General features: G+C 46.2%; 7 protein-coding genes across 12 annotated transcripts in view; 4 read left to right on the top strand and 3 right to left on the bottom strand.

The window, feature by feature from the left end:
• PTTG1 (PTTG1 regulator of sister chromatid separation, securin) overlaps nucleotides 1–1346 on the bottom strand; it is a 4229-nt gene extending 2883 nt beyond the window's left edge. Inside the window, exons 1-3 of the mRNA XM_021549552.3 lie at nucleotides 1223–1346; nucleotides 393–495; nucleotides 1–94 (exon numbers count right to left, since the gene is read on the bottom strand). The exon at nucleotides 1–94 is cut by the window's left edge and continues 85 nt beyond it. Coding sequence (XP_021405227.2) covers nucleotides 1–94; nucleotides 393–474 — 176 coding nt within the window. The 5' untranslated portion in view covers nucleotides 475–495; nucleotides 1223–1346. The remainder of the gene's footprint in view (nucleotides 95–392; nucleotides 496–1222) is intronic.
• Nucleotides 1347–1378: 32 nt separating this feature from the next.
• SLU7 (spliceosome associated SLU7) lies at nucleotides 1379–12333 on the top strand. Of its 3 annotated transcripts, none has more exons than XM_021549550.3 (16): nucleotides 1379–1451; nucleotides 1847–2023; nucleotides 2631–2784; nucleotides 3387–3467; nucleotides 4004–4168; nucleotides 4314–4379; nucleotides 5736–5783; nucleotides 6264–6395; nucleotides 6673–6770; nucleotides 8151–8218; nucleotides 8419–8558; nucleotides 9335–9496; nucleotides 9915–10019; nucleotides 10205–10279; nucleotides 10511–10615; nucleotides 11174–12333. In XM_021549550.3, exons 2-16 carry the CDS (start codon nucleotides 1860–1862, stop codon nucleotides 11351–11353), a joined length of 1743 nt encoding a protein of 580 aa, XP_021405225.1. In that variant the 5' UTR covers nucleotides 1379–1451; nucleotides 1847–1859; the 3' UTR covers nucleotides 11354–12333. The 3 variants fall into 3 exon arrangements, with proteins under 3 accessions (XP_021405225.1, XP_021405226.1, XP_077642830.1); XM_077786704.1 differs by lacking the exon at nucleotides 1379–1451 and adding an exon at nucleotides 1553–1717; XM_021549551.3 differs by lacking the exon at nucleotides 5736–5783.
• A 10016-nt stretch (nucleotides 12334–22349) lies between these two features.
• LOC110481082 (protein Shroom1) lies at nucleotides 22350–41202 on the top strand. Of its 2 annotated transcripts, none has more exons than XM_021549549.3 (7): nucleotides 22350–22621; nucleotides 31774–34512; nucleotides 35225–35277; nucleotides 35967–36545; nucleotides 36915–37062; nucleotides 38193–38465; nucleotides 40612–41202. In XM_021549549.3, the coding sequence occupies exons 2-7, from the start codon at nucleotides 31879–31881 to the stop codon at nucleotides 40864–40866; spliced, it is 3942 nt and encodes a 1313-aa protein (XP_021405224.3). In that variant the 5' UTR covers nucleotides 22350–22621; nucleotides 31774–31878; the 3' UTR covers nucleotides 40867–41202. The 2 variants fall into 2 exon arrangements, with proteins under 2 accessions (XP_021405224.3, XP_077642829.1); XM_077786703.1 differs by having other exon boundaries at nucleotides 36912–37062.
• Nucleotides 41203–47715: 6513 nt separating this feature from the next.
• SOWAHA (sosondowah ankyrin repeat domain family member A) lies at nucleotides 47716–50848 on the bottom strand. The gene has a single exon (XM_021549482.2). The coding sequence runs from the start codon at nucleotides 50837–50839 to the stop codon at nucleotides 49496–49498; it is 1344 nt and encodes a 447-aa protein (XP_021405157.2). The 5' UTR covers nucleotides 50840–50848; the 3' UTR covers nucleotides 47716–49495.
• A 10434-nt stretch (nucleotides 50849–61282) lies between these two features.
• On the top strand, nucleotides 61283–95854 carry SEPTIN8 (septin 8). Of its 2 annotated transcripts, none has more exons than XM_021549511.2 (10): nucleotides 61283–61418; nucleotides 77440–77554; nucleotides 78780–78975; nucleotides 79638–79824; nucleotides 85027–85188; nucleotides 86574–86670; nucleotides 86990–87158; nucleotides 87408–87540; nucleotides 88212–88402; nucleotides 94671–95854. In XM_021549511.2, the coding sequence occupies exons 1-10, from the start codon at nucleotides 61389–61391 to the stop codon at nucleotides 94723–94725; spliced, it is 1335 nt and encodes a 444-aa protein (XP_021405186.1). In that variant the 5' UTR covers nucleotides 61283–61388; the 3' UTR covers nucleotides 94726–95854. The 2 variants fall into 2 exon arrangements, with proteins under 2 accessions (XP_021405186.1, XP_021405187.1); XM_021549512.2 differs by lacking the exon at nucleotides 94671–95854 and adding an exon at nucleotides 90261–93086 and having other exon boundaries at nucleotides 61285–61418.
• Nucleotides 95855–99686: 3832 nt separating this feature from the next.
• On the bottom strand, nucleotides 99687–109126 carry CCNI2 (cyclin I family member 2). The gene is given in 10 exon segments (XM_077786739.1): nucleotides 99687–99691; nucleotides 100281–100715; nucleotides 100718–100781; nucleotides 101620–101850; nucleotides 102882–103022; nucleotides 104083–104154; nucleotides 105103–105126; nucleotides 105128–105238; nucleotides 106567–106708; nucleotides 108603–109126. Coding segments are annotated over 10 exon segments (1749 nt in total).
• On the top strand, nucleotides 109095–128239 carry KIF3A (kinesin family member 3A). 2 transcript variants are annotated; one of them, XM_021549553.2, is made up of 19 exons: nucleotides 109095–109186; nucleotides 110462–110744; nucleotides 111388–111532; nucleotides 111800–111884; nucleotides 112360–112465; nucleotides 113213–113352; nucleotides 114019–114216; nucleotides 114600–114774; nucleotides 115760–115849; nucleotides 117425–117496; nucleotides 119341–119349; nucleotides 120939–121095; nucleotides 121899–122079; nucleotides 122374–122484; nucleotides 123257–123382; nucleotides 124025–124078; nucleotides 124227–124295; nucleotides 124504–124628; nucleotides 125153–128239. In XM_021549553.2, the coding sequence occupies exons 1-19, from the start codon at nucleotides 109181–109183 to the stop codon at nucleotides 125199–125201; spliced, it is 2181 nt and encodes a 726-aa protein (XP_021405228.1). In that variant the 5' UTR covers nucleotides 109095–109180; the 3' UTR covers nucleotides 125202–128239. The 2 variants fall into 2 exon arrangements, with proteins under 2 accessions (XP_021405228.1, XP_031361861.1); XM_031506001.2 differs by lacking the exons at nucleotides 117425–117496; nucleotides 119341–119349.
• Nucleotides 128240–139557: the final 11318 nt, after the last annotated feature.

The following is a 139557-nucleotide window of genomic DNA, read 5'->3' as shown; positions in this document are numbered from 1 at the left end:
GCCTTTCTGACAGAGCGAGATGTGACTGGAGAAGTACTGATTGCTTTTTTAGGAAGTGGAGTGTTAACTTGTGTTCTTTCAGCTAAGGCTTTTGCTGGAATGGGGGAGAAAGGAAAAAAGCAAACATCATCAACCCTAAAGCTTGGCAAAGTAAGTGCACATGCTGGCAAAGTAGCTGTCATAGAAAGCACTGTTCACCATCTATAACTCATAAGCCACACTTATGACAAAAGCACAGAGTTATCGTCAATTTTATACCAACTGATGACCTCAGAAGAATTGGTCAGGTAAGTGGATTTATGAATAGGAAACTATTACCATTAAAAGCAGTGACTAAAACTGATTTATGCCCTTCACTTGATCCCTACTGGCTCAGGGCAGCAAATACGCACAAGATCCTGAAGGGAGCTTCAGCTGACTCTTGGGAGCATGAAGTTCACTATTCTCCTGGTCAACAAAGATCAGAGTTGCCATCTTCAGATTGATGTGATTACTCTGCAGAGGAAAAAGGGAAAGCACTTTTGTCATTTGTCTCATCGCACCACATTTTTAAGCAAGCCCCATTAAAAATAACAGCTATCACATACTAATCTCTAGACAAGGGGAACAAACCCCTACTTCCCACCGTTATAGAGCAGTTCAGCTAAAGACTCTCAGGTTTGAAGGCACTGTTAGGGCTCATCACTACCATTACCCAGGTGAACAAGCAATTCCTCATTAAAGACATCTGCAAGAAAACTCAGTCACAGTTAGTGAGGCTGGAAAGGATCTCTGAATAATCGAGTCCAACCTAAATACAGCCACGCAACTGGGTGCCACATCCAGCTTTTCCTTAAACACCTCTACAATGACTGCACCACCTCTCCTGGCAGCCCTTTCTAATGTCTAACCACCCTTTCTGTCAGGAATTCTTCCTCATGGCCAGCTCAAATCCCCCACAGACACTTTGATGCCATTTCTTTTTGTCCTGTTGCTGGTTGCCTAAGAGAACACACCGATCTCCATCCACCTGGCTACAACCTGCTTTCAGGTGATTGTAGCGAGCAACAAAGCCTCGCCTAAGCTTCCTCTCCTTCAGCTGAGCACGCTCCCAGCAACTCCAAAATCACACCTGCGCTCCAAACCCTTCCCCAGCTTCCCTGCCTTTTTCTGTGCGGAACTCTTTCCCTTTGTACAGCCTGAAGCGGAAGGCAAGATTCACGGTGCCGAAGCCCGAGCTCACCTCAGCAAGCAGCACCACCGGCAAAGCTCAGTCAGGGCGCTCCTACACCCAACGGCGCCGTCTTTTAAACCGGCCCGCAGCCGCCCATTGGCCGCTTCGACCCACGCGCGGCAGCCGATTGGCTGCGCGCGCCGCTCGCGCGCCGCTGCACGCGAGTTCCGGGAGGTGGGTCCGCCCCGGAAGTGAGCGGGGCCGCGGGGCATTGTGGGACGGCGCAGCGGCCTGGCAGGTAAACAGGGCTGGGGGGACGGACCGGGACCGGGAACCGAGACCGGGAACCGAGATTGGGATCGGGAACCGAGACTGGGAAAGGGACCGGGACCTGGACCCTGAGAGCGCGGCTCGGGGCTCCGAGCGAGCGCTGCCGGCCCGGGCCTGGCGCCGCTGCCCCCGGTCGCTCTCTCGCCTCCCTGCCGGGCTAGGGCAGGTCCGGGTCCGGGTTAGCAGTGAGGTAATTCTGTGTTTCTGCAGTGGGGCTCGTTTTCCAGCACAGAGGTATGTCAGAAATGCATAATTCGGGTTAGCTCATTTCCGTGACACAAAATCGCGTTGAAGAGCTGTGATGTCAGAGGGTATTGATGAGTAACGCTTTTCTTTTGTCTTCTATTTTTATTTTTTCCTAAGGAAAAAAGCCAGAATGGCCTCAGGTGCGGTAGCAAACGCCCCTCCTGCAGGGGGGGCAACTGATGTGAGCCTGGAGGAGCCAAAGAAGATGACAAGGGAAGATTGGAGGAAAAAGAAAGAATTAGAAGAACAGAGAAAACTGGGGAATGCACCTGCTGAAGTGGATGAAGAAGGAAAGTATGTTTTGCTAAAGCTGTGCTTATTGTAAAGTGGCTGAGGAAAAATCTCTTTTCTTGTTGTGGTTAAAGAACAATTGTGAGGGTGACACATGATTTCAGTGTGAGGTCCTGTAGAAGTAAATAGTTGAACTTTGTATTTTAATGTTCCAGTCATACGATTTTTTATAGAAAAATGTAGGTTCAATGTTTATTTTCTGTCAGCTGCTGACAGTTCTACTAAAAAGTCCCATCCATGAAGGTAATAGCACGGGGTATTTCAAAAGTGAGCAAGACATAGCACAGGAGTCTTTTACACTGTAGCTCATCTGTTGCCTCTCCCTTGTTTTTGCAGGGCTTGTTGCTTCTGAGCAGTGTTGCTTTTTTTTTTTGCTCAGTAACACTACACAGAATAAGCCATTTGATTTGGAGTCAGGAGTTTAGGTGAATTCGGTGGCAACAAAGCCTCAAAGTCTGTGTTTATTAAACTGAGAATTTATTTTGTGGTGCTTTGTACCAGCTTCATTATTTATTATCACTTGTGCTTTAACGTGAATGTTGTTCATTAGAATGAGTTATTTTGGGCTTTTTCCCCATGCCGTGTGTTGACTGCGCAACATCTTTTGCAGAGATATCAACCCTCATATTCCTCAGTACATCTCCTCAGTGCCATGGTACATAGATCCTTCCAAGAGACCCACACTAAAGCATCAGAGACCTCAGCCAGAGAAGCAGAAGCAGTATAACTCCTCTGGAGATTGGTACAAACGAGGCGTTCAGGAGGTACATATTGTAAATGTAGCCAAACTTAATGGGAAGAAATGACAATGTTTGACTTAATTTAGAAGGCTGAATTATTTCTGTATTATAACTATGCTAAAATACATTAATATACTGTATAAAGGAGGATATTAAAACTACATACTATTTTTTCTGACTTTATTTATAACTCTTACACACCTTGTGATGAGAGAGAGTTTAGACACAGGTGGATTGGATTGGCCATCAGGCTCAAACAAGCCTCACTAGAATTTAATTAAGCACTCACTCTAGGTAAGTAATTCTCTAAACACATTCTGTATAGGAAAAATAAGAAGCAGAAATAGAAATTATTTTCTCTTTCATTTCTCTCTGTACACCTCTATAAAAAACCCTAAGAGGGAGAGAAATGTACTTACACACGTGTGCAAAGCGCTTCTCTCATGAAATACGGATTTGGGTCTATTACACGAGGAGATTCCTGGTTATGTGTTTCTGAGGGGGGCAGGAGTTTTTATTCAGCAGGCAGAACAGCTGTTTGGGCTTTGGGGAGGGCACTCACTCCTGGAGGTGTTTTTGGGATCCCTTGTGAGCTGTCCCAGGGCTGACGCTGTGCTTGCCCCCAGCACGCCGTGGCCACGAGGTACCGCAAAGGAGCCTGCGAGAACTGCGGCGCCCTGACACACAAGAAGAAGGACTGCATGGAGGTAAAGCCACTCCTAGCCCTGTCTTATGGCTGTGAATGCCACGGGAATTTAATCTTTGTGAAGTCAGCTGGCTGCAGATGAAATACTGGGTTTGGAAAAGCTGTTTTGAAAAATGTTACAAGTAGTGAGAGATGGCCTAGAAATTTCTAAAGAAATTATTAATGAAAAGTAGAATTCTGTCATCCATCAATTCCATTTGTAATAGGATCTGAAATAATAGATGAAAATGTTATTTTCTTGTTAATTGCATTAACTCGTGCTGTTGTGTCTGTCTTCCTGCTTCATCTCCGGTAGAAGCCACTCCCAGAAACTGTTTTAATTACTTCCTTAATTGTAGAAAATAGAAATAAGAATTTATGGAGTTTGAAGTCAGCTGTGCTACATAAACATGCAGAACTACTTGCATTAATTTACAGTCCACAGCCTTACAGTGCTGAATTTAGTTTGCTTTAGAGGATCTTGATTGATAATATTTTTAAAAGGATATGTGAGTGAGTAACCTAACAGACTGATATATCTTTTTTTTTTTCTTTCAGAGGCCCAGGAAAGTTGGAGCAAAATACACAGGCATGAATATTGCCCCAGATGAACACGTGCAGCCTCAGCTGATGTTTGATTACGATGGGAAGCGAGACCGGTGGAATGGTTATAACCCAGAGGAGCACATGAAGATCGTAGAGGAGTACTCCAAGGTTGATCTGGTACGTAGGGGCTGTGATTTACTGGGGAGAGAGTTAGTGTTTGGTGTGGCTGGGCTGGGAGGAGGGACACTTGTAATGTGTTCTGCTGATATTAGAGTGGTGCTAGGGAGAAATATTTAAATAAATGCATTCTTTTGCTGCACAGGCCAAACGCACACTGAAAGCCCAGAAGCTTCAGGAGGAGTTGGCATCAGGGAAGCTGGAGCAAGTGGTAAGTCAACTTAGGTAATATGTTTTTCCTTAGGCTGAATAAATATAAAACAGATTACTGATGCTTTCTGACTCTTTAACTCTCTATACAGGGTCTGTTGTTGGGTGTTATACCCTCCCGTAATTTAAAGGTTTTCCTAACACACCAGCACGTTCTGTGTCACACTCAAAAACTTGAAGCATCTTTTTGAAGTGAGAATTGCTTTGTGTTCCAATTACAGACTGAAATTCTGTGTGATTATTATTGTTGCTGAAATTATTGACATGGAATTTTGGGTCAGAAGAGCTTGTTTTCCATGTAGTAATTTTTTTCATATACCAAAATGCTCTTCTCCTATTTAAAGATAAAGTCTGACTAGTACTGAGGTGATGACTGTGCATTGGTTTAGTAATGTTTAATATAATTTGGAACAGAAGATGTTTCCTTAAGAAGAAGCAAATTAGTTTAAGATAAAATCACTGCTCAGTGACTTACGAAATGGGGAAAAAAACAGAGACTTCTACTGGTCAGAAATAGGTTTTTTAAAGCCTCCTTGCAGAGGCTGTGCTGTCCCCTCGTGGGTTGTCACTAGATGGCACAGCGAGCTCGATCTGCCACCCAGCCCAGACTACAGTGCTTTTTACAGACCTCCCCAGCAGAAGATTCTTCCTCTTTTCTTGCCCATTCTATGAAGCAAACACTGTTGGCTTCTGTATACTTATTGCTTATAAAATGGAACTGAAAGAAGAAAAGTGTGTTTGAAATTTAAGAACTGCCTCTGAGAGAGAGGACTGAGAGATTTGCATAGTCAGTGCTGGCCAGTTGCTGGTCTGTGTTCCAGGGCTCACAGTTATTCCCATCTTTACTGCTGCAAGTATTTTTCAGTTAAAGACTAAGCAGGTTAAAAAAATCTGGCTGTGTTTGTCAAACTTGAATTCTGCCTTTTGTGCTTAGTGTTCCTGTAAATCCTAACTAAATTCCTGAATAAATATCTCCTTAATTCTTTTTTAAGCTTTTAGAGTTGCAACTTGGTTATATTTACATTATATGAGATGTTGCAGTCTAAATCTTCAGTGTTCAAAGGCATGGCAAGCTCTAAATAACAGCAACAGTTTTAGAATTTGCTGTTCTTTCAAAGAATTGGAAATTTTGTTGGGGATACAGTGAGCAGTTCTCCAATGTGTGTCTGTCACAGAGAAAGCTAAGAGCATTCTTCTAGAATATTATGTAGCAGTGTTTCTGCATTTGGGGCCAATGGTAAATTGTGTTTTGTATCCTGCATGAAGCTCTGCTTTGATTGCCCTTTGTGTCCCTGCCATCTTGCTTTTTTTTCCACTATCTTGTCTTCTCTGCTGATGTGCTCTTTGTTTGCTGCAGAACTCCCCAAGACACCAGTGGGGAGAAGAGGAATCAAATTCACAGACAGTAAGATGATTACCCACTGCATCACACCATGGGCAAAGAAAGAACCTGTAGTTAGTGGAACAGTAAAACAAGGGTGGCACAAGGGTTTGAATGTTGTGTCCATGCCACTGCCCACCTCTTGTTTTGGGCAGAGGTTGCTGGATTTCAGAAAGAGACTTTTTAATTTCTTTGTGTTGTCAAGCCTTAGACATGAGTTTTTATGTGTGGTATATTTTGACTAAAATAACTGTTTTCTTAACATCACCATGGTTATGTTTTGATAAGTATTTCCATAGAAGGAAGTGAAAATTCTTTAACAAAAGTGCTTCTGAAGTGTTGAATGTTAGATTAGCCTGAGAGCACACTTAAGCCCAGGTAAACTATGCCACCTTGTAACTACAGGGATTGCAGAATTTTAAGGAAACCACTGAAGTCAGGTTGTTGTATATGTCTCCAGAGAGAAGGAACACTTTTAATTAGAAATTTTCCATTTCTCATCAGGAAAGAGATCATAACAGTGAAGATGAAGATGAAGACAAGTATGCAGATGACATTGATATGCCTGGGCAGAACTTTGACTCAAAAAGACGCATCACAGTCCGAAATTTACGTATTCGGGAAGACATTGCCAAAGTGAGTAAAGAGTTCTGTACAGATCTTCTGTATTCCTGAGAGTTAATTTCAACAAATTACACGTTCAGTTATTAATTACTTTGTTTGTGGGTTTAGAGGTTTGGAAGTTAGTCTGTTTTCAGTTCTGCTCCTGCCCGTGTTACGACTTCATCAAGGTAATCCTTTTGCATAGATAGAACTTCTTAAAAGATCTAAACTGGAGGATGCAAGAGTAACCTCAGTTCTTTCAAAATCATAAATATTAAGTATCTTTTATGTTGTTTTTTTTTTTCTCTAGTACTTGAGGAATCTAGATCCAAACTCTGCTTATTATGATCCCAAAACAAGAGCAATGAGGGAGAACCCTTATGCCAACACAGGCAAGAATCCAGATGAGTAAGTTAAAATGAGGTCATGCTTGTATATCCAACAAAACTCTTAAAAATGTTGTTAATAATTTTATATTTTCTTTTGCCTGTATGTCCTTTAGCTAATGATTTTCTAGTCAGTTACATATATACATATTACTAAGCCTAAAAAGAAACTCTTTTATTTAGGAACACATTTTGGTTTAGTGTATAAAAGTGGTATTTTTGTAATACCAACTGATCCTTAATCTTCAGAGACATGTGGACCATGGTTTAGTGTAATTTTCTGTACAAGGGCTAGGGCACTGCTGCATGTAGAGGTGATGCTTGTAAACAATAATTATATTTATGTGAAATATTTCAGTAACCAAATCTTAAACTTTATCCTTTGTTTCTTGGTTCTGGAGACTAGCATGATGTGTTTGTGGTACCTAACAAAATATTTTAATTAGGAATAAGATCTCCTCTTGTATTACTGGATTCTCTATAGAAAAGGTGTGAAAGCTTTCCATTGTCTAGATAGCTTAATGAAAGCTGCCATAGGCTGGCTTTTGGCTGCACACTTGGCTGTCTCCTGTAAACCCCAGGTCAGACACTTGACCTGTGTTGTGCTGGGAACATACAGAGCAAACAGACTGTGAGTAAAACATGTTCAGAGAGCAGTAATTGGATTAGCTGGCTGCCTAAAATAGAACGGCAGTTCCTAAATGATAGCAAATATTGCTCTTTCCATCTCTCCTTGCTCCCAGCTAAAGTAATGCCAGTCAATTGGGTTTTTTAGAGGTGGATGCTTTTGCTTTTCTATCAAGTCATAATTTGACCTTTGTTGAATCTAAATTTCTGCCACAGCTTTGCAGACTGTAAACTTTTCAGAGTGGCTTTGGGAAGATGAAAGAGTGGGGGATTGGGTTGCTAGCATTTTTGATCCTCAGTGTGTGTTTCACATGCTGACTGTGCATCTCTTCAAGGGCTGTGCACAAGTGTCTCACTTTCCTGAGAGCACTAAAGGATTCCCAGGCTTTCTTTAACTCAGCCAAATATGCTGGGTCTGGACTGAAGAGTCAGAAATCCAGAAGCGAGATCACTGTGCTGGAATATCATAGACAGTTTGTGCATATTTATTAGGTAGCTAGGTCCAAGTTTAACTTTTAGTGCTTGGCATCTCAGAGCTTCAGGGCTGTGTCATGTGTCCCTTGAACACAGACATCACAGTTTTTGAGTGGCTGCCTAATGTTTTCATGTCTTTACAGGGAGCACAGGTTTTTGTTTCATATATAGAGTTGAATGCACCTTCTCCTTCTGTTCTTAACTCCTCGTGCACAAGAGAATTTTTACTTGCCTGTTTCACTTGTATGTATTTGAGAGGAAATGACATTACAAATGCTAAGAATTGTGTTCTTTTCTGCAGAGTTGGTTATGCAGGTGACAACTTCGTTCGCTACACAGGCGATACCATTTCAATGGCACAGACTCAGCGTAAGTGGGGTTTGGCTTTGGGGTTTTTTGAAGGAAATTGACTTAAAATACTTAACAAAGCTGCTTTCTTGCAAAAGAGAAACTAATCAATCTTTGTAGATGGAGGCTTTCTTTCAATTTGCTTCAGAATTAAAGAATGTAATTTGAATGTGTATGCCAGTTCTAGAGTAAGTATTGAATGGAACCTCTTGTGTCCACAGTGTTTGCTTGGGAGGCTTATGACAAAGGCTCTGAAGTTCATCTTCAAGCGGACCCTACAAAATTAGAACTCCTTTATAAATCTTTCAAAGTGAAAAAGGAAGATTTCAAGGCACAGCAGAAAGAAAGCATCCTAGAGAAGGTAACAGCCATTTGGGTTTATTTAATAGGAATTCTGTTGAGTTTGAAGTCTGGGTCTTGGGGAATAAGTAAGATTACTAATTCTATATGAGAGGGCACCAGCTCTTCTCAGCAGCTTAGACTTAAAATGTTCTTATATTTATACACACTATCTTATCAATTGATGTATTTATTTATTTTATTGGTATAGGGACCTTTGCAGGTCTGCTGGTATTTATATTCTTAGGAGCTCTTCCCTAAACTGTTAGAATTTCTCCACTGAAGAAATCTGAATTTCTTACCGACTCAAATTTTGGGTACAGTCTTTTAGATAAATACTTACTTTATATTTTGCAGCTTGTTTCTTAGACAACTGAAAAAGAACTAAATAATTCATTTTGATTCTGTGTCAACATTCAAGTTTGGAAGGGGACAGGAAGTATTGCTGTGATTCTACTCAAGCTGGTCTTTGGCTTGATCTCTAAAGATTTTCTGCTTTGAGTGAGGAGTATCACTGTTGTCATTCTCCAAGCATAAAGCAAAACAAAAACAGACAAAAAACACAACAAAAAAACATATGCACACCAAACCCCCACAAAACTGCACCAAAAGACACCACAGTGGCCATAGGAGATTATGTATTTCTGTCCTAACTGTTCACTAAAGATTAAACTGTCTCTGTAACACTCTGTGACTTCTTGACAAGGTACCAAATGTGTTGGTTTTGAAATTTTGCTTAACTATATGAAAGGTGGTTTTTTTCCAAAACTACTATTTGTCATTTCTATTTGCATTTAGTATGGAGGACAAGAACATTTAGATGCCCCCCCAGCTGAACTGCTGTTAGCTCAAACAGAAGATTATGTGGAGTATTCTAGGCATGGAACAGTCATCAAAGGACAGGAGAAAGCTATTGCTTGTTCTAAGTATGAAGAGGATGTGAAGATCAACAATCATACAGTAAGTCCTAGGTTGAGTTTAAAGTTTTAAAAATTAAATACCATCCCATTGGATGTCTATTAGGATGCAGCACAATATAATTAATACACCAAATACATTCCTCCTGTCTCAATATAACACTCTCCCTTTTCTGTTAAGGAGAAACTTCAGATTTTCATAGTTGTGATGTGAATTTGAGGAGTTGCCATGGCAGTCTTAAACTAAAGGAGAAGTTACTCTGTTTGCCTTCCACTTTAAGTTGACCACATCCTGTTGTGATTCTCTTTTTTGACAGTGTACCTGTAAGGTTCACGTAAAATAGCAAAAATATTTTTTTAGCTTCCTTTTGGAATATTTGAATAATTTACTTACCAGGATTCCAGAAGGAAATTTTAGCCTGCCTCTTACAGGAGTAACTGTATGGTGTGTTCTCTTGCAGTGCATTTGGGGCTCATACTGGAAAGAAGGAAAGTGGGGTTACAAGTGCTGTCACTCCTTTGTCAAGTACTCCTACTGTACAGGAGAAGCTGGGAAAGAAATTGCTGTAAGTATTCTCTTTTTATTCATGTGGAAAGAAATAAAAAGCATTCATATTCTTACTGAAGGTTTAGATTCTTTAGCTTTTTGAGGGAGGTTGGTTTTTTTAGTGATTTGTGGGATTTTTTTTGTGTCCTTCCCCTTTCAGATGTGGTCAGTAACAGGGTACACTTGTTCTTGTCTGTTGTATAGAACACAGAGGCAAGTTTAATGGAGGGACAGCCTGAGGATGAAGAACATATGACAAAACCCAAAACACTGATGGAGGTAGGATGTTTCCCTTTCTCAGGAAGACTGATACTTCTCAACATTTTATCTACAAAATTCTGTAGAGTCTTAATCAGCCTGAAAATTACAAGACTGCACTATTAGAGCATTAACATCTCCATTGTAAACTGAGCTCTCAAATAGCATTAATAGAGGTTTGCATTTAGTGTTTTGGGCACGATTAATGTTGGCTAGTTGAATCTGAAGAGTACCTTGTTTCCCACCTTACAGATCCACCAAGAGAAACAGAAAGAGAAGAAAAAGAAGAAGCACAAGAAAAGCTCAAATTCCGACAGCGAGGGTGAAGAGAAAAAGAAGCAAGAAAAGCTAAAAAAGGTGCACTATAATCTTCAGTGGCTTTGTGGCAAGAGGAGCGTGACAGATTTTACAGCATCAGTTTTATGAAGTTGTAGTTCTTGGTGATACACCATGGGGTGGTTTGATGCTCATTTTGAGCTAACTAAATAGGCTACAAATGCAACTTCTTTTTCAGTAGCAACAGTAGTAGTTTGAGGAATGAGACAGTACATAGCATTTAAAAACTGAAACCCCAAACATGTAACAAAAAATAAAAAACAATTCATTTGCACTTGCTAGGTTACGATCATATTTTAGGTAAATCCTGCGAGTTTCTTACTTGATTTTGATATTTGGAAAGAGATTATAGTGTCTTGTTTGCTAAACAGCATTTTACCATCATTTTATGTTAAACACTAAAAAGTGAGCATTAAGTGAAATGTACTGAGGGTGGGCCAGACAGATGTGCATTGCTTATTCCACCCTTGTGCTTGCTCCTTGTCCATCATACAAGAATCTAAAACAAACCTTCATTGTTGGGAGTTTTTTGTCTAAGTTTCACTGCAGAATTTTTGATTGCCTTTGCTTTCATTTCAGGCTCTAAATGCTGAAGAGGCTCGACTTCTCCACATCAAAGAAATCATGCAGTTAGATGAGAGGAAGAGACCATACAACAGCCAGTATGAAACCAGGGAGCCAACAGAAGAGGAGATGGAGGCCTACAGAATGAAAAGACAGAGGCCTGATGACCCCATGGCCTCTTTCCTTGGGCAGTAGTCACAGGAGGCATCATTCCAGGGCACAGGGCTTTTTCCACAGTTGTTTACAGCTCTCTAGACATTTGATTCTCTTGCACATGTCTAAAATGGCAGATTTTGCATTCTTTGCAAAATGCAAAAATGTGCTTTCAGAATAAATTTGTGAAAGCTTTCAGCAGACATGAGCAGTCTAGTACCTACTGGAGTTTTGTAAATGTGTGTGTATGTATACAAATACAGGAACATATATACACACACATATATGTAATATATGTATAGATAAAATGCATACATCTGCTCTGTAAGTTCTTAAAAGAGATCTGACTGAAATCCTAGGTTTATTTGCCCAACTAGTATGTGTATATATATATATATATATATATATATTTGACCAACTAATGCATAAATTTGTGATGCAGTAAAACTGACTAGTCAGAAGAAATAGTCAGCAGGTGTCAATATAGAACAAAAACTATTGACAAAAAATTGGCACAAGTACTACCAGAGCTTCTTACTTGTAAAGCCTGTAAAAAATCCATAGCTTCCTTATCATTTTGCAGTTAGTACTTTGGAAATGTGTAAGTTAATTGATAAAGATCTTAAGTGCTGTCTAGCCTTTTAAAAGATTAGGAGAAGCTGACTGTAGAGTTTTTAAATTCCAATTGTTTCTTCAGACGTATTTCCACAGAAATTTCAATTGCAAAGATCTGAGTTCTTTGGTTTCATTTTGATAACAGTATCCTGTTACATGGTGTGACACCAAGTGTCAGGCTCTAATCCTGTGTGAGAACGTGAAGCAGCATCTGCTTTAGTTTGGCAATGTTAGTCCTTAAATTGAGAGTTTTCCCCTTTTAACTAATTAAAAGCTGAACTGGGTGAAAAATTGCACAGCATGACTTTAGAGTTGGAAGATTTGGGAATTACTTCTATTGAGACTTAAAACTGTCTTTCCAAGGAAAAACTGCTCTTTTTCACAAATAATTACATACAGAAAACATACTGTGAGTGTCCTGTGTGTGATTTCAGAGACTCTGAGGACTGAACGTTTTCATTTGGCACATGTAGCTAATGATGGCAATTCTGCACTGGTCTGCAATGTAGTTCTGTATTAATATGATATGTGATATTCTGTTTGGTGTTCAAAATTTTAAGTATTTACTGTGTGTCAGGTCCTCTGCCACACAGTAAAAGCAAACTGAGTTGGCTGATTTGAGCTGGGATGCTCTTCTCAGGGCTGTAACACCTGAGGTTGTGCCAGCATGTCCTGCAACTCCTGTTGGCTTGGTCAGTGCCATATTGTCTGAGGGAAGAGGAGCTGACCAGGAGGGTTCCTTGAGCTGTTTACGTACCTTTCTCAAAGCTGCAGTTTAGTCTAAAAAAAAATTAAATCTGAAAGACTTAATTCTTTATAAAGGAGGTAATTCAGAAATCACACAGGAAATAACACAAAGGAAATTTCAAGACTAACTTTGTAAGCTGTGGATTGACTGCCTGCAAACTTAAATACCTCAAGTCTCTACTGAATTTATGTTAAGTGATTGTTCTGGGATTAAAATTCAGTCCTAAATTTAGGATACTTAGATTTAACCAATTAGTCAATCCCAAGCACTTGGGGCAATAGATGATCCTTGATGGACTGTAAAGGAAGTGAGCTCTTTTAAAGGGTTGTCAGGTTATTTCTTTTAACCTTGAAAGGACAGTGTATTATCCTGAGACTTGTTCTTAAACAGCTGCAACACTTACCTGATGATTTAAAAAAAACTCATGCATACATTTCCAGTCAGATGGATAAACATTTGTCAGGATAAATGGCAGGAAATGTGAAGCAATGCTGATACACTCAGAATCTTACAGGAATAAACAGACCTGTCTGGTTTTCATCACAAATATGAAATAGCATTTCTCCTCTTTAAGAGTTTATTCTGGGTGCAGCATTTCATGCATAGAACTGTGTAAGATTATTTCTTACATGAGCTTTTTTGCACTTGCCCCAGGTTTCTCCAAGAACAGGAAAAGAATATAGTCAGAATTTAAAAATACCATTTTGTTCTTCACCTGCCCAGAAGTAATTATCCATTGGGCTGTCCACTGAACCTAATATCAGTCCTGCCTAAAAGCAAATGTTTCATGCTAATAATTTTTATGATAATCAATATAAATCAGCAAGGGGTTTTTATATGGAAAAAAGTTACTAATATAAAACGATAAATACTTACTTTTAGATTGTCAACAACCTTTGCATGGGTTGTGAAATAAATAGTTTAGATAGTAAAATATTTTTTTAAGGTGAGATTTGTGATGATCTGAGAACCTGTAAAACATAAAGACTTCACCCAAGGTTTTGTCAGACTTCTGTGAGTAATCCCCATGAAGTTAATTGCTGGGATCTGCTCTTCTGCCTTTGTAATGGTCACACCAAGCTCTGTATTTATTGCTACAGTTGAATTTTCTGGTGTCTAAAAATATAACAAAGCCATTTTTACAGGCCCATGTGTAGAAGACTCAAGAATTACTTTTCACCATATGTTGCAGTAACCCAAGCATTTCCAATGTTACGTTACTGACACTGTCAAGAGCGTCCTGAGGAATGCCCAGTGTGTTCTGCAAGCTGCCCTGTTGAGCTCTGCAGCCCAGGACAGCCCAGAATCTCAGGATTTCTGATAGGATTCCTTGGCTGTGCCAGGAATGCTCACTCACCCATGCTGGGCTTACTCCCCGTGATGGCACATGGCCAGGGATTCACACACTCAAGGGTCCTTCCAGCCTAGGATCAGACACACAATTCCTATTTCTGTCTAGTCCAGGCACAGTGTGGCTGCTCTTGTGGCAGGTGTGCAGTTTGCTCCTCTCTCTGCCTCCCTCTCCCTGTTCCTTCACCTGTCTCTGCTGATGGAGACCATTTGTAGGTGGTCCAAGACAATTTAATTGTAAGATCAGAGGGGTAAGAGTTCTGTGCTCGTGGTGTTTGCTGCTTTAGCTGCCTCCAGTGCTGCTGGGAGGCCTCAGCAGGAGTTAACCACCTAAAAAAAGTGTCCCACTTTCAGCAGCGTTTAGCAGCCCTTGCCAAGTTACTGCTGTTGGTTACACTGCCCCCATGGACACTCTGGTAATTCTTTGATGGTTTTGAATACCTTGAGGGGGAAGAAGGGGTTAATCTGGGGGGGAATTGGCACAAAAACAAAATCCTATACTTTCAAGGGTTTTTTTTAAATAAGCTGAAACTGATTTCTGATATGAAGCAATTCTTGCTTAACTGATTCATTTGTCAAACCAAAGATGTGTGAAATGCAACAATGCCAAAAAGCAGTTCCAGGCAGATCTTGGCTGGCAGGTTCACGTCTCTCATGCTCCTACTTGTGCAAAATTCTGAGTTTCCAGTTCCAATCTTATGAGAATTCCCTGCAAACCCTTGACTGAAATAAGTTGATTAACTGGAGACTCTGCCTTTCTCTGTAAGCAGCATCTGTTCCTCGGGAAGCTCAGTTAATATTTGCCATGTGGCATTTCCCAGCAAGGGCTGAACAGCCCCACAGATCCAGCAGATGCAGAAACAGAGGCTCAGCAGTGCAGGGATGTGGGTGACTCTGGGATGGCTCAGTCCCTCCCTGCCCTTCCTTTGGCACCAGCTGCTCTCCTTTCCCCAGGCAGATCCCAGCACAGAGGAGACACCTCCATCCCTGCATGGTCTGTGGAACTGCTCTGAAGCATTTCAGAGCTGCCTCAGGGGGGTTGGGGGCTCAGCAGAACCTCTTCTGCCACACCAGTGGGATTTGAGCTTATTCCTGCTCTGCTCAGGTCTCCTGGCCTTAAGAATCTGCAACCATAACCTGAAGTGACCCTGCCAATGCCCACAAAGCTGGCCTGGGGCACAGTTATCTGACACTGGAAATCTGCTCTGGTCAATAGAGCAGGGAACTGGAAATAAACAACTTGCTCCCTTTTGCCCTTAACTTACTGCATGAAAGTGGGTAAACAGCTGTGTAGCCCCAAATATGTCCATTGAGGAGCTTTTCTCAGCTCTGTCTGAGAAGCATTGAGTTCAAAGCACCTTTATATATATATAAATACATATATATTGTGGGTAATTTTGCCTAAATCATATAAAGCAATGGTAAAACAAAAGGAATTTGCACATACTAAATAAAAAGGAAACCTTTTCCAGGTTTGTAAGTCAATTGTCATCATTAGATTAAACTAATAGAATTTCATATGGTTCATCTAGGAAAATTGCTTCTTTTAGTGTATCTAAAATCAAATTTCAAAAGCAGAGATCAATTGTAGCATCTTGTATATCCCCTCACAGGAGTTTCAGAACTGACACCTTGTGTGCTTCCAGTTTTCTGTTAATAACTTCTTGCAACTTTACCACATGAAAAGTCTCTTGAAATTTGTTCCCAAGTTTTTTGCTATAGTGAAAACCCTTTCAGAAGTTGTTTGGAAATTTCCATTGTGCATGGCTTGCAGGATAAGGTTCTTATTAGCAGGAATGTTTCATAGAAAAGAAAATATGTGCTTCCTAAAATAGTAAGTGCAAAATGGCTTTCATAGCATTTTGTCATCCCAATGCCTTCTGAAGTTCAGGGAAACTCCAGAATTTAAATGATTAACTGGCATTTCCAGACTCTTGGCCAAAGTAACTCTTATCACATCTGAATGTTCTGTTATTAATGAGCCAGGTTTGCTTGGAGCCCTCTGAGACCCTTTTTACTGTTTGATTACTAGAATAATATTGCTTTTCCTTGTAAAAATATGTGCTCAAGTTGCACTGGGAGACAGCCTGATTTATTTTTTCAAAAGCTACCTTGATAGAATCACAGGATGGTTTGGGTTGGAAGGGACCTTAAAGATCCTTACTTCAGCCAGCCTGCCTTGAGCAGGGACACCTCCCACTAGACCAGGTTGCTCCAAGCCTGGAACACTTGGAAGGAGGAGTCCCTGCCCAGAGTCCACATTGCAGAGACATCCATCAGATCCTGCTGGGTCTACACATTGAAAAGCTCCACTGCAGAAAACAAAAGCACACGAGAAAGAAATACATGTTGTCAGTTATAATTCCAAATTAGTGTGTCCTCAAAAGCCAGACCTTCATGTTCTGTATCTCTGTTGTCCCCTGGCAATTTTTGCTTTAAGCCCTCCCCCACTGCTGAGCTGCAGCTTCATTGCTGTACCTTGGTTTATCTGGGACCACGGCAGAGCTGCCCTGCTCTGGATCTGGAACTTCACCATGTAATGCTCCTTTTTCTTTCACATCTAATGACCACAGGATTTATTTAGCCTCCTGTAACAAAGCTCCATTGTGCTGGAGTGTTGTGAGGGAAAGCAAAGAATCAGCTGCTGCCTTGCTCTGTAACTGCAGTGCCAGCCTGCCAGGAGTCTTCCTTGGAATTTATTTCTCCAAGTGCAGAGGATGTGGGTGATGACAAAAGCAGGCAGCAGCTGCCATTGCTGCTCTTCAGCTGGACTCTTGTCCCAGGGGAACCATCATGTCCCTCTGTTCTTACTTCTCTGGCATTTTACACTATTTAAAGAAACAAACAGGTCACCCTTCTTGTGGGAGCTGTTTATTTGCACATTGTGCTACTCTTTTAACACCTGTCTGCAAGTGAAGTTCCTGAACACAATTTTTTAAATATAGTGATAAGTGGTGTTTAAATTCTGGTTTTATAAATACCTGGAAAACTAGCCCAGCTTCTGATGAATGACACATTCCCTGAGCAAAATGCCCTGATTATTCTTCAAGGCTCTCTCTTTTACAGAGAAGAGTATTGCCATTAATTTGTGTGGAATCATTATCAGACTGAGTTCACATTTCTGGGAAATCTCTGTTTGATGGTAGAGCTCTGGATACACATCCATGTTCCAGGCACACACCTCTGCAATGAGCTCAGGGATCCCAGGTTGGAGGGACGGGCCCTGATGCTTGTTTCAAGCTCACACTCCTTTTCATACTGAAGGAAGCTCAGCAGCATTCTCCTCTCTCTTCTCTCTCCTTTTACCTGACATCGACTCAAAATTCACCCAATTCTTCTGATAACTCTTCCAGCTCAATAAACCATTAAATAAGTTTTAAAAAGCTCAATAAACCAGGAAATAAATAAAAACCCTGATCAGCTTCTGCCAGATCAGCAAACTGAACCAGCTCAGAGAGCTCAAGTTCTAGAGCTGAGCAGGGCTGGTGTGGAGGAAGGGGAGAGAAGGGGTGAAGGCAATCTCTCTCCTTCCAGCAGCAGCTTGGACTCACTTCCATTTCAATGGCTTGAGCAGATTCTGCTCTGAGGCCCAGAGATCACTGGTGATCTGTGAGCCACACTTAATGAAGTTCAGCTGCTTTGAGAAAAAAATATAAAGCTGTGCAATTAATTAAAACCACTTATCCAGGCTGGTACAGCCCCTTGAATCGGAAAGGGAAAACAGTGCTGTGTGATAGGATGCTCTCTGAAGATATTTCCAGTGGGTTCAAAGAGCCCACATGCTGCTGGTGTAGCACTTAAATGTGCTCACAACATGGTTTCACATGGAAAAACAAAATTTGCTTGGCTAAATATTTGTTTTCTTTTCTAACGAGGCTTCCAGATATGATTTGATGGCTCCCCCCTAAAAACCTACCCTTACATATTTTAACAGGGACAAATCATGTAACCTTACTCAGTCAAAACTCTCAGTGAAGATTTACATGACCAAAAGAAGCCATATCCATTTATGGCAGTTTTTTGCAAGTGTGCTTTCCCCAGCACATAACTGCTTCCTTCTGCTCCACACTGCCAAAACCCTGTCCCTTGCAGCTGCTTATGGTGCTGAGAATTGGGAAACCAGCCTTGGAAGAAGCATGAGGAGAGGAAACTCCCCTAAACTGCTCTGGCTGCAGAACATTTTGTATTAAACCAGGGACTGAAGGAACACGGGGACCTGTCTTTGATCCATGGAACATCAGGATGCCTTAGAACAATAGTAGTGACTTTGTTAACCTTTCTTCTATAAACTATTACAAATTAACTAGATAATAGGCAGTGTTAAAAAAAAAAGAAGTTGATTATGTACTGTTATAAGGTCATGCAAAAGGATTAACTCCTGTAGGAATTATTGGATTCTAGTGAAAAAATAACGAATATGTGTCAGTAATGACACTGCCTTAGTCTTCTGTCCTGGTGTGGTTACTAGGTAGGGCAGCCACATCTGTGAAGAGTGGGGTTGATGAGATCTCTCAGGGATATTACTTTGTCCATTAGGCTGCTGTTACTTGGATAGTTTTGGTGGCTAAACCCCAGGATTGTTATTTTTCCTTGATATCAGTGCTGACCTAGTTCTGCAGCGAGTAACTGCACAGCCATCTGTATCCCAGCTGATGCCAAGGCATGAAAATACCCTGCAAGGGACAGCCCTCGGGCTGGAGGGAGATTTAGGGCAGCACTTGCTATTTGTGTTACTTCCCCTTTGGACTGCACTTTCCCCACCTGGGACAAAAGGCTGGGCAGGCAGAAGTGCTGGAACAGCCCTGCAGGGCTCAGGGGTTTGGCCAACCCTGCCCACAGCTCCTCACTGGGGCTTACTTCATCCTGCCTTGTGGGGTTCAGCCAGCAGTGTTTTTGTGGTTTTGGGACTCTGAGAGAAGTCAGTCACAGCCATGAGAAATTATTTTGATGTTGAGTTTCTCTGCTGTCCCTGCTGCCTGTACATATTCCTGTGGTGTGGCACTGTCCCCTGGCAGTACAGGGGCAGTGGCAGAACGTGGGGTGCCAGTGAAGGGAAGCAGACATCAGCCCTGCTTGTGTTGAGCACTGATGGCTGCAGGTTTTATCCAGAATTGTAAATTCCTGCTTTCAGGAGCTGCACATGAGTGCATCCCAGCACAGTGCAGATTAGGCAGCAAACCTGTAAAGTAGCATTAAGATGCAAACTTTGGCCTATAATCCTAATTATTGCTTTTCTACTCTCAAGCAGTTTTGTGCAGTGACCGTGGCAGCGCTCAGAAATGAAAGTTGTGCTGATGGCAACCCCTGACATGGTTATCAGGGGTGTCATGAGGTTTTATGGATCTCTGAAAGCACCAGCTGTAAAAATTCAAGGTTTTCCTGAAAGTCACAGCTTTCAGTTAAGAAATCCACCATGTATATCAATATTTTGGGGTGTGAAGAAAAGTTTGAAAACACATCGATGTATTCCAAAAGTTTAGGTACCAAAGGACAAAGAAAATAAGTGTCAGTTCTGTTGCTTTTATAAAATCCCTTGTTTATTTTGTTCATTATGGGTACCATAAGTTTGTCAATTGCAAACCTAAGCAAACTGTGATTTATAAATATCCTGAGAATACTTTGGTTATTTCCTAGTGATGATGAATGGATGGTGGAGCACTCGTGGCTGGTGCAGGGCTGAGGTTTTTGCCTTGTTTCTGTCATGTTCTCTGACACTAATGTGTTCTAGTGTTTTTAATTGCCAAGAGCAGCTGTAAATCCTCCCTTTGGGGATGTTCCCATCACATCTCATTCAGTCATTATTAGTCATTAAACATCTTACCCTGTGACTGAATCCAAGGCTAGAGCAAAGGGCAATTATTCAGGCCAAATCAACAGTACTTCATGTGAAGGCAGTGGGAAGGTTTTATTGCTAATACTTGTGACACGTGGATTTACTGTGGCAGGTGGGGCCCTAAAGGAGCTCCCACCTGCTCCCTGTTAGCTCTGCTCAGTGTTCCACGTGTGAGGGTCACTGCTGAGCCCTCCTGGAACCCAGCCTTGGAACCATTTGCCACTGTGAGACTCACCCCACCAGAGCTGCAGACCAGATGAAACATTCAATAACTTCTTTACAAGGCAACCAGTTTATAAGTGAGGAGGAGCATTTGGAACATGTGATTTAGAGTTGGGGATATTTTATAATTGCTGAATGCTATTATCACACTCAAAGTGCTGTGCATTAGTGTGAGTTACTGGTGAAATTTCCCCTGGTTTAGAGCTCAGGTTGGGTGACACTGTGGTGACAGGGCTGTTTTCCCAAGGCTTGGCAGTTTTGCAGAGTTTCAGGTGATCTGCTGACATTCTGCACCTTGCAGAGGCTTTCAGCACCCTCAGGTTATGCAGGGATTGTGTTTGTTTTAAAGAGTGGCACAGTTTTTAATGGATTTATCCTGACAGCAGTGTGGTAAGAAGAGTGTTGTTCATCCCCAATTAACATACAAGAGAACTTCATTAGAGGACCCTTGAACTCAATGTCTGCATATTTGTCTCACAGAGACAGAAATCAGGCACTGTGCTGCATCTGGAAAAGTCTGGGCTGTTCTGATGTGTTGAAATGTCTTTTAAAATCTCCTTATCCGTATAAGGGCTAAACCTTTCAAGGATGTGTGACGAATCCCAGAGCCAAACCAAACTCCCCAGAGTGAGTAACTGCTGCAGGGTCCAACTGCTGGAGTCCTGGAGAGGCAGGAGCTGCTGAATTAACTCTCTGAGGTGCAGGGTGGAATGATGGCTTTGACTTCCCCTATTTTCTCATGTGGCATGCTGGAACCTGGATTATTCCTGTAGGACTGAGGCCAGGCTTGTCTGCAGCACTGTCCCAAACCTGTCTTCCTTCTCTGAAAGACCTGCACAAGTGTTTCACGGGCAAAAGGAATGTACAAAAGGCACCACTGGAGTTGGCAGCTCTGCCCCCAGACCAGAGTTCTGCTCATCACTGGGCAGGAGAGTTGCTCAGGTTTGCCTTTTTCCCCCAGTGCAGGATTTTCTTCCTTCTCATTTGACTGCTGGAAATGTCCCCTTACCTCCTACTGCAGAACACATGATCAGATACCAAGTCCCTGCCGTGTGAAAATATGATTAAGTGCAATGACTAAACACCGAGTTAGTTACTGAGTAACTTCTCAGGAGCCCTTCTCCACACTTGGGGAGTTACTGAATACAGGTTCTGGTGAAAAAGAACTGAGCTGTGGGATGGCCTATTTGTATACTGGGCTTTGAAGGGGAGCCTGGGTGGTTGCTCACAGAAAAACCTGAACTATTAATTAAATGAATAATCAATGAATTGTATTCCAGAGGCTCTTCATGCTCAGGACAAGTGGATTGAGACTACCCACAAAAGGATCCCTGTCCTGCCCAGCTGCTCTGCAGCAAAGCCATTCCAAGCTCTCTATGATGGCACAGCCGTGCTGGAGAGCAGGGTGGGCACAACCCAAAGGCTCAGCCTGTGGCCCACTGGAGAACACTTTTGTCCTTCCCAACACATAAAACACAGCCACAGGTCAGAAGATTATTTTTGTGGGAAGTGTGGAAGTGTTCCCTGGAGAGACAGTTCATAACAAATCATAGAGCTCTAGCCTGCATGGCATTATCCAGCTTAGTTTGAGGGAAAAAATAGTGCCACAAAATCAGCTTATTTTTTAAGCCCATCTGGAAACTAGTGGGAATTCATTTCACTGAATAAGGCCATTATAAATTATATCAGGCTTCATGACATATATTTGGAGGCAGAAAAAACTTATTGCAGAAGCTTGAGTTGATTCAGAGTCACACAATATACATGAAAGCCTACTGTGTGCCTTCTGTGCACTTTTATGAACAAAATATTTAGAATTATTTAAAAAGCCACACAAAAAAACTGTGGCATACAAAACAGAGCTTCAGCTGTTGCCTTGAGCTGCTTTAACTTTTACTGTACACGCCTTTCTCTCTCCCCCTTAAGAAAACAGTACATAATCTTTTAAGAAAATCGAATCTAACTCCTTTGTTGGATTAAAACTAACTACTTTCAGTTGGATTTAATTAGTTGTTGTCTAGCAGTGCTTCTCAAGTGCCCCAGGGCAAGGGCTGGGGACAGCAGGGGATGCTCCTGGAGCGGGGACATCCTGGAGGGATGCTCGGGGCGGCAGGGCAGCGGCCTCGCCCGCTCTCCCGTGCCCTTGGAGCGTGTTGATGGAATTTTTCAGCGGTGCCCACGTGGGAGCGGCGGCAGGCGCGGCGCGGCTGTGAATGATTGACCGGGAGATAACGCGGGGCCCGGCCCACTGCGGCTCGTCGCCTTGTGCCGGAGCTCCGCCGCTGTCCGGAGCGCCCGGCGGAGCCGGCCGGGCTGTGCCCGGTGTGTCCCGGTGCTGCGGGAATGGCCGCTGGCCCCGGGAGCCCCGGGGCCCCGCTCGGGCTGGGCTGCACGAGTTCTGCCCGCCGCTGTGAGATCTCCTCAGCCGGAGTGTGGGGCCAGAGCACTGCTGCTCTTTTAGAAAGAGAGTATTGGCGGCAGAGAATGTGCGCTGGCTGTACTCGCTGGGAACATTCATTTCTTCAATTGCTGGAGCTCGCAGGTAACTGTGTGCAAGGTGTCCTGCCGTGGCAGCGAGCGGGGAACTGGGTGAGCTTAAGGTTCCTTCTAACCCAGAGCACTCTGTAGTTCTGTGATTCTAACAAAGCCAAACAACACCTCAGAGTGTGTGTGTGTGTGTGTGTGTGTGTGTGTGTGTGTGTATTTTAGATGCCTGTACCTGGTACATACTGTCTGCAGCAGTTGCTGTGCTGTCTGTATATTTGCTTTATGCAAGAAAAGAATGAAAAGAACATTCTGCTTACTCTGTTGTTTGTGTTGTGTTTGCTGTAAGTCTGGAGAACGTGATTCTGCTCACCCATGCTCTCACTGCTCCTCAGCTGTGGATAAGTGGCTGTGCGTGGGGTGGGATGCAGTGAGATCCCGGCTGCAGACCTTTGAGTGCGTGTGGATGAGCTCACTCGTCTGGGCTGTCAAGCAGATTTTCCTTCCCCTCAGCAGCGTCTCTTGAGCGCTGGGGCACACCCCACACGTGCCTGGCCTCAGCGGGTGTGTGCAGTGTGTGAGTGGGTGGGTTTGGGTGCTGGAGGCACAGCCAGGTGCCAGGTGCGTGTGCCCTGTGCCCATGGCATCGTGCAGGGAGGCTCAGCACACGGTGCCATCCCAGCTGGGCAGCGAGGGGCAGGCAGGGCCAATGGTCCTGCTGGGCAGGGATGACCGGAACGTGGGGCATCAGCCCATCCAGGCCGGACACGAGCTGCTGCGTGGTGCTGGGAGAAGAAATGTCGGACACACAGGAGTGCGGCTGCTGCGTTTTCTATCAACCCTTTCCCCCACCAGGGCTGACTCAGCTCTCGGGTGCATCTGCTGCCAAAGTCCATGTGCTCCCATCTGAGGCACCCTCTGTAAGAGCCAGCCTGGAAACAGAGGAAGGGGCAGCATGTGTGTTGGAAAATGTTAAAACCGCATTTTGAAATGTTTAACTTGGGGCTGGAAGCTGTCTCAGGCCACCTGAACTTCAGGGCTTGTCCTCGGGATCTCTGATGGCATTTTCATAGGGAAATGTGGGAATGAAACCAAATAATTGAGGACAGAATTGAAGTTGTAACAGAAAAATTATCTTTAAAATCCTAAAATTATCAGTGTGCTGTAGTGTGTAAGGGATCAATCGTATCCCTGCTGTGGACGTGGACAGTCTGGAGTGTCACCTGAGTCTAATGCAGTCACAGGAGCTCTGCTCTATCCTTGAGTGCACAAATTATGTGGGTTTTTTTAGAATAAATAAAATCTAGGTCTGTGGTAAATGGATCAGTTAAAGGGTCTGGCAGGTATATATATTTTTTTAATGCATAAAATAGCTACTTTGGCACAAAATGTACTTAATGATTCTTCAGCGCAGGCAATGTTTGAGGCTAATGGTGAAATGCAGATTATAGAGGACTGATTTGGGAACTCAGAGAGGAATTTCTGTAGAATGGGTTAAATATAGAAAGGTGGATCTGCAAAACTTTCTGTTTGGATGGGAACTAGCTGGTATGAAGTGCTCCAGACAGGAAATCTCTTGGTCCCTTGCTTTTATGTACCCAGTAGAGCCTATCACTGAAACTGCCACTGCTCTCTGAATTACTCACCTGTTACCAGAGGTGAACCTGTCCTGCAGTCACCTGCTTAGGGAAGGTCTCTCACAAAAGCTCTGAGTGCTGCCTTGTCCCAGAACTGAATTAATTTGTACTTCCCCAGCTTTTTTCCTCTGCCATCTCCTGCCAGTCTTGCAGCATGTCTGGAGGGAGGCTGAAGGAGGGTGGGTTTAGTTTAGATACTGAGAGGAAATTCTTCCTTGTGAGGGTGCTGAGGCCCTGGCACAACTGTAGCTGCTCCATCCCTGGAAGTGTCCAAGACCAGGTGGGATGGGGCTTGGAGCAACCTGGTTTGGTGAAAGATGTCCCTGCCATGGCAGGGGGTGGGACTGGGTGATTCTTAAGGACCCTTCCAACCCAACCACTCTGTGGTTCTGTGATGCTCTTTGTGGACCAAGGGCTTGATTTCTACCCCCAATTCTGAGCAGCCCCCCACCACCACCATTAAACCTGTTCTAATGGATATTTCCAGATTATTTTAAACTACTAATCCAGGTTTTCATTTTTTGTTCTGGAGACCAGAGATATGTGTAGTGAGGTTAAGCATAAACATTTTGAATTCTGCCCAAACAAAAGCTATGGGAAAATACTGGAATGCAATATTTGCCAAAGGAACAGAGCAGTCTAATATATTATTTCTTGTGTATATTTGGTGGTTTCCTCTTGTTCCAGTGGAATGTTCTGTAGTAAATGGATATTGCATTACTGTCCACTCCAGCCCAAAGGCAGGCGTAATTATATTTAACATCTGTGTGGATTAGGCTGAAAACAGACATCCTGTGGAAAGGAAAAGTTTCCATCTCCTATGTCAAAATAAGAAAGAGCTAATGGCTTTTTTAAAATACCACATTAATTGATATTACTTCATAATCCTTGATTTATAAATGGAAGTGCTAATATCGATTGCCAGTTATATTTTAGACTGCTGCTATGAAAGACTGGAAAAGTTACATGATTTCCTGAGGGTAGTAAGGTATTAAAAAAATGAATTTGTAGTTAGGAGGAGTGCTGAGAAGGCAGAGGCCTGGGTTCTGCTCCTGCTGTGGGACTCAAATGATTTCATGGCAAGGCAGAGTCCTACTGGTGTGGCAGAACAGAATTTAAGTTTGTGAGATACACTCTGAGGTCCAGGGAGATTATTTTGTTAGGTGGAGCTCCACTTCCACATCTGTGCTTGCTTTCTCTCTGTTTCTCTCATGTCCTCAGTCTCCTCCTCACTTGTGTTCAGTGTTGGGAAGTTTTCCAGGTACCACAAGCTGATTCCTGTGCTCTCTTGTTCTCAGGGATAATCTAGGTGAGCCAGCTTGACCATGTCACCCTATCCCATATTTTAGCTGTCGGTATTCCCTAGATGGAAATTACTTTGGGAATGTAGTGGAGAGACGTATTTCTTTCTATATCTTCATGAAGTTCATAGCACACAGTCTAAAGCTTGCAAAGTTCAGCAAAAAGCTTCTTTGTACATTAAGGGACCAGAGAATGAACTTTTTGATCCATCTGAAGCCATAATTTAAATGATATAAACACATACATGATAGATAAAGAGTATATATCTACAATCCCACTTCATTGAGGTGAACTGGATGCTGCTCCTTCCCCAGTCAGTGCCTCTGGATCCATCCTTGTCTAAAACTGGAGCTGCAGCAGGAATGTTTGTTCTCATTGCAGGTTTGTCTGAGGTAAACATAACCACAGCGTGTAGAAATTGGAATCTGCAGTGTTGTTCTGGCAAGGGCTCTTGGACTGCAACTACAGAGCCATCCATAAAGTTTCTGAGAATAGTTTTACATTAGAATAAAGCATATGTAGGTGCCAGAAAACCACAATTCTTCAAAGATAAGATGTCTCCAGGACATTTCCCAGCCTGCCAACCCTCACTAGTAAGTTTGAGTGAGCCTCAGCTCTCCCAGAGCTCTGATAAATTTGCAAAAGGCAAATTCTGATCCAGGCAGTGCTGGGAATACATTGGGTTTGGGATGTGTGGGAGCTGGTGAAGCTGCCTGTAATAAGCACTTGATTTTTTCTAATTACAGGCAATTAATAATGAACATGTTTTTAAAACTGCTTGCATAGATTGCTAACTAACTACCAACTCACAGGATTCTGGACTAAAACCATGCCAGTGGAAGGGGATGTTGAACTGGATTACCCCTGTTTTAAGGCCAGTTTCTTCTCTTGTGAGCTTGACTTGCTGCCTAAGCTGTGGGAAGCTCAGTGCAGCCAGGAGCAGGTCAGGGGGTCCGTGAGAATTTTATTTTTCCCTAATGTTTTTTGGATTGCCTTGCTGGGAAGCAGTCAACATGATAAAAACAAGAAAACATGTTTATTATAGATATTAATTACATTCTATTAATTAGTTAATTTAATAATATATATAGTCATTCTAAAGACATATGTTTAAGAATCAACAGTGTCATTCGTTTTTTTTTTTTCTTTTTGATTTTTAGTACTTTAAAGTCCGTAATTTTTTAATGTTTTTGTGGTGTTTTTGTAGCCTGTTAAAACACTTTGGGGCTAAGATTATGGCATCAAATGAACTTGATTAGATTTTAAAAAGAAATAAGGAAAATATTATGACATTAGAAGGGATGAAATGGAAATGGTTGAGAAGAAATGCATACATTTGAGATTAAACTGATTTCTGGCAAAATCATTTTCTGAGAAGCACTTAGAGGTAGAAGAAACAGTAAGTGTTTGGTGTTTAATAGAATAGAGACTGATGCTGGTGGAAACCAGAAGAAATTTTTAAGGCTGCATAAGGAAAGTCAGGGAATTCGAGGACAATGGAGAGGTATGTAGTGGGTGACTGCTCTAATTAAAAGGTCAGACTCTGTTGGGTGCTCAGTGCTCAGAAAAGGTCTCTCATGGGGCTGTGAAGAATTGCCAAACCTCATCTTCCTCATTAATTCCTTGGCCAGAGATTGGGCCATAGCTCCCTTCCAAAAGCAGTTTATTTGGGCCATAGCTTTTCATCACCCAGGAGGCATGTTAGAAAAATGCCGAATGTTCCTGTCCATCAGTGGGATGTCATCCCTTTGGGAAGTGGTGCCAGGAAGGTGTAGGATGGACCCATTCTGGTAGTGTGGCTCCAGCAAAGCTCCCTTGCTGGTCACTAGGGATCTCTTCTTCCTTAGAGAGCCTGGCATAGAAGGGTGGGGAAGTTTTGGAAGGTTTGTCTATGCCCCTACACAAAAAAAAGGGGATACTGATAGGCATTGTTGTTGTTGTTAATTTTAATATTATTAATGTTATTGTTGTTATTGTTACTTTCATCCGTCTCTAAATTTCTCATGACCCTTTGATAGCTCCAGAAAGCCTCAAGTGTGTATCCATGGGTTTTACTGGAAATATTTACATTCCTCAAACTGTGGTGAAATTTATTTCTGTGCACACAAGGCATAAACCTCCTCTAAATCCCACTTAGGCTCTGTTTTGGGACTGTGTGACACTTTGACTTCCCAGTAGCTGGGTGAGCCTTCCACTAAACCTAGAAGCCAAATGTGAGATTTTGTCCTTGGGTGTTGACGTACAATATCCTTGGTGATCATTACCTACCTGTACAATAGTTCTAGAGATTGCACTGAATGAGAAAAACAGGGATTAGAGTCTACAGAAATCTTAGCAAAATAATAGGGATTAGCAGAAAGTGTGTTTTTTCAGTCAACCAAAAGCAGTATCATCTGCTATGTTTGCCTTAATGTTAGAAACCTAAAGCTGTAAGCCCAAGGGGATAAATTTTTTTATTATAGGCTAGAAACAAATAATAACAAAGGGAAAATATCTGTCAAAAAGAAAAGGCAGAGAAAGAGAGAAATAGTGACTTTCAGAGATGCTGGGCACAAAGGCAGTGCTTTCCTGAATGTAGTATCCTTCCATTTCTCTCATCCTTTCAACAGTCATGTCAAAGTGATGGAATTTGAAGACTTCAGACATTTGTCTGGAATTTCTGGATATTTCAGAGTCTGGTGAAAGAAGCAGCTCTTATTTCCAGACATCTCATATCTCAGAGAATGCACCCATGTTGTGCAGGGGCATGGGTTCTGTCCAGGAAGACTTGGATGGAGACCTGGGAACCTGTGCTGGATCACCAGCTAGTGACCTCCTGAAGGTTTCTGGGATGCCAGAGACTGCACCCGACTTCCCCAGGATTCTGCACCCAACTTCCCCAGGATTCTGGCCTCTCTGGGCTGCCCTGGGAAAGCCAGGAGGATCACCTGCTAAAGCAAGAGTCTCTCAGGTGATCTTTTGGTAGCAATGAGATCTCAGGCTCTGGGGAGCAGATGGGTCAGGTGCTGCAGCCTGTGCAACAGACTGGAATCTGAAGAATTTCAGTTAATATTTACATCCAGTGTTTACCCTTTGATAAGGAACAGGTCATTCACTAATGTGGACATGACATAATACTGGGAGGTTGTCAAGGTGTTTGCTCTGTGGTTTGCACACTTGTTCTCTTCTGGAGAGCACTTGTGTACTGTAGTTTGATCCAGATCAACAGCTGTGGGTTTCCCCTTTATTTTCATGGAGCCATTTGTATAAAAACACAACAAGAGAGCTAGGAAGGTTTGAACTCTGCTTGTGTTTATTAAGGGAAATTCTCATTCTTGCTTCTGTGATGGAAAGATTGTCTTGATCATTTCAAGGGGACTCCACAAGTGCACGAATTATTGCAGACTGTGTTATGTGCCAGGGGCTGTTTTTCCTGGGTTGTTGAGGGCAAATCAGAGACTTGAGAGAGAGAATACCTGTGTGTCTGATGGGAGTTGATTTGTTTGGGCAAGCATTGTATATAAGTGCAGGTGAGTTACAGATCAATTATGGCACCTGGCAAACTCTAAATGAGGTCAAACAAGACCAAACTGTAATTATAATAAATCTTTCCCTTATAAGACAGGCAAGTTGTTCACTGACTGTGGTCTGGAGTCGCTAGGTTTTCTCTATAGAGTTAATTTGCCAGATATCAGGCTTTGACATACTGAGTTGGTTGCAAAGAATTCAAGATTGTGCAATGCAAATCATCTTTCCCTAGAACAGAACAGGTTGATGTGGATGGAAGTTAAGTTAGCCTCTATTTTTAACGACAAAAAACAACAAGCAAACAACTTTGGAATTGAATAGGTTGATAGTGGCTGATATTTCTTCCTTGGGCATGGAGTGGGTATACTTCCCTGTATTCTTACACTGTTAATACACTTTCCTTCATCTTTCAGTGGCTTTGGTTCTGATATACTATAATTTAATTTAATTTTTCTTCTTGCTTTCATTGGTTTGCAATGCAGGTATTGGAAACGGGTCTGGAATGGCACATGGTATTCCAGCCTTGCCAGAATGTATCTGAGACCCAGAGACAGCACAGGCCATGAGGGAGCTCTGCCACCTCCCCAGGAGAGCAATAATGTCATTGTTCCTGTCAGTTGACTTTTAGGGACATTCATGATTTTCTCTTACATGGGAAAGAGAGAGCAGTTTCCACATATTACTTTGAACACATTGAGGTAAACCATTCTGCTGCCAGGGTTTAGGAAATATCCTCTTCAAAAGAAGTAAGACAGGTTTTTCCTAAGGTGTGTTTCAGTATCAGTCAGGTCTTCTTACCTCAGTCTTCTAAAATACTTAAATTATATTTCCTGTTACTTCTGGTATCATCATAAAAACCTGAGTCAAAAATTCTTCTCTTTCTTGCCAACTTCACTGTAAATCCCAATGAGCAACTTGAAACAATGGGGGAAAAGAGATATTGGGAATGTCTGGTATAGGAAACCAGGAGAGTGCTGCCACTGATAGACATGAACTAAATCACAACAGTTACTTGGATTCTGCACATTGCTGAGAAAAGTTAGAGCCAAATTCTCACTGTAAATCAGGGTGGCTCCATGAACTCCCATGGAACTGTGCCAGCACATCCCAGACAAAGACCAGACAAAGACTCCATCTATTTACAGCACCATCAGCAAGAGCTGCTTGGAGAGGTTCCACTGGGAGAAAAATTTAATTAAAACAAGGGAGATAAGAATAACTGAGCAGTCTGTCTTCTGGATCTTCTGTGGAATGTGGCTCCTCTGGGGTTTGATCCTGTGCACCCTCAGCACCTCTGGGTACCTCTGAGCTCTCCCAGTGGTCACTGCCACGGGCAGACCTCCAGGGCACTCCTGGGAATTGTCACTGCACTGGGATACACTGTGGTCCCCTCCCAGTCTGCACTTCGTGGCATTGCAGTCATTCAAGGCTCTTTTTCCTCAGTGGTTTCAGAAAATCCAAGGTTTTCCTTTCACCAAGTATCTGAAGTTTTTATTTCTTTAAATTCCTCAATGCACCATGGTGAAAAGGATGGGGAATGGCATCATCAGCCACTGAAGCTTCCCACTTCCATTGTGATCCTGTCATTCGGGGACAGACAATTCAATTTCACAGCTGTGTTTTAAATCATCTGTAAAGAGGGAGAGAACTCCAGACATCCTTGAGTTGGTTTCTTACTAAAATGTTAAAAAACAAGACACCCAGGAAAAAAAAAAAAAAAAAAAAAAAAAAAAAAAAAAAAAAAAAAAGGCAGGCAGATTACCACTTTGTGGTGGTTAGGCTGTTTTCATTTCCCAGAAACTAGTTAATTTATTTAGTGTGCCCCACCAGTCCAAGTTTCATTTATAGATTAACTTGTGTATTTTGGCTCCTATCCATCTCTTCCTTTGGCTCAAAATGAATGATACCAGGGCTTTCTTTGAAACAAGGCAGGAATGTGATGATTTTATTTTTTTTAATTAAAGAGAAACATCACCCTGGAACCTCTCTTTCTGCTCTTTCTGCCAGCTTTTCGGGGTCCCACCACAGAAATATGATATTGGGAATGGCAGATTAGTGTCAACCTTTATGAATAAATCAGACATGTAATATTCTGGAGGGATCTGGATACAGTTTGTGTCTCCTCAAAAGGCCTTTTACTGAAGCAACTTGTTGATGAAGCTTTTCAAGATTGTTTGTTTGCTTTCTTTTAATAACTAATCAGTTTCTAGAGCTGGTTTAAAATGAGAATTACTAAACAAGGCTGCTGGATAGCACCACTCTGGTGCCAGGTTCAATCTTTTATTTGGGATTCCTACTGCCTGGGAGCAGGTCAGGGGGTTTGAAGCTGGCAGGGTGGCTGAGAGGGTCAGGCTGTTGGTGTGAGAATCTCCTGCTTGGCCCGTTGGCTGCTGCTTGTGGAGATCCATGTGTTAAACTAAACCTATGGGCATCCTGCACAGCAATCAGAGAGCAACTGTCAAGTGCTGCTGATAAACACAGGTTGTTTTCCAGACTCTGCAAAAACTGTGTATTTGTCATACGTGAACTCTATGCTGGTGCTTTTTCCTAGTGCATCTGGGGGTTTGCAGGGAACCTGAGCTGCAGTCATAAACATTTGGCCGCCTTTTAAAATCTGTGACCTGGGACTGACAGCAGAATGTCTCACCAAAACGCTCTGTCAAGTCTCAGACACCTTTTTCTAGGGCTCTGGGAAAGGTTTTCCAAGATGTGCCAGGAGAATCCTCCCACCGAGTCTTTTTCACACATTTCTCTTTCTTTTTAGGATCCTCTAGATAGAATTGGAATGTAACAGTAGAGAAAAATGTTCATTTCTGACAACTTAGTTGTGGACTTTTAATCAGATTTGGATTTCTGGAAATACTACACCATGACTTCAGCTGGGAATGAGATAGAAAGATGGACTCAAAGGCAAGGTGGCAGAACTGGGAAGCTGCTAGAGCCTGTGGCCTCTCCTGAAAATGATCATCTTTTGTCAGTGAAGTCAATCAGCAGCACGGACCTCCCTGGAAGGGCAGACTCTGCTTACAGCTCTTTCTCAGGAGGATCAAACGTTCCAGAGTACCCCACACCATCGTGCCATGGTGGATCCTCCTGTGTGCCTCCAGAGCAGGGCCCGTACATGGACTCGGAGTATGTGACGGGAATTTATCATCTCAGTGCTGCACACTCTGCCCTCAGACCCCGCCAGGGCCTGAGCACCCACAGCAGCTCCCATAGCTGTTGTGAGGGAATTGCTCCTTCCCAAAGGACTCCAGATGAGGGTGCCCCAGCCCTGGCAGCGCCGGCAGTGTCCCAGAGCTGTGCCGCCTCTGCCGGGCGCGGGGACAGCCGGGGCTCCGCAGGGCACGCTGAGGGCACGGTGCAGCCCGGCCTGCAGCACGGCCAGCCAGCAGACAGAGAGGCACCACGCAGCCAGCGCTGCCATGCAGTCACACGGACAGGTGTAGGGCCTCATGGGGAACAGCCTCTGGAAAACAAGGGCCTTTCCTCTGATTCTACAGATGAGGTCTCAAAAGCTCAGGTGTTAAAGACAGAAGAAAATGGAGAGTGCAGCCTCTCACAACAACCTACAAAGAGAAGCAATCCACACATTTTCAGGAGACCTTCATCATTCATTTTTCAAGAATATTTAAAGACAGACTCTGTAACGAATGTCCCCAAAATACTTTCTGCGTATAATTCAGGTCATGCTAACAAAATTCCCAAAGAGATGAACTTCAAATCCTATCAGCAAGCGCATTCCAACCCCAATGCTGTTAATGATACACAGGAAGTCAAACAGTGTCCCAGGGGTGTGTGTAAGCCAAGTGCCAGAGAAGCAGCTCTGCCAAGCGCTGTGCCAGGGCCCAGGCAGAGGAAAGAGTCCTTGCCCTGTGCTCAGGGCCCACTCCATGCTGAGTGGCATTCAGACATGGATCAGGATGTGTTTGAGGACAGCTTGGAATTAAAATACATGGAGGATGCTCTTCTAAATAAAAATGCTCCCAGGAAGCTGAACAGTTATGCAGACAAAAATCAGTGCTATGATTCTGAAGGAAAAATTATGAGCAATATTAGGGAACTAGTCCCAAGCCAGCAAAACAAAGTGCTGAGATCACCACTGTCCTGCAGCTGCAAAGCTATGGAAGGGGAGCGCCCTCAGTGTGAGCAGTTGGATCAGGGAAGGAGGCAGTGCTGTGATGGCACAAGCCAAATGGCTTTTTTCAGACCAAAGGAAGATTCCACATCTCAGTCATTACGTGAAGTCCAGAAAGAAAATCAGGGTAACAGCAGCCCTGACCTCAGCACGTGTCTGGAACAGGAGGAACCTCCTGCTCAGAAACACCAGCCTGTATTTCAAACACAGCTCTCAAGACAGCTTTGGGAGGAGCAGGCTGGTGAGCAAATAACCAGGCAGGCAACTCCCATGCTTTACTATCTTTCTGCAGGGAAAACCACCAGTGTCCTGCACCCCAACAAAGACTCAAGGAGCTCACCAAAGGAAATTCCATCAAGCAGCTATGCTGCCTCAGCACAGTGTCTAGAGTTACAAAGAGAAGGCCATCAGCTTCAGAGGAGCAGCCACCACCATCAGCACAGTGCTGATGATCTCCAGCTTCAGAACAAAGATCTCATTTGGAGGAGTCCTGCCTCATTCACAGAAGAGACTTTCCAGAATGACTACATAGAGAAACTTAAAGTGGCTCAGAAAAAGGTTCTCAAAGAAACCTCCTTTAAAAGAAAAGACTTACAGATGAGTTTGCCTGTCAGATTGAGACAGAAATCCTCTAAAAGGCCATCAGTTGAACACCTTCGGTCTTTCTCGTTATCCAGTGCAAGCGAGGATGCCAGACCTGTTCCTTGCTCTCCTCATCTAGAATCCTTGGAAAGTTTCAACAGAAATGATGAAATAAGGAGGCCACAAAAAGGTCAAGCAGGGGGAAGGAAAAGGGTAACCCAAGAGCAAAAGAAACTCTGCTACTCTGAGCCTGAGAAGCTCAATCACCTAATGGATAAGGAAGTATCATGGAGTCAAGGTAGGGATGAAACCGCTGAGCAAGGTACAGTGGCATCCAGGAGAAGGGATCTGGAGAACAGAGGAAAGGCATTTTCCAGTTCAGGTGTCTCCAGGACAGAGCTGAAACAAATCCAACACAGTGCACTGATCAAATACATGGAACGAAAGATCAGTCAAAGACCAGGGGGTTCACAACACCTCCCACTGCATAAGCCACCCCTGCAGAAGAGGCTGTCAAATCCCAAGGGTCCTCCTGACCAGATTTCCAACCCAAATGGAAGCAGGAAGATGCAGAATGATGAGGTTTTCTGCCAACTTCTCTCTGATCAAAAATCACCAGATGTTTTTCCTCCTTTGCCTCTTGCTCCCCCACTGAATGGGACCAGCAAGGGGGACAGGAGCTGTACCAGCAAGTGTCCATCAGCTGAAAGTCTCCCACAGGCAGGGGGTTCTGCATCTGGGAGAGCTCTTGAGAGACCAAAATCCACTCCCTCTTCTATACAGGTAAGAAACCAGCACCTAAACGGGATATAAAGAAAGTCAAGAGGGACTCTGGCACTTGGAAAATGCATTTGCAGAGAACACATGCTGTATGCAGGATGAGGCTGTTTGTGCTCCAGCAGTCGTTATTGTTAATGACAGCAACTTTATTAGAGCCCTGTGCCAAAAAAGATCATTCTAGAGGAAGAATTTTTTAAATAAACAACTTTTTTTGGCTCCTGAATTTGAAGGACAGTAGCTGTCAATATTGTTGAGGAGAATAAAGAAGATAAAGGGCCAAAAAATAAATAATTAAACATACCACTAAAATTACCCTACTGAAGAGACTGACAAACTTCCACTAATGCTGAATTTCTGAACTGTTAAGAGAGTAGAGGTATCTTTTGTTGACAGCTGTTCTTTTGGTTTTCTGGTGGGGAAAAAAAAATTGATGCTACCTAGTAAAAGAATGTAATAGCAATTTAATTAATAAAAAAGAGGTAGACAAAAACACGCCCAAAGATTAAAAACAAAACAACGACCAAAACCCAAACATTTCTTCCTAGAAAAAACCACAAACAAACAAAAGATACAAAGAAAAAAGCACAAACCCCAGTGAACCTACTTGGAGCTCTACTATCAGCTTCCCTTTCTGGGGATAACAAACATGGGAATAAAATCGAGCAGCTGCCTCTCCTGGCATGCTGGTTGCCGCAGTGAGCTGTTTCCCTTCCAGGACCCGTGCAGATGTGCCAGATGTGCGGCAGCACCGTGCCCCGGCGCCTCCAGGTAAGGCTCGGGAGCTGCGTGGCTGCAGCCGTGTCCCAGCGCTGCTCCCCGCTTCCCTCTCGAACCCTTCATTCCCACATGGAATATTCACCCGCGCTGTCCGGGTCAGCCTTTAAATCCTTCCTACCGCGTGTAGTGCCAGCCGCGCTCCAGCAGATCCATCAGATCTCCGGGATCACAGCTCCCTCATCCGAGCTCTGGAGAAAACAGCATTTCCAACAGCTCCGAGGTGCCCAGGCCTGGAGATGTGTGATCAGGACTGCTGCAATAGGGGATTTTGGTGTGGTTTTCAAAGGAAATAAAAAAAGTGTGCCATTTACACGTCACTAATTAGGAAGTTTGTGTTTTAACTCTCCACATTTGCTTTGCTAGTTTGAAGAGCACCAAGGGAGATAAACATCTGAAATCTGTCTCAGCAAGGCAGTGATGTTGACTCCTCTGTAGAAAAAGAATTTCCACTCTTTCAAAAAAATATCTCAGTGGTTTCTGGAGACTTGAATGGCTTATGGGGAAAAAAAATTAAATTTTTTCTTAAATTTCCTAGTTTAGCCGGTTAGCATAAAAGTAACTGGAAGTTCCAGACGGAACAATAACATCAGAAACATTTGATCATAACTCCTAAACAGTCTGCAAAAAATCTGTCATAGAGGCAATGTCTCAAATAAAAGGAACTGTCTTCTTCCCCACAGCTGCCATGATCCTGAGAAAGATGGACCCAAGAATCATGAACATAGTGACAAAACTGGACATGTGTGTGGTCAGGATAAAAAGGAGCAGACTCCTGAAACCTCCATTCCTGTCCCAGGAAGTGGAAGCAAGGGGAGTGCTCGAGTGGAGGAGGAATGCAGAACTCACTCTGTGAGTGGGAATGCTGCACTCAAGCATCCAGAACAGCAGCAGCCTGCAGCTTCTCCAGGGCTGGGAATGCTTCTCCACACAGCACCAGCTCAGCCTCACCAAGGACACAAACATCCAGCCAGAGGTTTACTTGCCCAGGAAGCATCCATGCACAGCAGCCACGATGATGTTCCCCTGGAGAGAGAGACTCACCTGCCCCAAAGGAGGCTACAGTCTCCTCAGGAGCAGCGATGCCAGGAGCTTGCTATGGAGATCATTGCCAAGGACAGCTCTCTGGTGGACATTCTCATGCCTCATCCTCTTAGAAAAACTGCTTTGGACCTGATGGAGGGTTTGTTTCCTGTCCACATTTCCATGCTGGATAAATCACGCAGGAAAAGGGGAAAGGCGCAGCATGTTCAGGAGAATGAGTAAGTAGACAAAACCAATTATCTAGCACTTTGGTCTATTTTAATGTATAGATATTATACATCCTAGTAGTAAGATGAACTTGAGCACGTTGCTTCATTTTTGCTTTCTGATTTACATACCAAAAAACGTCTGAGGTTAAGAGTATACAATGGAAGAAAAGTAGTTCAGTGATTCCTTATTAAAGGGACTCTGACACACCTAGGCTGCAAATCTTTTGCTCTGTATCTTCTAAAAATTTAGAAGATCTCCTGTGGTGAGAAGAGAGGAGAGTGATCCTGAAGTCAGGATGGATAAAACCATGAACTCAGTGTTAGTGAAGAAAACTGTAAGCGTTTGCTTTGGGTATTTATTTTCTTTTTCAATAGCAGGAAAAGTTATGGAGATGGACCAGAAGAATGTCCAAAATCTGAACATGAAACCGAGCAAAGGAGCAAAGAGCCTGCCTCTATGAGAAACCAAGTCCTGAAGAGAAACAGAGACTGCACAAACGAGCTAGATGACATCACATCTAAGAAAGTATGTAGATAACCATCACAAGATCCACTGTTTTTCCATCACAACAAAGAAATTCTTACTAATGTCATTATTGCTATGGATATTTTTATCCCAATAACATTTCACAGGTAACTTTGAATCAATTTTTGCCAGAAGGTAAAGTACTGGAAAACTCGTATATTGATCATAAGTGGTGCTATTTAAATCCTCTCTGATTTGACTTAGATCTCTCATCTATCATCATGAAAGGTTTCCTTGCACAGCCAGCTCCTGTGCAGCAGCAGCAAACTCCAAATTTAACACTCAAATCTAATCTCTAGATCTGTAAAATAAATCAGAACTGGCAGCCTAAATAAGAAATGTTCTTTTCTCTGAGAGCTGGCAGCAGCTTCTGCACATTCCAGTGTCAAATTAATTCCATGCATGCAGAGAATGGGGGACACAGCTGGACAGTGACAGAAGTATGGAGCTTGGAAGGGTGATTTTGTAGCTTTGCACAGTCAGGTGGGCTTTTCCCCTGGACATGCTGCATCTCACATTACAACAATCTGCCTTCCCGAGGCTCCTCCTGCTGTGCACATCATCTGCTGTCTTACTGCTGCTCCTGCTCATGGTGGCATTGTCCATGGTGCTCACACTCAACTCTTGAGGCCTTTTTCCAATTAATTTCCCTATGAAACTGTGGGACTCACATGAAACAGCCTCCTCTGATTGCTTTTCTACCTTGGCACCATGGCCTGCTTGAATTGCCCATGGAACTGACTTTTTCTGTGTGTATGGTTAGTGAAATTCCAATCAGTTCTTCCAAAGCTTGGTACAGAGCTGGAACTTCAAGCTCCTGTCTTAGAACAACAATTCTGTGTAATCATGTTGTAATCTTTATTGCAGTTCCCTTCTGACTGATTGGAAGCTCTCTGAGCCAGAGAATATATCACCAGCTAAGGTGATTACCAGTAATTTGCTTTTCAGAGTTTAAGAATTAAGTACAGCTTAGAAAACATCACTGCTTTTCCCCCCCTTTTTCCTTTCCTGTAGCTTAAAATTATTTTACAAGTCAAAAATTTGGCAAAGACAATGTGAATTTCTAGAACTCATGTGGATTCTCTTTGGCAGTAACAGTTCCTGTGATCTTTTTTTTTTTCTTTTTGCAGCTGGAACTCATGGCCAGTCTCCAATCCAGGCTGCAGGCGCTGTGGGAGGAACAGGAGCTGGTTCTCATGGAAGTCAGGGAATGTGCCAAGTGGGGCGAGGAGCTGGAGGTGCTGGTGCGGGAGCTGTGCAAGCCCAACGAGTTTGAGCGGTACCTGATGTTCATTGGGGACCTGGAGAAGGTGCTGAGCCTCCTGCTCTGCTTGTCCAGCCGCCTCGCCCGAGTCCAGAACGCCATGAGCAGGATGGATGGCAACACAGAGCCTGAGGAGAAGGTGAGACACAACGCAGGTGCTGAACTGGTTTAGTTCGCATCTTTCCAGGTGTGACTTCTTTATGTCCCGGGATGGGCATGTCCCCAGGGCTGGAGCAGAGCAGAGCAGTCCCTGCTGAGGACCAGGACAGTGCTGGAGCACAGCAGTGCAGAGTGAGCCTGCAGCTCTGTGCTGGGGCCAACAGCAAAACCTTGAGTGGCTCCAAGCCAGGGGGGTGGCCTTTGGAACCTTGGGCTGCTCCCTGTAGCTCCAAACCTGTGCTTTTTGTGGGTTTATTTCTTCACTGATAATTTCATTGCATTCATTACTTGCCTTCGTAATCATATTTCACTAAATGGGTTTGTCCTAGCGAGCAGGAAGGTGTGGTCATAATTTGAGATAAAGCTCACTGTAGTTTAACTCAAGTAGCCAACTTTGATGGAAAATGAGGAATTGTCTTATGTCATCAGAAATAATTTCAAATCTTGCAAAGTCTCCTTTTTGCTGAAGAAGAAAAGCCAAATTTTTCCCAGTATTTATGTTTGTCTGCTATGCTTATTGCTCTAATCATGTTTTTAACAACGCAGTACCTGCTGTTATCTCTCTTTTGGAAATTAGAAAAGCATAGAGTTAGAAAAACTGGGATTTTTTTGGAGCTGTGTTGCTGCTGACCTGTATCTCTGGAGGTTCATCATAGCTCACACACAGAATAGCACTAAAAATGTCCTTTCATGCAGTGTGACAAAGAGAGCCAGGATTTGCCTCTTGCAAAATGTCAGTTGTATTAATGTGAATAATTTTAAACAGTATTACATGCTTACTTTCACTTTATGGTAGGCAGGAAGGGTGTTGTTTCCCTGGTATTACATTTATATTCTTCATAGGAAACACATTTAAATAATTTATTCAAATATTTGAATAAACTGCCTAATAAAGACTTGGTTAAGTGCCAACAGCTTTTGGCATAATAAAGACTTGGTTAAGTGCCAACAATTTTTAACAACTTTCTCCCACTAATTACATTTTCCCTCATGTCAGGAAAACCAGCAATCTCAATCTTTGACTCCATTTTTAGGGTGTCAGTAGTGACCATTGCATTGTGCTCTATTTATGGACACTGTCCTGAAACAGAATATTTTCCAGCAGTGTAATCCCCATGAAAATTATTACAGCTGAATGAGAATTAGCTCAAGGTGAAAGGTACAAAACTCCCATAGAACAAGCAAGGCCCAACTTTTCTAAAAGAAGCCTTTGATGAACAGTTACTGTCTACATCACACTGTTATTTTATCACACTGATGCCTTTTCGTGGTCTTAAAAACTTGAGAGCCAGATATGGTTACATGATAAAGGGTCTTTACCTTGGTATTTAATAAGGATCTTTATGGTGCCCCACTTTGCTAAGGTGGAATGCACACACACGATAGATGGCACATACAGTTTACAGACCTTACAAATCAGCACATCTAACAAAGATGCCCCAGTGAGAGGCTTGGATGAATGGCATGACCTCTCCCATCCCAAGGAATTCCCCCCTGGATGGGCTAAATCTTATTTTACAGGATATGTTCTAGAGAGGACCTTGGTTTCCCAAGATACCCCTAGGGTTTTCTGGTCTCCAGCTGCAAGGCATCCAGGTGTTTGATCTCTTGGCTTAACAGAATACCAGCACTATGCTAAGTTATCAGACCTAAGGAATTGCAAATATGCATGCTAAGAGTACTGAGGATATATAAAAGGTGTATAAAAGAAAAGGCAAAAAATCATCTTGGCATCAACGTGGATCTTTTAATAGAATCCACTCTGTCTTTTTAATATGTAAGTGGCATTCTGGGCACATGCAACACACAAAACACAAAGCTACATACCTTAAAGAGCTTCTAATTGAATGAAGATTGTTACAGGATACTTTAAAATTACCAGAATTTTTAGTATATTGATTTTTTTCCATGAGGGCAGCATAGGAGAAGTGAGCCTTGATGGCATTTATTGTGTCTTTACCTTACAAGCCACAAGAATGAGTAATTCAATTGAGAAAAAACTCAGGTGGAAAGCCCACAAGAGGAAGTAATTAAATTAAATTGACTGTGGTTCCAAATGAAGAAACAGAGCCTGGCAGGAATGATGGGTTCTCATGGTGTGCTGCTTTGTTTTTTGGTTCCATTAGCAATCACTGAATGAACGGCACAAGCTCTTGTCTCGGCAGCGGGAAGATGCAAAGGACCTGAAGGAGAATCTGGACCGGAGAGAACGTGTGGTCTCTGGAATTCTTGCCAAATACCTGACAGAGCAGCAGCTCCAGGACTACCAACACTTTGTTCAAGTCAAGACATCCTTGCTGATTGAACAGAAGGACCTCGAAGAGCAGATTAGATTTTTTGAAGAACAGTTAGAATATCTCGAGCAAAGCATCCCCATCTAACACCCACCACCAGGCCAGACATTTTTATATCTTATATGTGATGTTTCCCTGGAAATCCACAGGCACTCCCAGGGCTCAGTTTGGTGTGTTCGTCCAATACTGTTTGTGCCACAGCATTGACAAGTGTTCAGATGCTCTGGGATGCTCCAGGCACACTCTGGACATGCCCTTCACTTGGACAGGCCAACTGACAGCATCTCACAGTGTGTAGCAAACTGCCTTGTGGACATGACTGATAGGATTAATTGCTCCTATTAACTGAATGTGTATTTCCTCTTCCTCTTGTCTGTCCATCTTTTCCAGGTTGACATCATCTCAATAAAAGAACTATACAAATATTTGTCTCTTGTGGGTGGGTGGGTTGAGTGTTTGAAATGAAAAATTATGTGGGTGTTCAGATTTGAATTGGTGATTGCAAAAGCCATAGGAAATGTTGTGGACCATTTCAGTGAAACTCCTGCACTCATTTCTACTGTTTATATGTGTGACACAGTAAAAATACACTGTAATGAAAGAAAATAATGACTTCCTTTCTTGGCAGTTTATCACCCATGAGTCTTTCCTGGCTCTGTGTAATCCTGGTATGCTGTTCAGAGGAGGTCAGAAAAAGGGTGGTCTTCACTGACATTGAAGAGCCAATCAGTCATGTAGCCATGAGTTTGGGAATCACAAACTCTGAGCTTATTCCTGCACAGTCATTTGCAAAGTCCTTGCTGTGCTTTTGAAGAATTTCTTTTTCAAGCAGCACCTTCAGGGCATTGTTTTTAGGTAGTTTTCAATTTTCAGCATGCACAAAAAGCCTGAACGTGGGGGGAAAAGCTCTGCTGCAGACTGTGCCAGGAGAAGCCAGTGGAAGAGATTATTCAGTTTCAGTGAGACTTTATATAAATCCCTTGGCAAAACTCTTTTAAGCCTGTGTTTGCATTGAGTCAAACCAGTGATGTTGCTGTATTTAAAATCTCCGTTTGTTTTGTTTGCAAGAATTGAGTGAGAACAATATGCAGCCTAAACTACATACCTAGACCATGAATAAAGCAGCCACTAATTAAACTCAGGTTTCTTCCATAGCCAAAACAGATGTTCTTTGTGCCATGATGCTGGGCTTTACCAAGAAATGTTTTACTAGTGGTGTGTGTCCTGGCTACAGTAGTACCCCCACCACTGAGAGAAGCTGTCCTGCTCCTGAGGAATTTTCTCTGGAATTGCACGTCACTGGGCACAAGAACTCTGGGAGCACAGTCACCAAGCTGCCAGGTGTACTGTGGTTGTCTTGATACCTGAGGGGAAATGGCCAGACACTGTAGAGCCTGTGAGTAATCTGCACAGTGGTTCTCAGAAGGCCATAAGTATAGGCTTTAATACATAAATCAGAAAGCTGCCTTTTGAAAAAGGTCTTTAAAATAACAGAGGCAATGTTAATGGAGAATGGAGAATTTATAAAATACAAGCATAGCCGTTTACATTATTTGACAATCCTGAATTAAGGTGCACTTTATTCTTATTATTCCAAGTTGAGGGGAAAACACCTGATTGGAAATAGGTGTTTTGTAATTGAAGCTAATGCTTGCTTTTAAGGGGAAAAATGGGTCTGCCCTGTTTAGCTTATCTTTTTAGGGCATTGTGCCCACAGGGAGGGTAATTGCTACCCCTTCCACAACTGGCACTCACACGTATGTTTTAAAGAGCAATAATTAAGAATAACTTTGACCCTGTTAAAAAAAAAAAAAACATAGGCTCCTTGATACAGTGTTAGACTGTAAATTCCAGGCAAAGTGAAAAATGGTCACAGTGGCAGCATCAGAACCTCTCCGAAGGCAAGCAGAGACCTCCTTTCAAAGTACCAGCAGGTCTGGATTGTCAGGTGGGTCTCAGTTTTGATGCTAATCATTTGTTTAAAAATGATTAGGAGGGTAATGGTGAAAGTTCATCTGGACCTCAGCCACGAGCAGCATTCCTGGCACACCAACATACTAAGTCATGGTAAGTGTCCCTTTCTGCTCTGGTCAGCCGTGGCCTCTGAAATTACAGACTGAAGCCAAGAAAGAGTTTAAGCAAATGCTCTTGAATCTCACTGCATTTTGCTGAAAGTTTGGTGTTTAGAGCACTAGTTACATCCCCATACCAACACATGGCAGCTTTTTCCCAGCTTCAGCTCACGATGGCCAGAAATGCAGAGCATCTTCATTTTACAACACTGTGATCCCACACTACTCCACAGTTTTTTCTGACCCTTTACCATCAGAAGACATAATTAAGACTTGGAACTCTCAATAGCAGTAACTGGAGGTCTTTGGGGGAAGCACATCCACAGGTATTATGGAAATAAAGTCCTGTGCAGTGTTTGGATATCATTACTGCTCATACCACTCCTCACCAGCCTGCCATTTGTGACCTCTGCAGCCACGGTGCTGGGTTACCTCTGACCAGGGCCCTGGCAAGTGTCAGCTTCAAGAGACTTCTGCACCTTGGCAATGCCCCCACGCCGGGAGACTTCTTATGTGAACAAAGTCAGGTTGTGTGAGTTGGGAAAATGCAAGGAATGAAGAAGTTGCCTGGTACCTGACCTTCCAGGAGAGCAGGCAGGAAACCCCCGCTATGCCCAGCCTTGGGAGTCTCCTGCTGCTGCCTGCCAGCCTGACCCTGTCACAGGTAACACAACGTGAGCCCGGCTGCATGGGGAATTGTAATCGGAGCCTGCCTCTGTGAATTAATGACAACGCGGCCAGGAGAGTGCAGAACAGCAGGGCTGAGGAGGAAGGGCTGGAAGAGCAAAGCAAGCGCCCGGATCTCCCCGTGGTGTGCCGGGGTGGGAGGCTGGTGGGATTCCAGGAGCCATCTCTGCTTGGCCGCCCACACACGGGTGGCGTGGGGGCACCGCAATGTTCTGTCGTAACTCCTTTAGAACTTCATTTAACATCCACGTCAATGTGTGGGAGTCGCTGCTGGACCAGGAGCTGCTGTTTCAGCCTTTTGCACACTAAAATGAGGGATTTTCATTCTTTTGTTTTAAATCCTAGCCTCACTTTCTTCGCTGGGGCGTTATGCTTGGGGACTTGTGCGTATGGAACTAATTAAGGAACAGAGAGCTGCAGGAGTTAATGCAAATGTACTCTACAAAAAGATCTATTTGGTGCTTGTGAGAGCTGTATTTAATAAGTAGAAGGATGTTCTCTCTGCTTTGAGAATTCATGGCAACCATCTGAATAAATTTTTTAAAATAAACTCAGAGCAGCATTGCAAAACTAGTGTTCTGTGCCTGGAGGGAGCCCACATAGACATTAAGGAATAATCAGCCTGCAGGAACCATGCAGCCTCTGGGTTCACAAAAGGCTCTCAAGAAGCAGCACTTGAATTTCACTGCTAAATGAAGAGAGGCATTAAAGGTTATCAGAAATTCTAAAATACCACATTAGCCTTGAAGCTGAGTCATCTCAGATAAATCCACAGAGAGACAATATGGGCTGCGCTGATAGTCTTGATTTAGAGAATAAGAGACATTTCTAAAAATGTGAATAAAGACCCAGAGGTCTTTCTAATGGGCTCAGACCATGTGGAAGAGTAAGAACATCCCAAACTACCTCAAAAGGGAACCACTTGTGAAACAATCTCTCCAGAGACCCCTGTGACAGCTCCTGATGGAATGAATGGCTGGTGCCTGCAGAACCACTTTCTGAGTTTGAGCTGCTCCCCGCTGAGCACAGGGTCAGTGTCACCTGATGTCACAGTGGCTGCTTGGAGAGGTCTGCTCTGGAGCTGATCCCAGCCTGGAGTGAAGCTGTACCTCTTTGTTGCAAAGGGGAAAACTACCATTGGGGAGTGCTGGAAGAAAATACAACACAAAAATCATGGTGAGAAAGTCTGTCTGTACCACTGCAGTTTGTTATTGTCACCATACTGGTGAATATTATTGGTGTGACCTTCTGCCTCGTGCAGGAGCCCCTGGATGAGGACACCAGGGAAGGCCTGGCACCCCAAACCATCACCTCCCAGCAAGGGCTTGTCCATTTGGGTATCAGGTTCTATTCCGTGGAAATGAAAGCTGTTTGGTTTGTGTCTGTGACTCCACACTGCTTGCTGTGCTTCTCAGCTGGAGTCTCTCTTCTTGTCTGGAGGGTCTCAAGGGATGGGGATGGATGATTTTCCTCTTGGGAAATGGTGGTTTGGGTTTGGCTAAGAACTCATGCTTTCAGGTGAACAAAAATAATGCCCTACCTGGGACAAACATAGAGCAGAAGTTCTACCAAGAAAGAGGAAGCTGAACACTGCCAGCATAATTTTTATTGTGCACATCTCTATTTTCTCTTCAAAGAAAGGGAAGAAGATGTACTAAAGCTGTGCTAATATTAACAGTGTGGATCTATTTTGTGTGGCTCCAGGTTACACACACAGTATAAAGGCTCAATGTGCTTAATTAATTGCTTTGTCTCCTAAATTACTGAAATAAACCTTGAAACCAGAATAGAAATATTCTTCATTAAGATGCAGGGTTTTGATCTGTGCTGTCCTGCTCTGCCCCTGCTCTCCCCCTTCAGCAAACAAACGCCACACTGTCTGTGCCCATGCTACATGCTGGCCAAGTCCCTGTTAAAAACCTCTTAATTTGAAGAGTCCCACAATAGTTCAAACAACTGGAAAGGGCAAAAACTTCCGTGCTGCTATTTTATTCAGATTAATATGCAAATCAGGAGGCAAGTACATCCAAGGAATGTAGGTCATGGTGGAAACATGAAGAGAGGGAGCAAGAGATGAGCAATGAGGAATCGGGGGACTGTCTAGAAATGCTTCCTCTACCTCCAGCTGGTGGCTGCAGCTCCCATTGGTCTTTGTTACTGCAACTCTTCCACTGGTTTGTGATGAAGCTGAAATCTCATTAAGACCCCTCTGCAGTGCAGGAATGGGGTTTCCTGGGTTTTCGTAGTCCACGTTTCTGTGCAGCACTCACAAGAGAATGCACACAGCTAAAAATCTCTGTGAGCCTGACCACAACCACACTGCCTCACACTGCTCAAACAGCCACATCCGGGAGGACAAAGTCTGTCCCTTTGTGCAGAATTGTGGTTTGAGGTTTGTTTGCAGAGCTCTTCAGAGCAGGTTTTTGAGCTGATACTCCTCAGAACAAAATGTGCCAAGGAACAGACAAACCAAGTTATCCTTAGCAGGCAGACTGAGCCAGGGTCAGGGAAACAGTAGCTTTCCTGATCCCTAGTGCTGCTGAACTAAAATCTGAGCTAGTTTTCATTTCTGTAGGCGCTCCACTGAATGCACATTCACGGGGTGAGGGAATGATACTGCTCATGCTGCCTACAGGCCTAAAAACATTATCTTGATTTCAATTTGCATATCAGTACTGACTGTGTACTTTAAAGAAGTGACCAAGGTGATTATCTACATTTTATAGCAGGAAATAACCAAGGCAAAATACCACCAAGCTGCTGAGTCCTGCCCCTGTGCCTGGTCTGTGCCTTCCATCTCCAGCCTTCCCCACCACTAAGCCCTCTCCAGGGGGCAGGAGCAGAGCCAGGGGGCCCTCAGGTTTTCTTGGTTTTTACCTTTCCTCCTCTTAGCTTTGATGGTGCCTTGGGCAGCTCCCGGATCTGGGCTGGGCCAAGGATTCAAAGGCTTCGTGCCCAGCCCATGGCACAGCCCAGTGTGCTGAGGGAACCCAGTCCTCCTCTCAGCTGTTCCTGTGAAAACATCCTAGCTAAACTTCATAGCTGTCATTCATTCAGGTGAAAATCCTACTGCATTCAGCCAGATTTAGGCTTGAAAATGAGAATTAGGGAGAATCCGTCAAGCTGAGGGGTTCATAAAACAGTCCTGCTCTAGCCTTTTGCAGGAAAACACTCTCAAGAACTCTCAAGATCACTCATTGTCCTATGGTATCCCTTTCCACGGTTTAAAGGGTGACTCTGGAACCCAAAACACAGCCAGGCTGACAGACTGGTTTAACTTCAAACTGAAGGCACTACATATACCTGTAGGATGACTGCAGTGTGTTCTCAATACCTCTCAGGACTCATCTGCACGGCACTTGGTGTACTCATCCCAGCCTCCCTAAATGCCATCTTTTCCTTCATCGGCTCTAGAAGGAGGAGGAATGAGCTGAGTCACTGCACAAACCTGCTGGCAGAGCCTGGCCTGGCCTACCCCACCCACAGCACCTGGCCTTGGGAGCACCTCTGTGACACCACCCCCCTGCCAAGCCTCCAGCACTCCCTGCGGAATGCTGGCAGAGGGCTCTTGCTGCTGGCCATTTTTCTATCACACCAGCTAATCGCTTAGATGCCTCTGAGGAAGGAGTGCTGCAGAATTTTCTTGGTGATATGTGTTGTAATGAAGTCTTATCTCAACTGTGACTTCTTTGACAGAACAATAGAGAAGCAATGAAACCTCCCTGCTTTCCCAGGGTGAAATCACAAGCATGCTCTCCAGATTAGTCAGGTGGGGTTTTTAAACACAAAACACTCCATTCTTGAACCCTGCCTCTGGCTCATGTAGGCTTGACTCTGAATTAGCACTAAAGTTCAGCAATGTTGTCTGAACAGGTATCAAGCCTATACTCATAATTATTGAACAAACTTCTCCATAAGGCCAAGTCAAACTGGAGTGTTTGCAATTCCCACAGAAACAGAACGCTTTCACCAGGCAGTGTCAGTGCCTCAGAGGTAACATGAATACACACACACACTTCTGTGGTTTCAGGGGAGGAAAAAAAAAAAGTTCTGTGTCCATACACTTGGAAATACACTTTAGAACAGAGCCCTGTTTTTCCCAGAACTCTGCAAGCTGACAGATTGCAGCACAAATCATGGCTTCAAAGGACCACGCTGGTCAATGGTTACCAACAGCTAGAGGTAAATTGGATTTTATTTTTTTTAAACCCTACTCCAGATATAGAAGTCATGAGGTGCTTGATCATTAACCTCTGCTTAACAACTTAATTAGTTCAATCCACAAGCAGACCGGTGCAGAATAACCCAGTCTCTTCCTAGAACAGGTGCATCAGACCTGCCTGCAACCTCTGATCACACTCCCAACGAATGTCACCAACTCCAGGAACTTCAGGGAGAGTGTTTTGAAGTAAAGAGGGCAGTGCCTCCATCTTCAGTCCTACAGCATTCCTTGTGAGTGTTTAGGACAAGCCAATTAGAACCAATTACAAGTACTAGGTTTAATGCACGGCAGAAAAAAACAAACATTCCTGAAGTCACTGACCTGGAAGGAAAGGCAAAGAATGCAAACTAGTGTTTCAATACAGAAACCCAAACAGAGCCAGTGCAGCATTGCTCTCACCTTCAGCACCTCTCAATGATTCAGGTTTCTACCACAGTTTTAGAGAAAACGTGCTGGTTTAGCAGACTTGCTCCAGAAGTCCATCAGATTCTGTTCATAGCTCTGCCTCTTTGCATTAGCTGTAACCAAGAAGTAATTAAAATAATAATCATCTTACTGCAAACCTAACATGCAGTTAGCATGCTTTTTGAGCTATGTGCAGTTCTATATATAGAACAATTATGTTTATCATATAAAAGAAGAAGAGTTCCTTATAGGTCAATGATGCAGGTTGTTGAGATAAACACTGCTTCTAGAGGTCATGCAGAGGTTCTATCATGAAACACCTAACATAACATAAAGCCCTATATTTATAAATATTTATTGTAAATAGGTCAAAATGGGCCAAGTTTTACACAAAAATAATCAGACATACAAGGCTAACTTTGTTTCCAGTTGGCTACTCAGAAACTCTGACAGATCAAATTCTCAGTTTTTCAGTTCAATTTTCACTATCAATAAGGTTCTTTATTCAGTTTAAGTTGATTGAAAAACAGTGAAATTTAAATGTTCACAGTATCATCAAGACATGTGGTAAATACCACCTGGTCAACAAGTCTTTCAGGGACAGAGACAATCTTAAACCATTAGCCAAGCCTTCAAACTGAGGTAGACAAGTCATGGTGACTTGAGTGCTGAAGGTCAGGGTCTATCTTTTAAAATAATTTATCTAATAAAATGCATCAGGCAACAATTGAGATTGTTATGTTAGTATTTCTGATGTGAAATTCTGAGTGAGAAGCTCTCAAAGTGAGAAACCTTGTTTTGAAAAAGTACACAATTTTTGTAAGTAGAAATATCCTTCTTCTATTACCAAAATAATCAGAAACATCATAGAAAACTATGCATCTTTCCTCTGATAATTTAACCATTAGATAACAAGACTTGTTAAAGTAGCCAGCTACCAACTTGCTGTTCACAGTGTAAAATCCTTCATCTTGCTTCTGCTCTCCAGCTGAACACAGATCAAGAAGGCTGTACCTCAGGCATTTTGACCTGTCCACACATACGTAAGCTGTTTTAGTTTGTCAACATTAAGTATAAAGTTTGTGGTCTCCACCACCAGATCAGCACAATGGCACACACAGCATGGATAGCACTTCCTGGCAGCTCCCTTTCCACAGGCACCTGGGGCTGCGTTTCATGCTGTGGGCTTTGGATGTAGACCCAATCACTGATTCAGTTAAACATCCGAAAATACAGAGACAGAGAGAAAAAAAAATCCAAAATGCTTCTGCAAGAGAAAGCTGAGACAGCAGCCATGCTATTAAACCATTTGATCACAGTAAGGCAGAGGCTAGTGGCCAAAGAACAGCTCAGAAACGGGTCTGCGTTTCACAACCACATCTTCCTCCTCCTCCGCCACCTCAGAGAGTGAGGAATATGAAGGGAAGCCCCCTCTGATCTTTGGCTTCCTCCTCGGGCCCGTAGTGGCAGTCAGAAGCTTGTTTAAAGTTGAGGGCTTCCTTAAACCTTTGGTGAGATCATAGAAAGCCATATCATCGGATATGACTCCCAGGAAAGTGCTAGTGGAGCTCAAGATTGAAGCCGCAAGCTTTGTAGACTTCTTGATGGGCACGGAGTGTTCCATGTTTTGGGAAAGGCTGGGGTCCCCCAGCAAACGCCTGATTGTAAGAGATGTCCCTTCCTTTAAGTACTGGTGCGGCTTCTTCCCACTGTAGTCCCTCAGGTCAATCTTGGCATGGTAGCTGTAGACGAGCATGGTGATGATCTTCTCCTGGCCGTGAATAGCGGCCAGGTGCAGCGCCGTGTAGCCACCGTGCGACCGGGCATCCACATTGACACGGGACCCGCCCTTCTCGGCCGCTCGGATGATGTTGGTCACCATGTCGCAGTTGCCGCTCTTGGCGGCCCAGTGCAGGGCGGTGAAGCCGGAGATGAAGTCCCTGCGAGCCGCCAGGCTGGCGTCGCCCAGCAGCAGCCCGTGGAGCTGCTGCGTCCACTGCCCGTCGGCAGCCAGCACCAGCCACTGGTGCTCCGCCTGCTCCAGGGGCACCACGGTCTCCTCGCTGGCCCGGTGGTTCTTGGGCCCCCTGCGCAGCCCGGGCGAGCGGGACCCGGGCTCCTCGTCCGGCGTTGGGGGGCACAGCGGGCTGGCCGCCGGCTCGGGCAGCGCCGGGGCGGCGGGGGCCGGCACGCAGCGCACGGGCAGCATGCAGGGCTTGGGCGGCGGCTCCCGCCGGGCGCCCGCCGCGGCCCCGGGCAGGGGCACCCCGCCGCCGCCGCCCTGGAACAGGCCCCGCAGCTCGGCCACGGCCCGCGGCCCCGGCGGCTCCTCGGGGGGCGTCCCGGCGGGGGCCGGGTCGGGGCCGGGGGCCGGGTCGGGAGCCGGGACGGGGCCGCCGGCATCGCCCCCCGCCGGCGGGGCAGCGCGGAGCTGCCGCTTCAGCACCACGAACTTGACGCCGTCGATCTCCTTCACCGCGGCCACGGCGTTCACCGCCGCCTTGAACCGCTCCCGCCGCGCCGCCCGCCCCTCCGCCTCCCCGGCATCGGCCCCGGCCCCGGCGGCCTCCAGCAGCGGCCGGAAGGCGCTCACCAGCTCGGCGTTGCGCACCCGCCCGCCGCGCTCCCTCAGGAAGCCCAGCACTGCCTCCGCGCTGATGTCGAGCTCCGCCATCCCGCCGCCACAGGTGGTGGTGGCGGAGCCGCCGCCGCGCCGGCCGCCTCCGCGCGGCGGGGGATGCCGGCGGCCCGCGGGGGTGGCCGGGCTCGGGGCCGGAGGCACCTGCCGCGGCCGGCGCGTCCCGCAGCCGCTCCCGCGGAGCCGCTCCAGCCGCCCCGCCCCGCACACGGAGCCGCCGCCGGTCCCGCCCCGCCCGCGGGGCGGCGCTGCCGGGAGAGCCCGGCCCGGGCGGTGGGAGCGGGGCGGCGGGACCGACACCGGTACGGCATGGCATCAACACCGGTACCAAAACCGGCATCAACACCGGTACCGGCATGGCATCAACACCGGTACCAAAACCGGCATCAACACCGGTACCAGAACCGGCATCAACACCAGTACCGGCATGGCATCAACACCGGTACCAAAACCGGCATCAACACCGGTACCAAAACCGGGATCAACACCGGTACCGGCATGGCATCAACACCGGTACCAAAACCGGCATCAACACCGGTACCGGCATGGCATTAACACCGGTACCAAAACCGGCATCAACACCGGTACCAGAACCAGCACCAGCATCAACACCGATACCAGAACCGGCACTGGCATCAACACCGGTACCTGCACCGGCACCGCGCGGGGGGACGGGCGGGCGGCGGATCTGGACGCGGACTCGTCCCTGAAGCTGAACCAAGCGGCGGTGCGGGCACAAAGCTACCACAGACTCCTCGAGCAGGACCGAACGCTTCATCCATTTACGCATCTTCCAGCTTCCTAAAACGATTCTTGTACGGGGAAGGGGAGGGTTTGTTTGTTTGATTGAGTTTGGATTTTGTTTTGTTTTAGTACCAAATAAGTGGAGAAGCACTGGGTAGAAATCACTTCCAGGATTGGGTCTCCATTCCTAGAAAATCCTCAGGAGTTCTGTGGGATCAGTGATCCTGCTCGGCAAGAGGCTGGTGCCTCAAAATTAGTCAGAAGATGGGTGAATGTGTCAGTCTTTTGAAATATACTCACCTCTATGTGATGCTGTATGATATTATATATATCAAGCAATATACATAATGTATATATATATTATAAGAGATATAGATATATAGATATATAGATATATAGATATACATGACCATATATTATTATCAGTGTCTTTTACATATATTGCATCTACAACCCTAACCCCTAACACTAACCCTAATGGCCTAACCCTAACCCAAAACCAATCCTAACCCCTAACCTGGGGTGGGGGACCCTAACCCAAAGCTAACCCTAATCCTAAATCTAAACAACCCTGACCCTAAAAATAACACTAAAACTAACCCTAACCCTAAAGCTAAGCATAACCCTATCCCTAACCCAATCCCTGACCCTAGCACTAAAACTAACCCCAACTCTAATCCAACCAAACCCTAATCCTTACCCTAACCCAAACCCTAACCCAAACCCTTGTCTATTTAAACAATTAAGTATTTACAGCATGGCTGCATCTCTTCATGTCACCAGGAGAAGAGAGAGCTTCTCTTTTTATAGAGAAGCTGTCTCAGCTGTCTTACCCATTACTTGTGCATAAGCATTCAACATTACTGTTCTCTGCTCTACAGGAGAAAATAAATCCCACAAAAATGTTTTTCTCCAGGCAGAGTAGGAGGACTGAGGACCTCTTGGAGGGATGTTCAGCCTGCAAACTTGCTTTCTCCTCTGAATCCTGTAGTTAAGATCATAAATGGATGCCTGAACAGTTTCTCTAGGAGAAGAGCATGAGAAACAAAGAACAGAATGAACAGCCAGTGTGGTATGAAGACAGATAAAAGTAATTGTATGAGGATGGGTAAGACAATGCAAAAAGTAACTGTAGACCTTATCACTCTACAAGTACCTGAAAGGAGGCTGTAGGAAGGTGGGGTTTGGCCTTTTCTCCCAGGCAACCAGAGACAGGACAAGAGGAAATGGCCTTAAGCTGCACCAGGGGAGGTTCAGGTTGGGCATCAGAAGGAATTTCTTTACAGTAAAGATTTCAAACTCTGCAGTGGTCTGCCCAGGGAGGTGGTGGGGTGTCCATCCTTGAAGTGTTCAAGGAATGACTACACATAGCACTTACTGCTATGGTTTAGTAGACAAAGTGGTGTTTAGTCAAAGGCTGGACTTGATGATCTTGGAGCTTTTTCCAGCTTTATTGATTCTCTGATCAGTCTGTGTCATAGTCTCCATTTTGAAGGCAATGTGAGGTGTGTCATTGCTGATGCTGACTTCCCTTCGGCCTCTTTCTTACCTTTACTGAGGGTAGAAGAGCCTTTTCCCACAGATTGCATTTGGCATTTCTCTCCATCTTTGTGCAAATATCTGTAAAACTATTTCATCTTTTGCTAACGAGCTGGCACTGAACCAGTTCCTCAAAATAATTTTGCTGTTCTAATGATCTTTCACATAATAATAGTGTGTAATCTTGTATTAGTTCTGTGTTTCTATGTGAATCACACACCTCCTATTACTGCCTTTTCACATGGCCTGAACAGCAACCTCGCCCTTGCTGAGGCAGCCACTTGAGCAGTGCTCATGAGCTATAGCTCATGGCATTGCCTGCCCTATGTAGAGAACTAAAAATGACCTTGCATCCAAATACTAATTGCTGTGCCTTGTTTTCACTGTTCTGATCCTTACTAGAATCCCTTGCAGGCGTAAGAAAATCTCAGCAGTCTGTGATTTTTGCATTGCAAACTTTCAGCTGTACCCTAGGATTATAGTTATAGTTCATATCTGCAAATGAAAACGAGGAGGAGGGAAAATGATTCAGAAGCAGGCTCTTATAAAAAACATTTTTTTTATGTTACAAATGTTAAAGGGAGAAGTTGCTGCAGTTGCTTGAATTGGTTCAAGCACAGGGAGGGGGAGAGAGGGGACTCTCAAGCTCACTGCACTCAGTCCCTGTCTGCACAGCATCACCCCCCTGTATCCTTTGAGACCCACAAGGGTGCTGTCACATCCCCCCTGTCTTATCCCCAGCCCAGCACCACTCCTGCAGAGGGATGTCCCTGCACCAGGCTCTCAGGACACCTCACTGCTCCTCACTGCTCAGCACCCACACAGCCAAGCCTCTCTGAGTACTTGCATTGGTTCAAGGCCCAAAAAAAGGGGAGTTACTGAGACTGTTCCCCTCTGCAGATCCTGGCATTCCCACTGCTGCAGAGCAAGGACACATAGCCAGGAGGTCATAGAAGAGGAGACAGGATGTTTACATATGCACCCAGTGCCAAGCAAGCCTGAACTGGTTGCTCTGGTTTAACTGCCTTGACACAATGACCTCTTTGCCCAGGTAATGCCTCCAGCCACCTGTTCCACACACACTCTCTTCATGGGCAACCCATGGAATGTGGTTGTGCTCCTTTTCACAATCTGTCCATGGGTTTTAGTAACCTAACACATTAACCTCCTATATTATTTGTAATAAAGAAGAAAACAACACTTCTGGCTAATCACTGGTACCAGTTTAGACCACACATATCCTGTTTGCCAGCCTTTCCCTTTAGCTGTTGATGCTTTTTGGTTGTTCACCATTCAGGATGAGTGCCAAGTACCAGAGGACCAGCTCCCAATGAGCTCCTCTTAGTCTGCTGAGTGCTGGTCACACCGATCAGATTGTGGAGCAGAAATTAAACATTTTGAATTAATTTTATTAACATAGATAATAAAATATTGGAGCATTATGGGTGTTATATTAATCAGTCATCCAAAATTTGCAGCCTGAAAAGAATGTGAGAAGGTTTGCCTCTTTCTGTGTCACCAAAAACCTACAAAGCAAGTATTTCTTGTTGGGCTATTTACAGAATACCGTGGGCTGCTTCGTAGGAGATCTCAAGCCAACTGTCTTGATATTTTTCATGTATTGGCTGAGGCAAAAACAATATACAGAAGCCCATGCTTAGATTAATTTACTACTACTTTTTTAAACACAAATATTGCAGTTTGTTATTTCTGCATCATAGGCTGTAGAGAGCTGGCCTCTATAACCATGTGACTGATGAGAGTTAGTTACCTTTCCTGTCAAGAGGTTTCCCAAACTCAAATTATCATTATTACAGTGAAGTAAACTGCATAGTGAACCTGGGGGCTTTTCTGCCCCCCTCAGAGGAGGAAGGTGAAGGTTGCAATTATCCACACCACACAAAACCAGGAAATAAAGTGGGAGATCAAGCACAGTATCTAGTGAGAGAAGTTTCTACTGCCCAAAACTGAAGGAAATGGTACTCTAGGTCTTGCTCTTTCCCACATGATATTCTCAGAGCCTCAGGGAAGATGAAATGCCAGGCTGGAAGCAAAAAAAGAAGAAAAGGGAATGTGAAAGGTTAGTCCCAGTCAGACAGGATGCTGCTGCTGCTTTGTAGAAAGGCAAAGTTTAGCTGCTAATGACTACAGATGGGATTTCTACCTCAAGGAAAACTTATTTTCCTCCAAAATGAAATCAGGGTTTCCAGAATAAACAGGATGACAAAGCCCATGATTTCCCACTTTTCTTATTGATATATTCATGTGAAACAAAGACCGCACATTGTGAGGGAAAATAGCTCTTTCTTTGTTCCATGGAGAAATGCAGTAACCTTCCATAGATAAACAATTGAGCAAAAGTCTGTGAAGGGGTGGAGGGGGATGGGGGGAAAGGGGAGGGGAGTTTATTTACAGATAAAAGGCATTTTCTCATAAACAAGAAGGATTCAGCTCTAACTCAAGAACCTCAGTAACTAGTTCAGATGATGTTTCTTAACAGCAGCCATTCAAACACAGTTTTCTGTGTATCTCAGAGTCTGTATTTATTAAATACTGCTTGTTCACACAGATGAGGTAAGGATTCATCCCAAGCATCCTCTATTTTTCATATGATGCCTGTGAACTTGATGGGATTTTAGCAGGATAATGCAAACCTGGTGTGAGGTTCAGTGTGGTAATAGAATCATCAATTCATAGAATGATTTGGGTTGGAAGGGACCTTAAAGCTCCCAGCCTCCCTGCCATGGGCAGGGACACCTTCCACTGTCCCAGGTTGTTCCAAGGCCCATCCAGCCTGGCCTTGAACACTTCCAGGGATGGGGCAGCCACAGCTTCTTTGGGCAACCTGTGCCAGGGCCTCACCACCCTCACAGGAAGCAGTTTTCTTCTAACAGTTAATCTAAATCTACCCTCTGCTGCACTTCAGCATTAGGTGGCAGGGAAATATGGGGTCTTTTTCTTTACAGGAATGAACCTACAGCTCCTTTTGATGTCCAGCTTAGAAAGATAGCACAAATGTCTTATAAGCTACATATATTGTCAACTTAAATGAAAGTTTAATAAAATGCTTGGTGGTGTTGATGCTAAAAGAGTAGCTATAAACCATTTCTAGCAATCCCCAGTTCATACAGTGAAAAATGTATAGTTATCCAAAAGCTGCTTCCTCTGGTCTATGTTGAAAACCCTGAAGGAAATGTGTTTATCTGCACCACCTGGATTTAAAAATCAAGGATTTTATTCAGCCTAGAAAAAAGTTAGAGCCATCCTCAACAGGCCTTGGTCTTGTTTCTGTACTCATGTGGCAGGTGGGATGATCTCTTGCTCTCTGTGTCTCCCTACAAAGTCAAAGGGGCTGCGTGATAACATTTATTTCTCTACTTTCATTACCTATACCTGTGCTCACAATGTGAAGTGAAGCACCTCCTGCTGATCTCCCCAGCCATCAGAACTGTGCTGCTGCAATGCCACCACCCATGCAGAGAAGGGCACTTCCCCTGCTCTCCCCAGGACACAGAGATGCCAGGGACACATTTGTGCCTCTGCGGTCCTTTGTGCTCTCTGCTCCAGGTCTTCACTGTAAAAACCCCACAGGTCATCTTAAATTCACTGTGGTTTTAGCAGGTACAAATACTCCATGAAATTTAAAGTCCTTGCAGGAGCATCCAGCACTATAATATAAATTTAATTACAGAGCTATTAGGAATAATTTGCATAACAATTAGCAATTAAACGAGTCACCAAATCCAAGTCGCTTCTCTTGAAGCAGTTTTTATGCAACTGAACCTTGTGAAAACAGCAGGGTTTCTCTTGATTTGGCATTAGAAACAGTGTGCTTTTTGAAATAACAAGGTGATTAAAAATAACTGTGGGTGTTTATGCAGTGCTCTGCTGTCACAGAGACCTGCCCCACGCTGGTGGCAGCACTGCTGGACAGAGGGACAGAGGACTCCAGCTCCAGGAGGTCTGAGCAGCACAGCTCAGAGCCAGGAGGCAGCAGTGATCTGCTTGATCTGCTGCAGTCTCACCATTTCCTTTGTGCTGTGAATCTTTGCATCTAACATGCAGCTCACAGACACCAGCAACTGTTTGGGAATGAGAGAAACAAGAAGGAGATGTCTTTACAAACAAACTGTGAGCCTCGTGGTACATAAGGCCAGATACAGAGAGGTGAAAGAAGCAATGGGGGTAACCATAAATTCCATAGGAATTCCACTAATTGATACAGACTCACTCAAGATGGTGCTACATCTCTGGATTTAGAGAAAAAGAACAGAGACACGAGGAAAAAGGAAAACAGGGAGGTATACATTAGAAGGGGGTATTAGGAAATTTTGGGAAGTCTGTACCTATCAAGTACCTCAGGCAATGGGGAAAGAGAAAAGAAGATGTGACCAGGAAATTAGGATAAAAAGGAGGCTGCATCCTCTAAAAATTTTGTGATACCCCAGGGGAAATGCCCCATGGTCTCTCCCTTTTTTCAACTAAATTTACAGGACTACTCTGTCTCCTTTTTGGACGTAAACTTCTGACGTTTGTAGATTAATTCTCCTGACAGGAATGAGCTTTTGTGAGCCTCCTCTTGTTACATTGTGCACTTTACTGCAACAGAACAGAGCTCATAATGAATCAAAGTCAATTGCTTCTCCAAAAGTACCTGGCATTATGGCATTCAGCCATGTGTTAGGCAAGAATTTTACACTGTCTTAAATAAGGACTCACAAAGCTTATTATAAAATAAATAAGTAAAAAAAAAAAAAAAAAAAAAAAAAAAAAAAAAAAAAAAAAACACAAAAACTTTCAGGTATTTTTATCTGTTTACTTTTGCTTCTTTGTGATATATGAAAGCAGCCTGGAAAGTTAACTCTGCTTCTGTATTAACTGTTTGACTTGCATCTGTATACCAGAAATACCAGATTTTAGCTTCCACATTTTTACTGAGGGAGCCAGGGAGAACTGGAGAATCTTTGGGAATCAGCCAAAGAAACAAGGTGATAAAATGAATGTCTAGTCTGCAGGAACATTTCACTTGCAAGGGGTAAATGAGTAAAAGGTTCAGCAAGTTTATAACAGTGCTCAGGCTTGGCTACAGGGGCCATGGACCAGCAGGACAGCTTTGCTGTCCCTGGCAGCATTAACAGCTGTGGCTGTGACAGCAAAAACATTCAGCAATGACCTTTTTAGAGAAGTACATTTTAAAAAACCTGTCTTTATCTACAACTAATACATGGATTAGCAGAATTAATTTAGTTGTAGGCAGCTTGCTCAGGAAAAACAGCTCCTTTGACCTGCACTAGATCTATCATATTTCAAAAAGCAAATTATTTGGATTACATTATCTCAGAAAATGTCTTGAAATTGTTTAAAGGAAGAACCGCTGATCCCTCTAACCCTTGCCCTCCCCATTCAATTAACTACATCTAAGTTTATATCCTGTATTATTTCTCCAGCATAAGCGAAGACCCCTTCCAAAATGATCAGGGTTTCCCAGAACTCCTGCAGCACTGTGCAGGTGGAACACGAGGGGGCTTGGGAAAAATCAAAGCTGTGGAGATGTAAAATATGCACACCTGCTGTAAGCCAGTGACTCAGTGGCTGCCCTGTGTCTGGTGTGTGCACCGAGGATGGGCTTTCAGCAGCTCAGCCGAGCAGATGCTGCCGGACAGCAAAGGAGAGAGGGCTCTGTGAGACTCCAAAGCTGCTGGGGGATTTTTACTGGGCCCTCAAAAGTTGCACAGCACCTGCTCCATTTATGTGCACACACTGCTTTTCTTTGACTTCTATGGGTAGTGGCGAGAGGGACCAATCTGATTTCTATGTATGCCCGATGTGTGTTCTATTCTCATGGGGGCTGTACAGCCTATTCTCTATTCTCATGGGGGCTGGCAGCCCTGTCCCCGGGCAGTTCCTCCTCAGGCCAGGGAAGCCTCCAGGGCCGGGCTGTGAGTGACCCTCGCTGGCCCGGCGGCCCGTAGAGAACGCACGGGAAATCAAGCTGCGGCAGGAACCTTGGCACGTAAAAGCAGTAACTGCGGCACACAGGAGCCATCTGTGCTTTGGGTTTCTGGAGGGATCAGGGGCTCACTTGGAGGGTCATCCTGGTCCTTCTCCCCCCTTCCGCCTTTTCCTGCTTCCCTGCCCGTCCCTGCTCTGCCCGGCTTCACCGTGCCCGCGACCCATCTCAGCACCGGCACGAACTCGGGCTGCGCTGCCTGCCCGACGGAGCGGGCACCGTGCAGCCAGCCTGTCCCACCGTGCCATCAGGTACAGCCTGTCCCGCCGTGCTACCGGGCACAGCCAACCTGTCCCGCCGTGCCACCGGGAAGAGCCTGTCCCGCCGTGCCACTGGGCACAGCCAGCCCCACCGTGCCACCGGGCACAGCCAGCCCCACCGTGCCACCGGGCACAGCCAGCCCCATCGTGCCACCGGGCACGGCCAGCCCCGCCGTGCCACCGGGAAGAGCCTGTCCCGCCGTGCTACTGGGCACAGCCAGCCCCACCGTGCCACTGGGCACAGCCAGCCCCACCGTGCCACTGGGCACGGCCTGTCCCGCCGTGCCACCGGGCACAGCCAGCCCCACCGTGCTACCGGGCACAGCCAGCCCCGCCGTGCCACGGGGCACAGCCAGCCCCAACCGTGCCACCGGGCACAGCCAGCCCCACCGTGCTACCGGGCACAGCCAGCCCCGCCGTGCCACGGGGCACAGCCAGCCCCAACCGTGCCACCGGGCACAGCCAGCCCCATCGTGCCACCGGGCACGGCCAGCCCCAACCGTGCCACCGGGCACAGCCGCCCTGCTGCCAGCCCGCACCCAGCCCAGCCCGCAGCCGCCGCCGTGGCCCGCAGCCCGAGCCCGCCCGTTCCTGCCCGTGGCCGCCGCTGTTTCTTTATGCGCTGCCCACCGCAGCACCAGCCCGTAGTGCCCGGCCTGTGGCCGCCCCTGTCCCCTGCCCCGGGAACCTGCCGCTCTCCAGGAGCGCTCCGCTGGCCACGGCAGCCGCTCCCCGCCGGCGGAAGAACGCGCAGCCTGCCGCTGCTCGGGATCGCGCCCAGCCCGCCACGGGAGCTACACACACGTTCCACCTGCTGAGCTGCTGCTGACAGACAACCGGGGTTCCTGTGGTAACGCTGTCTCTGTCTTCTGTTTCCTTCCCCTCTCTTTTTCCCTCTCTGCTCATTCTCATAACCCCCTTTAGTAAAAACACTTACCCTTTTTTATCAATAAACGGTGCTCAGATATAATATTGCTGTGTTTGCTCTTTATTTTCACCTGAGAAATCTATCAAAAGAATCCTCCCCGAGTCCCCCTTTTATAGTGGAACGGGACAAGTGGTAGGAAGAATTATTTTCTTGTTGGGTTCAAAATTATCGTCGTGAGTCCCTTCGTCACAAAGAGTATTGTAGGCAGAACTACTTGGTCAAACTCAGCTCTCCAAATCTGAAGAGTGGATTGCTCCAAGAGAGAGGGTGAGGAGGAAAGATGAGGATACAACAGGGACAGAGAAAAAGCCTCAGGCGAAACCAGGGCAACAGAGATGAGCGGTGCAGGTCTGGTCGAGTGACCCGGCAGCACCGGGAGCACGCACGGCTCCGGTGAGCTGTGCCTGGGTAGCTGCACTGCAGCAGAGGGCACCACAAAGCAACAGAACCCGCTCTGTGCTAACCAATAGTGCAGTACCAATGTCTGCGTTACAGAGACCGGCGCTGGCCTCGGCTCTGTGCCTTAGATGGGAATCAACGACGAAGAAACACTCCACAGCCCTCTGTTTCATACTTTAAATTAGCACAAGCACGGGCAGCGTTAATGGCTGTGAGCTGTGTCCGGCTCAAACCCACGCTGAGGCTGCCACTTTGGTGTGGCTGCCGCGTGTTACACCTCGGCGCAGAGGCGCGGCTGCCCTGCGGAACGCGATGTCCCGGCTCTGTGTGACACCTGCAGAGGATGCTGCCGGCCCTGCCGCCGCCACGCTGTCCCGTTCCGAGGGCGCTCACAGCCCCTGCTCCTGCCAGGCCACCCGTGCCATGTGCTCGCCCGCAGACCTGACCCCGGCAAGGAGCCGTGCGGGGCGGCCCGGCCGCTGCTGCCGTCCCCGCCGCGCTGAGGGCGGCAGCACCGCCCGCGGCCGAGAGCGGCGCGGCCCCGCCCCGGCCCGCCCCGGCCCGGCCCGGCCCGGCCCGGCCCGGCCCCTCGGCTCCCGGTCCGGCGGGCGGCGCCTGCGGCGGGCGGAGGAGGCTCCGGGAAGTGGCCATATTGGATCCATTCAGCCGCAGCCACTGGCGGCGGGCAGCGGCAGCAGCGCGGCCATGGCCGCCACCGACCTGGAGCGCTTCTCGGTGAGCACCGCCCGCTGCCCTGCGCCTCCGCGCCCGCTCAGCTCCGGCTTGCTTTGTCGCTCGGTGCGGGGGAGTAACCCCCGGGTGGTGGGTCCGGGGCGCGGCGGGGGATGGAGCCGGGGACGGAGCGGGGCGATCGGGGAAAGTGCTTGCGGGAAGGTGCTGGCCGCGCCGTGGGCGGAGGGCAGCGAGGGAAGGGCTCCGGGGCCTCGCAGCCGCCTCTGGTGCTGGCAGCGGCAGCGCCGCGTTCGGGGAGTCCTGCCGGGATGCCCGGGATGCTCGGGATCGGGATCCGGACCGTGCGCCCGCAGGCACGCATCGCCCCGCAGAGACGGGCGGCAGGAAACGGGGTCAGACTTCCCAAATACCAATTGTTTACATACCGCTGGTATCCAAACACTCCGCAGTAGTAACTTAGCGGTGTGTATATAACACAGGGAGGGACACGCAGCTTTAAACACAACTAAAGCAAACCCTTGAGGCTGGCTGCCCTCTGAGCCAATGTATGGGGAATGCTGTACAGCAAATATGGAGCGTGACCTGTGCACTGCCGCCTCTCTGCAGCTCACATGTTGTATAACTGCTATCGGAAGTCAATCTGGCTAAAATCTGTCGGCCCAAAACTATTCTTTGTCTACAGCTTGAATTTTTTGTTGTTGTTGTGTTTGGAAGGGCTGTTCTCCTTAAGTAGCTTGGTGTTGTGTCTTGTACGCTCGCAGAGCTAAAAACATTTTTACCGCATTAAATAGTACAGCTCTCCAAAGTCAGAATAGTCTGCTGTGATATTACTAAATAACTGGGAACAGCAGTGGTGGCTGTCTGAATTATAGGCATGCCCTTTGAGCACAAACAAGTCCCTGCTACTGTTTTCTCTGTAAGCTACTTTTTGCCAAGGATCTCAAACCCTCTTCATTTCTTTGACTCCTGGCCCAAAAGTTTCCAATTCAGGAATGACTTTTCAAGACTGTAACTTACTTAAAACCTGCATAAAGGAAAATTGAACTGAGGCTCTTATTTAAGAAAGCTAATGTTTCTAGGCTCTGGGAGGAGTAGATTAAGGTAATTACAGTGGCAGAGAATGAAAACACCAAGACTCTCTCGCTGCAATTCTTTCTGCATTGGTATAATATCAAAATACTTTTAATGTTAATTTGGTGTGCCTGCTGTTGCCTGTGCACATTTTCATAGGTGTTACAGGAACCTAAAATATTGCCTAGTTCTGGAGAAAATTGAATTAACTTGCTTTTTTTTGTGTGTATTTTCATCAATACTCTGTTGCTTTGATTTTTTAAAAAAGAAAGGGGGGAAAAAGTCCTCCTGAAGGCGTTTGGCTCTCATTTGGGCACCAAAGGGAAATGGCTGGGCTCCAGCATGGCTTGAGTGTCCACCTCCATTAGGAAGAAACCTACTTGCTTTGTGCAATGAGCAGGGATGGGTTTATAGGGATTTGCAGGTGTAGTAAAGCTGATGATCTCAGTTTGCCTTTTGCTTGGAACCATGGATCTGGCAGAGGTGGGTAGGAGAGCACCATCTATCTCGTTTCCATTTGGTGTGGGGCAGGTGTTTGTCCCAGCTGCTGTTTCCCTTAGCCCCAGCTTGCATCTCAGCTGTTTTTCCTCCAGCAGCATCATGGAAACCTCATGATTCAGGTGTTCTGAGTTGTTCTTTCTGCAGGGCTTACAGGTTTCTTGTTGCCATTTTATGTTACCATACCTCAGCTTCCTGAGCATGAAGCCCATGTGGGAGTAGCTTGTCATTGCCAAGCAAAGGTGATGATAAATTCACTTATTTTTACCAGCTGTTTGTATTTTCAGTAGGAAGTAATGTTGAAAAAGCTCCTGAAGTAAGGGTTTAATACACAATAGATCGTGATTGGTGAAGCTATTTATAAGTGTCCAGCTGACATTGATATCCTGGAATGTAGTGATCCTTAGGTTTGGATAATGTGTTTTGAAAACTCCCCAGATGCACACTTCCCTTGTACAGTCCTCCAGAGTGCCTCTGTCTCCAGCACAATAAAGTTCCCTTCAAGTGCTGTTGGAAATGACCAACAAAAACAAATAAAAGGAAACTCACCCATGGAAAGCTGCCTCTGAGGCAGCAGGATCACACCAGTGGTGCTCAACACCACCTTTGTTTTTGTGTTTTGAGAGAAATTTGCTTCAGCCCCTGGAGACTGAAGTTTTGTGCTCATCTGCTCTGGTAGCCACAGCTGTGTTCAGGGCTTAGGCTGCAGGCATCACTTCTGGAGCTGCTCACCACCAGGGTGGAAGAACTGATAAAGTGTGGTTAATTGATGAAATACTTTTATTTTGTCATTAAAGCTTATAGCTTCTCCATTGCCTGGGCTGGTCAGTGCTGAGTTAGCACATGTGGTGATTGCACTGGAGCAGACTAGCAGTACTGCAGTACTACAGACTAGCTAATACTAGCAGTATTAGCAAGGATGTTGGGATGTTGAGTGGGAAACAGCCCAGCCACCACGTGCAAGTGGAAGCCAGAAGGTGCTCGAAATGCAGAAGCTCTGAAGGAGCTTGGAAAAGCTGGAAGGAGAAAAAGTGACAGAGAGGGACTGAAGATGCATTGAAGAGTAAATGGGATGAGATGTGAGACTGAGACTGTGAGACTTCTGCTTTCCCAAATCTGTTGTTTTCTCTTTTTAAATAAAACACACTGACCTCACAAAATGCTGCTGGTTAACTATCTGCACTAACTCACAGCCTGACATGGTGGTGCAAAGGCAGTGGGCTCCAAACTGAGCAGTTCTGTGAGAAGAAGCAGGTGTCCTCAGTCTCAGGGTTGGGCTCAGATAAGAGTTTAATGTAAAAAGCCAACTTTGGTTGGTTGTTCTGGGTGGACACTGTGATTGCCTGCATGGACAGGGGTGTGTGAACAGTGATGCTCAGGGCAGAGGGCACTGGACACATGTACCTGGCATGTGTGAGCCCTGGCTGGGGATAGCTGTCCAAATGCAATCCTGAGATTTCCCTTCATGTAAGTGATTGACAGCTGGGCTGGTACTGGCAGCTTTATGATAAATTAATGTCCCTTAGAAGATCTTGCAGGAAAAAACACCACTTTAAACAGAGGAAAGCTGAAGACCAATTTCTTTGCTGGAAGTAGATGATAGGATTTGCTTTCTCTCAGAGAGTTGCTGAGCTTGGGGAGGATCTGGCAAGTTTGTCAGCTGTGTGTGAATGGTACCTGTTTACACACCACTGCCTTCTTGTCACCTGCTCCCAGCTTTGTGGGAGGAGAGGAACCTTTAGATGATGCCTGTTCCTGCCACAGCTGCCATTGTGATAAACTTCACATGCTGCTGCTGCTTTCTGTAAGCTCGGGGTTCACTAAATGACTGCACAGCCCAAACCCACTGTTCTCTGTAAGGGGCAGTGGGATGCCCTAGTCCATGAAAGACAGGCTTGAGGAGTGAGCTGAGAACAGCTCTGTGTTTCATGACCAGAAGTCTTATCACTGCAGGTCCTAAGCACAGGCTTACCTTTTCTTCTAAATAAACTCTCAAGGAAAACCTTTCCATGGCTCAATTCCAGTGGAAAATGGGGTTGATTTGAAGTCAGACATTCCCTCTGCTCTGTTTTTTGCCCAGGCAGTTGGCACCACTTGGAAGTTCCAGTATTAAATCTCTTTGTTTCTGCTATTCGGTTATTTTACCTTTTGCCTGGAAAAACTCAAGTGATCCCCCATGCAGTGTGGAGCACAAGTGACAGATTTTTGTCCGAGCTGGTAGCAGGCAGCAGAAAGCCAACCCAGCAGGAGCAGCCCTTTTCCTCCCTGTGCTGGCCAGCTCTTCTGCCTGTAGCATTTGCTTTTCTGGGAAGGAACGATGCAGAAAATGGCCTTCCACTGGAGGGGACAAATTGGTGGTTGCATCTCCAAGCCTGTGATTCCTCCCCTGGAATTTTGCCTGTCCTCATGCAGGAAGCCAGCTCTGACTGCCTCAACCACAGAATCAATTAACTCAACCACAGCCCATGGCAGCTAAACACTTACTTTCAATGTATGCACTGGGTACAAACGTTGCCCAGAATAAGATGTTTTTTGGGCTTTTTTCCTCTTCCCCGCTGTGGTGCTGTCACTGCTGGTGAATCCGGGGTGTCTCTTCCTCCTGCAGCAGAGATGCAACATGTTGTTCTGCGTGGGAGCTCCAGAGCTCTCCGAACCACTCGGAGCTGCAGTGAGTGCTGAGGCAGTGGGTGGAGGGACGTGAGCTGGCGGAGGCTGAGGCCGCGTGTGCCCTCAGCATCGGCAAAACAAATGAGAGCCTGAAGAATAACTCCCTTTCAGGAGGCCGGCACGGTGTCAGGGCTTGTCGTCTGTGCTGTGGTGGCAGCTGTCAGCCAGTCCCCAGCGTTGCTGGAAGGCCAGAAGCTCCCTAAATATTATCTTCTGTGGCAGAATACCAGTGCTGTCTCCAGCTGCAGGGAGAGGCACAGCCCTGTCTCTGAGTGCCCCCGCTGTCCCCAGTCCTGTCGTCTCAAGGCACCACTGTGCAAGCCAAGGGCCCCTTCACTGGGCTGTTTTTCTGTCTGCAGCAGCAACAGTCACGCTCATCTCCTTTCCTTCTCGAGCTCCTCTGGCTCCGAGCTTGGGAGGGGAGAAGCTGGTATGATGCTGAATTGGCTTTTCCTGGGTTGTGCAATTAAGAGGAGGAATTTGGGAGGTGATGGGACTGAGTGAGACGTGCAGAGCGTGGGCATGCTGCACGCTTCATCCCACCTGTGTAGGGTAAAGGCACGTTTATGAGATTAGTTTGGATTATTCAGAATGTTTGAACATACTTCAGGCTGTGGATGGGAGAAGCTGCCCTGTTTGTTTCAGATGCCCTGTTTGTGCAGCCTTTGGAAATAACACTGTCCTGTACTTGTTTTGTTGAGGTAGGCCTTGTGTTTATGCAGAATCTGCTTGTTTCTCCTCCTCCCCACATCTGCATAGCTGCAGCAAGCTCTGGATTTATATCTGAAGCATTGCATTTGTCTTCACATATCATAAAAATCTCAGACAGCTAAGAGAGCCCACCTCTTCTCCTAGAGCAGCCCAAGTGAGAAAAAACATCCTGAAAGTGCTCTTTGTCCTCAGTCCCAGCCACATGCTTTCCTTCCAGAACCTCTTCTCTGGCATAAGCAGCCATGCTCATCCAGTTGGTGACATTGGGATGCAGAAGGTAAACCCAGACAGGGAATCGGCATCCTCCACATGGGGTGATGGGAGACTTTCAGAGAGGAGTGGTGTCAGCGAGAACCACAGGATTCTTGGACACAGCCCTAATTGCCGCTCTCGGCTTGTGGCTGACCAGGTCAGGGCTGTGAAGGCAGCACTTTTAGATGTTCAGATTCCTTTGTGAAACTGAAAAGTGTCTGTCTCCCACACGCATGAGATTCCAGAGATGTCAGACAGCTCGAGCAAGGTTCCCATCCAGCGCCCTGTCTCGGGGCTCGTGCCCTCTCTGGCTGCAGCGCCTCAAACCCAGACTGTCCCAGGGAGCTGTGGAGCCAGAGAGCCTGGGCTGGCTTTCCATCCAAGGGTTGGGGTTCTCCCATCACCATTGCATGCGATGCTGTGATGAGTCTGCATTTTGTGTGCAAGGAAACATGTGGGGAATGCATCAAGTCCCCCACAGGCAGCCGGTGCTTCAGCTGCTCTGGCTGTGACAGAGGCTGGGCTCAGCCTCAGCTTCTGCTCTGCTGCGTTCATGTCTGCCTGCACAGGGCTGCACAGGCATGCCTTCAGCTGCGTGTTCCCAGAGCTTGTGGTGATGCTGGAAAATGGAACCTTCCCTGTCTGGCAGGCTCTCCCTGCAATCCTCAGGTCTGTTGCTGGGAGAGGAGACCATCCCCGCTGTGTTGCACAGAGTGTGCATTCCTGGGCTCTGGGGGCAGCTGGGGGCACGAGGGCATTGCCAGGTCTCTGCTCCAGGCCCTTCCCTCCTGAGCCACACTGATCCTGGCTTTCAGCTGTGCCCAGGAAAGGCTGCCTGAGGAAGGTGGCAGCTGGCCTCCCAGCAACATTCCCCTTCCCTTTTTCTGCAGCAAAGGTGCTTCCAGCTCATATGCCTAAATATAGATTTATTCTGTATTTTTATGCAGAACAAATAGTCCTTTCAGCTTATCTTTTTGCTAAGAGTATTTTTCAAATAGAGGTTTTCTTTTCCTTTTTTTCCGTTGCCTTTATTCTTCAGATTAAAGGCACTCTGTGCTAATACAATTGGAGGCTTTCTGGAGGCATGTGTTAATAGATTATATAGCAGTCAGCTTATTAGTATGATGACTCTGGTGTAGCCCTCAGAGGAGCTGAGTTGCTGTGGTATATTGTGGGATATTCTCTTTCTAGTGTCTTCCAGGCATTATTACAAGATGTGATCAGTAGCTGGAAGATCTGTTGGTGGAGATGGTGTGGGATGGTTGCATAAGGCAAACTGGGAAACAGCATACAGTGGTGACCAAAAGCTCTTGGGTTCCCATTATATCTCTGTTCCCTTCTCTATAAATATACTGGATAGTAGTATTTATTGTAATTAGGCAATAAATTCTGGAAATGTATGTGGGAATTAGTCATGTTTATTTTAAATGGTAACTAAAGTAAATAATCTTGGTGACTGCTATCCAGGGTTTGGAGTGATGGGGATCCAGATCCTTTTCCCCCTCTTCCACACTTCTTTTAAACTGCTCCAAACCTTTTTCATTCCAGTCCTTAAGGGTAAGCACTCAGTTTGTCTCCTGGCTTTGTCCCACAGCCACTTGTGTTTGCCAAGTGTCTCCTCTTCCTCATGGAAGGATGCTGGGAAACCAAAGAGATTGCTCAGCCTAGAGCAGCTGAGTAAACTGGGAATGCATCACTGCCTTGGGTGAACTTGGAGAAAGTCTGTACTAGATAAGGTGCTAAGATTAGGCTCTTGACAGGGTTAATTGAGAAGTCCATTAAATGAAAAGCCTCAGCAGCTTCTGAATAAATAATTTTAAAAAGAAACTAACTAGGGCAGTGTTGGGTGGCATTGTTTGTATTACAGGATCTTTTTTTTTTTTTCAGTCTGTTTAAAAAGTTTCATTTGTGTTTTGGACTTTCCTTGGTTTTGAATAGCTTATGGGGGATGGAATTCTCAGGCTGCCGAGAAGCTGAACTTTCTCATCCTTTAAGGTCATTTTGGAGGAAATGTCTTTCATTTTTGGTTCCATAGCTTTCTTTATTTTTAACCAACTTTCCTTATTCTCAAAGGCAGCCTTCATGTTTGCAAAACACTGTATGCATAATGCCTGGTAAATCCTGCTTTGCTCCGCTGTAAACTCTCGTCCAGGACTTGTGATAAAGGCAAAATGCCCATTTAATCCTATCTTGATTAAGAAAAACCTCACAATTAATTAATTAGGCTTTATAAATGTTATAGGGAAATCACTAAATAACAGCTTAAGAAAAGAAGCATGTGGGAATTTTGCTTGTGGTGAAAAAAAGAGAGGAATTTAAGCCAGAAACAGTCAGTTTGTTTGCAGAAAATTAAAATTGATGTTGCATTCACAGGTTGTGAATGGATCAGCTTGGATGTGTGTGGTATAAGGAGATGAGGAGCTTTACTCTCCCTTGAGACTTGGCTTTGCACATCGGCAAAAAGTGACGTTTTAAGCCTGTGCCATTTGATTGTGTAGATGCGTGTAGGATTTTTGTGTTCTGTGGTTGTGGTGTTTTCCTGAAGGAGGGGGGCTGGAGTGAGGCTGAAGGCTCAGCTCACTGTGTGCTCAGGGGTGTGGGAGGATGAGGCTGGTGCAGGAGGGAGCGGGTCCTGCTCCAGGCTGGCTGCAGGACACAGCACAAGGTGTGTGCTTCAGGAATCCAGAGCATCTTGGCACCCACGCCCTGGATACAGGAACCCAGTTAAGGAGTTTGCCTAAGGAGTTCCTCCCTTCAAAGGAGCTTGGCTTGCTCCTGAAATCCCTGTCCACCTACTTTTGGGAGGAGGCTGCAGTGTGTGCTCAGCACTGGTTTCACAGCAGAGCCTTCGCTTCCCGAGTCTGCCCTGGGGCACATTGTGCAACATTGGCACTGGCCCAGTGGTATTTTGAAATGTTTGTTCTGTAGGTGCTGAGCATTGCACTTCCCAGTGCGCTCACTGGTCACTTGCTGGTCTTCAGGTTTGTGAATAGCTCTTAAAAATGGGTCCAAAAGTTAAAGGCAGGAGCCTCAGCTCTTGACCCTTCTTGCTTCTGTAATATAAAGTGGCTCTGATTTTTACTTGGCATGTCTTGGTGGTGACTCCATATGTGGTTTCTTCAGTGATGTTTTTGCCTGCCTGCAGTGCAGCTGGGAGCCAGGAGGGATATGAATAAAGGCTTGAGTGTCTGGGAAAATTCTTGGCATTCTTAGGAGAGCGGTTTAACGGGGAGGGGGGCTGGGAATTGTGTTGGTTTAGTGTGAGGTTTTTTGGGGGGACTCCAGTGTAGGCTGGAAGCTTATTGTGAGCATGCAGCAACTGGAGATGGCTGGCTGGCACAGCATCCCACGCACGGAGAGCTGGCTTAGATGTGGCTGTGCTTCTGTGTGTTGGAAAACAGACGGAAGGGAAGGCTCTGCCCTGCCACTGCTGAAGGGAAGAGCAGTGCTAGGCATCACCATGTTACCTCTTACAGCTCTTTAGGGTTGCTACAGCAGGGAAAAACAACACTTGCCCTCCCTGCACAGGCATAGAAGGCTCACAGTCTCAGGTGCATCCTGGTTGACTGACCACCACCAGAGCTGGCAGGAGCAGGAGGCAGCAGAAAAGATGAAGCTCTTCATCTTCTGTTGTTGGTATTGTAAGATAAGTGGTAAATCAGCAGAAACACCACATCTGTGGGCTTGTTTTTTATTCCTTTCTTCATTCCCCAGCCTGTGATTAAGTGCTCCACAATGGGGATCTGAAATTTTAAGCCTGTGTTTAAGATTAACTGAAAACCTTCAGAACTGGCTGTGTGCTTGCACTTTGCAAATCTCATTGAGATTAGGTGCCATTTAGATGTGACAATCCACTGGCCAGCCCAGCTGAGTGTGCTTTATTTTGTCTCCAGTGCCAAAGGCACCCACAAGGTCACGCCTACTCCACCTCTGCTGAGCCCTCTGTTAAGACTTACCATGCTCAGAATCCTCTCACTGTCAAATCTGCTCTTATTACCTCTATTGGACCATCTCCTTCTGCTTAATAGGCTGCAAAGTGCAATTTCATTCAGTGGTGCTGTTGTACATCTAATAGTCATTAGCCTGGGAGTAAAGACAGGTAATGTTTTCATGTGTATTAGTGAGTTTTAAATGTTGCTCACGCCACAGAGGTGTTTTTCTTATATGGGGTTGGTGTTGCTGTTAACTGCCCCTCAGGTCTGAGCTAAGCACAATGGAAACATGAGTCCGTACTCACTGCTGTCACTTTGCAATTGTCAAGTGGCATTTATTGAGCTGGCATTCAGAGATGGAGAGATTCTCCAGAGAGAGGTAATTTGTCAAATTTTTCTGCGTTGATCCAGAAGCTGGGCCAAGCCCCAGGGAGTGCCTGCTTGGACAAAGAAGCTGAATTTGGCTTCTGACACTGTTTGCCCAATGGTCTCTAGGCAAGTACTCAACTGCTCCATGACTCAGTGTACTTGTGAAATGATGATAACCACAAGTGCCTTTTTAAAGAATCCTGAAGTGGTGGGCATTTGGGGGTGGTTGTGGGGTTGGGTGAGGGACCTGCATGTGCTGGACCCTGAAGCAGCCCCTCTCTGTTTCGTGGTTTGTGGAGCTGCTGCCCAAAGTGCCCAGCCTGAGAGGGGCCAGGCAGTGCCTTGGCTGGCACAGCAGGTGCTGTGGTGCCAGCAATGTGAGCCTGTACCTGGGACCAGCTGGCCCTGCTTGGGCTGGATAAACAGCCAGCTATCACTCAGTCTTTCCTCTGCTCAGTTGCAAAATCAGAATCCCTGCATCAGGATGGAATGATTTCCTGATCCCATGTCTTTCCATGCAGGAGACAAGGGAATAGCATCCTACAAACGCCACTGGTGCATGTATTAATCTTTGTGTTGCACACACTGCTGTGGATTGTGGATGGGGCATCAGGAGGGTGAAGTCATTGTTTTGTGCCCAGCAGCAGTGCCCAGCTGTGCCGGGTGCCGGGCCAGCCCCGCGGAGCTCTGCCGTGCCCGTGCAGGGTTTGGGGAGCCCTCCCTGCTCCTCCTCCTGCTGCTCTGAGTCACTGCTCAGGAACCTGCCGTCTGCCACCTCTGGTTTGTCCCTCTGTTTGGATTTGACTGTAAATCGGAGGGGAGAGGATCTGCGAGTGCCTGGCTCTCCATGTCCATGTGTTCCCTGCAGGACAAAGCAGTGCTCCTGGGAATAGCCAGTGCCACAGCCCTGCTGCGAGGCATCCTGTGGCACCAGCTGCAAAGCACTGGAGGATTTGTCATGGTGTAAGGTCAAGGTGACATCCAGGATCAAGGAATTTAGAAACAAAAGTCTGCCTCAGTATTGGGAATTGAAGTGCTGTGGAAAAGCGCCATACAGATGTCATGTTGTTGCCTCTTTGTGTTTTCTAAGTGTGTGTGTAAAATGAAAATGGGAAAACTCTGGGAGGAGAGGGACCTGAAATACAGCTGCCTAGTGAACTCTTGGAAGATGCAAACCCCTGTGTGGAGCTGGCATGGGGAGAGCTGTAGCCTGGCCACAGATCCCGGGCTGGTGGTACAGCCTTTGGGAGCAGCAGACACCTTTGGCTTGAAGGTCACTGCTCAAGTGTAAGCCTTATTCATGTAGCAGAAAGGAGAGAAAACTCAATTTCCTTCCTGCTCTCCCTGTAGGTCTTTGCTGTTTGGCCTTGGAAAATGTCAGCTGTTCATCTTTTCACTTATGTTTTGTTGGGCTGTAGAATTGGAAAAGGGCAGCTCAGATACAGAAAAGTTCTGTGGTACCCCTCAGGGTAAATGTCCAGGAGTCATCACTGTTTATCAGCTAAACCATGTGGTGTTTTGTTTTCCTTCTTAATTTTATTCAACCAGTTGCTTGTAAGCTGATGAAGCAAGGCTCAGAGTTTACATTACAAGTCCCATCATGCCAGGTTCACCCTTTTAAAAAAATAAGTATCATCATTTATGATTGTGGCATTCAATTACGCTTTTGTTTACCCATATGCTTTCACCTGCATCATTCAGGAAAAAAAGCCCGAGGGTTGTCTCAAGCAGGAAACACAAGCATATGTCACTATGGAGAATTTTGTGGTGGGACTAATTGAAAAATGATACTTCTAGAGATACTTTTTTTTTTTTAAACCAACTGATAACAGAATGATCTTCTCTAAACAAGGTCCACTCTGTTTATAATGCTCCTAGTGAAAGCAAAGGAAGCAGGGGCAGCACCTCTCAAAGCAGTCAGCTGCTCTGCTCTGCACCAGGAGCCCCAGCTAGGAACACTGCAGCTGAGGGGCAGCTAAACATGGAACTGGTCCCGCTGCTGACATTCCCCTGGGTTGTGCAGGCAGTGGTAAAACCACTTTTCCTGGAACAAGCTGCTGAAAAATGTAATGACGCAGAGTGAAACTGATGCTAATTTGGAGGTGAAGCATGAAGAGAAACTGTGATCGGGTTTTTATTTTTTTGAAGAATCATAGATGCACAGTTTGAAGCTGTAGCCTGTGCACTTCTCATAGGTTTCTTTTATCACTGTCTATGAAGAAGAGCCAAATTAGTATGTGATGCTGTGTTGATCCTCTTATGAGGATCTGGATCTGGTCTCTCTGATTGTGTTTCTCTGCTGCCTTTTCTTGTTTGGCGTGCAGTAAAGGGCCAAATACCATATCATCAGCAGTGGCTGTGGTGTGTGGCCAGCTGCCCACAGCAGTGCTGCTCCATCTGCCTGCCAGGACACAGGGCACAGCCCTGGTGACCCTGCTGGAGAGGGGCTTGGAAGCTGAAGTGGGTTTGCAGAGCACTTTTTGGTTCTCTGGACAGCTCTGTGCTGGTGTGGCCACGGGAATGGGCTGGTGTGCCATTGTGCATCCCAAATGCATCCTCAGCCTCCAGCTGGGAGTGACCAGGAGCCAGGGTGCCTGGTGCATTCCAGTGCATTTCAAGCACTATGGGTGGAGGTTTTACTTCAGTTCTTGTGGTGCTCAGCTGAATGTGTCCATCTGTGCTACCAAGGACATATCTGTCTTTCTGCTGCATGCTAAGAAAAGAGTTCTGTGTTGTTGCTGTCAAATCAGAGCTAAAGACACATAAGATACCTGATACATCTCTCTGGGATGGCTGTTCCTGTGGCCATGCCCCTAGATGCCATTTCTGTGTCTGCTGCCTGGACAGAACATTTGTGAAAATGTAAGGACTTAGGATTTGAAAATACATAAGTTCTGCTCTGACCTTATGATGAATCTTTCATTTCCCACAAAATTCCAGATTCAAACTATGATTTATACCCTTGGCTCTCTGCTTCAAGCCAGAAGATCAGCTCAAGGCACAGAAATCTTTGAAGAGCATGTTCAAAGACTGCAAGGAAAGCCCTGGCAGCTGCTCCATCATAGGATGTTATTAATGACCCAAGAAGGGATGTTCAGGGCTGCAGTTGCTATTTCAGGTGAGAGTTCCCACCTGGAGCCATTGCAGACTCTTAATTGTCATACTGTGTAATGATGAAATGGGCTTCAGCAAAGGTTGGATGCCTTGTGGTTGTTTGCAGCCCCAGGATGGGTCCTGCCTGGTAAGAAGGACCAGATTGTCTCTACTGTGAGATGGAGGGACCTGGTTCACCCTGCGTGCTGTGGAGGGCAGGAGTGTGCAGGGACCAGTGCAACTGGAAAGGGCAGGGCTGTGTTCCTGCCTGGCTCTTGCCATGGCTGATCCCAGCTGGCTCTGCCATATGACCTGCCCAGCTCCTATCCTGCAAGGCAGTCTCATTGCTGGCAAAAGTATGGAGAAAGCTCTACTGAAATCCTTAGCTTTTGTTTAAAACAAACTAAAACACTAACAAAACCCCCTACATTGCTGCATTAGTGCTGCCCTCATTTATTGCAGCATTTGTGTTCTGGGTTGATTATTTATGCTGAGTGTGGCAGGCTGGCTGTTTCTGCTGGAATGGGTTCTACTTGGAGTGTGACCTTGTCTTCCCTAGCAGGTGAACTTTCAAGCTGTCCTTGGGCCACCCTGGCATGTGGGAGCTGGCCAAAAGGGCTGGTCATTTGGGGCTGCTCATACAGGATCCTGTCCAGCACAGGTCCGTGCACCAAACTCCACAAGTGAGCACTGGTTGTGTTCACAAGGCTGTCAGGTTTCCAAGCTCGATGGATTGGAGGCAAAGAATAAAACAGTGAAAACCTTCCCCCTCCTTTCTTTATTTTCCTAGTCTTCCTACTTCCCAACAGCTGCTGCCATTGTTTATCCTAACACAGCAAAATCCCTTTGGAGCTGAGTGACAGCTGAACACACTGCAAGCACAACAAATGTCTTTCTGCTTTGGTATCGGCAGTGCCTTGAACTTGAACCAAGTTACTTCTGCTGCTTACAGAAAAAAAGCAAACTGCATTTCAAGGTCACTGGCAAAAATTATTCCACTGAAGTCTGGCTCATTGATTTAACAGCTTTGAGAGATGGCGAGCAGCTCTGAGTAGGTGTATTCCTGTCCTGTAGTGAACAGCGACTGAGTGCCAAAAAAAAAAGAGAAGAAGCCCTGTGTGGATGCATTTGGGTATCCTGCAGCCAAGGCATGACTGAGTTCTCAATGCAGGCTTGCCTGGCTGGAGCCTATTTAAATGCAGCCTTGCTGAGCTGGAGCCTATTTTAAAATCTCGAGCAGTGGTGCTGCCTGTTGCCTGGAAACCTCCTCCCAGCTTCAGGCACTTTCAGCCTAATCATAGCCATCGGCAGCCTTTATTTATTTCCCATCCAAAATGTCATTCCAGGCTTCTAGTTTGTATTTTTGTTTGCTTGTTTTTGTTTATTATTTAAAATGAAAAGACACAAAGTGTAACCGTCAGACCCAGTGGCTTTCTGTGGGAACAGCTTGCCTGGCTGTCACCGCATTGCAGTGCTGGGAACTGGCATTTAAGCTCTGGGAACTGGTGGCTCAGAGGGACACGGGGAGGATGAGAAGCAGGGGCTGAGAGATTGGGCTGAGAGCCTGAGGAAGCCCCCCGAGCTCAACTGGTGCCTGCAGGGGCTTCCTGTGCCTTGTGCAGCCTCTGGGCAGAACCAGAGCTCATCAGCTCCGAGTCTCTGCCCAGCACACGCAGAGTTTCCCTTCCCAGTGCGGTTGTGCCACCCGTGCAAGACCCACAGCTCAGCATTTGGCTGCCTGGAGCAGCACAGACTCACCTTTAACACCCCCTCTGTCCTGGGGTCTGAGCTGTAGCAGCTCCCTGTGCTGACAGGTGAATGGAAGAGAGTTGAACTTGGAGATCTCCCTGTCTTAGGGGTCGTTTTTATTTTTAATTCACCTAAACTCTGGCCATCTCAAAACCTTGATTGCTCACATCAATGAAAACTGTACATGATTGCTTGGAAACTTTAAATGATTGCACTTTCTACTAAGTTAGTGAGTATGATTGATCCTGATTAGACAGAATAGGATGGATCATAGGAGCCCAGCTATGATTCAATTGTGGTTTTGTCCAGGGAGTCCCTTGGAAAGCACTGGGCTAAAATAATCTGAAAGTGGGTAAAAAATGCTGAACAGAACACCTAGAAGGTTTGTGTGTGAGGCATGGAAGTTGTTTCAGCTGTTCACAAGTTGTTCTTGTGATTTAAATGGTTTAGAAGACTGAGAATATTTGTTCTACCAAAGGCAGAGCTGAAGGAGGCTTTGACTCAAGATGCAGTTGAACAAAGGTTTGTGTTTTGTTTATCAACCTTACCACAGGCACGGAGCAATACATAAGGCTTATCACATCATTTACTTTCCTCTTGACTTCATTTAAGTTTGACAGGCAGCTTGGGCTCTTCTCAGGGATGCTCTTGTCTCTCAGACTTAGTGCTGGGACATTAAATTCCAGTTGTCAGGAACAGACAGAAGAACCAGAGCCAAACCAAGGGCAAACATTTTTTCCATTCCCATCTTCTATGTCGCTGGGGATTAAGAAAAACAATCAACTCCTAAAGAAATTGTGAGGGTGAATTAATCATTCTCTGAAGTCCTGTCTCCTTGCTTTTCTTTGGATGGGTAAGAGTGCCTGAGGGCCTCCAGGGATGGTGGTCCCTGGGTTCAGACATAATTTCTTAGTTGTGCAGAGAGGTGTGCATCTGTTGAAATTCAAAACTTGCTTGGTTTTAGCCACTAGAAAGATAAATTTTCCTTCTGTCAGCTCCTCTTTGCTGGACTTTATTGCTGCTCTGCCTCTCCATATAGCACAGGTTGTAGAGCTGCTGTCTCCTTGGATTTTGTTGTCTTAGCTCCTAAGCAAAGCCTCTACAGGTGATCAGCTTCTGTGGGGGAGGGAGGGAACAGAAGGAAGAGCAAAGTGCACATGGGGGAGGCAGGAACAGGAACAGAGAGGAACAGTGGATAACTGTGGTCACAGATGGTAAAACAAGAGGGTTCCTTGCCCTGCCTGTGCCACCGGCACCCCCAGCGCCTGAGCGAACAAACCTCGCTGCTTGTGGCCATAGCAGAGGGGGAAAGACAAGTACTCAGGGAAAAATGCACAGTCTGTCAAGCTGAATTCACTGTTGGAGGGTTTGAGAAAATAAAATACAAAAAAAATCAAAGAGAAATGAGTGCTAAAACACACCGTGGTAGGTTTTCTTTGCTAATCTCTCCCAGCTGCATGTAGTTGAAACTCACACTAGTGTTTTCTCTACTTTGGAGCCTGGTAGCTTGGTTCTCCCAGCTCGCCATGAAGATCAGTATTTCACACCCTCTTTCCTGTTGTTGGTGGCTGTTGGGGGGTTTGTGCTGTGGTGTGCCAAGCACAAGCCCTTAGGGGCACTGCTGGGCTTTGCAGTGCCCAGGAGGGTGGGCGATCTTGGTCTCCTCAGCCTGATTTGCCATCTCAGTGCAGTTTGCTAATCTGGCTTCTTCTCCCTGGCAGAATGAAGAGAAGAGGAACCTTTCCCTGGGGGGCCATGTGGGCTTCGACAGCCTCCCAGATCAGCTGGTCAGCAAGTCTGTCACACAAGGCTTCAGCTTCAACATCCTCTGTGTGGGTGAGCAGTCCTCTGCAAACAGGCATGGGGGAGGCTGTGACAGCATTTATTGAGTGTCCTGCTATGCCACAAGCCTTGGCAGCGACTTCAGCAAGTCAGAAATGCCAAACTCTTAAAAAACATATCGAGTCAAGCCAGGAGAATTTCTGTAATCAGTGTGGTATTGGTCATCATCTCTGCAGCAATAGCTTTGCAATAGGAAAGATCAAAGGAAGGCTGTATATAGCAAGTTAAGTGTTTCCATATGCTAACTGGGGTGGCTGGCATGAGCAGCTTTTGCTGGGTATGATGTCTAGGTACATACAGTCAGATGCACCATGGGTCGTGTGAGAACTGCTGTTGGTAACTTGGTAATTTCTGAGTGTAAGCCTGCACCCCAAATCTGGGCACAAGAGGTTTGTGTCTGAGCTGTGCCTCATCAGTGCTTTCCAGGTGTCAGAGGTCATGAAGCATGGTCATCTCTGTGCTCAGAAAAGGAGGGGACTGTTCCTTACTGGCTTTAAAATAACCTCATTCTGTTCTTGGCTTTTAATTTTGGTATTGATGTGATCTAGCAGGCAATGCTGGCTGGAGTACTAGAGACCAATTTATTTCAGTGATGAGATGAGCATGACTTGCTAGACCAGCAGAAATACAGCAGCTCCTGTACAGACTGTGCAGTGAAGCTTATTTTCTTAGGTTTTGCCTCTCTTCACCCCCATGACCAATAGGGCTGTGTGTAGTGAATAAGGAATTTAAATGAGGCCCCTTCTAGGCCAAACTGGAAAACATCAGTCTTGTTTCATTACCAGGAACAGCAGTTCAAAGCCTTTCTGCTCACAAGCAGCTTGTCAGCCAAATATTCGGGGATAGAGGTTTTTGTGATGCATCCCAGGTGTCCTTCAGTGGGTACTGAAATTGTACTCTCCACAGCTTCTCTAGTGCAGAATCCCAGGCAAAGTCAGGGGTCATGGAAAGGAAGATAGTGTGTTTTGCTGTGCTGCTGTGTTTTGTGTGATACTGGGAGACAAGACCCAAGTGCTCTGTGTTGTTTGCATTAAACATGGGAGACCTTCAGGAAGGCAGGCACCTGTCTGTGTGACACCTGTGTGACAATTACATGTCTGTCCACGAGCAATTTGTGCTGACCTTCCACGGTGTAATTCAGTTGTGTAATTCATTAATGTGCTTTGAAGCACCGGTGGCAAATTCACGCTGCAGTGAGCTGATGGTCTGTCCTCCCTAGGTGAGACTGGCATTGGGAAATCCACGCTGATGAACACCCTCTTCAACACCACGTTTGAGACGGAGGAAGCCAGTCACTACGAGAGCGCGGTTCGCTTGCGGCCGCGCACCTACGACCTGCAGGAGAGCAACGTCCACCTGAAGCTGACCATCGTGGATGCAGTTGGATTTGGGGATCAGATCAATAAAGACGAAAGGCAGGTCTTGTGCCATCTGCTCGGCGTTTCTGGGCTTGCCTCGTGCTTAGACATCAACTGCCTGCAGCTCCCCCTGCAGCGCTGCAGAAGTGGCTGTGCCTCTGCTAAAGGAGTCGCTGCCTGTAGTGGCTCTGGTTCTGGGGACAAAGGGTAGAGGGTGAATAGTCAAACAGAGAGGTCACAGGAGGTCTTTGCAGCAGAGACTGCTGTCCTCCAGGAGCATGAGCTGTTAACCAGCTGTCCTCAGAGCAGGGTCAGGAATTATCTGTTCTGAACTTGTCTCATTTAATGACACAGACATCTTGTTCAAGCCCCAGGTAAAGGCTTTCTGGGATTCCAAGTTATCTCCTTGGGCATGTTGCATTGCTACAGACAGTTGGCTGAGCCCTGAAATCTGGGAAAAGTTTCCTATGGGGAAGTAGTCATCTTTCTGTGCTCCGGTGTTCTTAGACTTTTCAGTGCAGCCTCAAGAATCTCCAGCAACCTTTGGATTTTAAGGTCTGTGTGTAACCACCACACTTTTCCCCATTGTAAAGCTAAATTGTTTGAGTCTTATAACTTGTTTTTAAGTGATATCGTGGAACATCTAGGAGAATTCCTTCAGCCTTTAGATGGTTTAGGTTTGTGCTCCAGTAGCTGGTTTGCTAATGGGATGGTTTTAGTTACAGGCCAATCGTAGAGTACATTGATACGCAGTTTGAAAACTATTTACAAGAAGAGCTGAAAATCCGCCGGTCTCTCTTCAACTACCACGACACGAGGATTCACGTCTGCCTCTACTTCATCACCCCCACCGGGCACTCGCTCAAGTCCTTGGACCTGGTGACCATGAAGAAGCTGGATAGCAAGGTAGGGGCTTGGGGACTGCAGTCCCTCTTTCTGGAATGCTTCTGTTGGTACTGATTGTCATGTGGAAGGTTTTGTTCCTTCTGTGCAAGTGTTGGACTCCTTCCTCCATGGCAGCTGAGCCATTCCTAGGACTCTGGTAAAGCTTTGTGTGGCCTGGGGGTTGCTGAGGTCCTGTGCTTCTTTTCTCGCTGACTTTCCTGAAGAATTTCAGGGAAAGCCTGTTTTTCTGTTGGTTGTGTAAATTCCAGAGTGTCCCTCTACTGTAAGAATCTTACCCAGATTAGCTGATATTTATCAAAGCCATCAGCTGCAGCTCTGTTGGGTGAGCGGGTGAGGATGCCTTCCAGCTTTAGCAGTTAAACAGTGGAGTTCCCTTTGCTGTCCTGACCTGTCAGCAGGGACAGAGGGGCTGAGAGCCCCCAGAACTGTAGTGTCCTAAGGTGGTGGTCCGTGCTGAGGAGACAAGGGCTGAGGAGCAGCTTTGGCTGTGTGTCCTGGTGCACAGGGAGTGTGTGAGCTGTCACTGCTGGCAGTGCCAAGTGATCTGGAAGGAGATTACAGTATGTTCTTAAAGTGTAGATTTGGTAAGGAATTCTCAATGTCATAGGGATTCTAAAAGTGGGTGATGAGAGGGTCTACTGGGGTAGTTTCTTTGTGCACAAGCTGTTCTGCTTAGGGGGCAGGATGTTACCTGTCCAGCTACTTGCTTATATTCCTGCAGCTGGGAACAAGTTTCTGACGTAGTTCTGGTGTTCCAGCTGGCTTCCAGGGAGCTGCAGGAGGCTTCAAAGGTCACAGGTGGCCGCAGATTCTCTGCTTTTCTTCTCAAAGACTTCCTGTCTTTCAGAGCAGTGTTTTAGCAGCAGGTTCCTTTTAGGTGGCAGATGCTGTTCAGCCTACAGAGGGACAGGCATGCAGGTGGGACCCTGCAGGACGTGGGGATCCCCTGGATTGAGGGAGCACTCTCCTCTCTTCTCTGTCTGTTGTTCATGTGCAGCTCTGTTGGGCTTTCCTGATGGGTTGAGTTCCCCTGTGCAGTCTCTGCTGCTTGCTCTTACCACCTAGGGCTCATGGCCTGCTTTTCCTTGGCCCCAATCCAGAGCAGGCACTGGCTTCCTGTTGCAGTGGGCTGTTTGAGCTTTGGCTGTTACACTGACTTCATCAGGAATCTGAAAACTTTCCCTTAATAAACTTTTGTCTCTTGGTACAGTGCCAGCATTACATATTCCCAGAAATATTTTTGGAGAAAAGCTTTTGCACTATTCCCCTTGGTGCTGGTAGTCCCACAAAGCATTTCTCTACTTTCCTTCTCACTCCCTGCTTTTCACATCACCCTGTGGTTGCCTTTAATGTGGTCCTTTGGTAGTACCAGAATAAATCCTTTGTGCTTGTGCACAGATGAAAACTTTGTGCACAGGAAAAACTTTTTATATTTCCAAACTTCCACTTTAATAGACCTCTCTGGAGTCATTTTACGCCTTTGTTCCCATCTCCCTTCTTGCCACAGCATGAGAACATCCTGGATTTCATGCTGTGGTGGCCTCACACAAGTGGGTACGTGGAAATGAATAAGCAAGTGGAGCCCATTGATATTTTCTGGGCATCAGGGATTTAAGTTGCATTTCTGCACTGGTGTCATCCCAGGACACGGGAGCTCTTTCCAGGCGCTCCCTGGGGTTTGTGCACAGCAGTGCTGGGCCCCTTTCCCCCTGCAGATGAGCCATTTGTGCTGGGGGCTGGCGTGTGGGCAGGGTGAGAGGGGTGCCAGCGAAGCCCAGGCAGTTCTGCGCTCTGGCTGGGGCAGCGGGGGGTTCCTGAGCAGAGGGGATGTGCCTGATGTGCACTGCTCGTGTCTGCTGCTGGGTGAGCACACCTGAACCTGCCATTCTTCCTGAGAGCTTTGTGGGGCCCTTGCTTTACAGCTGAATGGAGCTTGTGGAGATGGAAGGAACATCAGAGGCAATGTTTTGCTCTGTGCTCTGCTGCTCAGCCTCTGGGATGGGTTTCACAGGGAGTTTGTTGCACCATGGCTCAGTTCCACCTTTGCTTTAGCCCACAAGTGCCATGATGTGTCCTGGACAGGCCTTTGACTCTCTGTAACAATTTCAGTAGCCAATCTTGCTTTTAGTGTAAAGTCTACAAAATCCCTTTTTGGTAAAGCTGTTTTGTAAACAAAATCTTCCATTGTACTGTAAGACAATATCTGTTTGGCTGAGCTCATGGCCAGCTGTTGTCTGGGGTATTTAGTTACAGCCAGAGAGCAGAAGCATCTTCAGCAGTGCTTGTAGGTAGATGGAATTTGGCTGGCTTCTAGTGGGAAGCAGATAGGGCCTGACAGATATAGACTTTCCACTGGGTTTAACCTGGGAAAAGGAGGAGATAGTGCATTTGTATCAGATGAGAAGGTGATTTATTGATTTAAACCCCAGCCCTGTCAAGGGAAATGGTGGTGCAGTGTGTGCAGCCAAAAGGGTCCTGGAGCTCACTGCTTGTCCTGGATGGTTTTCAGTCACCATGTGCTGTTTGAGCTGTGGCTGAGTGCCTGCCCTCCTAAGATGACACATCCTGGGCAGGTGGGGATGCTTCAGGCAGCCTGTGCCTCAGCTCTTTGGCTTCCAAAGTAGGATTTGCCTGTTGGCTTCACTGCAGCTTGCATTCAGGAACAGTTTGGAGATGGGGAAAATTCAGCTGTATTTCACAGGGCAGAAGTGCCTACAGCCTTCTTGCATCAGCAGAATTATTTTCAACCACATGAGAAGTTCTTGTAAGTTTTATTTTTGGAGATGAGAAGCAACTCTGGTCAGAAAGACTTGAGAAGGAGGTGCATTTTTGTCTGCATGGGAGCTCCCTGTCCTGTCGGAAGCACAGGCTTCCTTTAGTCATAATTCCAGCTCCAGCAAAGCCCTCCAGCACATGGACTGACAGGCAAGGGGACACTGCCTGTCACAAGGGGACAGGCACATTCAGTGGGGTGACATGCCAGTAGTCAACTGCATGATTTTATTACTAGATCTTCAAATAGAGAATATTGCTCTTCCAACATAGATACAAGAATGTTGCTCTAGGATTTTGCCTTCAACCCTAGATCAATGTTACTGATGTACAAATAGTGGACAGAGAACCCTTATGTAGTTCTGGCATTCCTTCCTTTTACTGGGCTTTTAAAACCTGTCCAGAAGAAGAGGTGACTTCTTCTCTAGCTGGATATATATATCAGTTTGCCATCAATCTCTGTGCCACAGACTTGGCCTTGGCATGGAGGTGGGTGTGTGGAAGGTGCTGTGGGGAGGAAGGGTGAGACATTCAGTTCAGTAGCATCTCGTGTCTCGTTGGTTTCTTGTTTCCAAACTTTTCCATCCTTTCTGTGTTGTGAAGGCATGAACCCATTCTAGACCTAGGACTACATTCAAATGCCATATCCATGCCACCCCAGTGTTGATATGGCTATTGATTACTGGAAACACAACTTGTAAAACCCCTTTGTGTTGTGAACTCTGTATCATTAGGTGTTCACTGAGTTGCCTTTTTGAAATACAAGAAATCTGGTTGAGGACACTCAAACCAGCCTTGGTTTGTGATTTCTTTGAGTAGTGCTGAGACCACAGTGGTGACCACAGAGCAGAGCCTGTCTCCTCTGCTGCTAGAAAGCTGCTCCAGGCTCTGCACCTCCTGTGTTGCTGTGAGCAGGGCTGAACAGGAGTCCTTTGGAAAAAGAAGGGGAAGTTGCTTGGGCTGACTGAAAAGGGATGCGAGTCCCGAGCTGACCCTTCTTCTGTGGGAGATGGTGAATCCAAGCCTCCTCAGGTCTTAGCAGGTCAGGGAGACACCCAGCTGTGGTCGTGGCCCTTTTACCTTTGTAATGAGGACATGGACCTGCTGAGCAGTGGAGTGAGCAGCAGGCCTTTTTCTGTGGGGGGCTGTGGTCTTTGGTAAAAGAGTCCAGGTCAGTGGCTGAGAAAAAGAGGAATTTTTTCTGTCAGATACATTTGCAGTGAATAAATTTAGACTATCTTCCTTCAGAGTAAGTAAATGCTTTTGTGTTTAGTGAGTGCTCAACCACTGAACAGAGAAAGGGGAGGGAGAGCAGTGGTGTGGGGGGAACCCAAGTGTGCAAAAAACACTGAGCTACAAGGAACTTGTGTTGGGAGAGCACAGCCATTTATTTTAATGGGCACCCACTGGAGACCATATGGTTGCTGTGAACTTCAGCTCTGTAGGAAAAAAGCATTGGCTGTTGGATGTTAAATGGCAAATCAGACTTTTCCCTTATTTGTCTAAATTCTCATGTTTCACTGCTGTGAATTTGGCTGCTGTTCAGACAGATGAGCTCTGCTGTTTGTTTAAGCAGTGGTTTCAGTATCACACATGGCTTTTCTGGGCACAGCAGAATTATCTAGCACAGGTTTCTGTGGCAAATCCAGCCTCGCTGTAGCTCTTAAGCATGAGGCCATAATGAACCCCATCACTCCTGATGGGTGGGCCCTTGTTTACTTTGATCTTGGTGGGTCCTGGCCACAGGGAGACCCCCCCACTGTGCAGCTCATGGGTGGCTTTGAAGCCCAGGTTGATGAAGTTGTGTTGGGGTATAGTGACTGCTGGCTGCTGTGAAACCACAGCTGAGCAAGTACAGCATGAAAATAAATGTATCTGCTGTATGGCACCCTGCCCCTTTCTCCAAATAATCCACATGGCACAGCCAAGCTGTGATCCTCACCAAGAGGGTCATGGAGTCCTTGGGGAGGGTCATCAGCTGCTGTCAAAGCATCTGAGTCCCTGCTCTTTCCATTTGAGCATGGGAAGCTTCACATCAGCTCAGTGTGCGTTTCACCCTTGTGCTTGTCATGTAGAACACCCTGTCAGCACAGCCAGTGTGCATGGGTGACAGCTGGGATGTACAGCCACACCGTGTCTGCCTCCCTCCTGGTGTGTAACAAAACACAGGCGAGAGCAGGGCTTTGATTTGCTCCCTGTGTGCTTCGGGCAGGCTGTGTGGTTTGTCTGAAGTCTTGTAGCCAAGGGAGTCCTGTAGAACTCTTCCCTCTAGTGTTCAGCTGAGCTGGGCTGCAGCTTCTGTGTAAACACAGCCCCGAGGAGATTCTGGGAGATGTAAAACAGCCAGTGGGGCAGATGTGGGTCACCCCGGGCTCTACACAGCTGCTGCTCACCTGGGTGTTTGTCCTTCCTTCCTCCCCTGTACTCCAGGTGAACATCATCCCGATCATTGCCAAAGCAGACACCATCTCCAAGAGCGAGCTGCACAAGTTCAAGATCAAGATCATGAGCGAGCTGGTCAGCAATGGGGTGCAGATCTACCAGTTCCCCACGGACGACGAGGCGGTGGCTGAGATCAACTCTGTGATGAATGTGGGTAACGCTGCCACTTCCATCGCTGCCAAAAGCTGGGACGAGTAACCTGCACAAAAACACATTTGATGGGCAAGTTTAATTGGCAATGTCCAGACACTGAATCTGTTGGGAAGCCAAGCTGTGGGTCTCGCAGATGCCAAAGGCCGTTGCATACAGAATTAATTAAATAGTAGCTCATGTTTAATCTGTGGGCTCTTTGGAGAAACTTAGATCTAGAATTTATTTTATTGAATTTTTGAAAAATACTTTCCTCAAAATTAATTCTGTCTGTTCTTAGGCTACTTTGCGTTTGAGGAAGAAGGAATTTTAATAAAATGTGACAGTTAAGATTTACATTAGTCTTGTGACTTAAGGAGGCTGACCCAATTTAAAGTAAATCCAATTTAAAGTAAAGAAGAAAAATCTTTAATCTCTATTTTGTCTTTTTTGAAATTCAGAGATTAAATTCAGACCTGACTGAAGCACATGCAAAAACACTTTTAAGCTTCCTGTCTCCCAAATCAGAGTACAGCTATGGCAGTAGAAACAACTGAAAAGTTTCCATGTTAATTTTATAAATCAAAAGTAGCTTTTTCATCAAAATGACCATTTTCCTGCATAGCTGTTTCAGATTAAATGTTTTGTCTCTTCTTTCACTGTTCCCCCCACCCCCCACCATTTTTTTTTAAAAATTCAATCACCAGTTGGTTTCTGGATGGACTAGATACATGATTTCACTATAATAGTTCTTTTTTGCTGAAATAATAAAAACCTTGGAGGATTCATTCTTACTTAAATAATGCAAGCTGTGTGTATTGGAGAGAAAAACAGAAGTCATGCTTGCTTGGCTTTTTATTTCCCCCTTCCTTCCTCCAATGAAAATATACTTGGCCACTTCTCTATGCGTCCCACACTTCTGGATCCATTTCTTTTCAAACGTGAAGGATTTTGTCAGCCTCACCCTGCTGAAGCACCCACTCCTTGCTGGCAGTCCCGAGCAGGGAGTCCTGTTTCCTGCTGCCTGGCAGGCTTGGCGAGCAGCGAGCACTCGCTGTACCCTGCACATGCCCACCTGCTCGCTGCTGTGCCAAGCCTGGTGGTGGATGTCCCTGCCCCACTCCTGCTGCGTGCAGCCTGGCAGAGGGATGGAAGGGGGGCACTGATGACCACGGTGTTCCTGCAGTATTCTGCAGCTGCTGCAGCCCAGGCAGCACTGCTGGTGAGCTGTGCTGTGACCCCTCACCACTCTCTGTAGCAGAGATTGCTCTGAGTATCAGGAATTGGTAGGTTCAAAGAAAGGGCTCAGGGCTCAGCTCCTGTGGCTGGGTGAGGGGGAGCTGAGGGTCAGGCTGATCTCTGGGGGTGCCCCATGCACTGAGTCCCTGCCCTGGGCTCTGTTTCAGGCTCATCTGCCCTTCGCTGTGGTCGGCAGCACGGAGGAGGTGAAGGTTGGGAACAAGCTGGTGCGAGCCCGGCAGTACCCGTGGGGAGTGGTGCAAGGTGAGGGGCCCAAGCCCACCCCAAACCCTGTGTGTGTCAGGCAAACCCTGCCAGCTCTGCCCTCCAGCAGCACCTCTGCATGAAGGTGCCCTCTGGTAAGCAGTGCAGGCGTGTCCCCTGCAGCATTTGTGGGCTGGCTGGTCTCTCCTTTGCATTGCCATTCCTACAGCAGGTAGGAAGGTCAGCAGGAATCCCTGCATCCCAGGGGTTGTGTTGTGCCCTGAGCAGGACAACAGGCTCCTCAGGAGTCAATTGTGTGTGCCCTCGTGTTCCCTCACCACACCTGCAGTTTGCTGACTTGTCCCTTGCCTTCTGTCAGTGGAGAATGAAAGTCACTGTGACTTTGTGAAGCTGAGGGAAATGCTGATCCGGGTGAACATGGAGGATCTGCGGGAGCAGACCCACACCCGCCACTACGAGCTCTACCGGAGGTGCAAACTGGAGGAGATGGGTTTCAAGGACACAGATCCAGACAACCAGCCCTTCAGGTGAGTAGCCTTCACATCTAGCATCAATTTAGAGTGAGAGTTTGATACTGACAGCCCCCAAAAATGGGAGGTTTTTAGGTGAAATCTACAGTGCCAGCTGGAAAATGCCAGCGCTGGTTTGACCTTTGCTGCTGATTCAGATGTTCCCTTCCCTGCCTGTTTTTCCAAACAGTACAGACAGGCATGCATTTCCCATCACAAACTCATCAGTATCCAGAGAGTCTGCATTTCATTTGCTTTCTTCCCCAGCCTCCAAGAAACATATGAGACCAAAAGGAAAGAGTTCTTGGGTGAGCTCCAGAGGAAAGAGGAAGAAATGAGACAAATGTTTGTTAACAAAGTCAAGGAGACAGAGGCAGAGCTGAAGGAGAAGGAGAGAGAGGTGGGTGTGCCAAAAATTTGCAAGGAACCCAAACTGCCAGCAGGGAATCTGGGTCTGGGCAATGCATGAATCCTGGAAAGCACATTCCAGCAAACCTCACCAGCCAAAACACAAACACATCACTGGTTTAGGTGATGTGGTTTAGGAAACTAGTCTTCCCTGTGCTGTGCCATGTGGAAATACAGCTGCTGTCTGGGGAGTGAAAGGCAATGGCAGGAAGTTCAGGTGAGCATCCTTGTGACAGAGACTGGCCTCTTGTGCCTCACTGGACAGCAGAGTAAAGGGGGTCCCCAGCCAAAGTGAGTCTAGTGGAGTCTCCAGTGTGAGGCCTCAGGAAGCAGCTGTGACTGGGGAGGAATTAAATGGGCCAAACTAGTGAAGAACAGCAGATCTGCAATGTCCCCAGTCCCTGTGCAGGGCTACAGCCTGGGCCAAAATCCCCTGTGCTCATTCCCAGGGCTCCTGCTGCCTCTGGTTTGCTGTGTGGTGTCGGGCAGAGCTGAATATATTGTGTCTTCCCTGCTTTTGGTGGGCAGTGTGTGCTGTGTTCTGCCAGCAGGTTGGTCCCTGTGGTGGGGATTTGTGTGGGAGGTGTGACAGGGCTCCTGGGGCAGGGTTGGCACAGCCAGAACCAGCTGAATGTGATGCTCAGAGGGTCTGTCTCCTACCAGCTGCACGAGAAGTTTGAGCACTTAAAAAGGATACACCAGGAAGAGAAAAGGAAGGTGGAGGAGAAGAGGAAGGAGCTGGAGGAAGAGATGAACGCCTTCAACAGGCGGAGAGTGGCAGTGGAAACCTTGCAGTCCCAATCCTTGCAGGCTACCTCACAGCAGCCGCTGAAGAAGGACAAAGACAAGAAAAAGTAAGTGTCTGAACTGGAGTCTTCCTCCTCTGCCACTGGAAAGCCAGGAGCCTGCTCAGGTGCTTTAGTGTTTGGTCAGTTGTTTAAACCTCATACAGAGAAAAGGGGATTTTGGAATCTTAATTCCCATCCTTCTGATTCTTTGCTTAAAGCAGAGGAGAGATGAGCCCCTCCTGTGCCCAAGCACTGCCCAGAGAAGCCTGGGCAGCTGCAGGTGGGAGGGATTTGCAATTTGGGGCCATTCTCTAATGGGTTATGGTCCCATGGGGTTCACTCTTGCCTCTGTGACAGCCAACTCAGGTTGTGAAATGGAGCTCCAAGGTGCAGTTCTGACGACAAGTAAATTCCTTTCCCCTAAAGGCAGAGTTCTTACCCTAGCTTGCTGCACATTAATTGACATTGCTAAAGCCAGCAGGAGGGTTTGTAAATATTGCTGTTCCAGCCACCTGATAGTGTAGTGATAGACCAGGAATGGGACAAACAGATTTAAAAAGAAAAGATGTTGGGGGGGTTATCCTGCTTCCAATTCAAGCTGGTCTCTAAGGAACACTGGCTAGGGAACAAAATGGAGCATTGTCATGCAGGCTGGTAATTCTGCTATTACAGCATTTTTTGTTACTTCCCCTTGCATGAAGGAGCTCAGGAGTCAGAAGTGCATTCTATCAAACCCAGAGCAGGCTGGTGGTAAGGCTTTCTGAGCCTCTTAATTATGGCAAGAAAAAAAAAAGACCATGAAGCATCACCCAAGTTTGTGCTGAACAGCACAGCATTCAGCTTCTCACTGCTGATGAGATCTTGTGGTCTGTCATTCCCTGCTGTGAGCTGCAGCACCAGAGGAGCTCATTCTGTACACTGACATCCTAGCAATTTGTTTCTTCCTCTGAAGATAATGGGGTAGATTACTTGAGTGTTTCCTTGGAATGTAAATGTGTTGTGCTAAAACCAAAGGACTTTTCTGCAGACTGCTTGACATGCTCTGGGCGTGGCCCACCTCACACACAGAGTCTAAATGGTTTGCAAAATTCTAATTCTAAATGGTTTGTAAAATAAAATTCTTGAAAATAGGGTTTAATCTGAATGAGGAGCTGAATCCTAGGGCTTTCTTGGACCCACGACTGCTTTGGGGAAGATGAACACAATGGTAATTTGGGCAAATGATGCCAGCGGCAGGCAAGGACTGCGAACAGGAGCCAAGAAATGCTGCAGCTTCCCCTCTGCTCCTTCTGGCTGCAGCAGGAAAGGTTTTCCTGTACTTTGCTGGGTTTAGCCCACCTCCAGGTGTGAGTCTGGACCATACCTCTTCTGGGTAGTGATAGAAACGAGCTGTGCTGAGGAGCAGGGCTGGGAGCAGCTCGGTGGCCTGCAGAGGGGCACCCACAGCCTGGCTCTGCATACAGGGGGACCCCACATGATGCTGGGGCAGGAGCTCTGGCTCTGGAGCACAGCTAGAGGAGGTACACCATCACCAGGATGGTATTGCATTGGGTTTTTTTTTTGTTGTTTTTTTTTTTTTTTGCTTTTCAAACCTGTGAGTAAGCTCAGTATGGGGGTTTGGGATTTCTGCTCAAGTGAAGCATTTAGGAGAGCTAGTTGAAGTCTTTATCATCTCCTGGTTCATGGCAGTATTTTTAGTAGCTTTAATAAGTAAAAAATTGTGATGGAAAAATTGCAGAAGTTGGGGGAACGAGAAGTGTTTGTGGTGCTGAGCAGGTTGTGCCAGGCTGCTCTCACCTGAAGCCTTCAGCTGCCCCAGCAGTGTTTGTCCTCCTTTTTTTGTTTTAACATACTTCACTACACTTCGCTTTTGTTTGATTTTCATAACTTTAATTCATGCTTTTTTATGTTTTGTTTCTTTCAGTTAATCACACACAGACTTTCAGGCCAAGAGTGGACTTGGTGCTTTCATGTGTTAAGTTGCTTGAGTTTCTCACCCTGAGTGACCCTTCTCATAACATTGTGTGAGTGGACCAAAGTGAAAATGAGCATCTCCGTGGTTGCAGTGTTCCTGCTGTTTTCTTTTCAGAATTATCAGGAGGTTTGCAGGAAGTAACCTTACATGTACATTTTGTTAAACAAAGACAACTAATCCCTCAAGTAAGATGTTTTGTTCTAAACCCAGTGATGGAGCAGCCATGTATGAAGTGACCATAACTGAACTCATCTTACCACCAGCTAAATAATTGCTTTCTGCCTTTTTTCTTTAATTGGCCAAGATGACTGCTGGAGGCTCATTGACCTCCCCTGTACATGCACAGTGAGAGGAGTGGTCTGAAGAATGCTAAAATGTTTGTTTTTCTAAAAAAATTCTCAAGTAGCTTTTAGAATGGGTGGAAAAATACAACATTTAGGCTTTCTGCAGGAATCTTAGAGTAGCCCTCATTCCAGTAATTCTGTATTAATTCCTGAATTACTCTAAACACTAGCTACATCATTTATAATATATATATATATATAAGGAGAGAGAGAGTGGTTAATAAAATTAATGGGACAATGTTCTGAATTTTCTTTACTGCTAAAGTAGAACATTTATAGAGAGGTTTTTCGTAAGAGTTTGTTGTACAAAGTGGAACTACAGGATTTGTGTAACACTTCAGTTGTCACTTACCAAGGTATTTACTGTTGTAGAAACTATTTAAGCCAACATCTTTACTTTTAGTTTTTAACCTTAAATCTAATATGTGCCTAATAAGGAGAATCCCCTGCTCTTGACTGTGCACTGTATTTATGCTGACAGGCTCTGTTCCTCTTAGAAGGTGCTTTTTTTGACAACTCCTCATGCCTAGAAATCACAGCCTTGTTTTTGTGGGCAACTGAGCTCAGAGGAATAATTAGGATCAATATTAATTTTTTCCACTCAAACCATTTTGTGCATAGGCAAGGCAATAACTGAACAGAGAGTTACTAGCTGTGTTGTCATGGAAAAATAGTTGGACCCAATTCCATCCATCCATCCATCCATCAGATCCTAGTCTAGATGAAAGGAAATATATTAACCCTCACATAGTGTCTTTAGAGTTGATAAAAACACTGGCTGGCTAAGTGTTAGTTGTGTGTGCAGTTTTATTTAGTTATTAATGTTACAGGATTTTTCTGATACATTTTTTGTTAAAGATGTGTCTTTAAGCTGTCAGCAAATTCCTGATGTGCTGTGCAGAAGGAAATGCAAGGCCTGGGTTTGAGCTGTCACAGGGCAGCATTTTGCTGGATTCTGAGGTTCTTAAACTCTCATATTCCATTAAAGCAGCTTTTTTTTTCCCTTTCTAAATACATGCTCAGGTATTAAACTGTTTTTCAATGGACATTGGCCTTTTCTGTGGATATACTGACAGTGCTGCTTCATGCCAGAAAAGAACCTCACAAAGATCTTACTGGTACCTTTTAGAACACGCTTTTGTTGAAAGAATAAAATTTCTGCACTTGTTGGGAGTCTGCTGAAAGCTGGGCATTTCGTTTTTAAGGCTGTGCCTCCAGGTTAGATGTATTTTAAAGAGTAACTATCAAATGTTAGGAGGGTTAGTGTGGTTTTCTCAAACACGTACAAGGAACCCAACCTTCTGTTATATGCAAGAAGACAATTCCACCTCACCTCTGACTACAGACCAATCATGTAGCAGATTATTTTTTTGTTAATCTTTTGCTAATGGGAGAAACTGTGGTGCACTAATTGCCTGAGCAGGCCATGCTCTTGGTTCATTGTTTTGCTTCCCAAGGCCAGTGCTGGGATGAAGCAGTAACTGGTGGTACTGGTGTGCCCTGTCTCACCAGTGTGTTCCAATCAACAGTTCCCTCCTGATCTCATGCTGCAGCCAGCAAGATCTATGCAAATGGTTTCTCTCTGCCCTGGCTTGTCAGAGATCAATTATTTTTTCCTAGAATAACAGGTAGTTAAAAAATATTATTTTAACAAAGAGTAAAAATCTTCAAATTCATGGGCATTATGGAGAAATTTACAGCATTTTCTGAAGAAGACATTCAGAATGTATGTAACAATATTTTCATGATGATGATTATTATATACTTCGATTTACGTTGTGATGGACATCCGTTGTCCTTGTAGTTGCTTGTTCAACATCATAACCTCCCCAAGGGGACTCAGCCATATTTTTTTCCCTGAGTACTTGTCTTTTTCTTTCAGCTGAGACAAGATTTAAGTATTGTGGTAGGGTAGTTCTATATCTTATTTTTATTTAACAAATTACAAATATGTTGTGATGCTGATCTCACCCAGTCTGAAGACTTAAAATCTCGTAGGCTAGAAAAAGTGAAAGAAATACTCTTCAGAAATGGTTGAAACCATCCAGTTACACATCTTTTCAGCTGTTTTATATATTTATCTGTAAAAGATTGGTATTAATGGGGAAAAACTGTCCTTTTTTTATCATTTAAATGTGTACCATCCTGTATGTTGTCTGCTTTCTAAATTAAACTGTGTTTTGTGGGTCTCTGGGGTGGGGGGACATGCCTGACTGAGGTGGCTGCCCCAGGGGTACAGATGGGGGTGGTTTGGAGCTGTGGAGGCACCTTGGGGACCTGCACGGGGGACACAGCCCTCTGGGACCTGCTGCATCCCTTTGCTTTGTCATTCCCAGCGTGTTGGGGTTCATGGTTTGGTTTGTTTTTCCTTTATTTTCTTTCTACTCACTTTGTACTTTTTTTCTTTTATTAAATCTCACATGTATTTTGAGTTTTTGTGGTGTCGTTTATTTAGTGGTGCATTTTCTGTGCAATCTAGTTATTTTCTATATTATCTGTCACAACAATAGTGTGTCATGATTGCAAGCTTACCAGTCACAGGCTGTATTATGACTATTTGGGACATTCAATAATATAATTAGCTAATTAATTAACAACTAGCTAATCATGGAGTATGCAGAAATGTACTTTCTTTGTAATCTGAGGAGAAATTCTTAGGTATTAATCCAAAAGCTGTCTGTGTTTGGGCAGAAGGAGCTTTGAGGCTTGTTGGTACATCTCCTTTGTGGGATCTGGTGACTGAGCAGGGGGATGTACCAGCAGCTTTGCTGATTCCATGGTGCCCAGAGAGGTGATTTAAAGGTAGAGTGAAAAGGGAGAAGGTGGAGAGATTTCCTGGTGGTGTGTCCAAAGCTGTGTTCCTTGTCTGAAGAAGGACATGATTACACTCAGGTCAAGGCCAGCAAAAGAGCACAGCTTTAGTTTGGTGCTCTGCTTTCAGAAAGCAGCTGAAGCTTTACCCAAAGATTTGTTCTCAGTGTCTGTTCCCTGGGCCATTGCTATGTACCAAGTTATATTCACTCAACTTTGGGCCATTGTGGGGTTTGTTTGGTATTGGACTGAGATCAGTGCTGCACTTCAGATCCTGCCAGTGTGGAGTTTGGCTGATGCACAGTGTTTGCTGTAGCAGTGCTTCTCGTGGGAGGTTTTTCTGCAGCCCCAGCTTGAAGAACAAAACCAGGCTGTTGATCCTGGCTGCCTCTCAGAGTTTTTTAGGAATATGCAGCTGGAAACCTTTTAGGCAAAAGCTTTAGTAGGGAATTACCAATTGATACCAACTGGTCTGTATGAAATGTTTACATGCTTTTCCATTCTAATACATTTTAAAGCCAAATCTAGGAGACCAGAGAGGAGCACGTGCATTCAGGTATATCAGAGTTTAGGGAACCAAAGATGGTGGAGTTTTTAAAGATGGGCCACCGGGTGATTCAGATGATGTGCAAGTGTCTTTCCAGAGGAGCAGTGTTAAGAGCATTCATTAATAGTTGTGCAGAGCTCCTAGAGATGCTTTGAGGAGGACAGAAGTGCATAGTCAGAGAAGCAGTGAGGCAGGTGCTGCCCATGCTTCGCAGTTCCAGATCCAAAGCCTGGTGGCCAAGGCCCTGGGACATGATGGTACTTTCCTTCAGGAGACAGCCCCACGAACCCAGCCTTGTCTTCAGCTCTTCCCTCTGGAGAACTCTGCAGCTGTGAGGGATGGAATGAGGCGAGGACCCTGCAAAGCCACTGCTCCATCTGTGTGTGCTGGTTGTGGGTCCACATCACCTGGGATTTCTCATGTTCCCTCAGCAGTTATTTCTCATGTTCCGTCAGCAGTCTTTTCATTAAATTTTAAATTAATCATTTGATTGCCAGTTCCAAACAAGATGGTGGCAGCTGTGAGAGCTTCTCCAAGTTGCAATGGGTTAAACTCAAATGACTGTGCAATAGATTGGTGCTTTGACCTTTCATGCTGTATTTACTTAATGTAAATAATTGAAACTTAAACACTGATTCTCTTTTGTTCTTTCTATAGCTTCTTTAGTCTTCCCAGTGCGTACTCCATAACAACAGGAAGATATGTTAATTAGAAGATTTATTAAGGCCAAAACATCTCATGCAGAAGAAATTAATTGGTGCTTACACCTTTAAGCTTGCAATATATTGCACAGAAGAGAATATGTAGCAAGGACTAAAATTCACCATGTCTTTTGATGGGGAAAAGTTTGCTTAATCAGGTTTCTTGGTAAAGTTGAAATCCAAGATACCTGCCAAAAGGTAAACTGCTAATTAACGCTGCTGCATGTCTGGCACTAAATCCAGAATGCTTATTTGGGGCTCTTACCCCAAGGGAGTTAACACCACTGACTGCAGAGAGCTGAGGGACAAACTGGGGTAGTGTGAGGAGCTTTCAGCTTGGCTGCTCGAGCTGCTGCAGTAACAGAGTCCTGCAGGTCCTCTCCTCAGTCTGGTTTTGGGGTGTAACTGGGGAACCTGATGTCTCTAACCTGACAGCCCTAGTTTGACATCCCTAGTCTTTCAGCTGGATTCTCACCTTTCATAACAATAACTCTTCTGTGCAGCTTGCTTCTGTATACTCACAGGTTTTATAACCAAAATGCCTCAACCTTCATCTCTTTAGTTTTCTGAGGGCTGCTCGTGGTGCCTCACTCCGTAACCCCTTCCCCAGAGCTCCCTGCCCACCTCCCATCTGCTGCTTTGGGGCTGGGTAACCCTGCCTGGCCGGGCTGGGCTCTGCTCATCCCGCTGGGATGTGATGGGTCAGAAGGGAGCCATTTTAAAGCACAACTAAATGTTATTTGTTAATGGAGGAGAAATGGTTTAAAGTGGAGACTCGGTGTTCCTGGTGTAAGTTCTGTGTTTGTAACAGACGGACTTCCCCTTACACAAATGCTTTTCTTAAAAAAAAGGAAAGGGGAAAAACAAAATGTGATGTCTGTGCCCCAGTAACTTCACACAGGAACAGGGAGAGGCCCCAGTTTATCTTTGTTTTAAACAGCCTTGTAAATGAATCTCAGGAATGACCTGTACCAAAGCTGGGTTTAATAAAAACAAAACTGACTCGTTTAACAAACATCTGTTAAAACCATGGTTTGTACACCAGCTATAACCAGAAAAATGTCCTCTGTCCCTCTGTGATCCCAGTTTCCCCTCATTAACCCCATTGCCCTCTGATTAAAGTGTGATGTCCCCTGTGCACCCCTGTGTCTTGGCAGCTGCTGTCCCCAGTCTCCCTCCCTTTTCCCCGACTGCTGCCCCGAGGCTGGGACGGTAGGAAAGGCCAAAAGCCAGTCTTTGGCAGGAGGTTTGAAGAAGTTTCACCCGTGCCCCTACCTCATGCTGGTGGTGTGACCACAGTGGGACAAAGGCTGAGAATGGGGAGTGTGGGTGTGTGTGACAGGAGCCCTCCGAGGCTCCCACGGGGGACATGGTGTCCCTATAACCCCCAAGAGACAGAGAGGCTGGTGTAGAGGTACTGACAGCCCCAGGCACTGAGCGCCTGTCCCTAGGGCGTGTGACAAGTGACAGTCTCTAAACCCTCTGGGTGTCCTAGCCTAAAGCAGAACCGGGAAATAGACTGCAGCTGTAACAGGTATGTGGCCTGAAAAGGAGACACATGGAGAAGCTGTGGAGACTGCTGCCTCTTGCAGGCATTGGGGATGAAACCCCATGACAAACATGTTCACCCCATGTTCTTCATCCCTACCTGTCCCTGCTGCCACGGTGGGCAGGGATGAGACACCACTTGTGTCAGGGGAAGTGGGAGCAGGTGGGGAGCACCAGGGTCTGACACAGCTGTGTCTTGGGGGCCATGAATTCAGAGCTGAGGTCTGCTTAGGAGGGCTCTGTCAGCCTTCACATCTGTGGTGCCCTGCACGGAATGTGGGGAAGCTGAAGCTGTGTGTGACTGTCAGGCTGAGCTATGATACAGCCTTTGCTGCTGCTTTGAGGACTGTTTTAAACTTGCTTGTGTTCTCTGTTGAGGCCAGCCACTCGAATTGCTTTGGCAAAGCTTTCATCCGGCTTTGAGCTTTTGTCAAGTTAGATTCCCAGCAGGATAGGTGAATTGGGACTAGAAGCTTTTTGTTCTTTTTCCAAATTGCTCAGAAGATTTGATTAAGTTCTGTTTGTCATGACCATAGTTAGGTCACCAGGGGGATTCCAGTTGCATGTCTTGCTGAGGTGGAATGGGAGGGGGCTCTGAGACCTGCCAGAAGGTAATGCATCTCTCCATCTCAGTGCACTGTTCTGCCTTCCTAAAGAATTGAACTGTAAGTACTGCTCAAATTCAGTTTAACACACCAAAATCAATTAGCAGGAGAAAAAAAACCACAACAACTGTATAGATGCCATGCCACAAATGAGGTATAACTATTGCATTATTCTTCCCTTTGCAGTTTTCTTGTCTCTTGGTCAATTCTCTCACCACAGGAGTTTGCTTATTTGTGCAGCTGTGTAAATGAACTCTTCTCCTAGGTCATCCCCTCCACAATTAGTGACATGGAGTCAGGTTTATTGTCAGACACACCCCAGTGAGTGCTGTCTTGAAATGGGGCAGTTCCCTCCTCACCTGCAGTAGTTCTTGAGTGACTGCATGAGCTGTAATTTGGTTCCTTTAGCTGAGGGTTATGAATGGGGGACAGTGTGGTGGATGGGAGGATATGAAATGCTTTGCTATTTCTGTAAGTGGTTTAAAACAGCCACAGAAATCAGTTCTGTGGATGCTTACCATAGGGGATTTCAGGTGTAATTGCAGCTTTGTTTACAAGCTGGTGGTAGCTTCAGGCATCTGGAAATTTGGCCTGAATTGAGGCAACAAGAGTCTGGTTAGAGAGGTATGCCTCACTTGGGCTGAGATCCCCCAAGGGAACGGACCTTACCAGGTCAGAGCTCTTTGAAAATACTGTATAAGCATTCTCTGTGGTTTTTCTGGGAGTGAATATTCTCCAAAACAACAATCCTTACAGAGCTAGCCATAATCACATCAGACCTGTGCCAGCACTCACTGAATCTGGCACATTTTCACCAGTAACTGGTGTGTAGCAAACGGGATCTGCAGTGTGAATGGAGCTGCAGTTGGAATAAACTCATGTTGTACACACAGTCCAAACAGGTGGGCACACAGATGACCTGTCATCCTCTCAAACTCACTGGGCAAAATTGTTCCTGTCACTGCTGTGGGTAGGGAGTGTTCATCTTGTCACTCATTACTTGCCCAGGCAGGGAGGGAAAAGGTATTAAAGCTTTGGACCCTGTTCTGCAAGAAAAAAAAAAGAGAAGTGGTGCTATTCTCACTATCAAAAAAACTCCTGTAACAAGAATGGTCCTGTGCAAGAGCAGCTCCTTCATGTACTGGCAGCTCATTCTCTGGGGTAGGAAGCTCCATTCTGAGCAATGGCAGAATGAAAAGGTAAGTGACATTTTTAGCCTATTGAAGTCAAGACAGAAATATTTGTTCCTTCTTGGTAACTGCAGTGCTGGAATAGGTGTGTGGGAGGGAGCTGTACTGCCAGAGAAGCAGCAGTGTGTCCTGGGAGCACAGGCAGGCTCCAGGTGAACTGTTCCCATCCCAGTATAGCACCTTGCACCCTGGCTGGGAGCATGGAGCCCTGAAGGGCCTTCCAGCACTGCCTTTATTTTTAGAATTAACCCCTGTTAATGTATACTTTTGCATGTTCATAGAGATCTGCAGAAATTTTGAAAAGTAAGCTTGTTCACAGGTTTTAACACATCATCCACCTGTAGGCAAGAACTGTATCCATGGGCTCAAAGCTGTGAGGGGAAAACACCAGGTTCTGGTTCTGGTTGTTGTGTAGTTACAGCATGTTAATTATTGTGTGTAGAGCCCTGCTGCTGGCATTTCCACGGGTACACACAACTGGTGACAATGCTTGAGATAAGGCAAAGGGATGGGAGGGAAGCAGAGCCCATCACAGCCCAGTTTTCTGCAGGGAGTGGTGTGGGCATCACCTTTCAACTGGGCTATCCCAGGGCTACAGAGAACAGGCAGACCAAGCTTATGTTTTATTTAGTGGAAACTATAAAAGACAACTCACCTCCTTCCAAAAGCCAGACAGTCAACTCATAGCTTGTGAGAGAAAAGGAAGGTACTGCTCAGGAGGAGGGAATAGCCCTACCATTAAATGAGAACTTTCCCTGTAGCAGCATAAATAAATCCCATGTTCCAGGTGTGCTGCTGCCTGACCCCCGAGTCTGTGGGGACCTCACAAAGCTCATGTGGTCTAAACCAGCCCCAGGTCCTGCTCCTGCAACATCTCAGGCCAGGGCAGGGTCCCCCCTCAGCACAGCATCCACAGCTTGAGGCAGCTTTGACCTGGCTCATGGGAATTCTGTGGCTTTCACTGCTGGTGCAAGTCATGTCTGTTCACACAGGTTATTTGCACTAAATCTCCATTACTGGATGTTACTGGAATGCTTGGGGACTTTGTGGTTTTAAGAGTGCGTTGCTTTCTCCCTGCACACACAGAGCTCACTCTGACAAGTTTAACACTTGAGAAAGTGTGAACAGCTGCTCAGCACATCAGTCCTGCATGGTTGGTCCAGGAGTTCCTCTCCTACAAGATAAGACAATGAAGAAGGGGAGAAAGCCAGAAACTTTCTTCTTGCACTGATGAGCTCTGCTGTCAGCATTGTCTGCTTGCTCCTGTCCCATCTCTGTCTCCAAGTTATTTATCCCATGTCATTACATGAGACCCCTGCTCAGTAGCCTGTGCCAGTCCCTATGAACCCCCCTCCTCTTCTGTGACAAGATGGTAGGTGTGGTGCTGTTACCCATCCCATACTGGCTGGATTATACCCTCAAACTAGGGTAACAATCACCTAAAAATGCCTATTGTTTAAAACAAAGCCTCCACTAATTTTAAAAGGATGTGTGAAACTGATTTTTTAAAGTGCAAGAGTGGTTTAATCTGACCTTTGCGAAACCACTTTGCTATGAAGATTAAGCAATTTGTAAGAAACAATGTGGTTGTAGTGGTGGAGGGGAATTATTAAAGGCATTTTATTTTGTCTAGTCTGGTAAAACAGAATAAATTTAAAAACCCTGACCAGCATATGCTGGGGAGAGCCCAAGGCAATGGTGATAGTAGACAAGAAGTAATCTCCCACATTTCATAGGAACTGTCATAGAGTCTGTAATGGCTTAACCAGGAAAAAGCACAGATCCAGGCCCCTGGATTACAAGGTCAGGCCTTAAGGAAAACTGGAGGTTTGATTCAAGCTTCTCACTGCTGAATCAAAACCTTGGTTCCATCTGAGAACTCTTGCAGAGACAGCAGTGGGGGCTGCCCATTCCTCAACAGCAGCTCCTGTTCAGCTCCCATGGGCCAAGCCAGATTAGCTCTAATGAGAGAACAATGGTATGAGCTGGATGAAAGGCTCAATCTGTCAAACTTCATCATGGCTGTTTTAAATATAAACTCTGAGGCATTTGGTTCTTCGTGAAGTTTGTAGCTGCCTGCCAGCTAGATCTGTGGGTTGCAGGACTGTGACCAAGTCCCTCCCCTCCCCACCTTCTGTCTTTACATAATTTTAAAACTGAGGGGTAGCACACACTGCTTAGGAAGGCCATAAAGTATAGACTGATAATACAATGTGTCTTTACCCTCTGAGGAGCACAGTGACAATTTTGCCCTGCTGTTTTGGCTGTTATGTTTGCTGGGACCTGCTGGTTCTGCAGGTGCTGCTTCCAAGGCAGTAATTCTCCACTGGTCCTGTTTGGGTGGCTGTTGGGGAGGACAGGGGCAGCTCAGCTGAGGGCACAAGCCTCCTGTGTTCATCCTTCCAGCACTCCCTTCCCCATCCTCACTGTGCAGGTGTCTGAATTCATCACAGCATTCTTCAGTCTCAGTGGTTTGATCAGGAATTTGGGCTGTAGTAGGTGTGAAAGATGTAGTAGGTGAAACAGGCTGGCTTTCAGCAACTCTCAACCTCCCTTGTTGGAACCTTTTCTGTTCAGAAGGGAGATGGCAGGGTAGCCTTGCCTTGGGATGGCCCAGCACAGCTTGGCTGATGGGACAGAAAATATGAACAGCATTAGGGGCTACAAGCACATTAATTCTAGATCCACAAGTTCTTTGCAGTGGATGAATTCAGTGCTGTTCACCTGTAAAGAAAGATGCAGATTTATTTTAAGTTCTGGATAAATGACTCTCTTGTCTGGCCACTGCTCCTGTCATTTTGTAATTAGTGGGAGGGCAGGGACAGGCTGTATGCCTCAGTAGATGCATAGCAGCAATATGCTGTTGATCCTGATGGAAAACACTTATCCAAGAGCTCCTGGTAACTCCTCCTATAACTATGATTATTCTTTCTACTACACAGAAACTGGGCAAGTGCTTCCTCTTTGCAGGAAACAGCAGGCAGCAGGGATAGCAGGAGGCCAGGTTATTTCAGACAAATTCAAGACCTCAAAATGTGTGGACGGCAAGCTGACAGACTGGGTCTTTAGCCTTCTAAGTGTGCTCTCTTAAAAGGCATGTGTTTTATGAAACTGGGGAAAAGCTTTTGAAAAAAAAAAAAAGAAAAAATAGAGCTTGTATTGAATTAGAAGTCAAACATATTTTTAGAGCTATGTGACTGTACTTAAAAGTTTTCTCAGTTTTCACAGGGAGGCTGAGGAAGCTGGGCAGATTTCTGGGTGCTCTCAGACTCTCCCATCATGAGAGAATTTCTCCTGGCTCAGAATTCAGGCAGCTATCTATGGCCAAGAATTTGGAACCCTCCCTTCCCTGCCAAAGGGATGTCCCTCTCCCCAGTCCCACCCCTGAACTTCACTTCTGTTCCCTTTTGTTAGCACCAGCAAGGTCTGCAGCAAAGGCAGAACAAGGACACAAGTCTCAGGAGCTGCTGAAGTGCAATACTGGCTGTAAATACACGTGGCTTTATTCATGTGTCATGTCCTGCCTTCAGGATTTGTGACCAAAGGCCATTTTGCTTCCTACCTGTGCTTTTTTTAGCAGATCAGTAATAACAACAAACCAACCAGGAGTCTGCCTCTCCAGCTCCAAGGTGATGATCACCAAAACCAACGTGGAGCCCTTAAACTGCACAAGTTGGTGGCAGGCCATACAGTGCTGCAGCTGCTTGGTCAAGAGTGCAACGTGGAGGGAAGGATTCCTCTGAGGCAGTCTGGGTGGGAGATGGGGCCAGCTGGACATCACCTTGGCATGGAACTGCAGAGAAGATAAAGTGTACATATATATATACACACATATATATATGAAAAGCAAAGGTTAGTGAAGTTTATGTTTTCATGTCATCACCCAGAAGTACAGATGAATTTCATCTCATATCAGGAAACTTGAAGGCTTCCCCCACCTTTTTTTTGTGTGTTTTGTGTTCGTACTTGCCAATCATTGAACTGTTTTTTTGAGGTGATAATGAATGTACAAGGTCTATGTTTCCTAGCAATTTCTGAGGTTTTTTACATTATCCAGAATGCTATCCAGGAGATTCAATTCAGAACAGCAGCTCCAAATCCAGTAAAACCAGTAATAACTGCACTCTGAATTCACCAAGGAAACAAGGACCTACGAAAGGCAGTTTTCACAATCAGCAGCCTAAAATGGCTTAATATTTGCACATAACCTTAAAATAGGGATCCAGGATATGTTCATATCACATGAATTTTGCCTTACTAGTACATGATCGTTTATTGAAGACAAAGTTTAATTGTTTCTATTAAATGTTTAGTAACTGCAATGTGAACTAAGTGCCAGACCAGGGTATTCTCATTGCATAAATGAATAATTAGTGGGATGAAAAGGAAATGGTTTAAAAAAAAACCTATGTGGGAAATGTAGCAAAACTCTGATAGCTTTGTATGTACAGTATTAATAGAAGGGAAATAGTTAGAAATATTTTTGCAGCTTGTATTTAAAAAAAATAAAGAAGGCATATAGTTGTGCATTATGAGAATCTTTTTAATGTCCCTTCATTCTCCTTGAAAGATGAGAGGAAGTTTTTTTTTTTTTTTTTTTGAGCAAAATAGAAGGTTTTAAATAGTAGAAAATTTAAAAAAAATGTAAACATATAATTACTGTAATATTCTTTAAAAGGCTTGACAATAGGTAGGAATAGGTAGTTTGCCAAGCATCTTGGGAAGGATGTGTGAGTGGGTGTGTGTGTGCATCTGTGTTTTTTAGTCTTATTTGATAAGGAGTTGTTTCTTTAAAGAAAAAACATTGCAAAACATAGTGCTTACAATGTTTAAGAAATCCATTGGTGTTTCTGTGTAAAGATCCCACTGAAGCTTATCCAGTATAATTCTTTCCATTCTCAAGATCTCGGCTGGAGAGTGCTTACATCTGCTCTGCACCACTAGCGTCTGCACTGATGGTATTACCTGTAAAAAAATTTTTAAAATTACAAAAAAATAAAGAAACCAACGTCCTATACAGTGCTGTGTGCGCTTCTCTGTATTGTGAAAGGATCTGACAAGTTTACACAAGTTTTTGTTAAGCAGAATGCTCATTCAGGAGATCTCATCCTAGGTACCTTCCATCCTAAATGAAGAGTGGTCCCTGCTGACCCCAGGGCAGCTGCTGCAGACCCAGCCCACAGCAAGAGTGATGCTGTGAGCCTCCCCAGTGTGGCATCAGTGCTGCACCTTCCCTGCTGCCACTAGTCTTCCTCAGGGGAGGCTTCTTGGCAGCCTGTTTTACAAGGCCTGCTGTGGTCATTGACACAGCTTATCCTTTGTAGCTGAGAGGAAAAAAACAATAACTTCATTGTAACACCATCTAAGAAAGGCTGTGAAGAACACTTCACTGCCACAGTGGCTCTTTGAAGAGATGTGTGTATATATCTGACTCCAGCTCCTGGCCTTCCTCTTCTTCTGCAAAGCAGAAGGAAGAAAAGAGGAGGCATGAAATCTGAAATGTTTTTAGCTAATGCTTGTAAATGCCTGCAGAAATTTCTCACTGGCTGCTGACTTTACTTTCTCATCTTGAGGTGCAGACCTGAGTCAGTTGCTCAATGGTTCAGATACCAGTTTTAGCTCTGAGCAAACTCATCTATTTAAAGCTTCCTCTGAAAAGCCTCTGCTCTGTCACACCTGTGCCCTCTCAGGAGCTATAGCATGGGAATTGCAGCCCTCTGATGTGCATCTTGACTGTCCCCTCAGACTAAGCTCTACTGTCAGCCATGGATTCTGAAAAGAGGAGAGAGAGGTTTGGGAGCAGGACAGAACACATCCATGACATAAACAAAAACAAGTCCTTCATCCCTAAAGGTCACCATTCTTTGGAGCAACAATGAAATAGGACTGAAAATGCTATTCTCACCTCTTTAGGACTACTTAGGGTAAACAAATTGACACTTTTTCATTATGTCAAAGTTGTTGAAAGACCTGGAAATATGAACAACTTTTAACTTTTAATGTGTTTAAAATGAAACATACAGACCTCATCTTCATTGGTGTTTGCTGCAAGGACAAGGCAGGAAATTGCAATACACTGCAGATATTTTAATTGGGCCTGAAGGGAGAAGAAACAAACACTGAGTAACGAAGATAAGAGTCTTGGGGGAGATAATTGTCATTCTATGATACATACACAAGTTTCAAACTTTCATTTAAGTTACAGTTGCTTCTGAATTAGTTTATCTACAGAAGCTGGAAACAGAACAAGGAAATTCAAAGTGAAGCAGAATAAATCCTCTTATAGGTGCCATTTTTATTCATGCCTCTCACAACTTTTAGACTCTGCACTGTCACAGTATTTACACTGCAATGTTGCTCCTCACTTTCATATATTGGTTCAGGTTGGACTTCAGGAAGAATTTCCTCATGGAAAGGGCTATTAAAATTGGAACAGGCTGCCCAGGGAGGTGGGAGAGTCAGCATCTCTGGGGGTGCTCAAGAAACAACTAGATGTGACACTTAGTACTATGGTTTAGTTGATAGGGTGGTGATCAGTCAAATGGTGGACTCAATGATCTTAGAGGCCTTTACCAACCTCAGTGATTCTGTGATTCTATATGCTGGTATAAACCTATATAGAACTGGGAGCTGCAAGGTTCAGCTCAATCCCTACCTTTGCTGTGGCAGAAGAGGACAGTTTAATTTAAAATAGTAGTCTAAACCCCAGAACATTAAAACTGATAATGTGAATAATAAAACTGATAATGTGAATAATTTCTGTTTAGCACAGAAAACCAGATGAGTTCTTTGTACTTACCACAGCAGTTGGACTAAGTTCACACAAACAATTCTAATGAGGTCAGTGGAACCTCATCAAACCCTCAAGTTCATATGTGTGTGTGTGTATATATATCTTTGCTTAATGGCCTTTCCCAGCAACGACCCTGACTGCTCCCTAAATCTGCTGCCAAACATCATCCCTGCTTTGTGTATAAACTGATTACATGCTCCTTATGTTCCCAGTCAGTAATCTAGACAGGGAAAAGCTGACAGAAATCTTTACCTTTACTGATGCCAACAGCCTGTGGAATTATGCTGGTGGCTAAGGCAAACATTTATGGGTAAAACTGGAACTGGGAGCTGATTTCTGCAATCCAGAGAACTGCTTTTTTGTAACCTGACAGAGAGATATCTGTGCCCTGAGGGGAAGGAAAAGTTAGAAGAAAAATACAGTTAGTGCTTTGATGATTTTGTTAACATATCTCCAAAGGAAGACTCAAATCTTTTTAAGTGCTCTAATTAGCATTTTAGATGGCTGGAGGCTTAAAATTAAGGAAGTTGTCAGCTGTGTCCACAGAGGGAGGGCAAGGGCTCGTTTTGGAGCAGTTTAAAGCACTCATTCGTGTTGCCCAGCCCATCTGGTTCTAGCTGTGCTTACACACATCTGTACTTGCCAGTGCTGAAAACTGAGGAGCAGCCATAGGACTTGTTTGTTTGCAGATGGAGCAATCCTGATATGCATTTTCCCTGGAAATTCCTGATGAAAGAAAACATGTCAGATGCCTGAACAACAGTACAGTCCAGCTTCTTCACTCCTGAGCTGTGTAACGGCTAGAGAAACCTTGGATCAAGCAGTCCAGGTTACTCCATTTATCCTGTTTCACACATTTGGCTCTCCATTTTCCGAGCTATTACTCTACAACATGTTATCACCTGATTTCAAGTTTCTGGCAAATAGAAGCTTATGGTTTCCATACAAGGGTCAAAGATTACTGTTCTTAGGAGGTTTATGAATTCCCAATTAAAAGTTTTTCTCAGAGGTACTACTTTGGAAATCCCCCTCTCCAGAATAAGGGGAGTACTTACAGGAAATAAACAGCTTTGAATCATATCAATACTAAGTGAATGAGAACATCCAGCCTGAAACTATTTCAAGGCTTACATTTTGGTGTCTCTTTAACAACAGAAAAAAGATGTTACTAGATATAAAATTTCTGCTTTTCTTTCCAAGGAGTGGTGAATGTGGGCTTCCTCACAGTTTTCTCTGGAAGCTCACACCATTATCTCTGCAATTCCATTAAAAAACCCAAAGTGACATGAATCCTCTGGAAACTGCTCTACATTTCTAAAGCTGGAGCTCTGTGAGATTTCCCTGAAAGCAGGAATTACATATGAACAACTTCAGTTGCCACTGGATGTCAGAGCATCCAGAGCCGGACCGTTTCACAGAGAGAGAGCTGGCAATGATTTATCTGACCGGTTTGATGCACTGAGACGTTTACTCTTGTGTAGCTGCGGGGGAAAATAATAATTAAAATCTCGCCCTTTGGCTAGTTTCGACTGTCCTTGAGAACGGCACCGAGCAGCTCCCGCACCGCCAGCGCTCAGGCAGCCGTTCCAGCCCTGCAGAGCGCCGGGAGGCGATGGGGACCCCGGTCCCGTCCGGTCCCGACCGCGTCCTCTCCGCGGTACCGGGCACGGGGCGCGGGCTCCGCCGGCCCGGGAGGGAGGGGAGCGGGGCCGGTACCGGCGGGGGAGCAGCGCCAGGCTGCCGGACGCCTGGCAGGAACTTGGTGCCCGATCTCCGGGGCACGGCTCGGCTGAACACCCGCGGTCTCTCGGGGACCGCCCAGGTGAGCGCTGTCTCGGCCCGAGTGGGTCTGTCCTGCCTGTGCAGAGATCAAAGCGCTCCCGGATCCGAATGAAATTCTGCCACGGTGATAAACACTGTAACCTTCAGCACAGCCCCCAGATCCCCCTTCTTGCCCCCTTCTCTGGCAGCGGTTATTGCTTTGAGAGATGTGCTGTCCCTCCTCTTCAACTCGGCCCCCTCCAAAACACACACTTGCTGGATCCACACAATCCCAGCACCCGTCAGGACCTATTTTCCTTCCAGTCACAGGAGGTATCTTTTCTCTATGTGCTTCATGGAGCATATGCACTCAGAGGGCTGGACCTCTCTGCCAGCAATTGTGTTTTCACCCCACATTTTCTTCCACCCAGGATCTCGTTGCAGCTCAAAGCCACTCTCAGCTTTCCTCTCAGGTCCTGGACCACTTTGTTTTCCTCCTGCACAATTTTCTGCAGGAAGCTGCTTCCAATGTATTACGTTAAATGTTTTCTCTTCCACAGCTTTGCCTGCCTACACATGACTGTTCTCTCACCAGCCCCTTGGGCTATACATTTAATTTCCTGGTGCTAAATTATTAGTCCATGATTCTGTACGTGCAGCACAGCTCTGAGTGACACCGCAGCACTGTGTAAGGATCAAAGAGACTTTGGCAAATAGCCTCTTTAAGCTTCCTGACTCAGCTGATTGCACACACCTGGGGCTGAGAGAATGGCCTTGTCCTGTCATTCCTGTGTGTGCCCGGCCCTGTGATACACCGGTCAGTTTGGTGGGGAGGTCTGCCAGGTACAGATCAGCTCTGTCCACATTCCTGCTCCTGCTTGCATCCCTCCGGCAAAAATACAGCACAACCGAGGTACAGCCTTGGATTGTGTCTGTGCCTGGTGCTTGGTGCTGGGGATTCCTGGCCTTGCCCAGGGACACCAGGCCCGGTGGTCCACAGCAAAGGCAATGAGGGGAGGAGTGGGACTGGAACAATGCTCTGTGACCTGCCAGCAGGATTTGGGTGTGCAGAAATAGCTGGGGGGAGCGATACACGTGTGATTCTGGGCATCAGGCACTGGAGAAACTATTAATGGACCTCTCCTGCTGAGTAAAATTGTCTTTGACTCTTAAGGACAGATTATGAAAGGACAAAGTCACATTGTTGGAATAACTTAAACTAATTCTTGTAAGTAAGTGACACATGGACAGCGTGATGTTGAAATATGGAGAGCAGGCGAGGAGCAGGTGAGGCTGTGGAGGATCCCAGCAGTATGCGGTCAAACTTTACACTAAATAACAAGTAACTTGGGAATGTGCCTCATTAGTGCAGGACTAACTGATTTATGTGCCACTTGGACTGTATTATTTGTTTCTATTTGCTTACTCTGCAACCCCTCTATTTCACCAGCAATTCAAAACATTACAGTCAGGTAAAGGAGATGGATTTTCTTCCTTGTGTGGAGAACAGCAAGCCTTAGGGCTTGCAGCCCCAAGGAGATCTAGAGCCCCTTCAGACCCCATGGAGCCCTTCCAGAGCAGTGGAGTCTTGTCAGAGCCTCTGGAGCCCCGTCAAACCCGCTGGAGAGCCCTCAGAGCCGCGTCAGCCCCTCAGAGCCGGCCGGGCCCCGCCTGGAGCCCCTTCAGCCCCTCAGAACCCGCCGGGCCCCGCCTGGAGCCCCTTCAGCCCCTCAGAGCCGGCCGGGCCCCGCCTGGAGCCCCTTCAGCCCCTCAGAACCCGCCGGGCCCCGCCTGGAGCCCCTTCAGCCCCTCAGAGCCCGCCGAGCCCCGCCTGGAGCCCCCTCAGCCCCTCAGAGCCCGCCGGGCCCCGCCTGGAGCCCCCTCAGCCCCTCAGAGCCCCCGGCCCGCGGCCGCCCCGCGCTGTCCCCGCCGTCCCCGGCCGTGCCCAGCTCGCCCCGCCCGCCCGCCGTTCCCATGGCGATGGGGCGCACCGCCCCCCTCCGCCATTGGCTGGGCTCCCCAGGCCCGCCCCGCCGCCATTGGCTGGGCTCCCCAGGCCCGCCCCGCCGCCATTGGCTGGGCTCCCCAGGCCCCGCCCCCGCCGCCATTGGCTGGGCTCCCCAGGCCCGCCCCGCCGCCATTGGCTGGGCTCCCGGGCCCGCCCCCGCCGCCATTGGCTGGGCTCCCCGGGCCCCGCCCCCGCCGCCATTGGCTGGGCTCCCCGGGCCCGCCCCTCCGCCATTGGCTGGGCTCCCCGGGCCCGCCCCTCCGCCATTGGCTGGGCTCCCCGGGCCCGCCCCTCCGCCATTGGCTGGGCTCCCCGGGCCCGCCCCTCCGCCATTGGCTGGGCTCCCCGGGCCCCGCCCCCGCCGCCATTGGCTGGGCTCCCCGGGCCCGCCCCTCCGCCATTGGCTGGGCTCCCCGGGCCCGCCCCTCCGCCATTGGCTGGGCTCCCCGGCCCCGCCCCCGCCGCCGTTGGCCGCGGGGCGGGCTGGCGCAGGCGCGGTGCGGTCATTGTTCGCGGTGCCGCCGCCGGGCCCGCGCTGCCGCGGCCGCCATCGCTGTCGCCATGCCGGTGAGATGCGGGGGAGACGCGGGGCGCGGCCCCTGCGGCCGTCCGGGCCCTGCGCACCTCTGCCCGCCCCGCCCGGGGGTCGCAGAGCCGCCGCCTCCGTTCCCATGTGCGCGCTGGAGCCGCAGGGCGGGCGGTGCCGTCAGGCCGAGCGGGGCGGGGGTGATGAGGGATGCGGGCGGCGCCTTGGCAGCGCTGAGGGGAGGTCCGGCCGCCTCCGAGGGTCTCGTCCTTTATCCCGGGTGGCCCGTGGAGACACCCAAACCCCTCCTGGTTTTGGCTGACGCCTCGTGTGCCGTCCCTCCCCCGCCCAAGAGGGGCTGAGCCGCTCTCCGCGTTCAGCAGGACGGCAAAAGCCGCTGCTGAGGCCTGCGAGGAATCGGGGCAGGTGACAGCTGCAGGGACAGGCGCTTGGAAAGGGTTTGTTTCGGCTTGACATCCAGTATAGCTGCTGTAGGAGCAGTTAAATGCTCAGGTGCAGCACCTCTAGCCCACGGGAGTGTCTCTTAACTAGATTCGTCAGCCGTGATTCAAAATTTGTTTTGGTAACTACATGAAAGAAAATGAATGTGGCGTTTTATAATACAACATTCAGGTATTCTAAAGGATTAAACTTAAGCATGTATACTGAGGGTTGTAATTAAAATGAATTCCCTTCAGCCAGCACTCCCTGGTATCTGGCTGTGTGCTCTGTGAGGTTTGAGAGTGTATAGTCATTGTTACTGAAAAAGAATGGCATGGCTGCACCGAATTCCACTAAGCTTGTTGCAGATTGCAACGTGAAATTGTTTCTTGAAACGTTCTTAGATGGTGTTGAATGTGAAATGCTCAAGGTTTAATCATTCAGTTTCCATGTTGGCCAACCAAAGAAGATCCTGTTGCCTGAATAAGTGCGTTATTCTCTCAGCTTTAATAATGAAGCTGGTTTTAAGTCCCCAAGTTCTTGATCCTCTGGAGATGTAGCTGCCCAAGCTGATTCAACAGTATTTGTGCTTAAACACACGGTAGTTTTATAGTGGGATATGGCAGGGCTGTATTGGCTGTTGGGAAGAAATTCTTCCCTGTGAGGGTGGTGAGGCCATGGCGTAGGTTGTCCAGAGCAGCTGTGGTTGTCTTATCCCTGAAGTGTTCAAGGCCAGGCTGGAGCATCCTGCTCCAGTGGAAGGTGTTTCTGCCCATGGCAGAGGGTGGAACTGAGTTTCTTGCACCCCAACCCTTTCTGTGATTCTGTGTTAACACTAGTGCTACAGCCTGCGTACTTGTTTAAAATAATTACAGATTAACAAGCCTGAGAAGCCGGACAAGCCGGAAAGCTGTGACAATGTCAAGGTGGTTGTGCGCTGCCGGCCTCTCAATGACCGGGAGAAAGCTACAGGCTACAAAATGGCAGTGAATGTGGATGAGATGAGGGGAACTATAACTGTCCATAAAACAGACTCCTCCAATGAGCCTCCGAAGACATTCACGTTTGACACGGTGTTTGGACCAGAGAGTAAACAGCTGGATGTCTATAATTTAACAGCAAGACCTATTATAGATTCTGTTCTAGAGGGATACAATGGTAAGTCCTTGTTGTAAGGGAAGGATCCCGTCCTGTCTCCTGTTCTTTACCTTGTTAAAATTCCTGGTGATCTTGTTTAAGGGAGTTTCACCTTCTGAGGGCTGTAGTCTCAGATCATTTCTATTGTGGCCTCTAACTTAAAATAGCCTGAGGGTACTTGCTAGAGTGCTCTGTGTTTGTACCCACTACTGTCATTAATAGTGGTAGATGGGTGATGAAGGAGGCTCCACTGAGGCCAGTTAACTGCGTGTTTTTATCCTTTTATCATCTCTTTGGAAAAGATGTGCACTTATGTCATTATCAGAATTCTCATTGGCTCCTCACTGTACAATTTCAGTACCCAGTGGAACTGAAGTGTACTACCATTCCATGCTTTAGTCACTCTGCACTTTTAAAACAAGCTGACTTTTTATTAGACATCCTGCAAGCTGGATTTAGCAGTAGATAGGTCCTGTTTGCTGTGTTTGCCCAGCATTTCTGTTGCTCCAGCCTTGTACTCCAGTAGCTACTGGAGTAGGTGGAAAATTTTAACTCCATAAAAATAGAGGTGTTCGGTGCTATCAGGCTAAGAAGGGATGAAGTAAAACTGCAGTTAGAGTTTAGAGAAGACTCAACTCTTAGACTTTATTCTTTTATCCTTCAGGTACTATTTTTGCATATGGGCAGACTGGAACAGGCAAAACCTTCACCATGGAAGGGGTCCGAGCAGTTCCTGAGCTCAGAGGCATCATTCCCAATTCTTTTGCCCACATATTTGGTCACATTGCCAAGGCAGAGGGAGATACACGGTAAATGCCTTCCCTTGACTGCTTGTGTTTTTGTTTTGGGTATTTTTGGTTTCTTTGTTTTTTTAATGTGAGTCTATGTGTAGCAGGAGCCTGACCTTGACAATGACAACAGAAATAGTACTTCTCCCAAGATGAAAGGCTCCCACTTAGGCAGTTCTTGAGGGGCAGTAGGACTGTGTTGGTATTTTACTGTTTTCTTTGTACTCTGTGACTGTGTTTGTGGGACTTCAGCAAATGTTTTGCTACTACCCAGCTGTTCATCTGCAGGTTTTTAGTTCGTGTCTCTTACCTGGAAATTTACAATGAGGAAGTGCGGGACCTGCTGGGAAAGGACCAGACGCAGAGGTTAGAGGTGAGCCTCCTCTTCTGAATGTGGTGCTTGTTTTGAATCAGAGCACTATTCTCTTTTAAAGTTCAGAGAAGCACTTGCAGGGAAGTGGGAGGTTGGGCTCCTCAGCAGTCCTCTTTCCTTTGCAATGCAATAGCTGGATGTCACTGCTGCCTTCTTTGAATCTCTTCCACTTGGTCAGCTGCACGAATCAGCTGTTCCACCTGAGGCAGTTTAATACCTGCAGTTCTACCCCAAAGGTCCCTCAGGAATCCTGAGAATTGGAGACTGGGATTTAAAATCATGTCTTTCCCTCAGAGGAAAGCTGTAGCATATTGTCATGCATGAGTCTTTATTCCTTATCTGCTCTGATTCTAAGTGGAGTGTTTTATGTGCTAGCCAGAAAATGGAGGAGTAAACCACTATACGGTTACAGTATTACTAGAATTGCTATTGGGGATCTCCTAGGGATGCTTAGTCTGAACTGTTTCTCTCTTAGGTGAAAGAGAGACCTGATGTGGGAGTTTATATCAAAGACCTTTCAGCTTATGTTGTAAACAATGCAGATGATATGGACAGAATCATGACTCTGGGCCACAAGAACCGTACGTAGCCTTGCTGTGGGCAGGTTTATAGCTCAGACAGAGTAAATGTCTGGTTGCCAGACTGCAGCAGGAGGTCCTAGTCCTGTTGCTGGGAGGAGTGTTTGGCTGAACAGAGCACAAAGGGTATCTCCTCCCAGTCCTCTTTTGTGCAGGGCCAAAAGGTAAAGAAGGTAAAGAGGGCTGTGCTTCCCACATCAGCCAGTGCCAGTGGGGATCAGCAAAGGAAGGATGCAGTGAGTGCAGTCAGTGTTGTCAGAACTCCTTGTGTGTCTCTTGGTCCTTTTTCCACTTCAGTTCTGATCAGGATGAACATCAGCCCTAAGCTGTGAGTGGGAGGTAGTTTGTGTTCTGGAAGACTTCTTAGTTAAGCTCAGATTATTGAATGACTTAAAGTTCTGATTACTGTTGCCCTTGGCATGGATTGCTGTGTTCTTATTTCCCAAAATACAACTGTTTCAGGGATCTAGTGTGACCTTAAGGTATTGATCTTTAAACAGATGAAGGCAGTTGGTGGTCTTGGCAGTCTTAGAGCTATAGCAGGCTGCAGGACCTAGTCCAGGTTGGAAGTGTACTGCAGTTTCAGTGCCCAAGAATAGACTTTGCTGCTGAGTCTGAGCATACCTCTGCCATCTTCTGGAATACAGGGTTGGGTAAAGAGGTGGGAATGAGTCTCCTCTGAGAGCAGGAAGAGTTAGAGGATGATGTGATTAACTTTGAAGACATCACTGCTTTTTTCTCTATTAAAAGGTTCTGTTGGTGCCACAAACATGAACGAGCACAGCTCTCGCTCGCACGCCATCTTCACTATCACCATTGAGTGCAGTGAGAAGGGCGTAGATGGCAACATGCACGTGCGCATGGGCAAGCTGCACCTCGTTGATCTTGCTGTGAGTAGGACCAGCCAGCTCTTTGGCAAGAATTTGGTTTAAGTTGTTGAGGTTTTTCCAGAGGGTTGTGACTATGTTATTCATCACTTGCAGGTTCCTTCCCTCAGTGTCACGCTTTGAACCAATGTAATTGTGCTGGTAAAACATGGCTTTAGCCCAAGGTTTGCACAGAGGTACCTTTTCTTTGGGGAAGATGCAGAAAAAGTGAAACTAAAGGCATTCAACTTATTTGAATGCATTTTAACTTATTCATGTGATGTGTGTATAGGATGCTCTATGCAACTCCTTAAAATAATTGCAGTGTTGCTGTTTGCTCTTGTTCTGATGATAGGAAGGGCTATAGATGGCAGTTGGCTGCTCCAGTTGGGGTGTCTTTTAACTGCTGACTGACTGCCCATAACGTTTTTGTTCATGGGGAGGAGAATCTCTATTTTCCCAGCTGCATTGCTTTAAGCAATCCAGAATTTGCTGGCACTGAAAGCTTCTGTTAAGACTTGTTTGCCTTGTCTCTTTAACAATGTCTGAGATACTTAGCTAGGTTCTCTAATAATGGATGAAGTGGTTAGTGATGTGGCTGCTAGCAAGATTTCACGTGTAGCTGATTCCATTTGGAGGGAGATGTATTAGAGGATGTGTTCTAACTCCTGCTTCATGTTCCCTTTGCAGGGCTCTGAAAGACAGACAAAAACTGGAGCCACAGGGCAGAGACTGAAGGAAGCCACTAAGATCAACCTCTCTCTCTCCACACTGGGCAATGTTATCTCCGCACTGGTGGATGGCAAGAGCACCCACGTGCCCTACCGTAACTCCAAACTCACACGGCTGCTGCAGGACTCCCTGGGGGGCAACTCCAAAACCATGATGGTAAGCTAAGAGATGCCCTTTCCAGTTCCAGCTATTGGGCTGCATTTTTGCAGGGATAGCATAGTGACTTGAACAGCTTGGCATTTACCTCACTAATCCTAAGCTGTTTGCAGCTTAGTGAACCTTCTGTGTGCATCTCTTTCTGTCTTTTCTCTTTGCCTCTGTATAGATGAGGTTCTAAACACAGCACATGTGTACACACATGCCTAAGATCAAACAGAACCTGTGCTTGGATAGTCAGAAGTGGCTTCAGTGTAGAAACAGCAGGAAAGCTTGGGAAAGAGAAGCAGTGTGAGACTGTCAGAGCTGGGGCTGGCTTCCTGCAGTGCCTTGTGCTGGGCTCTGACACTGTCCTCCAGTAACTTGATCTCCATGTGTTGCAGTGTGCAAACATCGGACCAGCAGACTACAACTATGATGAGACCATCAGCACACTCAGGTATGCAAACAGAGCCAAGAACATAAAGAACAAGGCCAGGATTAATGAGGATCCCAAGGATGCTATGCTCCGCCAGTTCCAAAAAGAAATTGAAGAGCTTAAAAAAAAGCTGGAAGAAGGTGAGACTCTCCTTCCCCCTTGTGTTCTTCTGTGCATGATGCTTGTTCTGTTTGAATGGGAACATTTTTTGCCACTTGAATATGTATCACATGAGGTTGGCTGCTGGTGCGGGTCAGTGTTCTGGTTTTGTTTGCCCTGCTGGATGCCAGGAGAGGTGTCCAAGGCTGCTCGTGGGGGTCCATCTTTCCCACTAGGTGGCACTTGGCCACTAGGGTGAGTGGTGGCATCTGAGCTGGGATCAGTGTGCCCAGGTTTTCCTGGGTTTCCCTATCAAGCACAACTGACATTGTATAGAGAATTAAACTGAGCTGTAAGAACAGATCACACTGCTTCTCTGATTGGGGCGGAGGGATGCATTTATCAGGAGGAAAATTGAACCAGATTTATGGAGCTGGATTTCTAAACACTGTAGAGCAACAAGAAGCCTTTTTAAACCATAGACTCATGTCTCTTATTAGTCCATCAATATGGAGTGACCCTGCTAAAGGGATGCTTGCTAAACAGTACCAGATGTCACAACATCTCTCTGGAGATACTCACAGAACAGCCATAGCAGTAACTCCAGTATTACTTGGTGTTTGTTGTCTGCCCCATTCAGGAGAAGCAGGAAATGGTCAGTGATGCTTCTTCCTTTTTCATTCCTCTGAGATGGAAGTGTAAGGTAGAAGAGAAGGTATGGTAGAATCCTGCTGGGAAAACTTCATAGCTTCAACTGTGCAAAGATGCTCTATTTTCCGTAAAAAGTAGCCTCTTGAGTTTAATACATACACACTGACATCACAGCATTCAGTTGCTTATCTTGATTGTCCTTAAGTTTCCTGAGCATGGCAAGCTGTCTGCTTGTGCAACAGTTAAGGATTTCTGCAACTACTCTCATAAACTGATGTCAGATACTGCTGTGTTTGGATAAATGCTGCTGTCAGAGTAACAGGCTGATAGGAGGTGAAGGAAAGCTTTTGATAAAAGCACACTCTTTTATTCTAGGGGAAGAGATCTCTGGTTCTGAAACCAGCGATTCTGAAGAGGAGGATGAAGATGGGGAGATTGGAGAGGAGAAGCGGAAGAAACGGCGGGGTAAGGCAGTAGAGATTCCCGTCAGTGCCACCACTCTCCTCTTACCCACCAGCTGGGGTAGGAAGTGTAGCCAGAGCCAGGCAGGACAAGAGGAGTTGTAGAGATGCCCTATGCCGCTGCAATTATCATGCCTCTCCTAGAAACGAAGCCCTTTGGTGCAGTATCTGCAGATGGACAGCTCCAAACCTGTAGTACCTGCTTCCACTTGGGTAGCTGTGCTTGTCGTGACATCATCCTTTGTGGTGGCTCCCTGGGTGCCGCAAGGTGGCTGCGTATGGCTTGTGGTGGTGTGGAACTTCCCTGCTTACGGAGGTGGGAGGAAGAAAACACCAAAGATCATTTGTAGGCAGGTGTGGTTTTTATAGCCATGGGTATGATTGGAGGGGAATTTTGGCTGTGGTTTAGGCAAAGGATTCATCTGTCTTGCAGATCTTCAGTAACTGACTCTTCTGGTGTCCTATTTTATGTTGATAAAGGGAAAACTTGACCTTTGGATGTCTTTGTGCAAACTGAAAAGCTTAATGGGAGCTATGCATGCTTTTTTTGGGAGCAGTCTGAAAATCCCATGGTGGAGTTTCCTTTTTCTCACATCAGTGTTAAACTGCTGTGTATAATCTAAACTCCAGGGGATGTTGCTGAACCTGGAACTGCAGGTCACTGTGTACCATGGGATGTTGTGACTTCTTGGGAGCTTGCTCTTCTCCAGGAGCCCTGCTGGTAATTCCTCGTGGATAGTGGAGAAATCAAGCCCAGTGCTACATCTCAACTTTCAGCTTCTCTGCTAAACTTATTTTGATATTCAGACTGCCTTTCTTTCCTGAAGCATCCACATCTGTTGAAAAAAATTCCTGTTAAACTGTTCCTGCTTTTAGATGTACTCTTTGCATTTTGGTGTCTGTCCAAGTAGTCATAAATTATTTTTGCCATGCCTTTGGTGATAGTTGTGATTTTAAACTTTTGATTATTTCTAGAAGTGGAAAGCTTGACCACTGTCTCCAAATGTCCTGCCCAAATCTCCTCCCAAGAGGAGACCCACCTTCAAAGTGCTGCTTGGAAGGAGTAGAGGGTGAATAACTGACTTATTCCATTCCCAGACAAGTTACTTTAGTTAAGTTCCCTAAGGGAGCTGCTTCACAGGAGTACACACTGACTGTCCCTGTGTAAGCTGATTCTGCCTTCCAGAGTGAGAACTGCACATGGCTATGTGTATAAGACTGGAAAGGATTCATGGTCACTGAATCCTCTGCTATGGCAGACATCCACAGCCTTCTCCACTATGGTGTTCTCTGCTGTTTGTGCTTGAAATGGAAGCTGCCTTGGCATGTTTTAAGCTGTAGTCTGATTAAGATGGGTTTTAACTGAAATGTCTTTCTGAGCATGCAGTTTTGTGCTGGGAAATGGTGGCTTTGCAAGCTGAGTGTGGGAGGGAACCTAGAAAGTGCTTCCTAATGGGAGCTTGTGCTTTTTTGAAGTAGGTTGCTGGCTCTTCTGGGTTTCTTTCCTTTAGAACTAACTTCCCATCTGCATGTTTCTTCCTCTCTGGGTTTCTCTGTGGGACGCATTTCTGTTTTCCAGGCAGTAGCAGCAGCAGTAGTTCAGACTCCACATGCTCTGTCATAGAGAAACCTCTGGATAAGTCCTTCACTAGTGAGTGGGAGCTCTTAAGTCCTTTAAGCTTTGGCCTTTCCATGATCTGCACACTCCATTTTGCAATGTTGCACTCTTCCCTGCTTTGTCTGTTGGAAAGATAAACCTCCAGCTGTAACTCTGCTAAAGCATGCCTTTCCTTTGCTGCTTCCATGTTTGAAACAGTTAATGTGCACATTGTTAGCCAGATATCTGAGAGAATAGGAAACAATGTAGTAGGCTGCTTGAGCAAGATTTAAAGGTAATTGAGAAATAATAGGTTAAAAAATCCAATTTGCAGCTTGTGTTAAACGTGCCTTTTAAAATGGAGGGAAAAAATCTGAGCTAAATTTTTAATGGGAATTGCTACAATATGAATTAATAAAAAGGACTGCTAGATATGTATTCTATATTATATTGTACTCTGCCTTCTCAAAACTAGTATTGGAGAATAGTCAACCAGCATGAGGCTTATGCAAAGAAAATGTGGCAATGCTTGGTTGATGGGCTTTATTTTTGCAGATACTTAAAAAAATATCCTTGGTGATTGGGATTTAAGCACCCCATAATACTAAATTCTTGATCTCTGTGGACTTAGTTCAGAGGAACAGGAGATTCAGATTTTGGTCTAGTAGTAAGGCAGGTCTGGACTGCTCCTGGGCAGAGAGGTCACTGTGCTTGTAAAAACCCTACAGTCAATAAGGATTGAGGAAACAAATCACATTTTGGGACTCGGCTTGTGGGGACTTGATCTGGTGGTGTTTTATCCTGGACAGAAGCACTCCACTCTTCTCCCTGTGTGGAGAGTATTGCTGGGTAGTTCACTCACTTTTACACTAGTGATGTTAGTGGAAAGCCTCAGCTCAGAGAAGGGTAGTAGCAGGGTTAGAGGGAACACAACCCAGGGGACACCTTTGGTGGGTCGTATGACTGTAGCCTGGCAATTCCAATTGCTTCAATCCTGCTCCTTTAAAGCTTGCTTGGAACCTGTTTTATTTGGATGAGGACAGTTAATAGCAAACTGCTGATGTGTCAGCAGGTGGATGAGTCCATCTTCTGCAGGTTTGGAGACTTCTGTAGGGAAAGTTGTGCTGGGCTTTTGGCGATTGGGATAAGTGTAGCTTTTTGTGGTTTGGGATATTAACTGTCCTCTAGTGTGACCCTTCTGCATGTGGTGTCTTTCATTATCCCTTTCTTATTCTGCCTTTTTTTGTTGCACTTGCTTGAATAACCAAAAGTGGCTCTATACCTCTATGGAAGCACCAGTTACTGCAAATTAACTTACTAATCCCCTGTGTAATTAAATGGAGAAATCTTGTGTTGAGACTCCATGTGTGCAATTGTCTTGTATCTTGCAAAGATTTGGCTTGGAAATCTTGGTTAAAACTTAGAACATGTATTCTAGATGCTAATATTTTATAGGTATTATAGCAGTATTGACTGTCTTGAGTGTGGGGAGCATTAAGTTTGTTAATTGAAGGAGAAACCCACCCCTTTTAATTGTTTCTTAGGTCATGATCCTTGCAGCTGGCTCCTAATGTTGTGTTTAGATCCAGCATTGCATTGAATGGGCAGAATGCAAGAGTGAGTTGAAGATTATCCTGGATTTGCAAAGCACTCTGAAGTACAGACACATTTTCTGCTTTAGAGTAACATGATGCATTAGTGTTTGCTCTAATAGAGGGGTTTTTAGTCATGATTATCTCATATTTTCTACCCTAGAAACATGAATATAAAATTTGTTGTTTGTTCTGGTGCTGATGATCTTTGTCCAAAATGATCAAAGCAATAACATTTTCTCTCCTCCTCTTTTTATGTGTTTGCTGCCTCTCTGCGATTTGCTTTCTACTTCCTCTTAATGCAAGATCAAGCAGGTTGGTGTAATTGATTTTCACCTCCTTACATGTGCAAAGCTTGTCAAAGATCTTACAACTTGCCTCACTTCACCTTTTTCTCCTAAACTGAGAATATATAGGGCTGTGTCCTAATAGTAAGAAGCCTTTATCTGGCTTATCTCATACGATGAGCTCTGTATAGCACTTCCAGAAAGCTTCTTACTCAAAGATTAATTAGTGAGAGATTTTTGCACCACAAGCCCAGAAAGAAGCACTCGTTATCTGATTCTGAAGTGTAGCAGATGGTGATGAAGATGTTTGCTGTAGTAGTGAAGTCCTTGCATTGCAACAAAAGTAATTAAAGTTCTTGTGCACACGAATAAATATATATGCAAATGTGAAAATATGTGCATGCATGTTTACATATGCATTACACTTTGCTGGAGTGTGTATGTGTATAATGTATATATGATGATAAACAAAATACATGTATATAAATGAAGCTGAATATCTTGAAGACTGGAGGAGGAGAAGCCTTTTACTGAACAGCTTCCCTGAGTGTGTTCTGACCATGTGCCTTATGTCACTATGAAAACAGTCAGGTGGCAGTCAGTGGCTCCTGTTAGTTTCAAGTACAGCTGGATTCTACAGGGTGGGGTTTTTTCCCCGTCTGGAAAAGCAAAACAAGAAAACTATGGCTTCATTTGTGAATAAATGGATATTTAGGAGTTGTGGACTTGAGGAAATGCATTCTTATTCCACATAACCCCCCAGGGTCTCTGTTTGCCTGCCTTGGGCACTCCTGGGATTGCAATGAAAATTGACTCAAGACTTGCAGAGTGGCTTTCAGGAGCAGCAGCCTCACACTTTGTTTCAAATTTGGGGTATTTGGGACCAGCTTTTGAGATCAGTAGGTTCAGTGAGTGCTCTGGCCAGTCCCTTTGTAGCCCTACAAGACATGGACCTGGTGTGCTGCTGTGGTAGTTCTGTTGTAAGGACACAGCTGATTAAGCCAGAGCCAACCTTGGTACTTTCAAATCTGTGGGTAGTCACTGTTGCATAGACAAATATGATCAGGAAGTTTCTTTAGTTGGCTGGTTTTCATAGGAATCTTCTGAATTTCTCTATTTCCATAGTAGTGTGTTTTTAAAAATATCTACATGCCCACTTTGGAACAGGTAAGCCTGCGAGGAGGGCGGTGAATAAGTGGAATGGTAGAGATGCTAATCTGAAATTTGAGTATGTAACTCTTGGTAACTTATCTTTTATATCTGTAGGTCAAAGCAGTCTTGTGTTTTCCTTCCTGTGGCCTGATCTGCATTGTTAGAATATCAGGGTTTCCAGATTGGGTTTCTCTTCAGGCAGTGTTCCTTCTCCAAGTGTTTTTTGTTTTATATTTTGGGGACATTAAGTTCCAGTGATAGTTACACAGCATTGCTGCTCAGTAGGAGCTGGTGACAACTGGCCAATGTTAAAATGGGCTTTGAAGTTTTTCCCATTTTGAAGCTGATACCTAATGAAATTTTTGTTAAATGCAAGGATTGAATCTGAACTTGGGAAAAATGCTGTGATACAGAGGTTATTTTACTTTTCAGTGAACTAATTTGTTTTCCCCGTATCTTTCAAAGGCAAAAAGAAAGTTTCCCCTGATAAGATGGTAGAGATGCAAGCCAAGATTGAAGAGGAGAGAAAAGCTCTTGAAACTAAGCTTGATATGGAAGAAGAAGAGAGAAATAAAGCCAGAGCTGAACTGGAGAAGAGAGAAAAAGACTTGCTCAAAGCTCAGTGAGTACCGTGCTCTGAGCAGTTTGTGTGGTCATGTGGGTTGTTCCTTCCTTAATCATACAAGTATCTGGAGATGCATGGTAAGGTGCCTGTCAAACTTCATAGAAAGTGAACATCACCCCTTGCTATTGTCAAGGTGAAAGAGGATCTTACTCCTCTTTGAGAGTGTAGAGTATATGGGAAAGACAAACTTTTATCCTTTCACTGCTTATTTTCTTTACTTAGTTGTGCAAAGCAGCCTAGAAACGTAAACTAATCTCCCAGGACCTGTGAGGAGCAGCAGTACTGTTCTGTAACAGGCCAGGTTCCAGCAGCACAGTCACAAGCATGTAATTTTGGGTGTAGGAGTCTATTCGGAAGCCGAAAAGCTGCTAAGGTCACACCATCCTATGCAAATAGACTGCTCCAGCAGCAGCCAGCATTCCTGGCTTGCACTTCAGCAGCTGCCTTGATCTCTGTTCACTCCCCTCTATTTCAGCAGCTGCCTCTGGGCATTGCTGTGCTGGCAGGGCCCTTTTGGGCAGAGGGTAAAGAGCAGCCTGGTGATGTCATTGGGTGCTTGCAGCCCCTCACAGAGGTGACTTGCAGTGGGAGGCACTTCTCTGCTTGAGAGCAAGTGGTGGGAGCTGGAGCTTGGAGAATTTGCTGCTTTCACTTGCACTGCCTCACCCCCACTTAAACCCTCAGCAGCAGGGCAAGTTTTTCCAGCCCTGTGAGTGCTGTCTGGGCTATAAAACCAAGCTGGACTTGATACCTGCTGAGCACAGTAGGGCAGGAAGTCTTACACCTACCTGTCTGTCTAGGCAAGAGCACCAGTCCCTGTTGGAGAAATTGTCTGCATTAGAGAAAAAGGTGATTGTGGGAGGAGTGGACTTGCTGGCAAAAGCAGAGGAGCAAGAGAAGCTTTTAGAAGAATCAAACATGGAACTGGAGGAACGAAGGAAGAGAGCAGAGCAGCTTCGCAAGGAGCTTGAGGAGAAGGAGGTGAGGTTATCTGCTGTGGCTGTCTGCTAACAGCAATGGCAGGAGACACCAGAATATATTGCCCAGGTGTGGCTCTGCTCTGGAAGCATTGAAGAGTCACCCCTCCACAGGCCACTTATTGGCTGTTCAACTGCTGCAGGTCTGAGCCATCCTGGCTCAGCCAGGGCTCTGTGCTCTTTGCAAATGCTTTGTTTGTTCAAGCTAGTTTTTCCTCTTGTTCTTCTTGTTCTGCTGTTGCAGAGTTTCTGTGCTTGTTAATGTGTGTGTGTGTGAATCTGTGCTAAATTTCCACAGCAAGAACGCTTGGACATCGAGGAGAAGTACACCAACCTCCAGGAGGAAGCACAGGGCAAAACCAAAAAACTGAAGAAAGTTTGGACCATGCTTATGGCTGCAAAGTCAGAGGTTAGTATCTAAAGTCCTCAGCCAGAGATCCTGGGAGGCACTAGAGCTGGGAAGGGTAAGCCTTTAGCTTTGTAATGCTGGAAAATGTGCTGTAGGTTCAGAAATGTCTTTCTGTGCTTTCCATTTGGCTCACATAATTTGAAAATACTGGAGCTTTAGAACAGCATTTAGAACAGTTGTAGAGCTTTTCCCCTGGCCAGGCTGAGAAGGGGTTATTTGTGAGATCCTAAGATAACAAGAACTTCAAAGAAAACCACTGGTTATTTCTGAAATAAAATGCAAGTTGCTTGTTGGCAGCCCCATGTCCTGCTTTGCTGCAACCCAAAGGCTTCTCTGCTCTGGGCTGCCTGTCCTTTATGACTGATGTCCTTGTTACCTCATCCTCAGTTACTGGATCAGTGTATCCTTTGGCTGGTAGCTGGAGTTCCTGCTTCATAAAAAATGCATTTGGTCTTTGGGATTAGAGATTTTCCTTGAAACCTTGCCAGTGATGCAACTTGTCTCATGCTCTTCATCTAGTCTTAGCTGAAGCAGCTTGGATTGACAGAAGGCCAGTGTTGGGTTTATGAAACTGAGAACTTAATGTTGTTTTCAGTCATCTCTGAGCTGAAATGTTTCAGAGGATTTATTGTTCAGAGATATTTTGGTACTAGTAACCAGAGTTTGCTTTTGTTTTCCAAAAACCTCGTACAGACAAAAAACAGTTCTCTTTAAGCTGTTACCATGTCTTAAGATAAGTCTGATGCCTCTCAAAAGCCTGTTTTGTTTTCAGATGGCAGATCTACAGCAAGAGCATCAGAGAGAGATTGAAGGGTTGCTGGAAAACATTCGGCAGCTGAGCAGGGAGCTTCGTCTTCAGATTCTCATCATAGACAACTTCATTCCTCAGGACTACCAGGTGAAGGCAAAGCACCTGAGCCTGAGGCAGGAGCTGTGCTGTGCCAATTTCAGTTCTCTTGCAGCATGTTTTCCTAAAGGCTTATAAAAATAAGAAAAACACATTGACCACATAGTTAATTGGTATATTCACAGTGTGCCCATGCAGTGGGTCTGTTCAAAATCTATTTTTTTTCCACTAGCTTTAAGTTGTGCTTGCTAATGTCTGGTATTAACACAAAGACTGGATTTTTAAGTCTTTGACATTCTTCGTGACTTCAGTATACAGAAAATTCACAATGAGCTTAACTATAATGCACACTGATTAATGGGAAAAGGGAAATTCTTTTTCTAGGTTTAATTTTTTCCATATTACAGTGTTTGCTTACTGCTGTCTTGATGGTGTTGGCATAATGGAAACCCCATGGTTTAGGGGGCTCTCCAGTACCTACAATTTGGGAGTGGTATTTTTCCCTTCTGTAGACTTCAGAGTATAAATGGGAGAGGTTTTGCACAGGATGTAGCTGTCCTGATAGGAACAACGTGGAAGGGATCAAGACTGTTCTTAAGCAGCTTGTCCAGGCCTTAGGATGTATGTTGTGGAAACTGCACCTAGAGGATAGATTGTGCATGTCTAACACTTACTGTCCTGACTTCTTTGTAGGAAATGATTGAGAACTACGTTCACTGGAACGAAGACATAGGAGAGTGGCAGCTGGTAAGAGTGGTTGCCTGGCTTGTGTACAAGCTAGCATTAGTATGGTCTTCTGAGGGGTTTAACTGAGCCCAGAAAGAAACTGGTGAAGCTGTAGTCAGTTTTACTATGCACAGTTGACTTTACTGACAAACCTTTTTTCTGCTTACAGAAATGCGTTGCATATACAGGAAACAACATGAGGAAACAGACGCCTGTCCTGGATAAAAAAGAGAAAGATGTGAGTGATGGTTGAATTAATGTATTGAACTGTACAGGCCCAAGTCCTGCATGAGACTGCCATACTGTGTTTAGAGCCAAACTGTCCAATCCAAATTTTCTTTTCTTTTGAAGAAATGAGTCTTTGTAGTATCATGAAAGCACCATTGATGAGTGTATAAAATTATTCTGACGACTTTGTCTTACAAGGTTTTCTGGTGTTTTTCTAGCCCTTTGAAGTGGACCTTTCCCATGTTTACTTAGCTTACACTGAAGAAAGCTTGAGGCAATCTCTGATGAAGCTGGAGAGGCCAAGGACTTCAAAAGGAAGATCCAGGCCCAAGACGGGTAGAAGGTGAAGAGCTCTGGGGTATTTATATGCAATGAGGGATTTACCCAAGGGAAGGCTGGAGTTTGTATATGCAAACTTGCCACAAGTCTTCAAACATTTGCTTAATGAGAAGGCAAAGGACAAAATTTTTGCATGATATAGTTCAGTGTTGCCAGGTGTAACAGAACCAAGCTGAGATCTCTACTGCACTAGATCTTGTCCAGAATGACTTGTCTGGGAATTTTCTGATGTTCTTTTGTGGCATTCTCCTCTTCCAGCTCCTTGCTTTATTTTGCTGCATTTTGTGGTCCAGTATAACACAGTGTAGCACATTGCCAGTGCAAACAGTGGTGCCAGTGGAGCGAGGGGGCTGTTGGGGGAGATTTCAGCATATGCTTTCTTGTGCTTTTTGTTTGGTTGGTTTTGCTTATGGAGAAGTCATGTCATGTAGTTTTGACTTGAATTGTGGCTGGTCCCTGTCTTTCCTAGACAGCATAATGATGTGTGTGTGGTGTTGTTTTTCCCTTTCCTTTCTGCTCTCCAAACAGAAAACGTTCAGCCAAGCCAGGAGCTGTCATTGATTCCCTGCTGCAGTAGTGTGACCTGGTCAGAATTCCTGTAAAAATCAGTGAGTGTATAAGGTTTGGCCAGAATATGGAATTCAAGAGATGGCACAGTTTGACGTGGCTATAATTTTTTTATTTTAAAAAAAGTATTTTTCCTTAGTTGCCTGTATATTGTATGTTATATTAACATAATATTAAACTGGTATGTATGATTGATGGTTGTGAAATTCTATGTATTAAATGTGTTGTGCAGGGAAACTAGTTGGTAATCCATGTTGAAATGTATAGAAAATAGGGTTCTAGATGTGTGTTTAAGTGCTAGATGTGTTAGTTCAAAACAGTTAATGAAATCCTGAAATTAAGGCTGGTAAATCTGACTTATGCCCTGCTTTGCACATAACTGGCAGCTTTCACTGTTGTCCTCTGTTGCACTGATCTGTGTTTGAATGTAGTTGCTGCAAACCTTTGAGAGCATCAAATCTTTTTATTTAATGTTCCTCACCGTGGCTGTTAACACACTGTGTTATGTGTTGAATACACAGTCCTTTTTTTCTTATTGCTGTCTTCCTGTATAGAGAAAGTAGCTGGGTAGGAAAAATGTGAACCACAAAAGTCATGAAATTTCTGAAAAGGGACCACGGGTGTCTAATAGTTCTTTTATTTTTATCAGTTTGTTTGTGATCTGCTGGCACTGTGGAGAATGAGACCTTGGATATTAAGGCAGAAGAGAGCTTTTTTCCTTCTTTTAAGGCTGTCTTTGGTAGCTTTTTATGCTTCAGGGCTGGTACTTTTGTGTGAGTAGTTTTGTAATCTGAACAGCTGAGATGAGTTAAGGAGGATGCTGTAACACCAGGACTTGGTGTCAGCCATGGGGCTGTGAGCACTGAGGCTCTGTTTCCTCATCCCTGGCTACAAGGCACTGGGCCACTGCTCTACACTGAGGATAAATTTGATTCTCCTTTAGTAAAACAGAATTAGTTTTTCCTAGAACAATATACCCCGACATAGCTGGTGCTGTGTTCCTGTGTATACTGTGCACATGTCTGGCTATGCTCTGATGAGAAGAAAATATTTTTGGTCTCTGATAATAACCATTTATTTGTGATGGCTGCTCTTTTTATTTGATATTTATGCTGCTAATAGACACGTATCACTTTAATATGTTGCTTTTGTGTCACAGAGAAAATGCATCTCCTTCAGACTGCATGTGTTTTATGACTCATCACATCAGCTGTGGGTATCTCAGCAGTTCTGTGCAGGGTGGGGGGATGAGCTGTGACCTCATCTTAGTGTTACTTGGAGGATTAAAAGCTGTGATTACTGACAGGAGCAATGGAGTCCTTCAGTGTGACAGGAAACAAGGCAGCTCCTCAGATGCCCTGAGTCCTTGCTAGTAGCCATGTCTGCTTTTACCAGAATGTTCCTGTGAAGTACTGAAAGAAGTTAAAGGACCTTTCTTCCTGTCATGATGGTTATCTGGAGGTACCTTGGGGTCTGTGACAGGATCTGTAATAGTTAAAACTGGTCTTGTAAGGACATATTTTGCTCTGAAGGATATATTCAGTGCTATTCTAAACAAGTTGTAAGCTTCTTCCTGGTGTTTTTAATGGTTTTTTTTCAGGATCATGACCTGGAAGAACATGCTGCCCTCTCTATTGGGGGGAGTGTCACCTGAATTCATACAACATACAGATAAAAGCACTAGCATTTGTTTTCTCTAGCCTAGGATTTAGGGGTAAATACTCAGAAACTTTCTTGATTAAAGCTGTAGGTGGTTTTGCTTGTGAAGAGCTGAACTTATCTTAAATGTGCTTGAATAGAGTTGGATTGTTTCTTATTACATACATATTTGTCATCAAAAAATCCAGACTGAAAATGGCTTAAATGCTGCTTAAAGTCTTCCAGTTCTGAATCCAAGCAGATAGATGCATAGCTGTGGTCTGTCCTGGTCTCAAAACCAGGGATAACTTCTGTTTCCTTTTTGTATTGTATCTTGTGCTAACATTTATTGAATGATCTGGTTTAGCAGCAGTTAAACCAGAGCTGTGCTTTCAGAAATACCATTGAAAATCCTTTTACCTGACAGGTATCAGTCACTCCAAGCTACTGCTGTGAACCATGGCACTCCATTTAAAATACCGAAATATTTAAAATACTTCAAACGTAAAGGCATATGATTTACAATGAACATAACAGTCCTGCTGCTGAAAACCTTGGTACTCTGCATGTTTAAGTGAGCTTTGGAGCAGGGGTAAACAATAAGTAATTGCTTGCACACCTTTAATTGGCAGATTGGAGAAACCTGTTATCTCCTGTTAGAGGCTTGGAGGACAAATTATTTGCCCTGTAAGAGGATTTTAAATAAGGTGGAACACTCTCATGGTCATGTGCCCTGTCAGTTGGGCTCACCTGTTAAGTGGTGTATTTTGTTGAAGTTCTGGGAAGTTTCTTGTAAAACCAGGGAGTTTGGTTTGTGGATTTACCACATGGGCTCTCTCTATAGCCTTGCCCATCTGTGAATGTCTAATGGGCACATAATGTGTTTCAATAAGGAAAGGATTTGATTTATATGGACTTTTAGGAGCTTAATACAGCCTTTCTTGTTGCAGGTCAGTATGTGCTCTATGGTATTTATCAGGACTCATCTTACATAACATAGGCTGTGTGCTCATCTTTGCATTTGCTAGCAGAAGATTCTCCTCATTCCAGAACATTGACCTTAACAATGAGATTTTTGCTTAATCTTGTGTAAATGAATTATTTAATATTTAACTTGTTCCTAATCCTTTAAGAGGAGGGGAAATGGTCCTTAGTGCCTTTTACTGACTACACTGTCTGCACATGTCCAGCTTTCACCTTTCTCCACAGTTCTGCTTAGCCAGGCCTGCATAGAGGGAAAAACTGCTAGTCTGTATGATTTGTCTTTCTGTTTATTGTTTTTTTTAACTCTGTTTATTTCTGACTATTTCTTGTTTTATTAAAGCTAATTCATTATACTGTATATATATCAATATTGTGTCCCTGGAGCATGTTCATACCATGAAATAAAATTCTTGATTCCTAATTCTACCCTATGTTCCTGTTTTCCAATTAACATTATACATAGCATATCTTTTTTCCTCAGTTGTGTCAGGAGCTGGGTGAGGAAGGGTGGGTGAGGTGCCTCTGTAGCTCTGAGCTGCACAGCAGCACTCTGGAGAAGTGTTTGGGGTGTGTTGCAGCCTTGTTGCCAAGCCCCAGGGCACTGGGCAGCAAGACCCTGCAGCATGTACTTTTCAGTTGCCAGCTTTCAGCAGCATTCCCCATTTGTGGTCTGTCTTCTCCCCTCCTGGGCTTTTCTTTCTGTTCAGATCTGTGTTCCTCATGTTAGCACGAGCTTAATGCCATAGCAGGTCAAGTAGTGTGGCAATTCCTAGCCACACTATCCTTGTTCCATATACTTGAAATTCCCTTAAACTGTTGCCTTGTGTAATTTCCTATGCAATGCCACCACATTTAGTCCAAAAATAAATTTATTTAAAGAATTATTATACATAATCTTTGAAAAATAGGGTCATAGTTTAAAAACAAAATAAGTGGTTTTTCACTTCTGACTCTTATACTCTTCTTGGAGGACGTGGTGTAAATCATTGAGGAAGTTCTTCAGCGAGGTGGTGCTGCCTGCTGCCACAGGACATGGCTTCTGGAATGGGAAACAGGCTGTTAAAAAGCTTGCTGGGGTGGGATTGGGTTCTGCAGCTGGGGTTGGGCTGCTGAGGGTGGTGGGAGAGTAAAATAAGTGACCAAGGGAGAAGCCTGAGGGATGTGGGCAGTGCAGGGAGAACTGCCTCACCTTGTGCCTTGCTCTGCTGCCCCAGGCCAGGCTGAGCAAGTTGTAGTAAAGGCCCCCGAGGTACCTGTGGCAGCTCTGGTGCTCCTGAGCAATTGTGGCAGCTTTGCAGAAGATCTCAGTGTTGTTACCTCTCTGGGAAAAGACACATGACTCTTTTTAAAAACACTTTTGTATAGTCATGGCTCATTAGCAGCAGATTAAAGCGCTACAAATAATAAGTTTCTATTCTAAAGGATAGGTGAAAGCTGGTTTGGGGTGCCAGAGCCTCCCTGTGCACACCTGGCACTGGTCCCATCCCTCTCCTGGTGAGGAGGAATCAACCCCCGGCAGAAGCTGTGGCAGTGTGGCACAGCTGTGAGCACCCCTGTGCTGGAGCATCGTGCTCCTGCTGCAGGTGTGGATGTGGGGCCCTGTGAAGCTGCTCCCTGCACTTAAACTGGTTTGAGCAGACAGGGAGGCTACAGGAATAACAAAAGCACCTAAGAAGTGTTTGCCTTCATTAGGGGCTTTGAGAAGTCCTATAGCAGAAACACGTGGAAGATGAGGAGTTAATAAATAAAGTGCTGGTGGCAATAAAAAAACTATTTGACTTTCTTCCCTGGGGGATGTTCCCAGTGCTGCCTGTTCTATCATCTTTCACCAGAGCAGTGACCAGTCTGTCCCTATGAGCATGGGCACTGGTGAGTGTGGGGCTGTGCAGCATCTTTGGCATCTCCTCTCACTACCAGGGCTGCTCCCAGTGGCAGAAGGGGTGTGGGGGTCCCCTGAGGGCTGCTGAGCCCCAGCCCCCCAGTGAAGGCTGCTGCACCCCTTGGGTGCCACCAGGCATGGCATGAGGTGAAGGCTTGGGCTTTCTGTGAAAACAGGAACCCAGGGGCTGGGGAGAGTGGCTTAGGCAGCAGTTTTCAGAGCAGAAAGAGGCCTTATTATCTGCTATTAAATCTTGTGCTAAGTGCAGAGCCTTCCCCAGATAAGGGGCTAAAGAGGGATACCCAGTACTCAGGATGCTGTGCAATAGGTGTGTGTGGGTGTCTGAGCTGGTGACAGCACTCCAGGGAAAGGGAGATGTTCCTCTCCCTGAAAAGCTGAAACCTCTGTTTGCTGCCCCAGCACAGGTGCCCATCCCTGCCCTTCCTCTGGGCTCTCCCTGTCCCCAGGGGGGCCAGAAGCCACCAGTGCTGCTTTGGCTGGAGGTAGAGATGGGTGTGGGAAGGTGAGGGCACCTGTGCAGGGCACTGGGAGTGGTGAGAACCAGCTGGGCAGCCCTGCGTTTGTGCTGGGGGCTCACAGTGGGCTCCTGCTCCTCCACAGCACCACACCAGCACAGGCAGGATCCCAGGCTTGCCACCTCCATCCCACCTCCCTGTGCTCTCCTCTGGCCCCCGGCACCCTCCCAGTACCCATCAGGGCTATATGGTTGGGGTTTTTTCTTACCTTATGATCTGCAAAAATATTTATCACATTCATCTTGTTACAGGAAACCTTTATGAAGACACAAAGGAGAGGAGCAATCAGGCTCCAAACAACACAGATTCATCCTGACATGCACTCACAGACACACATCCATCCACCTCCAGGCTCCAGGAGCATTGTGAGCACCATGCTCATCACCCTCCTCTGGCTCAGCATCGCTCCCTCCGAGCCTGGTGAAACAATCTGTTCCTCCCATCAGTGAGTAAAGCACCGACCAGCCCTACCTCCATCTGCTGCAGCTGGTCCAGCAGCTTGATGCTCTCCTTCAGGATGTTGGTCCGTAGTGGCTGTGGCCATGGGGCGGCCACGTCTCCCAGCACCAGGAGGGTGAGCAGGACCTGCACCAGGATGCTCATGGCCTGCTTTGGCTGGACCCCTTCAGCTCTTAGTCTCTGCATTGTTTGGTGATCTCTAACTGTGTGTGCTTTTCTGGAGGAAGCACCTCAATTTATTACGGTGAAATTGCTGAACCAGAAGGAAAAACTTATTTTTCCCTTATAGGCACTTTCCAAAGTTGCTCCCGATTAGGAGAGCAACAGCTCTTTTTTGTGCAAGTCAAAATTTTCTTCTGATCTTGCATTATGAAATTTCCACTGTAAGATGAGAGTGGCAGGAGTCAGGTCGCATGCAGTATATAAGCCAGGCTTGGGGATTCTCCATTTCTCCATATCTCAAGGCATGATGAATTTAGAGTGGTTAAACTGGGTTGCCCACTGCTCTGACACACTCCAATGGCAACACTTTTTATTTTCCTTTGAGTAACCTGCAAGTTCTTCTATCACGTTTCATTTGAATATCTCCAGATCACGCAAAGCGTCCTTCATCTGCACACTGATTTCCGTCCTGAGTTTCTTAGCCTGGGGAGGAGCAGAACGAATGGCAGGGCTGTGTGGGGACAAACCTGGCCAGGAGCAGGGCATCAGCCTGGGGCTTTGTGGAGAGCTGGGGACCCTCCTGACCAAACAGGATCCCCAAACCCGTGTGGCATCCTGCAGGGTTGTGTGCAGGGAGACAGAGCTGGAACCAGGGTCCTGTTGTCAGTGCTGGGACACTGGGGGCTTGTGGCCCTACTCCAGCGTTTTGGGGAGCTGGAGGCTGCCCTGTCCATCCTGCCCAGCTTGGGGAACAGCAGCCTGAGTTTTCAGACAATGGGCTCTGCCAGCCTCACCAACCAGAGCTGCCACAGGAAATGGCACTGAGAAATGCTGAGCTGGGAAACCAATTTGGAGTTTTGTAATAACTAATAGGGATTTTTCTAACTCAAACAGCAACTTACCACCAGATAACAACTTGTGAGCACCTGATGAGTCCGGGAGCAGCCAGACTGAGAGTAATCTTGTTTGTCTGGTTGCAAGATGCCCTGGATGAAGTTAGGTGAAGTCACTGACACAGAAAGATCCTTGTGAGGGATTTGCCAGTGGAGAGCTGTGCTGTTTCCTACCTCCCTGCTATGGGGAGCAGATAAGGGAGCATGCTCTGGCTGTGTGACTGCATCCATGGCCTCCAGGGATGGTGGGACCTCAGCAGCATGCACAGAGCTGTCCCACCGGTCTGGGAGGAGTGGTGGTGGTGGTGGTAGGATCCCTGCCTAAAAGTGATGCTGGAGAAGGTGATGGAGGCAGTAGCCCCATCCTGCAGACACAGGGGTTCCCCAGTGATCATGGTGAAAAGCTCTAAAACTGGAATCAGTGAAGAGAAAATGCTCAAATCACAGAAAAAGTTAACCTTGGCTCTGCTCAGGCTGAATCATGGTGGAAAACCACATTGCTGTGTGATGAGAAAGTCACCAGCTGTGTTGGGTTTGCATGGCAAGGTTTTGATCTTGGGGAGCCACAAGGCTGGGTTCTGTGAGAAGCTGCTGGAAGATCTCCCAATGCCTGATGGAGCCAACTCCAGTTGCTCCAAGTGGGACCTGCTGCTGGACAAGGCCATTGGCAACAATGGCAGTGCCCCGGGGAAAATCCCTGCACAGCTGTAGCTGGAAGAGAAAGGAGAGAAAATCAGGAGCAAGGTTAAGCCTGGGAGGAAGGGATGGGTGGGGTTAAGGTGTTTCAAAATTTCAATTTTATTTCTCATTATCTTATTTTGATTTGATTGACAATAAATTGAATAATTAAATCATTAAATTAATTTCCCCCCAAGCTGAATATATTTTGGCTATGACAGTAATTGCTGATCGTTCTTTCCTTGTCCTTACTCTGGCTCACAAGCCTTTTGTTATGTTTTCTCCCCACTGCCCAGTTGAGGGTGACAGGGGTGCTGTGGTGGGGCCCTGACATCCATCTGGGGTCAATAATCCCACACAACAGCAAATGGAAAGATTCCCATGCCCTTTCCCAAGGATGAGGTGGAGCTGATGGCAGTGATGGCCCCACTGCTCTCTGAAGTGACAGCTACAGCCCCCATGGGGTCCCTGCTGTTTCTGGAGCCCTGGCTGTGCCTTCATCCCAGCCACCAGCCAGGGATGAACCTGCCCTGTTTCCCTACCAAAGAAAGGTCCTTGATTCAGAAATGTGTCCTCAGTATTCTTCTCTTGGAGCTCCCTGGGCTCTGTGGAGCCTTTCCCATCCTACAAGAATCCTGCCCAGGCTCTCAGGCACCAATCTGCCTTTGGCTACTGAGTTGGGCTCTGCCAGAAGTCACAGCCACCAGCTCAGATCTCCCTTCTGTGTCCCAGCCAGAAAGATTCCAGGACAGCCACTGAGACAGAGCCTTGAGGGTTTGCCAGCTGTCACATCCTGCCTGTGGGGACTGGCAGCTGGTGGCAGCAGGGATTTTGGAATCACAGAACCACAGGACAGGTTGTAAGGGACCCACAAGGGTCATCGAGCCCAGCTCCTGGCCCTCTACAGCACCATCCCAAAGGGTCACACCGTGTGCCCAAGGGTATTGTCCGTGTTCTGTTCTCATGCATTTCTGCTGCTGCCATGCCTAGTGCTGGGGTTTATCCAGGGCAAATCCCAAGGCTGCAGTTGAGCCCCTATTGCATGCATTTGAGCATGTATAGCAATTTCCAGCAGTAATTTTGTGGGTTTGTTTCCTACATGTGTGCTCTGGTCCGTAAGGCAGCCCCATCCCTTCCCTCTCCCATCACACAGCCCTTCCCCTGCCTGCAGCTCCACTTTGGCTCCTGCTGGATCCCCCTTCAGCCCCACTGCCCCCAGACCACAGCCTGCACCCCAAAACCCCCTCCACCCTGGCCCCGTGCACAAGGCCCTCTTCCCAAGAAAAGGCTCTCATCCTTCCTCCTCCAGCCCTTCCTTTCACCAATTTCCTAAGCCACAAGCCAGGAGGGTTATTCGGTGCCTTTTCCTTGCTCTCGGTGGCAGAGTGGGTACATTTACTGCACATTGCCCCAGAAATGCCAGCATTCCTGACCAAGGAGGCAGCTCCCCCAGTGCTCCTCACTAACTGCTGAAGGTAAGAGGGAATTGACATCATAAACTATGGACACCAAGAGCCCTTAACTCAGTTGTTTATTGCTTAAGCCCAGGGACACATCAATAAAAATCAGTGCATAGTTGATATTAACAAAATAATAAAATGTAGACATTCAAATACATGGGAATTTGAATATATTAACTCTCATAATACCAATATTTTAAATAGAGAGAAGAACAATAAATTACAATGTTCATTCATTGTTGTGCAAAGACAATCAGACAAAAAGAGTTCCCTAAAATGAGGTAGCAGTATTTTAAATATGATTGTATTCCACAGAACTACCATGTAATTTCAAAATAAACCTTGAATACTGGCTTTTCCTTTTTATTTTAGGTCCAAAGCAAAGAAAAGCTTTCAACAGCCAGGACTTTTTGGTCTCGAATCTCTAGGTTGCACACTATAAAAATAAGTTAGTTAAATAACATATAATAATAAATAAACAAACTTCATAAGTATGATGTCAGTGAGCACCCATTAGATTCAAAGTTATCCTACAGACTCTCTTGTCTTCAGTATTAATAACTTAAAAGCCACCTACAATAGAAGAGACACACTGAAATTGCAGTAACAGGTCCAGCCCCTCTGACCCGTTTCCCCTCCCAGCTGCGCTTCCCCTGCTCTGCTCCCAGAATCCGCCTCCCCCTCAGCCGCGAACATCAGCTGCACTCGGTAACACATCGGTGAAAAATTCTCATTTCAGACTAGATTTTCATCTCTTTAGGAAGAGAAGATGATTGCGAAGAAACCTCCCGTCACGCAGGGGAACAGGAAGCAGATAACCTGGTTTTGGTTTAGGTAGGTGCTGCCGGAGCGGATGAATGAGCGAAGAGCTCCGGCTCCTCGGCATCCTCCGGGATGCTCCCTCGCATCCCTGCTGCGGGGCGGGCGGCCTCGCATCCCGGCCGGGGCAGCCGTGCCCGAGCGAGAGAGAGCTCCCCAGGTGCCCGAGTGAGTGACGCTCCCCAGGTGCCCGGGGGAAGCTCCCCAGGTGCCCGAGTGAGTGACGCTCCCCAGGTGCCCGGGGGAGCTCCCCAGGTGCCCGAGTGAGTGACGCTCCCCAGGTGCCCGGGGGAAGCTCCCCAGGTGCCCGAGTGAGTGACGCTCCCCAGGTGCCCGAGTGAGTGCAGCTCCCCAGGTGCCCGAGTGACAGCTCCCCAGGTGCGGGGAGCACACGGCGCTTGCGGGGAATGTTTGGGAGATGCCGAGCGGGCGCTCCGACCGCGCCCGGCGCCCTCGGGGCGCATCCTCCGCCCGGAGAGCTGGCTGGGATTAGCAGGGCTGGAGCAGGGCTGAGGGAGTTCACGAAACGAGGAGCAGAAAGAGACAGAGCGAGACGAAACCGCTCCGCAGAACCCGTTTTAGCGCTAGCGGCGGCGAGGGGCGGGCTGGCAGCGGGGCCCGGCTCACTGCGCGGCCGAGGGGCCCCTGCGCCGGTACAGCCCCTGCGTGAAGTTCCCCAGCGCTGGCAAGAAGTGGCGCAGGTAGATCTCGTTTTCATCGCTCAGGAAGCAGCTCTGGGAAAGGAAGAGTGTAAATACATTAGAGCTGGCAGCACGGTTTAGCAGCTGGCTCGGTGGGTAGCTAGGCTCCCAGCCCAGACAGATGCTTTGTTTGCCTCCGTGTCCTCATAAATAACTCATCAAATAACTCGGAGCGCTGAGGATGCTGCCCGGGAGGTCAGGAATTGTCCTTTGCTCAGAACAAGCGTGAGGCCCCTGTGCCCAGCAGTGACTCCCGTGGCCTGGGGTGGCTGCTGGGAGCTGTCATCCTCTTCCCATGGAGGCACAGTCACCCGAAGCACTGGCAGGTTTGCAATGCCCAGCTCTGGCCCCATTCAAGAGAACAAATTCTGATCAGCCCTGTGGTACCCTCAGGGTGGGGGCACAGGCACCATGGGGCAGAGCTGTGGGGCATAGCACAAGCAAGGAGGAGCACCCCCTGCTTACCTTCCTGCCATGCAGGCGCTTCAGGTTGAGGACGAGTGGCTCGTAGATCTCCCTGCACCTGGTGACTTTAGTGAGTGCCACATCTGCCTGGCACAGCAGCTCCTGGTCTGGCACCTGGGCAACACAGAGGAGAACCATTAGAACCATGTGGCTGAATTAAGTTGAAGTTGCTTATTCAGGTGTCCAGGGCTGGCAGGAGGTTCCACAGTGACTTCTTTATGTGCTCTCATGTTACAGCAGTGGCCCCACAGGTGGGGCAGAGCTGTGGGCTGGAGGTGGGTGCTTGGGCACACCAGCGTGGAGCTGCACATTCCCCCCAGAGACTGGCACTGAGCAGCCCCTCGGTGACTGATAAAGCTGCCTCAGCTACAGGTGCTGTTCCCCATGGGGAGGAGGGCCCTGGCTGTGTCTGGATTGATGATAAGCACATTTCCTGCTGTGTCTGCATAGGTATTTACCTCTTGATCCGTGAAGGCAACCTGTGCCACTCGGGTGTCATTGCAGGGGACCTGGAGAGGCAACACAAGGAGAGTCATGGTTATGAGGCTGTCACTGTAAGACCATCACTGTGAGACCATCCCCACAGAGGCACCGCTCTGCCCTCTCCCAGGAAGGGCACCACGTGTCCATCCCTCTCCAGCAGGCCATGGCATGGATGCACCCTTGGTGCTGCCAGCACTGAGATCCATCTTTCAGCAGATTGTTTCCAAACAGGCTCCTGGACACAGCACCTGGGTTTGCACAGCACTTGTCTGGAAGGCACAGGAGAATCCCAGTGTGCTCAGTGGGAGTAGAGAAGGGATCCCCTAGCAGCTCACACTGCCCAGACCACCATGTCCATGTCCCCAAGCTGCCTCTGTCACCCTGACACAGAAGGTTCTCTTGTTCCTCAGCACTTTTTTTCTGCAAAGCAGCTAATGTCAGGTGGAAAACTTTGTCTGACCTGACCCCAGGAGCTGCTTGTACCACCACATCAAGTGCTGATCACACAGAGTCTAGGCTGAAATGGGCCAGGGTGGCCCAAGTGGGACAGAGTGGATTGAACCAGCAGGAAAGGCTCCTGCCATCCAGATGGGCACCAGTCCCTGTGGTGGCAGTCCAGTAGCTGGCCTTGGACACTGAAGAACATCATCATCATCATCATCAATAACGAGGTCAGAAAGCAAAGGGAGGCTGAGGGGTGTGGCAGCATTTACCTGCACTCCTGAGTTGAGCTGTTGGATCAGGAGGATGACCTCTTTCAGTATTTGCTGGGGAGATAGAGCCACGGGTCTGGAGGAGACGAGCTGGATCAGGGAGAGTAGAGTGAAAGCTGTCTTCAGTGAGGGGAGCATTCTGTCTCCACTGTCTGGGCACGTCCTGTGCTGGCTGGGCTGGATGGCCAGGGGCTCTCTGCCTCTCTGCTTGAGCAGCACCATTTTTATAGTGTGAAGCAGGACCTGTGTCTCCATTGCCACTGCCAAATATAGGTGTCATCCGGTGCAGCAGAGGATGCAGTGGGAAGTGACGCCCCAAAGAAGGGCATTATGTAATGGTGGCAAAGACTTCTCCATACCTTATCTATTTTTATATATATACATGCAGATTTTAATCACCTAACTGATAGGCAAGGAGATACTGGGATGAGAAGATGAGAATTTCTTTTCAGTGTTCAAGGATCTATTTACTACTGGACGTGTTTGTAATGTGCTGTATGTGGAAAACCATGGACATGTGCAGGACTGAGCCAAGCACGTTGCAGGGCTTGAGTAAAGTTAAGGCATGATCTTATGTGCAGACAAATATCCATTGGTGCTTTCCTGGTCTCCACAAAGGAAAAGACAAACAATTATGCAGAAGAATCAGCTCTAGAATGTGCATGGCTGGATGCCTGCCAGGCTCCTGCCTCAGGTGTTGTGTCTCCTGAGGATTGGCATGGCACCAGCAGGTGTCTGGACCTCTCCTGCTGCAAAGCTCCTTGTCTCAGAGCTCCCTGGGCCATGCTGGGACCACCAGCAGAAGGGGCATCATGGGCATGAGCAGCCTTGAGGGAAGGGCCTGTCACAGGGGTGCTGTTGGAACAGAAGAGCTGAACTGCATGCCAGAAAATATCCATGTCCTTTGGCCGTAATAGCAGTAGCCCCAGCAAGCTCAAGATGTCAAAGATTTGTAGGAAAAGAAAACCTCAACATTTTTATCAAGATGTTAAACATATGCAAAACCAAAAAAAAAGTGCTCTTGATTGTAAAGGAAGGGGTAGCTGAGGGTGTTTTCTGGCATGTGGGTATTTGGTTTCAAGCAGGACTTACTCAGCTCTGTAGCACAAATCCCATTGTGGGAGGATGGCTCTGGTAGTGACCAGCTCGGTGTCCCACACCATCCCCTGGTGTCCCATGCTGTCCCATGCCATCCCATGCCATGCCACGTTGTCCCTCTCATGGCATCCAAGGGGACATCAGAAAACCAACAGGGATTCAAACCACCATATTCCTGAGCAAGAGAACAGACAAGAACCTGTTGTTGTTTTCCACCATGGCTGGTCTTGCCAGCAGAAATTTTGTGGGGAAAAAAGTTGACTTGACAAAATGGATAATTTCTTCTCCAAATTCTTAAACTACTTTTGCTGCTTCCTCCTGCATGCCCAAGTGAAGCAGCATCTTGTGGCTCTGCTGCCACCAGCTCCCCATGGCCCTGCAGTGCTGCTGCCCCAGCTGCAGCAAACCCTGGCCAGGGAAGCCCAACTTCAGCTGGCACCTGCTTAGAAGCTTAGAAATAGGGCAAATTCTTAAATAAATTTAGAATCTATAGAAACATTTAAGTTCAAACCTTTTTTTTTCTCCCCAAATTTTCAGTGAAGTAGAGGTGTCACAGAGCCTGAAGGAGCCTGAGGAAGCCTGAACTTCATATTTCAAACAAACCCCTTCCCACTGCACTGCACTCCTTCTCCATGGGATGACCATTGACTTAAGGTTGCAGTGGCAGGACTGGAATGCAGCACTCACCATTTGTTCCTGTATTAGCCTGACAAACTTTGTTTTCCTGAAAAAAAATGGTGAGAGTTCCCAGACATTGAATTTCCTCTGAATTGGAGAGGCTGGGTCAGAGCCAGGTGGAGGGGTGGTGTCTCTCCAGGGCTGCACAGTGCCCTGTGGGTGATCTCCACCTGTCCCAAGCCACTGTCCCTGGCTCCCTTGAGCCCAACTGCTGCAGGAGGATGCACCATGAGCCCAGGAAAGATCCTGTGGTCCCACCACTGTGCCCTGGTGCTGTGTCCCAGCGGGATCACAGGGCTGTGGGGGGCTGAGGAGAATGTTCCCACGGTTTTGGGTTACCCCACTCTGCACACCATGCATTGGAAAGGCAGATAAAGTCATTCCCCAAACTATTGATAATGCAACATGAACCTGGTGATGGGAAAAGCTGACATGTACCAGTTTGGGTTGTGGGGGTAGGAAATGATACCTCAAAGTAGAGCTCAGTTCTGGGAAACAGCACTGGGGGCTGGGGGGCTCATGTGAGAGGGGATCAGAGCTACCAGGAGCATGGCAGCTGCAGGGAACAAAAGCAGCTCCTTCCAAGAGCCTTGCTCAGTCAAAGTGCCCTTCCCAAAGGGACTGGGGTGCTGGGGCACCACAACCAGCCCAGTGCTGCTGATCAGAGTGGACACAGAACCCCAGGTATGTGAGCTTACTTGTCATAGAGGAGATGGTTTT

Source organism: Lonchura striata, chromosome 15, assembly GCF_046129695.1.
Source record: "Lonchura striata isolate bLonStr1 chromosome 15, bLonStr1.mat, whole genome shotgun sequence".
NCBI lineage: Eukaryota > Metazoa > Chordata > Aves > Passeriformes > Estrildidae > Lonchura > Lonchura striata.
Note: the sequence above shows the minus strand (reverse complement) of the source record. Positions and strands in the feature narration are given on the sequence as shown.

What these genes read in the sequence shown, in the direction of transcription:
- KIF3A (XM_021549553.2), top strand. An exon ending in GACTCTGGGCCACAAGAACC is followed by an intron (nt 112,466 to 113,212) that starts GTACGTAGCCTT and finishes CTCTATTAAAAG; the next exon opens with GTTCTGTTGGTGCCACAAAC. An exon ending in TGGATAAAAAAGAGAAAGAT is followed by an intron (nt 124,296 to 124,503) that starts GTGAGTGATGGT and finishes GTGTTTTTCTAG; the next exon opens with CCCTTTGAAGTGGACCTTTC.
- SLU7 (XM_021549550.3), top strand. Translation starts at nt 1,860, where the DNA reads ATGGCCTCAGGTGCGGTAGCAAACGCCCCTCCTGCAGGGGGGGCAACT. An exon ending in AGGAATCAAATTCACAGACA is followed by an intron (nt 5,784 to 6,263) that starts GTAAGATGATTA and finishes ATTTCTCATCAG; the next exon opens with GAAAGAGATCATAACAGTGA. An exon ending in AACCCAAAACACTGATGGAG is followed by an intron (nt 10,280 to 10,510) that starts GTAGGATGTTTC and finishes CCCACCTTACAG; the next exon opens with ATCCACCAAGAGAAACAGAA.
- SEPTIN8 (XM_021549511.2), top strand. Translation starts at nt 61,389, where the DNA reads ATGGCCGCCACCGACCTGGAGCGCTTCTCG. An exon ending in TGAAGAAGCTGGATAGCAAG is followed by an intron (nt 79,825 to 85,026) that starts GTAGGGGCTTGG and finishes CCTGTACTCCAG; the next exon opens with GTGAACATCATCCCGATCAT. An exon ending in AGATCAACTCTGTGATGAAT is followed by an intron (nt 85,189 to 86,573) that starts GTGGGTAACGCT and finishes GCTCTGTTTCAG; the next exon opens with GCTCATCTGCCCTTCGCTGT.
- SOWAHA (XM_021549482.2), bottom strand. Translation starts at nt 50,839, where the DNA reads ATGGCGGAGCTCGACATCAGCGCGGAGGCAGTGCTGGGCTTCCTGAGG.
- LOC110481082 (XM_077786703.1), top strand. Translation starts at nt 31,879, where the DNA reads ATGACTTCAGCTGGGAATGAGATAGAAAGATGGACTCAAAGGCAAGGT. An exon ending in CAGCATGTTCAGGAGAATGA is followed by an intron (nt 36,546 to 36,911) that starts GTAAGTAGACAA and finishes CTTTTTCAATAG; the next exon opens with CAGGAAAAGTTATGGAGATG. An exon ending in ATGACATCACATCTAAGAAA is followed by an intron (nt 37,063 to 38,192) that starts GTATGTAGATAA and finishes TTCTTTTTGCAG; the next exon opens with CTGGAACTCATGGCCAGTCT.